The sequence below is a fragment of the Dunckerocampus dactyliophorus genome, chromosome 4, assembly GCF_027744805.1.
Source record: "Dunckerocampus dactyliophorus isolate RoL2022-P2 chromosome 4, RoL_Ddac_1.1, whole genome shotgun sequence".
NCBI lineage: Eukaryota > Metazoa > Chordata > Actinopteri > Syngnathiformes > Syngnathidae > Dunckerocampus > Dunckerocampus dactyliophorus.
This window is the reverse complement of record NC_072822.1, coordinates 36,238,112-36,362,769: the sequence shown is the minus strand read 5'-3', so window position 1 is coordinate 36,362,769 and position 124,658 is coordinate 36,238,112. Positions and strand designations below refer to the sequence as shown.

The 124,658-nt window shown below is 44.4% G+C and overlaps 8 protein-coding genes and 1 long non-coding RNA gene across 30 annotated transcripts in view; 8 read left to right on the top strand and 1 right to left on the bottom strand.

Moving 5' to 3' along the window:
• Nucleotides 1-20,005: 20,005 nt before the first annotated feature.
• On the top strand, nucleotides 20,006-28,103 carry LOC129179557 (zinc finger protein OZF-like). Its single transcript, XM_054772943.1, has 2 exons — nucleotides 20,006-20,263; nucleotides 26,516-28,103. The coding sequence occupies exons 1-2, from the start codon at nucleotides 20,086-20,088 to the stop codon at nucleotides 27,988-27,990; spliced, it is 1,653 nt and encodes a 550-aa protein (XP_054628918.1). The 5' UTR covers nucleotides 20,006-20,085; the 3' UTR covers nucleotides 27,991-28,103.
• Nucleotides 28,104-30,089: 1,986 nt separating this feature from the next.
• Nucleotides 30,090-32,594, bottom strand: LOC129179569 (uncharacterized). Of its 5 annotated transcripts, none has more exons than XR_008570006.1 (4): nucleotides 32,539-32,594; nucleotides 31,689-32,102; nucleotides 30,418-30,517; nucleotides 30,090-30,316 (listed from the first exon to the last, which is right to left on the bottom strand). It is a non-coding gene; the product is annotated as an uncharacterized LOC129179569 (long non-coding RNA). The 5 variants fall into 5 exon arrangements; XR_008570004.1 differs by having other exon boundaries at nucleotides 31,689-32,123; nucleotides 32,539-32,561; XR_008570005.1 differs by lacking the exon at nucleotides 32,539-32,594 and adding an exon at nucleotides 31,318-31,531 and having other exon boundaries at nucleotides 31,689-32,532.
• Nucleotides 32,595-41,213: 8,619 nt separating this feature from the next.
• LOC129179566 (zinc finger protein 25-like) lies at nucleotides 41,214-45,738 on the top strand. Its single transcript, XM_054772964.1, has 2 exons — nucleotides 41,214-41,465; nucleotides 42,279-45,738. Exons 1-2 carry the CDS (start codon nucleotides 41,288-41,290, stop codon nucleotides 43,235-43,237), a joined length of 1,137 nt encoding a protein of 378 aa, XP_054628939.1. The 5' UTR covers nucleotides 41,214-41,287; the 3' UTR covers nucleotides 43,238-45,738.
• Nucleotides 45,739-45,925: 187 nt separating this feature from the next.
• Nucleotides 45,926-50,646, top strand: LOC129179562 (zinc finger protein OZF-like). 2 transcript variants are annotated; one of them, XM_054772957.1, is made up of 3 exons: nucleotides 45,929-46,427; nucleotides 48,266-48,727; nucleotides 50,173-50,646. In XM_054772957.1, exons 1-3 carry the CDS (start codon nucleotides 46,244-46,246, stop codon nucleotides 50,220-50,222), a joined length of 696 nt encoding a protein of 231 aa, XP_054628932.1. In that variant the 5' UTR covers nucleotides 45,929-46,243; the 3' UTR covers nucleotides 50,223-50,646. The 2 variants fall into 2 exon arrangements, with proteins under 2 accessions (XP_054628931.1, XP_054628932.1); XM_054772956.1 differs by having other exon boundaries at nucleotides 45,926-46,427; nucleotides 48,266-50,646.
• Nucleotides 50,647-52,124: 1,478 nt separating this feature from the next.
• On the top strand, nucleotides 52,125-57,660 carry LOC129179556 (gastrula zinc finger protein XlCGF57.1-like). Of its 3 annotated transcripts, none has more exons than XR_008569991.1 (2): nucleotides 52,125-52,396; nucleotides 54,135-54,265. XR_008569991.1 is itself a non-coding variant. In XM_054772941.1 (2 exons), the coding sequence occupies exons 1-2, from the start codon at nucleotides 52,203-52,205 to the stop codon at nucleotides 55,619-55,621; spliced, it is 1,656 nt and encodes a 551-aa protein (XP_054628916.1). In that variant the 5' UTR covers nucleotides 52,125-52,202; the 3' UTR covers nucleotides 55,622-57,660. The 3 variants fall into 3 exon arrangements, 2 of the variants coding, with proteins under 2 accessions (XP_054628916.1, XP_054628917.1); XM_054772941.1 differs by having other exon boundaries at nucleotides 52,125-52,371; nucleotides 54,135-57,660; XM_054772942.1 differs by lacking the exon at nucleotides 52,125-52,396 and adding an exon at nucleotides 52,506-52,645 and having other exon boundaries at nucleotides 54,135-57,660.
• Nucleotides 57,661-57,792: 132 nt separating this feature from the next.
• LOC129179560 (gastrula zinc finger protein XlCGF57.1-like) lies at nucleotides 57,793-74,396 on the top strand. Of its 3 annotated transcripts, none has more exons than XR_008569998.1 (4): nucleotides 57,793-58,040; nucleotides 58,920-60,655; nucleotides 61,113-61,177; nucleotides 73,959-74,396. XR_008569998.1 is itself a non-coding variant. In XM_054772955.1 (2 exons), exons 1-2 carry the CDS (start codon nucleotides 57,806-57,808, stop codon nucleotides 60,104-60,106), a joined length of 1,422 nt encoding a protein of 473 aa, XP_054628930.1. In that variant the 5' UTR covers nucleotides 57,793-57,805; the 3' UTR covers nucleotides 60,107-61,076. The 3 variants fall into 3 exon arrangements, 1 of the variants encoding a protein (XP_054628930.1); XR_008569997.1 differs by lacking the exon at nucleotides 73,959-74,396 and adding an exon at nucleotides 67,607-67,871; XM_054772955.1 differs by lacking the exons at nucleotides 61,113-61,177; nucleotides 73,959-74,396 and having other exon boundaries at nucleotides 58,920-61,076.
• LOC129179567 (gastrula zinc finger protein XlCGF8.2DB-like) lies at nucleotides 69,255-72,418 on the top strand. The gene is made up of 2 exons (XM_054772965.1): nucleotides 69,255-69,499; nucleotides 70,602-72,418. The coding sequence occupies exons 1-2, from the start codon at nucleotides 69,322-69,324 to the stop codon at nucleotides 71,507-71,509; spliced, it is 1,086 nt and encodes a 361-aa protein (XP_054628940.1). The 5' UTR covers nucleotides 69,255-69,321; the 3' UTR covers nucleotides 71,510-72,418.
• A 2,203-nt stretch (nucleotides 74,397-76,599) lies between the features above and the next one.
• On the top strand, nucleotides 76,600-110,466 carry LOC129179559 (zinc finger protein 135-like). 13 transcript variants are annotated; one of them, XM_054772947.1, is made up of 8 exons: nucleotides 79,894-84,482; nucleotides 84,649-84,761; nucleotides 85,282-85,472; nucleotides 97,792-98,118; nucleotides 100,481-100,562; nucleotides 100,770-100,870; nucleotides 100,942-101,004; nucleotides 107,155-110,466. In XM_054772947.1, exons 1-8 carry the CDS (start codon nucleotides 84,441-84,443, stop codon nucleotides 107,286-107,288), a joined length of 1,053 nt encoding a protein of 350 aa, XP_054628922.1. In that variant the 5' UTR covers nucleotides 79,894-84,440; the 3' UTR covers nucleotides 107,289-110,466. The 13 variants fall into 13 exon arrangements, 8 of the variants coding, with proteins under 8 accessions (XP_054628922.1, XP_054628929.1, XP_054628924.1 ...); XM_054772954.1 differs by having other exon boundaries at nucleotides 100,770-100,874; nucleotides 107,155-107,273; XM_054772949.1 differs by lacking the exon at nucleotides 107,155-110,466 and adding an exon at nucleotides 103,526-105,547.
• An 11,948-nt stretch (nucleotides 110,467-122,414) lies between these two features.
• Nucleotides 122,415-124,658, top strand: part of LOC129179900 (C-type lectin domain family 2 member D-like) — a 7,136-nt gene continuing 4,892 nt past the window's right edge. Inside the window, exon 1 of the mRNA XM_054773729.1 lies at nucleotides 122,415-122,551. Coding sequence (XP_054629704.1) covers nucleotides 122,415-122,551 — 137 coding nt within the window. The remainder of the gene's footprint in view (nucleotides 122,552-124,658) is intronic.

Here is a 124,658-nt window from a genome sequence, read left to right as displayed (position 1 = left end):
ATCGATAAAAATATTAGCTGGAAACTAACTGTCAAAATGTGATTGATGACGTGTATATATCCGGTGATGTCATTTTGGGGGGGCATGGTGAGGAGGTGGGGGGAAAAGGAAGGGGTGTGACTTTATTTACTTTAGAATGTGTGTCCGTGGTGAGGGGTGTGGAAATGTGTGAGATGTCTTATATAACGAGGAGTGTCTGAGTTAGACTATGAGTGACTGCTGGAAAATGGCAGTGTTCAGGAAAAAGAGTCTGCATCTTGACGGGGGTCGTCTGGTGGTTAGTGAGTTTAGAGGCATGGGAGTAGTTCCCTTTGTGGATCTATACAGTTATGAATATATGGAACCAGAGGTTACGCAGCTGAGAATCTATTCGACTGAATTTGAAAAACTGAAGAGCTCCATTCAAGATTTATCAATTACATGCAGCATGTGCACGACCAAGGGGAAGTAGGAGTTACGAGAATGCTGCCAAGTGTAGCGGTGAGAATGGATTTGCTACTGCGTGAAGGGGAGGGATCCTTTTTCGTCGATTGTTCGAGATCACACATCAGGCTGCTGGTGAGATATGGCTCCTCTGTTGCTAATCGTGTCAGACCAAGGACTGTGATGGAGAAAGAGGGGGATTTCCCTATTCACTTTGCGTTCAAGGTGGAAGACTTCCCAAAGCTGGGTGATCTCTTGAAAGAAATTAGTTTGTTTTTCACTCAAGATAGTGTGAAGCGGAGGCATGACCTGCTGGAGAAGAGGTTAACCACTCGAGCTGAAGGCACTGTTGGAAAACAGAGGATGACTAGTTCTAAGAGGCGGATAAATCTGAACCCCGTTTTTGACAGAGAACTGGAGGCTGATGGATTGGCCGGAAGAGGGTCTGTTTGTGAATTAGAGACTGATTCTGCGTGATTCGATCACGCATGCACCCCTCCACCTTCTACCACCTTCAGACCCCGCCTACCAGACCCCGCTTCTCAGACCCCGCCTCTCAGACCCCGCCTACCAGACCCCGCCTCTCAGACCCCGCCTACCAGGCCCCTCCTACCAGATCCCGCCTCCCAGCCCCGCCTTTCAGACCTCTCCTACCAGATCTATCCTACCAGACCCCGCCTACCAGACCCGCCTCCCACTCCTTTTAAAATATAAATACAGAAGAAGTGTGAATAGAGAAAGTACTTTACTTCATCGTGGCTGATTTTTCCTCAGACAACGCTTTGACCTCTCTTGCTGGAAACAACGTCAGCAGCAGCAGCAGCTATGAAATTCAGGATGAAGAGCTTCTCGACTGGCTGTCAAACATTTCTCAGACATCTTCAGGACACGCTGAGATGTATAAGCCACTTTTCCACGGCTATCAGGAGGATGATTCGACCCTTCTTCGGGGCTGTGAAGCGCAAGACTACCAGACCGGTCCCTACGCCTGCACAGTGAAGGTGGACATTGCTCTCACCCCCGGTCGGATCAGTGGAGGATCCATTGCCACCCCCGGCTCTCCACACATGCTGACTGAACAAGGGACAGCAGAAGGCTCATCGATGCATACAGTCGGTTGTTTTTCCCAATCTCTCGACAATGGACAGAGCCATGGCGAGCTACCATGCGGACTTCCATCCTACTGCCCATACTGGGGGGATTATGACAGCGGCGGAGAGCCAACGCCTGCCCCAGTCTTCACCATAGGAACACACAACGCGCTCCTGACGCCTCCAGACTCACCCACACCTCAGTCTCCGATAGCGGTGAGTGGGGGATTTCTAGACACTGTAAAGGCCTGTGTGGCTAGCGCAGTACAAGTGGTGGTGCAGAAGCAGATAAAAAAAGACTGTTATGGCTGTGAAGTTGATCACCCTTCTCAACGTCAACATCCCTGTCTCTACCCTCCAGAACCTGGATATTTCAACGCTAACTTTAAACAGTTAACAGAGAATCTGTTGACATGGGAATTTCTTCCAGCTCTCAAGTATACACTGGAATTACTTGGGTTAGACATACTGGATGCTAGAGTGGAAGGAGCAGCGGAGGCTTTTCTTTACGATCTGAAGCCTGAAGAAAACATTTTGGAGAAAGGTGGAGAGATCAGGCGCACCTACATAGAAGGCGACAGCGATAGGGAAGATCTGCTGGAGCGTTTCCTCGGTTTTTGGAATCCTTAATTCATCAAAATGAGAAATTATTATTTTAAACCACCCCCTAAACCAGTTGACAGTTTTCTTTTAAAACATGCAATTGCTAATCGGATCAATGATGTATCGATATATCTGGCAACCGGGGATGTCAATACAGAAGACTTGGAGCGTTTTGAAAGAGTGATGGCCATTGTAAGGGATAAGGGTCCTTTAGACCACTGGCAGAATCTGGTGTATCTTGGGTCAAACAGCGGTGGTTTTGAAGAAACATTACGGGGCATTATCTGGGATATTTCTATGTATACTCTCAACTCTAGTCTTATGCATGTCTTGTATACCTATGTAGTCCATATAGCGGTGTGTAAACTGAAGAATGGAGATAAAGTTGATGTTGATCACTTACTAAATGTATTACATGCTTCAATTTTTGAAAAAAAAAGATTTTTTGTTTTTTGTTGTTTTAATATAAAACATGTACTGTAATCACAAAACACGTATTGTAATCACTAACTGTGTAATCACTAATCATGTGTGATCATCAATAAAGTCGAAGTCAAAACATTGTCATATGATCTTTTCTGTTCACTAGAAGACATGGCTTCAAAGAGGACAGAACGCATGCTGAAGAGTATATACAGTATTATGACCTGGAAAGAGCTGGATCTTATGGTGGGGTTGAAAGACTTCAAAAGGCTGTAGAAGAGCAGACGGGAAAAAAAATTAGTGGGGATGAAGTGCAAGACTGGTTGTCAGCTCAGGATGCATATACCGTACACAAAACGGCACGAAAAACATGCTAGAAATCGTGTTTTTGTTCCTCGCCCTTTGTATCAATTTCAAGCCGATCTTTGTGATATGAGTGCTCTGTCTAAAGACAATGATCGGTTTAAATTCCTGCTTACAGTAATAAACGTATTTTAGAGAAGAAAGCTTATGCACGAGCATTGAAAAACAAGACAGCCTTTGAAGTTGCAAAGGCTTTTGCTTCAATTTTAGACAAGAGTGGTATTCCGGTTAAAATTCAAACAGATTCAGGGAAAGAATTTTTTAATCGAGTCTTTGAAAAACTAATGAAGAAGTACAACATTCAACACTTTGCAACAGGAAGTGAACTGAAAGCATCAGTGGTGGAAAGATTTAATCGTACGTTGAAGGGAAAAATGTGGCGCAACTTCACCGCAAAAAACACTCGTAGGTATATACATAATTCAGGACGTAATTCAGGATTTACTCAATAGCTATAACAACAGTCATCATAGCGCTATAAAAATTAAACCTGCTGAGGTAACCCCTAGCAAGACCTCGCAAGTGTTTGAAAATGTATATGGGACACTATCTCTGACCGCTAAGCCTCCGGTATTTAAATTCAAAGAAGGAGACATTGTACGGATTTCAAAATACCGTGGGGTATTTGATCAAATGTATGAACAGTCATTCACCGATGAATATTTTGTAGTGAACGAACGTATCCCCAGAGTCCCTCCTGTTTATAAATTAAGGGATATAAGAGGTGAAATTCTGAATGGAACATTCTATGAACCCGAACTGCAGAAAGTGATAATTGGCTCTGACACTCTTTTCCGCGTAGAAGAAATTTTAGACCGGAAAATTAAAAATGGTCAGAAGATGGTTTTAGTCCGCTGGCAGGGATGGCCTCGTCAGTTTGACTCTTGGCTGCCTGCTAAAGAGGTTGTTGAGCTCAAGAAGAAGAGAAACAAGAAAGACGAGGAAACAGCATAATGGCAGGGCGAGACTCTTTCTACGTGACACTACCGTCGAATGCCTGTTATGACATTGTGGCTTATTTCCTTTCCCTTGTTCATTTTTCTGCTTTTGTGTCATCACACAGACCCAGGTGATCTCTAGTTGGCTACAGAGCTACGGAACAGGCACAGCTGTGCCTCATTGTCACTCCTTTTTAGCTCACCTGTGGCGACTGGATGGCACTCGGTGATTCCTTGTGGCAGAACCTCCAAGCCAAGATCTGTGCTGCTGCCGTCGGTCATCCAGTCCTGCCTGGTTTTTCCCCACAGCTTTGTAGCTCCGCCTGACCAGCTTTGGTATTCCTTTCAGTTGCATATTTTTCCATTTTTCCGCGATGCCCTTTTCTTTCCATGGCATCGTAGTTTTTTGTTTCTGTACTGTTATGCAGTAGTATTAAAAAGACAATTTCATTCACAACTGGTGTACGCCTCTGCATACTGGGATCCAGACAAGTGTCAGACAAATCATCACAGTTCCCCTTCTAAGATTTGTTAAAAAAGAAGGATCTTACGGTGATCTGGTCACTTTCTCCTACAACCGCTTAGACTACGTTCCTGTCAATAAACAGCGCATACAGGATATCCAGATTGAATTAAAAACTGATTTAAATACCCCGATTCAGTTCACATACGGGAAGACGATCTGCAAACTGCACTTTAGACCAAAATCAAAGATCTTGATCTGAATTGAATAGAATAACGCAGAATGAACTCGCAAAGATTTGTGGATTATTATGTGAATCAGGCAGGAGGTGGATCACTCAACGGATTCGTTGGTGCGCCGGTTCTTTACGGCAGGGGATTTGGTTCCATGCTGAGTAGGGCGTTCTGATTTGTTTTGCCCCTTCTTAAACGTGGAGCTAATATTTCCAAGCCGCATTTGAAATCTGCTGTGAGAGGAATAGCATCTGATGTTGTTGGAGCTGTAACCAGTTATATCGCCAATTATGCACGTGACGAAGGATCGTGACTACTATGGATAGCATGTGGAAGAGAAAAAAGAGCTCTAGCAGCGTTATCACGTGGTATACCTAAAAAGAAACGTAGAACCTCATCGAAAAGACACCGGAAAGTTAAAAGTCAGCAGGGTAGAGGGGATATATTTTAACCACGTCTCTCACACATCACCTCTCGTCTGAGTGCACTAAATCAGAGCTCGACCTATTTGCCCCTCCGATGACACAGCTGTCTATAGATCAGACCAATTATGTAGAGATCCATTCTTTGAACTCTATTGCTGATCAAGAAGTGTTGGATTTCCTGATACCTGGAAGCGGGAGTTTCTATCTAGATCTAAACTCAACACTACGCTATTTACGCCTCAAGATTACAAATGCCGATTGGACTAATTTGAAATCTGCTGTGAGAGGAATAGCATCTGATGTTGTTGGAGCTGTAACCAGTTATATCGCCAATCATGCACGTGACGAAACTCAGGAAGGATCGGGACTACTATGGATAGCATGTGGAAGAGGAAAAAGAGCTCTAGCAGCGTTATCACGTGGTATACCTAAAAAGAAACGTAGAACCTCATCGAAAAGACACCGGAAAGTTAAAAGTCAGCAGGGTAGAGGGGATATATTTTAACCATGTCTCTCACACATCACCTCTCATCTGAGTGCACTAAATCAGAGCTCGACCTCTTTGCCCCTCCGATGACACAGCTGTCTATAGATCAGACCAATTATGTAGAGATCCATTCTTTGAACTCTATTGCTGATCAAGAAGTGTTGGATTTCCTGATACCTGGAAGCGGGAGTTCCTATCTAGATCTAAACTCAACACTACGCTATTTACGCCTCAAGATTACAAATGCCGATTGGACTAATCTCGGAAACGCTGATAGCTGTGGAATAATACAGTACCCTCTAAATACTATATTTTCACAGAGATGTCAGCCTGAACGATGTTCTCATTAGCTCTTCGTCAGCAACACGTCCTTACAGATCTATTATTGAAACCCTCCTCAACTTTTCACGACAGACATTGGAGAGTCAGTTTTCAGCAGGTCTGTGGTACAAAGATGTTGGCGATGATTTAGATTCAATTGACGCGGCACCCGGTGCCCCCAACAAGGTCTTGTCAAGCGTACAAGCTTCGCTCGTGGTTCACGACCATTCGAGTTAATTGGTCCCCTGCACAGTGACATTTTTTTTTCCGAAAGACTCTTGCTAAACAATGTGGATGTGCGATTGAAACTTGTAAAGGCTAAAAGTGCTTTTACATTGATGTCCGCTGCAGCTGACGAGTTCAATTTAAACACTCTGAGTGCTAGCATTTTTGTAAAAAAAGGTGCAAGTCTCGCCGGATGTCATGCTAGGACATTCAGCCGCTTTAATGAAATCCAACGCAATTTACCCAGTCAGTCGTGTTGTCGTTAAAATTTTAGCATTCCAGCACAGTCACGTGTATGTTCACAGGACAACTTGTATCCGAGTAGACTTCCAAAATATATAGTCATCGGAATTGTCGACCACAGGGCATTTGTCGGAGCAAGGGATCTGAACCCATTTAAGTTCCAACATGCAAATCTTGAATACCTCTCTCTCTGTGTAAATTTACATTTTATCCCGGAGAAACCTTACCAGCCCAACTTTAATACACATCAGAGTGTTCGTGAATTTTACAATCTTTTTCTGGGAACAAACAGACATATGAGAGACGCTCCACTCTGCATTGATCGTGAAAACTTTGAAAACGGTTACTCATTGTTTCTGTTCAATCTGTCAAGAGACGATGAAATGGACGCTGAAGCGCTCTCTCCTGCGCTACATGGAACATGCCATTTGGATTTAAGATTCAGAGTTACCGAGAACTATGACGGTGATTGTGTACGCCTGTTATGACAGTGTCATAGAAATAAACTCGAAGCGTCAGGTTCTGATCGACTACTAAAACTGGAGAAATGAACAATCATCAAATAGATTCTATCATGAGACTGATCTTGGGTGACTCGTTTGGAGGGGTTTGGCCTAGTGATTTACTCCCAACTAAGATTGATAAACGACCGTGCTATGTTGTCGTTAACACTCATGACCAAACCCGTGAGGGTGAACACTGGGTGGGGATGATTATTGAAGCTGAACAAGACAAATCATCCTTCTTCGACAGCTATGGCCACGAACCGGATTTTATATTCTATCCTGAAAGCTTTATAACTTTCCTCAAGAGAAATTCTCATGAAATACGCGACAACAAACTCCAAGTATAAGATGACAACTATTCAACTTGTGGCCAACTTGTGGTAATTTAAAAAAGAATGATGCTCTTGTCACCAAGTTTGTCAAGAAAAATGTTAAATGTATTTCACATGTGAAGGCCGCTAAAACCTGTAATCAGAAAGCATGCTCTTTAAAACTATTTAATGAGTGTTATATCTGTTCTGAATAAATGCTCTAACTCCAATGTATCATTTTCAATAAATCTTTATTGGTAAAAAAGTATACAGTCTTCATGAATTCATTTGTACCGAGTGAAATTTAGCCAGTTGGAGGGGATTGGTGTAGACAACTGCCATTCAGACGCTGTAGGTGTATACATTTGATTAACGAGATTCGGGCTGTCATAATCTGTGTCTCACAATGATGTCGCCCCTGATTTTTACCCCCCACGTTTTCTCTTACTCCGTCGTATCTGAGGATGGGGTTCACTCGTGGTTTTGGAGGGTTTTGGAGGTCTTCAACCTTAAGATAGCCATCCGCATCTTCAGTTGCTTTCTCTGTGGATGTAGTTGGTAGTTTCAAAATATTTCACGACTCCGACTCTCCTCCTTTCTGAGTAAGGCCAGATATTTTTCAAGTAGATCGTTATAATGTAGTGACTTGGTGTATGCGGGTCCGGGTTGTTTTAACAAACGTTCCATTTTTTCTTCCAAAACATGCTGAGCTTTATCGCTGACGTTTTCTGCAGATGTCTTCTTCTGTGTTACAGTCTCTAGTTGATGGGGGGAAATCATGTACATTTTACTAAATGACGCCATGATGACAGTCTGTGTCTATCTCCCACCAGTAAACAGACTGGTTAGGAGTGGGAATGCGGCTCCTAATAACGCCCCAAGGAAACCACCAGACTGTGTCAACACCTTACGCTTATGTTGTATGCCAGTTTTATGTTTAGCAAAAAGTTTTATGATTTTTTTCCGCTTTTTTAACCTACTGTACTGGTTTGAGAATAGTGGGATGTTCCCCTTCAAAACATTCAGTGCGATCTCACAGAGTGCCAGGATGAGATTTTCCGATGCATGGCTTAGAAGACTCCGTCTCTCTTTTGGTTTTAGAGTGAGCAGGGCTTTTAAAATGAGAAGGTTTCTTTTAATCCGTTTTGACATGTTTTAAATCACTTTTTATACTGATAGACTACGGACCACTCATCTGGAAGTATGCCGCTTCTCAGTCGGAAATCTTCTGGACAGTCGGGTCTCAAGTCTACGATTAAATATGAGTAGGGGTCTTTAGTCGCGTCATTAAAACTCTGAAGAAAATATGCTCTTCATCCGGGGAACATTTGCTGAGCCAGAATTCTAATCTGCAGTTTATCACGAGGGGATTTGAAAAGGACCATATAATTACTGTTGAAACTAATAGTTCTTCTATGTTTTCCTTGACGAAACAAGTTTTGAACTAGAAATATTACAGGTAATTTTTGATGATGTCTATACATTGTAAATGCCTTCATTAATTCATCATGATTGGCCCCAACATCCATGCAATCATCAACAACTAAAAGACTGTGCTGATTTGATGGAAAAATATTTTCATTCGTCAAAGAGTCAGGGATTCCTTCAATAAATTAAATCTTCACATCTCTAGCCAATTCATCATACATGGTCTGGTAGGATGAATAGCTCCAGATGATTTGATCAGGAACTCTAGATAAAGTATCCTTCATATTTGGAGTACATGTTTTACAAAGAATGATTTACCACTACCACTTACCCCAACAAGAAGTGCGGTGAATGGAAGTTAGAAGCGAGGATCAAAATACACTTCTTCCATGTTACGCATCTGATGTTTCTGTAAACTGACCAGCTAAATAACCGAGACCACTGATTTTATTCACAGACATGAAAGATGACAAACAAAAGAAGAAGGGTTTATTGATATAGGATATGTACATATATGGTTTATTATAGATTACATCTTGAATAAAAATACAGAATACATCTTCAAGAAAAAACACAGAATACATGAAGAAATAAAATACAGAATACATGATGAAATAAAATACAAAACAATAATATACAGTCAAACATGTCTTAGCGGCCACCTTTATAGAACAGCCACCTGCCTATAGCGGCCACTGAAAAATCCCCCGCAGCAAATTTACATGTTATAGACCCTGTGTATAGCAGTCACCTGTCTAATGCGGCCAGCGGCCACCCATTTTGTCTCCCTTGGTCAATATCTGACTGCATATAGCGGCCAAATTACCGACTCAAGTAGAAGCTTCTTGCACGAAAAAGTTTCATTTTTCAATAAATGAAGCCGTCGTGTGTAGACTTTAATTACTGAGTCCTAGCTCAGTCACAATCATTCACAAGATCCACACAAACTGTCAGTTGTTCCACAGAAAACTTTACATCCACGCCAACATAAACACACTTCCCAACTCTCTCCAAACTCACAGCTAGCACTGAGCCTAGCTCTCCTGCTCGGGACGCCCACCGTCACTTCCCGTCACTTCCTGATGAACCAAAGCTGTAATGACACTCTGCCGTATAAAAAGTAAAATATTAAAAACAAGCGTAAGACATTACTAGCACAGCTTTGTTCTGTGGGTCGTGGATATATTCTATCAGTTATTATTAAGCCTCTAGCTTCCTTTTAGTAAGTAAAAACCTTGGCTATGATTGCACTACATTGTCATGTAGACCTACAAAGTACACTTGGAAGAACAAGAGGTGAATAAATGTATTGCAACTGATGTGAAACTGATGAGGGGTAGGATTAAATAAGCTTTGCTTCTTCCTACTCCTTTTTGGACATGCAAAATTGTGAATTGTACTATGTGATGTGCTACTGTTTGACTCATGCATGTTCAGGATTAAAACCATGAACCATGATAATAACAAGCCTAGTAGTGCTGTACAACTTTTATTCGCAGTCCGCAGTGCCCTCTACTGGTCAACATTATTATTATTATTATTTTCCCTTTTTTTTTCCTCTACTGGTCAACATTCAAACTGGACGCCAACCTGTCTATAGAGGCCACCTGTCTATAGCGGCCACTTTTGCAGACTCCCTCTAGTGGCCGCTATGGACAAGTTTGACTGTAATCCCAGTGGAAGGCCAATAGACAATAACAGGTAGGTATAAACACATGTACTGTATACATGTACTTTTAATTCACATTGTCAAGTTACGTGAAAGTAGTAGCTTTGTTTTTTTCCATTATGGCGCTAAGTCCATCTGAACAATCAGAGCGCAGAGTGTCACGGCCGCTGACTGGTTTTGACCAGTTAGTGTGGCGTGGTCAACGACGTGTGTTACCCACAATGCATAGCAGTGTTTTCACTTTCTGTTTGTCAGCAATGGCATGAATACTTCAGACAGTAGCAATTTAATTTTTTTGATTCAGCGCTTTTTGTTTGTTTCAGATCAATGGACATCTTTGTGGTCAACCCTCTGACTGTGTGGCAGGTGACAGACTTAAAGATTTAAAAGGTAAGAAATAGATTTTTTCCCCACATCCATAGCTGTGTCCTTTTTGGATTATTGCACTACCAATTTAACGTGATCTGTTTCGTATTTATTTGTTCCTATTCTATTTTGTTATTCTTCTTATCTCCTATTTTGCCTTTTGTTTTATTTCTAAGTGGTTAAGTTTATTATGACATTTTTGCAGACCTGCGGAAAATGTGGATTTCTCTTAGAGATGAAGAAAGTGTCTATTAATATATCTTCCTTGTAATTAACCATCCATTTTTGTTGTCTGTTGGTGTGTACACAGTGTCTTTGTGTCTATTTTTGTCTTTCAGAGGAGGGGATTGAGTTTTTTTTCTTTAGATGAGGTGCCCACCATCCACTTGGTCCCAAGAGCAGGTAATTGAAATATTTGGGGTGTCATGATTCTCAAACCAATTCAGTTTGATTTTTTAAAGGGATAGTTCGTATTTTTTAGCATGAAGTTGCTTGCATGACACATCCCCATCAGCAGTGTAGTGCAGCAACCATGACTTACCCCCCACTTGGTTCCGTAAGCACAATTTTGTTCTGTTTTCTGGGATGAGGAAAGTAGTTCTGGTTAGTTGCTGGGACCACTTAAGTAGAGGGTTTGGCTTCTCAAAACAATATGTGTTCAAAAGAGTACTTCAACGTCACTTAGTTAACTGTAGTCAGCCGGGGGTTATTGTGGGAAAGGGGTAGTGGTTCTTTAAGAGTTGGGACACCATGGAAAGATTCCGGTCAGAGAATCATTTAATCATCTTTATTATAGAGGTGGATGTGCTTGTTAGAAATGTGTGTTAGTCCATTGAAATTGGGTTTGTCCAAAAGGAGTGGATTTGTCCAAGTAGCTGTGTGTCCAAAGGCTTGTATGTGTGTGTCCAAAGGCTTGTATGTGTGTGGTCTAAACAATAGGAACACATGAAATTACAACAATGCCAAATAAAGCAGCCAAATAGCACTCACATGACACAAATAAAGGCATGCACAGTACACATATCAAGTCATGCTAAGAGATGATGACGAACATGCTAGTCGGTGAGCCAGCTAGCAAACAACAAACAAGCACATGGCTCAGAAGTGTACCCCAATCACACCACATCCAACAAACTAGCTTTCATTTTAGCTTCCTACACAGCGTCAATCATGCAACAACAAACACTCCTAATGCAGAAAGAATCATCAAACTCACCTTGTTGAGTCATACAACGCACACCAAGGATGGACACTTCATACCCCACATGGGAAGCAAGCTCATACTAGCAAACTGCTACCAGTGCTCAGCTAGTTCCTTTTGTAAGAAGGTTGCATTCAAGTGCATCACGTACCTTCCAGGAACAAGTTGCTGCTGCGTTCATAGACACTTGGACATCACAGAAAAGGCTACAAATGTTCTACTTATAACAGACATCAAAGTTACAGAAACAGACTTTCAGACACAGCCGCCCCCAACTGTCCATAAGGTAGTTGAAAGCAGTGAGAAAGTCTATGTGCTGGTGTCGTCATCAGCCGTTTCTTCAAGAGGCGGGAGCAGAATGAGGCGAGCCACTGGACGACAATAGGTGCGATTTCCCACTTGAACACTGGCCGTGCGGATGCGTCCATCAGCTACGGGATGGGTTTGAATAATCCTTCCCACAGGCCACGATCATCGGGGGAGTTGAGGATCCATTATCAGGACGACTTGACCAACCAAGAGTGTCTTGCCCTTGTTCCTCCACTTGCTACGCTCCTGCAGCCCTGGCAGGTAATGCCGGATGAAAGATGACCAAAAGCGATCTGCAAGGGTTTGGCTGTGCCTCCAGCGTCTTCTTCCTAAATCACTCGGGTCATAGATGGCTTGAGGTAGAGATTAATCGTGACGACCCATGAGGAGGAGGTTAGGCGTGACTGGGTCTGGATCTGAGGCGTCTGAAGACAGGTAACCTAGGGGTTTAGCATTCATTATGCCTTCAACCTCCACCAGCATCGTCAATAGGACGGGTTCAGGAACGGTCTGGTCTTTTAGAACGACTCTGAGGGCCGTTTTAATGGATTTCACTTCCCTCTCCCATGTGCCCCCAAAGTGCGGCGCGCTTAGAGGATTGAATCGAAATGAAATCTGGTGCGCCGCTAGTTGCTCTCTCAAGTGAGTTGTCATTGAAGCGAATGCTTCACGTAATTCACGTTCCCCTCCAACAAAGTTAGTCCCATTGTCCATGAGAAGTTCAAAGGGTTTGCCTCGTCGCGAAATGAATCTTCGTAGGGACAGCAGAAAGGCGTCTGTATCAAGGCTCTCCAGTAATTCCAAGTGCACTGAACGAGTTGTCATACATTTGTAGATAATTCCCCATCTTTTCTCCCTGCGGCGCCCAATTTTCACTTGGAAGGGGCCAAAGCAATCAACGCCGGTTGAATAGAAAGGTGGTTTGTGTATTCGTAGTCGGGCAGGTGGGTAATCAGCCATCTTGGGAAAGTCAGGTTTGCCTTTCCATCGTCGGCACTCCAGACATGTATTCTGATGCTTCCGCACTGCCTCTCTGCCTCGTATAATCCAAAATCTGCGCCTGATTTCAGCGAGAACTCTTTCCGGCCCAGGGTGTAGCAATGTTTCATCAGTCTCCTTAATTACAAGCTTTGTCACATGATGCTTTGGGTCCAAGATGATAGGGTGAATCGTATCCAGATCTATGCCTTCTGCATGTCGCAACCTTCCGCAAACTCTGAGCAGCCCTGTGATTTCTTCATATTCTGGCGAAAGTGATGCAAGGTGGCTATTTGAGGGCAGAGAATGTCCGGCTCTTAGAGCTCTTAACTCCTCAGGAAAACACTCTTCTTGGACTCGTTGCAGCATAAGCTTCTCCGCCTGCAGGAAGTCAACAGCTGAATGTGAGGATGTAATACTGGCGTCAGCCGCCCCGTGAAGGGAGCTAACTGTCTCCTGAAGAAGCTGCTTCCAAGTGGAGCACTTCCTGGGGTCAGGAAGCTGCATGAGTGAAGTAGTGGAAACGGTTCCAACAAAGGCAGATTTCCTCAGCTCTGTGGCATCTGGTTCCAGTTCCAATGAAGGTATAGTTGGCCACTCTGTCTCGGGCAGGCAAAGAAAATGTGGGCCTTTGTTCCAGCGATGTCCTTGGATTATCTCTTGCAGGGTGAGTCCCCGTGTGATATCGTCTGCTGGATTGTTCAAAGAATCGACACAGCGCCACTGAGCAGGGTCTGTCAAGTTCTGGATTTCTGTGATGCGGGTCCCCACAAACACTTTAAAACGGCAGGATTCTGATTTAATCCAGTGTAGCACGGTCGTGGAGTCTGACCAGAGTGTGATGTGCTCGGGAGGTATATCAAGCTCAATCCCAATCAATTTGGCAAGCTGTGCACCTGTAAGTGCGGCGCTGAGTTCAAGGCGCGGAATAGATAGCTGCTTTCGGGGTGCCACCCGGGATCTGGCAAACACAAAGGACACATGGAGGTGCTGATTGTCATCTACCGTCTGCATGTACACTACTGACCCATAGGCACGCTCTGAGGCATCGCAGAAGATGTGAATGTGTCTGGTTGAAGTGGCAGTGTCAGCGGTAGAGTCTGCATAGGAACGTGACAATTTAATGTGTTGTAGAGCAGGAATCTCCTCTACCCAGCTCCGCCATTTGTCAAGTAGTTCCACTGACTGGATCTGGTCATCCCAGCCAATGTTGGCCTTCCACATGTCTTGGATAAGCACCTTACATCTAGTGGTAAATGGCAGGATGAATCCTAAGGGATCGTAGAGCTTGGCCAGAACACTGTAGACATTTCGGAGGGTGGCAACTGAAGAGGGAGTAGCATAATGCTTGAAACTGAGTGTATCATTCAAGCAATCCCAGCATAACCCAAGAGTGGGTTCGTTGATGTTATCGCTGGCTTGGGTTAACTACAGCTCACTACTAGCTGACTGTGCTTCAGCAGGGAGGTGAGCAACAACTTCTGGCAGATTACTTGCCCACTGCCGGATATCAAAGCCTCCCTTGCTCAAAAGTGCACGCAGGTTATCTATCAAAGTCTTGGCATCTTCAGCCTTCTCCAGACTATGGAGGCAATTGTCCACATAGAACGAGTGCTCAATCACTTGCATGAGCAGGGAGTCTGGTGGCTCATGCTCCCTGACATGCTGCTGTAGGGCGTACACTGCACAACAGGGGCTGCAGGTTGTACCAAAGGGTAAGACTTGCCACTCAAAGATCTGTGGACTAGAGGTCGTCTCCATGCTCCGCCACAGAAATCGAAGGAGTGGTTTGTCACGGGGCAGTAAGCGAATTTGGTGGAACATCGCCTTTATATCTCCGCTTATGGCTATAGCATGGCGTCTGAACCGCAGCAGGACCCCAATCATGGTAGGGCCCAACGTTGGTCCAGGCAGGAGTTGATCATTCAGAGACTGGCCATTGTAAGTGAAAGAACAGTTGAAGACTACTCTGTCCTTTCCATTGTGGTGCACCATGTGATGAGGTACATACCATGACTCAGTGATCTTTGCTGCATCCTCGGGCGAAATCTCTTCAACATATCCTGTTTGTAGAAGCTTGTTCATTTCTTTGCAGTAAGAAGCTGCACGCTGAGGGTCTTTGGCCAACCTGCATTCAATGCTGCGTAAATTTGGCATTACAGCATCTGGAGGTGCATATAGCATAGTGGCTGGTTGGCGACGTAGCAGAGGAGTAGCATAGCGCCGGATTCCGTCGACAGACACATGTTCAGAGTCCATCTGTAAAAGGGTGAGCGCATGTTGGTCTTGCTTGGAACGAGATGCAGTCTTCTCACTGATATATGGGAGAGTATCAATCTGCCAAAGACGTTCCACATTCTTGAGAAGTTCAGTATATGGGGATTCAGTGGCAATGTGTAGACAGGAAGGCTGATGGGAAGAGACTGGCATCACAGAAGGGCCTTGTAGGGACCAGCCGAGTCTTGTACAGATGGCTATGGGACCACCAGATGGGCCTGCTCGTACTGGTTGTGTCGGAACAAGGAGCTGCGGCATATCAGATCCGATGAGGAGTAACGGTTGGGCTCGGTGGATCCGTGGCAACGGAAGTCCCTTCAGGTGCTCATAGCGGTTTTGGAGTGCAACTACTGGGTATGTGTGTTCGGATAAGCTCAGGCTTTCAGCTGTGAAGGCGTTTCCAATCCAGTACTTCTTGCTTGGCTTGGAAAGGGGGGAAACGTGAAGGCCGACTGAAAACCCAGGGAGCTCCTTCACCTCTTGCTGAACAGTTCTCAAGTGAAGCATTTCAGGGTGCTTCATAAGTTGTAGCTGCTCTACTGCTTGCGGAAGGATAATCGTTCTCTCAGAGCCGTCATCAAGCACTGCAAATGTCTCTAAGGCACGGGTCTCTATGATGTAAAAGCACTCTTACAACCTTTAACAGGACTTTTTGGGGGCTTCGAGGCTGCTCAATGTAGACTGTGGGATTCTGGTTGCTCACCATTAGAATCTGCTGAGATAATTCTTTGATCGGGTCATGCAGAACAGTGAGGTGAGTCTCTTTGCACATTTTGCAAGGCCGTTTAAGCGTACAGGCTGTCGCTTTGTGGCCGCGACCGCATTTCCAACATCTGTCGCCTTCTTGGATCCACTTCTTCATCTCACCGGTAGTCAACTTCTTAAAGTCCACACAGGAGTTGAGATAATGCTCTCTATTATTGCAGAATGGACAATAAGGGCTGGCTTTGAAAGCTGGTGGCTTTGGCTGAGTGGTGACCTGGCTTTTTGCTGTCTCCCCTGAGCAAAGGAGAACTGACGCTGTCTTCTCTTTGGGCCGTAATTCCCGTTTAGCAGGAGTAGACCAGGAGTTGTAGAGTTGAGTAGCTCTAAAGTCCGCAGCATACCAACTAGGGACTGAACTGAGAGGGCAAAGGTGTCGAACGCTTCTGCATCACCCGCTTTGATGGTTGATGAGTTCAGGATTGCACCCAATTCACTTTGCACCAGTTGCCTAGGTTGGCCATATTTATCTTGCAGAGCCCCTAGTGCCGCTGTGTAAGGTCTGATGTCATACATGTATGACTTAGCTAACTGTAGAGCGCTAGGGAGTTTGAGCTGACTTAGCAGAACTTGATATTTATACTGCTCGCTGAGGTGAGGGTGACTATTCAACAAGTTGTCCAAGGCCATTTTAAGGAGAGCGAATTCACTTTCGCGACCAGTTTCGAACAGTGGAAGTACTGGTTTGGGGATGCCAAAGGATGAAGCAATCAGTGTCCCTATGCCAGGGTAGGACAAGGATGGCACTTGAGTTGCAGCTGGTAAAAGGGGGTGACCGTACTGCACAGTTGAAGGTGGTGGAGCAGCTCTAACCGATGGTTGTGGCATAGTGCTTCTTGAGCCTATAACTGAGACTCCTGTATGCTGGGACGGGAAGCTAGTTGTGGCAGCAATGGCCATAGTCTGTGGCACTGTAGCTGCATAGGTGGTTGTCGAAGCTTGATTAAATGGGACTGGTGCATACTGACTGGCAGAGGAGACCATTACAGGTGGGGGTGCAGACACAGGAGCTGCAGTGGATGCCAGTGTAATAGGAGCACTAGTCTGGACACTCGCGACAGGATTGGTAATTGTTACCAATGTCTGTGTCATAGGAGCGACAACAGGAGGTTGCACTTGAACTGGGAGTGGATGCTGGTGCAGTGCTGGATGCTGGATGAGGATGGATGGTTGAAGAGGGGGCCCTTGAGTAGCTGTCGATGAGAGTGGTGGCGTGTTGAAAGTGGGCCGAGATGACAATGTTGACCTTACATCATCCTCAGATTCTGACAGGAAGGACTTAACAAGCTTGGCAATGTGCACTTCTCGTTCCAATTTCTTTAGGCGTTTGCGCCGTCCCATCTCCCTCACCATACTCTCTTTGGCTAGGTGAGCTTCCTCTTGTAGCCTCTGTCCTTCTCTAGATTGTGCATCCAATTTTTCAGCCTCCATATCCCCTTTCCTTTCCTCCTCTATTTCCTGCTGCAGGTCAGCAAGCTCCAAACCCTTTATTTGCTCCTCCAACGCAGCTACATGAACATCGGGTATCTCTTGAAGCAATTGGCGCCCATGTGAAAGTCGAGAGGACCGACGTGAAGAAGCAGATGACCGGTAACTCGACGCACTCCTCGCTCTGGTTGGCCTTGGTTCACCGTATTGTCCTACAGGAAGTGAGGAGGCTTGGGCGCCAGGCAGCTGAGAGGGAAGGAGAGTGACGTCATATTGAGCAAAATGCTGTAGAAGACGACGATCTCTCTTGGGTCTGACACAGGGCTGCTGTGAATCAACATGTGATGACTCCATGGTGTTCAATAGTGGGACTCTATCCGGCTCGGAGGACCATTGTGGGAAAGGGGTAGTGGTTCTTTAAGAGTTGGGACACCATGGAAAGATTCCGGTCAGAGAATCATTTAATCATCTTTATTATAGAGGTGGATGTGCTTGTTAGAAATGTGTGTTAGTCCATTGAAATTGGGTTTGTCCAAAAGGAGTGGATTTGTCCAAGTAGCTGTGTGTCCAAAGGCTTGTATGTGTGTGTCCAAAGGCTTGTATGTGTGTGTCCAAAGGCTTGTATGTGTGTGTCCAAAGGCTTGTATGTGTGTGTCCAAAGGCTTGTATGTGTGTGGTCTAAACAATAGGAACACATGAAATTACAACAATGCCAAATAAAGCAGCCAAATAGCACTCACATGACACAAATAAAGGCATGCACAGTACACATATCAAGTCATGCTAAGAGATGATGACGAACATGCTAGTCGGTGAGCCAGCTAGCAAACAACAAACAAGCACATGGCTCAGAAGTGTACCCCAATCACACCACAGCCAACAAACTAGCTTTCATTTTAGCTTCCTACACAGCGTCAATCATGCAACAACAAACACTCCTAATGCAGAAAGAATCATCAAACTCACCTTGTTGAGTCATACAACGCACACCAAGGATGGACACTTCATACCCCACATGGGAAGCAAGCTCATACTAGCAAACTGCTACCAGTGCTCAGCTAGATCCTTTTGTAAGAAGGTTGCATTCAAGTGCATCACGTACCTTCCAGGAACAAGTTGCTGCTGCGTTCATGGACACTTGGACATCACAGAAAAAGCTACAAATGTTCTACTTATAACAGACATCAAAGTTACACAAACAGACTTTCAGACAGTTATAAATTAGGCTCCCATCTGTTTTTGCTCGATTTCCAATGGTGATCTCTTATTTCTGGCAAATCCTCAGCATATTTTGATTTCTTGGTAGGAAATATGCTATACCCCCAGGCTGGGATCACCGGTCAACCACTGGATTTCTGGAGGGAGGGTGACGGAGCCTCAGGAAGAGGCTGTGGTCAGTCAGCAAGTAACAGAGTAAGGTACCTAGGTTACAAAGTAACAAACATAAAAATGATTTGATGAAGCAAAACATCCATATTTTATTGAGTGACAGCATTCTTTCTTTCATTTTTTTTTAACAGAATTTTAACATATCAGACGAACATGCGTTACAGGTGAAAGACTGGGTGAAAAACAGTCTACACAAATCATTGGAGAGTTCCCTAATGATCAGAGGCATGCTAAGTTTAGGATCAACTTACATGGATGCATTGTTTATGTCTTATTAGTGTGCCACATTGAATTAGTTTTAAAATGTTTTTTCCATTTTATAGATGACAGGGTTCACTGGGGAGCAGTCAGGGATGCGCTTTTACAAATCTACGTATAGAGCACTAATGAGAGCCAATATCGATTATGGTTCTATCCTGTTTGATTGTTCCTTGAAAAATTGAACATAATGCAGTTTAGAGCGTTAGGACCCTCTTTAGGAGCGATGATTCAAGGGGAGGAAAGTCAAAATACAGCACCTACCACAATACAGAACTGTTGGCAATATGGAAAAGGACCAGTAAAGGGTTGTGGATGGAAACTCAAGACTCATAAAATGGATAGCATTCAACTTAGTCCAGCCAACGTGCTAACCACTAGACCATGGTGCAGCCTGTGACATTGGTTATATGGTGGCAAATATCTAAACAACAAGTATTTTTACAATATTTCTATTTTTACAGATGGGTCTAAACACCCGAGTTATGGACAAGTAGGTTCTTCATTCCTGATTTCAGTAAAGGAATCTCAAAGAGACTATCGGACAGTCTTTCTGTATTCACTGCTGAAATTATGGCATTTATTGGAAGGCTTCAGTGGGTAGAGGCAATACGCCTTAGAGAGGCTGAGATGAAAGGTGAGGATTGTGGAAGCAGGTAGGGAATGGAGTTTAGGAGCTGTTTCAGGATGGGGAGAGAATCAGAAGCCGGTATGGGGGGGGCTTTATTTTCTTTTTTTACTCAAATCTGGTTTAATTTGTAGACTGCAACAAAGCAAAGCAAAGAGGCATTATATGACATAACACAGTAGGTGGCGACATACACCTCTAAGATAAGTCCGCCAATAAACGAAGAAGAATTAGAAGAAGACGTAGAAGAAGACGAAGAACAACAACAAAGTGTCAGGACGGGCGTGAGACAAAGGGGCGAAGGCGACGACGTATAATCGAGTTAAAATCATTGAAAATGTTGAAAGAGTTGGTGAAGGAGCGACTTATGTCGGCGGCTGATGAAATATTGGCGCTGTTTGAAAGAACGATCGCGTCGTACGAGGAGGAACTTTCTCGAACGAGAGAGGAGAATGAGCGACTTCGACAAAAACTGGAAGCTGTTAACAAGACTCAAATTGAGCTCCACAATGAAGGTATTTTCTCTGTCCCTCTCTTTTTTTTTTAGCTATAATTTACTTGTAAGCGCTCTGTATGGGTGAACATGTATCTCATCGTGACGTAAACTGAAATGGACGGAGACGGTGCCATGTTGGTTTAGCAACCAACCAATAGGAAAACGACTGTCAGGTCATGTGATGGGACGGCGTCTTTGCGTTGTCAAGTGTATTACACATAATGCCCATCTTGTAATCAATTTCATCACGTTTATAATTACATTGCATTTATATCTTATGAGCCTTCGTGTGAAATATGTAAACCAGGGATGTCCAGAGTGCGGCCCGGGGGCCATTTGTGGACCACGGCTCTGTTTTGGAACATTGTAGAAACCCATCCAGCCGCTTATCCTCATGAGGATCACAGAGGTATGCTGGAGCCTATCCCAGCTGACTTTTGGCGAGAGGCGGGGTACACCCTGGACTGGTTGCCAGCCAATGGCAGGGCACATATAGACAAACAACCATGCACACTCACATTCTTACCTATGGACAATTTAGAGTCGCCAATTAACCTAACATGCATGTTCTTGGGATGTGGGAGGAAACCGGAGTACCCGGAGAAAACCACTCACGCATGGGGAGAACATGCAAACTCCACATTGCAGGGATTCGAACCAAGGTCTTCCCCATCTCCTGACTGTGTGGCCAACATGCTAACCACTGTTCCCTCCGGTGGACACAGGCTGTCATTGCAACTGAATGAATAGGCTGTCAACAGTGCATGGTGGCCAGCCAGCTTCCCATCAAAGCAAAGAAATGTATGATGGGAAGCAGTTAAGATAGTTTATTATTATACACTTGTATTGGTCAGACTAAGAGTGATTCAGAAGACCCTGATGAATAAACACACAAGGAGAGACCGCATCTCGCCCGGACGTGGGATACCGGGGCCTCACCCTGGAGCCAGGCCTGGGGGAGGGGCTCGCAGGCGAGCGCCTGGTGGTCGGGCTCTCACCCGTGGGGGGCCCGGCCAGGCTCAGCCCGAACAAGCCACACGGGATCTCCTCCCCGTAGACCCACCACCTGCGGGGGCAAGCATAAGGGTCCGGTGCATTGCGCTTTGGGCGGCGGTCGAGGGCGGGCGCCTAGGCGACCTGGTCTTCGGCGGTCAAATCTGGTTCTTGGGACATGGAATGTTACTTCCCTGGCGGGAAAGGAGCCCGAACTTGTGGGAGAGGTTGAGACATTGAGACTAGATATAGTCGGACTCACCTCTATCCACAGTTTGGGTTCTGGATCCAAACTCCTCGAGAGGGGCTGGACCTTGTTCTACTCTGGACTTGCTGCAGGGCAGAGGCGGCGAGCTGGTGTGGGCTTATTAATAGCCCCCCGGCTAGGTGCCTCTGTGTTGGAGTCATCCCCGGTGAACGAGAGGGTCATTTCCCTACGCCTCCGGGTTGGGGAAAGGGTCCTGACTGTCATTTGTGCGTACGCGCCAAACGGCAGTTCAGAGTACCCAGCCTTCCTGGAGTCCATTAGAGGGGTGCTGGAGAGCACCCCAACTGGTTGAGCTGTCAACTGATCACCACCTGGTGATGAGTTGACGAGCGGGGGAGGATGCCGGATAGACCCGGGAGACCCAAACGTGTAGTGAGGGTGTGCTGGGAACGTTTGGCAGAGTCACCTGTCCGTCGAGTCTTCAGCTCTCACCTCCGGCAGAGCTTCGCCTGCATCCCGGGGGAGGACGAGGATATTGAGTCCAAATGGGCTCTATTCCGTGCCTCCATTGCTGAGGCAGCCGATCGGAGCTGCGGCCGCAAGGTGGTCGGTGCCAGTCGTGGCGGCAAGCCTCGAACACGATGGTGTACACCAGAGGTCAGGGCAGCAGTCAAGCTGAAGGAGTCCTATCGAGCTTGTGGGACTCCTGAAGCAGCTGACAGGGACCGGCAGGCCAAGCGGCACGCGGCTTCGGCGGTGGTCGAGGCAAAAACCTCGCAAAAAGCGGAGGAAAATGGAATGCAATGGAACTTGCATTGGTACTTGTCTTGTATATTTCTTACCCTTTTGAGTGTCAAGTTGCTGTGTGACGAGTTTAGCTTTTTCTTTATTGACACAGTGAGTCAGACTGTTATGTGAGTAATGACCTCCTGTGATTCCCGATGAGTTGACAAGCTTGTCATGAGTTCCCTTGCAGATCATGATTGGCTTTTGCCAAAGAAAGAGCTACACCTTCCTCAATGATTCGCAAGTGGCACTGTATTTAAAGGATTAGTAGTCGTTCTGAAGTATATGATGTCATGAAATTAGCCACACTGCTGTATGTCCATTCATACAATGTGTTACTTAACATTGTTTTCCTTTTGAAAAAAAACCCTCATTTCCAAGGTGTGGCGGCTTCTATTCTACTGTGGCGCTGTGCCACGATCCAAGATTCAAGATTCAAGAGTTTTATTGTCATATGCATAGTAAAACAGGCAGTTATACTATGCAATGAAATTCTTATTCTGTTCATTCTCCCAAGAAATGAAAGAAAACACAAGAAAAAGAATAAGAACATAAGAAACATAAATACCAATAAATTAAGCAACAACAACAGAAGAGACATTAATACAGATAAATAATACAAATAAATGAATAAATAAATAAGTAAATAAATAAAAGTGCTATGAGTGTGTGCGTGTGTTGCGTGTGGCGTGTGTGAGTGCTTCATTGAGAAGCCTGATGGCCTGTGGGTAAAAGTTGTTCGCCAGTCTTGTGGTCCTGGACTTCAAACTCCTGTAGCGTCTGCCTGACGGTAGGAGTGTGAATAATGAGTGTTGTGGATGTGTGCTGTCCTTGATGAGGTTGTGTGTTCTTTGTAGGACTCTAGTTTTATAAATGTCTTGCAGTGAGGGGAGGGCTGCCCCAACAATGTTCTGTGAGGTCTTGATCACCCGCTGGAGTGCCTTCCTATCACGTGTTGTACAGTTACCGTACCAAACAGTGATGGAGGCGGTAAGGACACTTTCCATAGTGCATCTGTAGAAGCAACTCAGGATTGTGGTGGACATGCCAAATTTCCTCAGTCTTCTCAGGAAGTACAGTCTCCTTTGGGACTTCTTCATAATTTGTTGGGTGTTGTGAGACCAGGTGAGGTCCTCGCTGATGTGTGTGCCAAGGAACTTGAAGGTTTTCACCCTCTCCACCTCAGTCTCATCAATAAACAGGGGTCTATGCGGCTCCTTTTCCCTTGTTCTTGGGTCGATGATCATCTCTTTAGTCTTATCTGTATTGAGAAGGAGTTTGTTATCACGACACCAAGCTATGAGGTCCGCCACCTCTCTTCTGTATGATGTTTCAACACCACCAGTGATCAGGCCGATGACTGTAGTGTCATCCGCAAATTTCATGATGCTGGTGTTGTTGTGGGAGGCCACGCAATCGTAGGTGAAGAGCGTGTAGAGGAGCGGACTCAGCACACACCCCTGTGGGGTCCCAGTGCTCACAATTCTTGAGCTGGATGTGCGATTGTGGACTCTGACTGACTGGGGACTGCCTGTTAGAAAGTTAAACACCCAGTTACAGAGGGAGGGTGACAGGCCAAGGCCAAGTGTGAGGATATTTGTGAGTTTGTGGGGGCTGACTGTATTAAAAGCAGAGCTATAGTCTATAAATAGCATTCTGACATATGTGTCCTGGCCCTGTAGGTGAGAAAGGGCTGTGTGGATGGCAGTGTTGACTGCATCATCCGTGGACCGGTTCTGGCGATATGCAAACTGTAGAGGGTCAACAGTGGCCGGGATGCTCTTTTTGATGTGGATCATGACTATTCTTTCAAAGCACTTCATAACAATAGGAGTGAGTGCTATAGGGCGATAGTCATTCAAGCAGGTCATGTTGCTCTTCTTGGGTGCGGGCACTATGGTGGTGGACTTAAAGCAGGTCGGTACAGATGCTTGTGCAAGCGACAGGTTAAATATGTCAGCAAGCACATCAGCTAGCTCTGATGAGCAAACCCGGAGTGCACGTCCTGAGATGTTGTCTGGGCCTGCTGCTTTTTGTGGGTTTGTTTTGTTCAGAACCCTGCGCACATCAGCTGATGTCACCATGAGAGGTGAGTCCTGTGTGCTCCCCAAGTCCAGCCACCCTCTCTGCTCATCAGGAGTTTGGGTGTCAAAGCGGGCATAGAACTCGTTCAGCTCGTCTGGAAGTGTGGTTTGGCTGGACGTGGCTACGCTACTCCGCTGTCGATAGTCTGTGATGTGCTGGAGCCCCGCCCACATGCGCCGAGGGTCTGAGGTGGAATAGTAGCCCTCCAGCTTCTGTCTGTACTGTCTTTTGGCCTCTCGTATGGACCTCCTCAGGTCATATCTGGCCTTTTTGTAGTCCTCAGCGGTGCCCGTGACAAATGCAGTCGAATGAGCACGTAGCTTAGCCCTTACATCACAGTTCATCCACTGTTTTTGGTTAGGGTATTTTCTGTAATACTTGGTGGTGGTAACAGTCTCTATGCATGTGCTAATGTAGCCAGTAACAGCAGAAGCATATTCATCCAAATCAACAGTACAATCTTCCCTCCCCGCTGCAGTTTTAAACACATCCCAGTTTGTGCAGCCAAAGCAGTCCTGAAGTACTTGATCAGTTTCTTCATTCCACACTTTAACTGCTGTACTTACAGGGGGAGCTTGTTTAAGAAGTTGTCTGTATGTTGATAAAGGAATATAGAGATGTGGTCGGCCTTTCCAAAGTGGGGTCTTGGAACAGCCTTCAAAGCACCTTTCATGTTGCAGTAGACTTGGTCCAGGATGTTATTTTCCCTTGTGGGAAAGCTCACATGCTGGTAATATTTGGGGAGGACAGTCCTGAGGTTACAGTGGTTGAAATCGCCAGATATGATGAATACAGCGTCTGGGTGTTTGGTCTCGTGTTTATCAATGATGTCATGCAGGAGGCCTAGTGCGTTAGCGGTGTTAGCTCGTGGTGGGATGTAAACAGCAGTTAAATACACAGCGCTAAACTCACGAGGCAAATAAAAAGGTCTGCATTTCACCATCAGCAGCTCAATGTCCTGCGAGCAGTGCTTTTCCATCGTCTGTACGTCTGTGCACCACCGTTTGTTTACGTAAACACAGACGCCGCCACCTCTGTGTTTACCAGACACAAAAGTCCGATCTCCCCGGTAAGCAGCAAATGATTCCAACTGGATCGCCGAGTCCGGTATATCCTCCGTCAGCCAGGTTTCTGTGAAGGTGAGCACACAGCATTCCCTGATCTCACGATGAGCTGTAATCCTTGCTCCTAGTTCGTCCATCTTGTTTTCGAGGGAGCCGATGTTGGCTAGCAGCAGGCTTGGTAGCGGTGGCCTAGTCGCTCTAGATTTTAGCCTAGCATGCAGGCCGGCCGGCTTGCCTTGTTTATGCCTCGGATGCTTTGCTCGCCGGAGCTCACCAGGCCCGCAGGCTGCTGTGTTCTCCCGGCGAAGAGGAAAGGCAAAGTCTGAGAGGCTAAATGAAAGTTCATGGTAAACCCTGCCGATGTTCAAAAGTGTCTCTCTGTTGTAATGTACTGCGTGAGTGTGTTGAATGTCCAAAAACAACAAAAAAAATAGCAAAAAATAGAAAAAAAACAGGAGAGTGTCACAGAGACGTCTGCCACGGAGGGCGCCATCTTTGATCTTTGATCCAGTACATGTAGCGGAAACCCTGCAGCCTGCAGCGATCCCTGTGTGCAGTGTAGTGTCTTGGGTAGCGTCCTTCTCTGACTTTCCTTCACACTGCAGGGGTAGGAAGTTAAAAAGATTTCGTTGAATATGACATTTGAAGAACAAACACGTGATAGAATATGGTGAGCTTTGGAGGCTCACAGTGTGATCATCAATCAAACGGCAGTTAACGCAGCCAAAACACTGGACAACACTCACCTGTATGTGCGTGACAGTCAGAAAGCAAAGCTAATAACCCGAAAAATAATTGAATTCATCGGAATAGATGATGATTTCACTTATGGATGATCGGTATCGGAATCAGCAGCATAAAACCCTGATGGAAGAATCCCTACTTTTCAATATTTTTCAGCAAATCAAATCACATTTAATAGAATTGTGATTAATTGATTTAGAAGCTGATGAATCAAAATGGAATTGATTTAGGAGATGAGCTATGATCCCCTGCCCGAGTCATCACAGAAGTTTCCCATCCTTGGACGATGTAATACTTGACATGTCTGAGTGACTGAGTACACGTGAAAAGTGCAGACGTCCTGGAGAAACATCACAAGTTAAAGTGTGTTTGTGTTGTTTGTGTCCTGCAGACATAAAGCAGCTGATCGGTCTTCAAGAAGAACGTACCCCTCAGCCGCAGGGGTGGATCTCCACATTGAAGCAGGAGGATCCCCAGCCCCCCCACATTAAAGAGGAAGAGGAGGAGCCACAGCCCCTCCACGTTAAAGAGGAAGAGGAGGAACTGTGGACCACTGAGAAGGGAGAGTGTCTTCTAGGGCCGGACGAGGCTGATTTCACCACGTTGCCACTGACTGGTGTCTCTGTGAAGACTGAAGACCATGAAGACAAACCACCTGAGTCCTCACAGCTTCATCGCAGTCGGAGTGAGGAGAACAAAGGGGCGGAGCCTCCAAGCAGCAGCAGCAGCAGCTCATCACAGCACATGACAACAGAAGCTGAAGGAGACCACTGTGGAGGATCACAAGCAGACAGTCTCTTAGCTCCATCAGATAGTGACCACACAACGTCACACTCTCCTGAGGATGAAGACAGCGACCACACCCAAGAATCTCTGAGCAGCGGTACAGACTGTGAAGGTGATATGAGGACTCACACTGACAACAAACACTCTGAATGCTCTAAAAAGAAGACTGGTAAAAAACGTTTCACCTGCTCAATTTGTGCTAAATCGTTTTCTTTTAAGTGCCTTTTGACTCGACACATGAGAACCCACACTGGAGAAAAACCCTTCAGTTGCACAATTTGTGCCCGACGATTCTCTCGAAGGTCACATATGGCAGGACACATGAGAACCCACACTGGAGAAAACCCTTTTAGATGCTCAGTTTGTAGTCAAGGATTCTCCTATAAGTCAAATATGGCAAAACACATGAGAACTCACACTGGAGAAAAACCCTTCAGTTGCGCAATTTGTGAAGAAAGATTCTCTCTCAAGTCAACTATGGCAGCACACATGAGAACCCACACTGGAGAAAAACCTTTTATTTGTTCGGTTTGTGACAGTAAATTTGCTCAGAGGTGCACTTTAAAGCAGCACATGAGAACGCACACTGCAGAAAAACCTTTTAGTTGCTCAGTTTGTAGTCAAGGATTCTCCCATAAGTCAAGTATGACAGCACACCTGAGAACACACACTGGAGAAAAACCTTTTAGATGCTCAGTTTGTAGTCAAGGATTCTCCTATAAGTCAAATATGGCAACACACATGAGAACTCACACTGGAGAAAAACCCTTCAGTTGCGCAATTTGTGAAGAAAGATTCTCTCTCAAGTCAACTATGGCAGCACACATGAGAACCCACACTGGAGAAAAACCTTTTATTTGTCTGGTTTGTGACAGTAGATTTGCTCAGAGGTGCACATTAAACCATCACATGAGAACTCACAATGGAGAAAAACCCTTTAGCTGTTCAGTTTGTGGTAAAAGATTTAGTAGAAAGTCAAACTTGGTAAATCACATGAGAATGCACAGTGGAGGAAAAGCATGTCAAGAAGGGTTGGAGTCAACCTCAGATATGATTAAGATGGATGACTCCTCATTATAGAATTAGGATTATAATAATTCATTATCTATTGTGTATAAAGAGACTTTATGTACACACTGTATTTTAAAAACTAAATAAGTGATGTACCACCTGAAGAGTTTTTTTCTCAGCAATAAAAGCTTTTGGATTTTTCTGACCTGCTGACCTTATTGGATTTTTTTTGTCTCATGTGTGTGGTGGTCGGGAGTGGGCACCGGGGGACCTGCAGCAACATATTACAGGCCAATTGCCTTAACTTCTCATCTGGGGAAAATTATGGAAAGAATGATTCCACACGTCCAAAACGGAGTCGTTAGAAGCAAAGCTTATCTAGTCCTACCCCCCATCCTTTTAACATCAATTGCCATACATTTGTTCACTTCCTGTATTTCAAATGTACTCTTTGTGTGAATGTGGTTTGACTCTAAACTCACATGGCAAATACATATTGGATAAAGAGTAAGTGTAAAAAGTTATGAATATAATGAGATGTTTGAGCAGCAAGAAATGGTGTCTATGAAAAGACTATTTTTTGAGTTGATGACTTTTTGACTTTATTCCTAAAATCGCTGATTATTTTCTTTTCCTATGTGGCCCTAATACTCTGTCGTAGGTAGAAGTGTGCAGGAAAACGTAGAGAAATGTGGTATTGCAAACCTTGCATGTAGTCCTCATGTGGTCTATCCACCACACCCGCCATGGTTGCTAGCGTACCCGGAGACAGATGGTACCTGAATGAGAAGGTTAAGAAGCACAAAGGAGATAGTGGTGTATGTGCATGTGTGTAATTCACATGATGTGCTCCAAAGACACCCACCTCTCACGTGGTTTGTGTCATTTCATCAAAAAATGTCCCAAACAAGAAATAGGGGGTGCATACATTTCTCGGCAGGTCCAAAATCCGCCTTGCCGAAAATTGCATGCACCCCTAATTCCTCACTGGGACATTTTAGATGAAATGATGCAGTCCACGTGGGAGGTGGGTGTCTTTGAAGGACATCATGTGTATTACACACGTGTAGGAGCCATCTTTGACCATGGAGGGGTGCATGCAATTTTCGGCAGGTCCAAAATCCGCCCTGCCGAGATTCGCATGCACCCCTATTTCTTGTTTGGGACATTTTGAGGTGAAATGATGCCAACCACGTGAGAGGTGGGTGTCTTTGAAGCACATCGTGTGAATTACATACATGTAGAGTCATCTTTGAGCAAGGAGGGGTGCATGCCAATCTCGGCAGGTCCAAAATTCTCCCTACCGAATATTGCATGCCCCTCTTTTCTATAAATGAATGAGCTTGGTACATATCTGGGCTGCACGGTCGTCTCGTGGTTAGCATGTTGGCCAACACAGTCTGTAACAAAGTGCCACAGCTCCATTGTGAATGTCTACCTTGCTCCTCTCACCGCGTTTCTGGCTATGCTTGAATCAAATGCTTCGACATATCGAACATATAACTATATGACATAAAGCCAAGAAATTCAAGCTTTCATATGCCGTGTGCTTTGGGTGCTGTATAGTTACCCATAAAGCTGACAAAATACCATCGCCTCGTTATCATGAAGTACTGTGCCGTAAGAATAGCACGGCGTCACATGGTTTAGTTTTCAGCTGAGCGTGCGCGCTCCCGCGACCTGCATGCAGCTCTCGGCGAGCATACAAAACTCCGCGCTGTAAACCCGGATTAGTTAGCAGTAATTAAACATTTTTATGTAAACGGCTGCCCAATTTTTTCAAGTTTAACATCTTAATTTTTTTTATTTCTGTAGATACTAAAAATATTAAGTAGTACATTGTTTTTTTTATTTACTTCGGTGTGAATTAACTGAAAAATATAGTTTCAGAAAGATAAAAAAAAATTGTCCAAATTAAATTTATTATTTTGTTATTAAAGATTTCATGTACGATTGGCATACTTTTCACATTTAACAGTAATAAAAAAAATTAAAGAATATAAACTTAAAAGGTTAGGCAACCGTTAACATAAAAATGTTAATGAATGATATATTTATTCTTCAAATGTTTTCCTAAGCACTTTAAGTGCATCCCACCAGAAGATTGTAATGTACCCTTGAGTGGAAAAGACTAAACTTCAGTTTTATTTCAATAAAGTTTGCAACAATTTACTTTTTTTTTTTTTTTTTAAACAGTTCTTTTTCCACAAACAGTTCTTTTTTGCAAACAGTTTTTTCTTTGTCCAAACATGACCAGGAAGGCTTCTCCAAAGTTTCCCAATGTTACGATCTCTTGACCCTCCAAGACCACGTAGACCTTGTTTCCGTAGTTCACTGGACGACCTTCTCCGCAACTCACAGGCGTAGTAAACACATCAGGCCCCTTCGCATCCTCCTGTGACAATCAACATGGATATTTTAAGAAACTCAGACTGAAAACTGCAGTAGCCTTTTTCAGTTTCAGCTTTAAGTGCATTGTGTGCTGTGCAGACTTACATGGCAGCTGATGAAAAACCCTGATGTTTGTTCACGCAGGTTAGCGGTTAGCGGGTAGGGTATAGAACACAGTTGTGTGTCGGGTGTAGACATGTTGGATCTGGGTAAAAAAAAAAAAAAAAGACAAAAGTGAGAAACAGCGAAAGGGGAAAAAGAAGAGCGCAAGAGATGAGCGAACAAAATGAGAAAAGAGCAGCAAAACTAAACATTTACAGGCACACAAAACATTTTACAAACACACAAAACAAAATTAAAAAATACAAAAAATATGGATACAAATCTAGTTGCTGTTTGAAAAGGTCGGTCCCGTTTAGCAGTACAATTTGTAAGATTAGGCAAGGATTACTTTCATGTGTAAATATTAGTTATTGTGAAATTAAATTCTGTTTGAAGTTGATTTCAGACAACAACTTTATCACTCTAATGTAACATATCTATTTCATGAGAAAGGGCCTGCTTGAAAATGTTATTCCCAACATTGTTTCTAAGCAGCTCCTCCAAGGCTTGTGGGACTCGGTGCTAACAGACCTCGATAAGAGCAGCTGCACTGGTCTGCCGTTTGGCATCTTCGGCTGGAGAACTGAGCTTTAATCTTAGGATTCAGCTGAGGATGAACGGCAGGGCTCAGATGCACAAGGACAGTGCAGGTTAGCAGAGCTACGGACTAGACGCTGCAGAGCTGTGATCCGTAGCCGTCCTTAGTGCAGCTCAGGCCACGCGCAGTACCACCTGAAGACGGGCCACACCCTCGCAGAGCCGCTACACTTTTACACGTATTAACCCAGACTTGGCAAGTTAGCGTCTGGGGCTAATTTCAGTAAACCTGCAATATCCCCGTGCATCTGTTCACCCTTGGCTGAATCCTGCGGAGCCCCCCGAAGCTCTAGAAAACAACTGTACCTTTGTGGGGGCGTAGCAGCCCTGGGCTGTGCTGACGGTAGCCGTGGATCACAGCTCAGCAGCCTCTTGGCCAAAAGCACGACTAACCCGCACCATCCTTATGCATCTGAGCCCTGCAGTTGAACCTCTGCTGAATCCTGAGATCAAAGCTGAATCTTCCAGCCGAAGCTTCTAAACGGCAGGCCAGGCAGGGTGCAGCTGCTCTAGACAGGGTCTGTTAGCATCGAGTCCCACCGAGGCAAACAAACATGAAACATGTCAAGGTCAAGTACAACATGTCTAATCATATTGTCTGTTGACAATATGAAGCCTTCACATATGAAGTTAGAAGACATACTGTGGCCAACATCACTGAGCTTAGTAGTACACACCTGTTCATCAGGAACTTTGAAAACGGCAGCCAAGACACCAGCTGTCTTGCTGGTTTGGGAGGACTTTTGTCTGAACGGCGTCATCATACGGGGGGTGTGCATGTTGAGCTCAGCATAGAAGGAATTTGGCAGATGTTTATTGGTTACCTGCTGAAGTTCAGCATATACCTGCAATAAAAACATGTTTGTCATAATTCCAGTACTAACAAAATAAAATGTTCCCACCTGGATGACCTCAGATGGCAACTGAAGTGCAGACCAAAGCTCCAGCGAGTTCTTCACAGGTGCTTCAGAACCACAATGTTTTGTCTTTGAAGGGCAAAAGTCCTTTGCATTAATTTTAGAGCCAATTTTAGATATGTATTTATACTTACATTTACCCAAAAGTCTTAAGTCTGGTTTGCCCACAAACACCTGCACAGACAGAAATACAACCTGCGCAATTATGTGAAAGGTTGTGAGAATGTGACCCTCTTAATGCTGTTGTGCTGCTCTGAGGGCTGTGGAGTAGCATGTGTGCCATCTTGCTAGCATATTAGCATGTCCGCGATGGTCCGAACGCACTAACTTTAGCGTGGTCGGGGACATGCACTGTGGACTTACTTAAATGTCCTCTAAATGTGTTATATTGTTGCAAAATATAAATACGACAACATAACATTTGCAACGGCGGTAAGAAGAAAAGTTAGCTAGCATGAGGACTGAGCTAATCAAAGCAGGTAGTAAATCAAACTCTGCTTTTGAAATATCAATGAGAGAAAAGCGACGTGCTTCTAATAAAGACTTGCTTCTAACACTCATAGCGAAACTTGAAACTGCTCGGAAAGTGTGTGCATTTTGAAGATGTTACCTGATTCAATCTTTGGATGCCGGTTCGCCTCGGCCGCGCCGATGGTGAAGCCGAGGAAGTGCAAGAGCACACAATGCGCATGCGTGGAGATTTGAAACCAGACAGGTGGAGGGCGAGATGTCCGGAACAGACTGAGTAGCGAGGACAAGGGGGTGACCTAGAATCTTTCCATCCAACTGGTTCACAAAAAGGTTCATTTCTCGAGGCTTCATGCGCACCGTATGATGTCATCTTTGGGCATATTACAGGGAGAACAGGCAGGGGCACAAAAAAAACAAACAAAAAAAAACAAACAGGCAGGGGCACGGGATTATCCTGGTACATTCAGAGAAAAAACTTACATACCTTCCTTTGCACTTGTAAAATGAATTCATGAAAAGGAATCATATTACGTTTTAAGACATTACTTTTAAAGTGCATAAATATGTACAGATCATTATAATAATAACCCCCCATCTTTAAAGTGTACTGATATTGCAAATTAATCATGTAGTCTTAATAAAATAGTGGAAAAATTGTTGTATGCAATTGTTAATTCTGATTGTTGTCCAGATGGATTGTTGAAAATATTAAGTAATTGTAAATGAAAAATAATACTAAAGAAAAGTATAAACTATAAGTTCTGCTTCATTAAAATTGTATGTAATTAATAATTAAAATGAATAATTTAAAGTAAAAAAACATTGGACATATGCATTAAAAAATCTAAAAATGTAATTAAGTAGCATTATACACCAATCATTTTTTAATTAAGTTGAGCATTCGGGTTTACAGTGCGTACAAGCCACGTTTCCTCTCCTATTGGGGTGTGTGAGCGTGCTATCGTGCATTGTGCTGAATGTGCCTTATTCCTGTACAGGCCTGTTGTTATTGAGGAGCTCACGCGCATGTCCACGTCATATATTCCACCACACTGCAGGTATATTGTTTGACTTTGAATGATTTATTTCTTTTATTCCATTTCTTGTGCTTCAGTTATGTGCATTTAAGTTAATGGAATTACATTATTATTATGTATTGTATTCATTTCATGACCTCTGTTATTTACTTTACTTTCTTTACATTTTGAGTCCATTTTTGTGCTGGCTGACAGGCCTGTTGTTCCAAAGCCATCTCTGTGTCCCTCCATCGTGCACCAGAACACAACGCAGTGTAGTCGGGACATGCGGATCCACTGGCAGCCCGGCTACAATAAGACCACATGTGTCAAACTCGTGCCCTGGAGGGCCGAGACGCTGCAGGTTTTCTCTCCAACCAGTTTCTGCAGCAGGTGATTGAATTGATGAGCTCCTTTCCTCAAACTGAAGGTGTTGATTAGTGATGGGTCCAGCGACACAGATGCGCCGATGCGTGCGCGGAGCTCCCAGGGCAAACCCCGTGTCGGTGCGCGTACCGCTTTAAGATAGTCACGTGACCAATGCCGAAACTGTGTCGACCCGGCAGTCGAGCGCCAAACTGTGTTTATAAGGAAGCGCATCTGTCAATAGGATGGAAGAGCAAAACGAGCATCGAGTTATTGACGCGTTCATTGCTTGGCGAATATTGCGGTCAAAGATGGAGGACCTCCATGGAAAACGTACATTTTCTGCCGCGTGGGATCATTTGACCTTCTGCCGGAAAATAAGGTATTTATATCGATCTCCTCATTTTACCCACTTCTTGTCATATTTTCCAAATATTCTGTTCTAGTGAAATTCTTTTCAAAATAACTCTTAGTTTATTATTCATATTATTTTTTTGCAGGTGAAATGTCGTATTTGTGCACACCAGCATCTTCTGTGCCTTGCGAACGCATATTCTCCAAAGCAGGAGAAACTGCGTCAAAGAAACTAAATAGACTGAATTACAAAACACTGGAGAAACTCATGTTTTAATAAAAATCTTTCAACAATGAGTCCATTGTCATCGTCATTCACAGCACCTTCACTGAGGCGTTGACATTATGACAGATGTTCACTTAATTGATCAACTGTGTCTCAAATATCAAAGAGGATTTTTAATTAAATAACATATAGTATGGAACAAGAACATGTGAATGCAAATACGTAAATGACGGTATGGGATGCAATACGTCATCATATCAGTGTCAGTTGAGTCTGTCAACTATGTTTCCTGCAGAGATTTTTAAAGTCCACCAGGTGTCAGTATTCAGCAACACAGTGTCAATACGGTGTCAATACAGTGTGTCACTGCGCCGAAACGATACGTGATGCCTCATCTACCTCATCTACCCATCACTAGTGTTGATCATTAAAATCACCTGCTTTAGTGACTGGCTAGAAAGAAAACCTGCAGTGTCTCGGCCCTCCATGGCACGAGTTTGACACCCCTGAATAAGACGATACAAACATCCGCATGCTAACGAAGTCTTTCAATACGAGTCACTAATATAATAACCCCCCAACATATTACATATATTAAGTATGGTTATTGGCCATTTATGTTCATACATTTAAAAAAATATATAACTACCACTGCACATGACGTCGCAGAAGTGCTGTAGTAAAAATGTGCTAAAGGCGGAAGTGACGTATTATAATACAACGAAAAGTAATAGCTTTGGGTGGGTAATTAAAGATAAAATAGATAAATATAACATAAAAAATATACATATTAATAATTATACACCCATAAGCAATATTCCTATCTGGCTATTTCCTAAACCTGAAGTAGATATACATATAACAGAGTTAAAAAATAAATGGAAAGATAATGAAAAAGGACATAAGGCAAGTCAATATATTAAAAAGAAATATTATGGTTACTAAGATATGTATACAGATGGATGAAAAAGTGAAGAAGGGAAGGTGGGGATTGGAATCTATGTACCAACAATGAATTATAGCATCATTAAAAGATTACCTGACCAGCTCTCGGTTTATACAGCAGAAATGATGGCAATTATTATAGGCTTGCAATGGATAGAGGAAATAAAAGCAGATAGAGTGGTATGTTGTGTGGACTCTCTGGCAGCATTATATAGTATTAAAAATATGGAATCAAGTGGAGAGGATTTATTATTAGAAATACATCAAAACCTATTCCAACTACACATGTTAAAAATAGACATAAGATCCTGCTGGGTACCTGCACATGTAGGGGTGGAGGGGAATGATGTGGCAGATAAAATGGCTAAAATGGGGATTAGAAGGAATGAAATGATAGATATACCTGCTGGTAAAGGCGAAGTAAAGGCAATAATCAAAAACAAATGATGGAGAAATGGCAAAATAGGTGGGATGAGGGTAGTAGCGGGAGAAAGTATTATAAAGTACAAAAATCTATCAGTGCACAAGGGGTGAAGAGAAAAAACAGAAAAGAGGAAGTAGTGTTAACTGGGATGAGGCTCAATCACACCGGGTTAAATGACAAGATGTTTTTGATAGGGAAATGTAAATCAAAAGTATGTATGAAGTGCAAAAGTATAGAGAACGTAGAACACATATTACTACACTGCAAGAGATATAGGGAAGAACGTGTAACGTTAAGGAAAAGAATTAAGAAGATAGGAAGGGAATGGAGCATTGAGGGTATCTTAGGAACAGGTGGGGAGGGGGTAAGAGATATACAGAGGGCAGTGATAGAATATGTGAAGGACACAGGATTATATAATAGAATATAGATAAGTATTAGAATATTTTAGTATAAGTATTATTATTAGGATTATTATTAGTAGTAGTATAAGTAGTCTCCTCACTATCTAAGATAGCAAAAAGTAAGATACTGTATATGGCCCATGTTACATACTCCGGTACAGTAGGTGGCGGTATGCACCTTTTCAAGTCATGGTTGCAACCCGCCATTAAACTAAAAGAAGAAGAAGAAGAGCCGAAGAAAAAAGGCACAAATTGGCCACGAAGGCGAAGGCGTGTAATCGAGTTAAAAACACTGAACATGTTGAAAGAGTCGGTGAAATATTGGCGCTGTTTGAAAGAACGATAGCGTCGCACGAGGAGAAACTTAATCGAACCAGAGAGGAGAACGAGCGACTTCGACAACAACTAGAAGCTGTTAAGAAGACTCCATTTGTGCTCCACATTCAAGGTATTTTTTTCTTTCTTTCTCTTTATTTAGCTGTAATTTACTAGTAAGCGCAATTTTTGGGTGAAAACATAGACATAGATAGACCCCGCATCGAGTGGCTTTGGCCACAGCTGCGATACGTCAACGTCGCCGCCATATTGGATGTGTCAAGGCTGCATTTGACATGAATTCAAGTAAATGTACTTACTTCCATAAAGCGTCTTTCTACAAAGAAATTGAAGTTATTGCCTCACGTTTATACATTCACAAACGCACTAATATACTTGGGAAACAGTTAGGCACCAAATACGATGCATTTAATTATTTGATGGCAACGATAAGAACGCTATTGATCCCACACAGGAGTAATTCACATTGCATCAGCTATAGGGCACAAAGTAGCACCAGCAGTGACAGTCTGAACCTTCGCTGAGTTGTTGACGCTTTTGTTGCACAAACAGCACATACTTTCCCAGTCTGTCTCTTAAACTCTTGCCCTTGTCTGGCTGATTGTACACTATGTGTGAGCACCCAATGTTTCTGTTTAACCTTTGACATACTTAAACAGTTCATCTCCTCCGCTAATTGTTTAATAAAGCATTATTTCTACAAACTACTTGTAATCATTCACTCGGTTAATCATAAAAGTTATATTTATACTGTACTTATATGAAGGCACTCAGTTAATAATTCAATCAAACATCAATGCCAACAGTTATTCTAAAATCTACTTGTGATAAATATTTACTCACTCAGCTAACAAGTTAATAAAACAATATTATCCTTCACTATACTTAAGTATTACAACACCAGTGATGGTGGTAATAGCAGTAGTGAATAGGAAGGAATTAATCAATAAAAATGGATTGAAAACACAAAACAAAATGTGAAAAAAATCTGCAAATTCTGTGGAATTGAGATCAGGCATTTGAAGATGTAGATTTTTGTAGACATTTTTCCTGTTGAAAGTTGATGTGTTAACATTCTTCCAATGTGTTATGGTCAGCTCATTTCTTGTTTTCCAGTTTAAGAGGCCTGTTTTCTTGGCGACAGCTAGGGCTGTAAACGGTGTATTTATAGTGCGATGATGTAATTGTACTGATCAGTGTCCGATCTGTGTTGCATTATTTTTAATGCTTTGAAGAGCTATTTTCATAAACATATTCAATTCTACAAATTCATGTTTGTAACAAAAGCCTATTATTATTAAAACAACAGACAAAAAAATAATCGTTCCGGATTGGATTGGATCAGCAAGACCATCTAAAATAAATCGAATCAGATTGGAAGCCAATAAATGTGGATCGGGACATCCCTACTTGACATGTCTGAGTGACTGAGTACACGTGAAAAGTGTAGACGTCCTGGAGAAACATCACAAGCTAAAGTGTGTTTGTGTTGTTTGTGTCCTGCAGACCTACAGCAGCTGATTGGTTTTCAAGAGGAACATGCCCCTCAGCCGCAGAGATGGATCTCCACATTGAAGCAGGAGGATCCCCAGCCCCTCCACGTTAAAGAGGAAGAGGAGGAACTCTGGACCACTCAGGCGGGAGAGTGTCTTCTTGGGCCGGAGGAGGCTGGTCTCACTACGTTGCCACTGACTGGTGTCTCTGTGAAGACTGAAGACCATGAAGACAAACCACCTGAGTCCTCACAGCTTCATCACAGTCCGAGTGAGGAAAACCGAGGGGCGGAGCCTCCAAGTAGCAGCAGCTCAGCACATGACAACAGAAGCTGAAGGAGACCACCGTGGAGGATCACAAGCAGACAACCTCTTATGTCCATCAGATAGTGACCACACAACGTCACACTCTCCTCTCCAAGAATCTGAGCATTGGTACAGATTGTGAAGGTGATATGAGGACTCACACTGACAACAAACAGTCTGAATGCTCTAAAAAGAAGACTGGTAAAAAAAAAATGTCACCTGCTCAATTTGTACGAAATATTTATCTTGTAAAGGCTATTTGAGTCGACACATGAGAACACACACTGGAGAAAAACCCTTTAGCTGTTCAGTTTGTGGTAAAAGATTTAGTATCAAGGCAAACGTGGCAAATCACATGAGAACCCACACTGGAGAAAAACCTTTTAGATGCTCAGTTTGTAGTACATTAGAGGCCCTAAGATTGTGTAAAACAAATGTACTTCTTTGACACAGTGGTCACCCCTTTCCACTATCGGTTGAATCAATTCCATTAAAATGATCGTTCTTCCCAAATTTTGGTATTTCTTTCAATCCATCCAATCTTCATCCCAAAGTCTCTTTTCGATACTCTAGACTCTTTTATAGCTTCCTATATATGGAAGGATAAACGACCCAAGTCGAATAAAATCCATCTGCAAAAACCTAAACAAGAGGGAGGGATGGCGCTGCCTAATTTTCCGTGTTTTTATTGGGCAGCCAGTATTGGATGGTGTAGGTTCCTAGTTGTGAAGCCTGAGCTTGACGCTCCCAATTCTTCCCTCGTGCTCCTCTGGTTGCATGCAAAAACACTCCAGAATGCTCCTCTTCCTTGGGTTCACTTTACTTTCAAAACAAACAACATTCTTATCATGACAAAAATACAAAACGTGAGTATGTAAAGACGAAAAAAGAGAATGGTAGCGAGAGAGGTAAAAAAACTGTGTGGCTTTGCTCCACTGTTCCTAATGATGCACTTCCAGGTTACATCACCCGATAGATACTTCCGGGTCAAAGCAATTAAAGATGTACATACCTTACATAGGAAAGTCAAAACATTTCTTCAATATTAGAATGCTATATGAAATAGTACACCTTAAACTATCCACACACAAAGTACAATGAATTAACTTTTAACTTACTGTAGATATGAACTATCAACATTACACTTGGAAACAATGTAAGTAGCCAGTTTTTAGCTGAATAAACCTAAATCACCTTTTATCCTGATATCAATCAACTTAGAGTATTTAGGCTCCTACAGATGGGTTACATTTTGAATTTATTATCAGCATCATCCTGACTACCCCACATGGGTGTAGATGGAGTCGGAGACAGCTGAAAACTTCTCGCTTCGTGCAGCAAAACTATACTGTAAGTAGCGGGACTGCATGGCAGTCTGGAAGGCCAACTGCAAGATAGCATAACTGGTGTAGGCAGCACAGAACGAGGCTTGGCGTCTGCAGCACATGGAATAGCCGTTTGTAACAGAAAAGTATAATCTTTTGAAGTCCCATCATTTAGGTATTTCTAGGTTAGACACTTTATCCGTGGTCAGTTACCAAAGGTCCCTGAGACCCCTGATATGAGCATTGTATTGTATTGTATTGTATTGTATGTACATTATTTATCCCACAGCGGGGAAATTGACTTGTTACAGCAGCAAGCAAGACAAGTAAAATAAAGCATCGTGACTACAACATGGTTCAGGTGGTGCAGGTGTTGTAGAGCCTGACAGCGGTCGGTATGAAGGACCTGCGGAACCTCTCCTTCTTACACCGTGGGTGTAACAGTCTGCTGCTGAAGGAGCTGCTAAGGGAACCCACAGTGTCATGTAGCGGGTGAGAGGTGTTGTCCATGATGGATGTCAGCTTAGCCAACATCCTTCTCTCCCCCACTTCCTCCACGGAGTCCAGAGGACCGTCCAGGACAGAGCTCGCTCTCCTGATCAGCCTATTGATCCTGCTCCTGTCCCTGTCCGTGCTGCCCCCTCTCCAGCAGCCCACAGCGTAGAAGATGGCTGAGGCCACCACAGAGTCATAAAAGGATTGTGCATTGTGTATGCACTTCTTGACTTGCAACCATCACGTAGGGGTTGATCTCAACCATTTATAGTAAACTGCTGGGCATGAGACAGACCTGTCTCGGTAACATCAAAATATCACGGGAGCAAGGATTGAATGTACCACTGACGGGGGGACATGTGGCATACAACCTTTACAGTAAAACGATCAACTCAGCCTCTCACACGTCTAAAACCAAACCAGCCCGCATATACCCAGACGTGGAACCCCGCTGTGACAAATGTACGAGGGATGATGCGACACTTATTCACATGTTTTGGTTGTGTCCTCGTTTGGAGAAGTATTGGAGGGATTTCCCTGATTGCCGATCTAGATTTGCAACCCACATTTTAATCTCGCTGTTTGGCACCACAGGCGAAACTGACTTGCGCTTGACCCCCACAAGGCGACGGAGTTTGTCCGTCGCTTCTCTCTGGGCCAGATGGTCAATTCTGTTCAGGTGGAAGGATGCTGTCCCCCACTACCCGCGCTACGGTTCGATCACACTGGGTTAAATAAAACAATGTTTTTGCTAGGTAAATGTAAATGGGAAGTATGTGCGGCGTGTAAAATTATAGAGAATGTGTAACACATATTACATTGCAAGAAATATAGGGAAGAGCATGTAAAGCTAAGGGAAAGGATTGCAAAGATAGGAAAGAAATGGAGCACTGAGGGTATTTTAGGAACAGTTGGACATACACCGAGGCCAGTGATAGAGTATTTGAAGGACACAGAATTATATAATACAATATAGAGTTTTTTTCATTATCTGAATTAATATAAAGTAAGTTACATGGCCCGTGTTGCATACTCCGGTACAGTAGGTGGCGGTATGCACCTTTGAAGACACGGTTACAACCCACCATTCAACCAGAAGAAGAAGATAAGCGAAAGGCGGAAGTTGGCAACGTTTCAAGGCAGGCGCGAGACAAAGGGGCGAAGGCGACGACGTGCCTTCGAGTTAAAAACATTGAAAATGTTGAAAGAGTTGGTGAAGGAGCGACTCATGGCGGCGGCTGATGAAATATTGGCGCTGTTTGAAAGCACGATAGCGTCTTACGAGGAGGAACTTTCTCGAACGAGAGAGGAGAACGAGCGCCATCGACAACAACTGGAAGCTGTGAGCAAGACTCAAACTGTGCTCCACATTGAAGGTATTTTCTCTGTCCTTCTCTTATTTAGCTATAATTTTCTCGTAAGCGGTTTGTATGGGTGAAAATGTCCAAAAATGTCTTTAATCGTGACGTAGGCTCAAGTGGACGGTCGCAATGTTGATTTCACAACCAATAGGAAAGCGAGTAGGTGGTCATGTGATGGGACGTCGTCTGCTTTGTCAAGTCTATTACACATAATGCCCAACCTGTCATTTATTTAATTACTTTTACGATTACATTGTATTTACGTCATACGAGCCTTCACCTTCCGGGTGAAATATGTAAACCAGGGATGTCCCAAATGCGAACCGGGGGCCATTTGTGGACCGCGGGTCATTTTTTATGGGTCAGTGGAACATTGTAGTCTGCAATTTGGAGAAATAAGATATTCCCAAAACAATCAAGCAAAAAGTCACAATGGAACAAGAAAAGTCTGATAATTAATTGAAGAATTACGCAAATATTTGTCTTTTTTTCTCTTTTGATAACAACTACAGGCACATTCGTCATAACCGATTATGAAACTTGAATGCTTTCACATGGAATTCCTCTCCAAATTCAAAATTGCACCTTTGAGACATGAGAGCTTTGTTTGCACTTCAAGTTGCAACTTTCCAGTTTATAAGTTTGCACTTAAAAAATACCCTGGTAAATGAAGGTGATTTTATGCTTCCTTTTTTCATGTCATATAGCCAACAGCAGGGGTGCAGCCAGGAATTCTGAACCCCATGAAAAAAAATTAAATCACGCCTTATTGATTTCTTTTAATTACCTATTTTGACAAGTTAAAGTGTGTTTGTGTTGTTTCTGCAGACGTACAGCAGCTGATTGGTCTTCAAAAAGAACGTGCCCCTCAGCTGCAGGGGTGCATCTCCGCTTTGAAGCAGGAGGACCCCCAGCGCCCCCACGTTAAAAAGGAAGAGGAGGAACTCTGGACCACTCAGGGGGGAAATTGGCTTCTAAGGCCGGACGAGGTTGGTCTCACTATGTTGCCACTGACTGGTGTCTCTGTGAAGACTGAAGACCATGAAGAAAAACCACCTGAGTCCTCACAGCTTCATCACAGTCCAGATGAGGAGAACAAACGGGCGGAGCCTCCAAGCAGCAGCAGCTCACGACATCACTTGACAACAGAAGCTGATGGAGACCACTGTGGTGGATCACAAGCAGACAGCCTCTTAGCTCCGCTATCAGACAGTGATGACGTAATGTCACACTGTCATGAGGATAAAGACAGGGGCCACACCCAAGACGCTTTGAGCAGCGATACAGACTGTGAAGGTGATATGAGGACTCCCACCGACAGCAAACGCTCTGAATGCTCTAAGAAGAAGACTGGTAAAAAACATTTCACCTGCTCGACTTGTGCTAAATCCTTTTCTAGTAAGAGCCTTTTGACTCGACACATGAGAACACACACTGGAGAAAAACCTTTTAGTTGCTCAGTGTGTCGTCAAGGATTTTCCCAGAAGTCACATATGGCAGTACACATGAGAACACACACTGGAAAAAAGCCTTTTAATTGTTCGGTTTGTGAGAGTAAATTTGCACAAAAGTCCACTTTAATGCAACACATGAGAACCCACACTGGAGAAAAACCGTTTAATTGTTCATTTTGTGAGAGTAAATTTGCTCAAAAGTCTACTTTAATGCAACACATGAGAACACACACTGGAGAAAAACCTTTTAGATGCTCAGTTTGCAGTCAAGTGTTCTCCGATAAGTCAAATATGGCAGACCACATGAGAAAACACACTGGAGAGTTGTGGTAAAAGATTTAGTAGAAAGTCAGACGTGGTGAATCACATGAGAATGCACAGAGGAGACACGGCATGTCAAGAAGGGTTGGAGTCAACCTCAGATACGAATAATATGGATGACTTCTCATTATATTATTATGATTATAATAAACGCTGACAATTCCTTTGCTTTTATATATCAAGAGACTTTATGGACACACTACTTTAAAAACTAAACGGTATAAGAAGTGACACCAGGACACCCGAGGCTGCAGGTCGATGGTCGACTTTGTAGTTGTATCATCAGACCTGCGTCCGTATGTTCTGGACAAGCAGGTGAAGAGAGGGGCTGGGCTGACAACTGATCACCGCCTAGTGATGAGTTGGATTAGATGGTGGGGGAGGATGCCAGACAGAGCTGTAGTGAGGGTGTGCTGGGAACGTCTTGCAGAGTCTCTTGTTTGTTGAGTCTTCAACTCTCACCTCTGGCAGAGCTACGCCTGCATTCCCTGGAGAGGACAAGGATATCGAGTCCAAGTGGGCTGTATTCCGCGCCTCCATTGCTGAGGCAACCGAGCCCAGCTGAGGCCGTAAAGTAGTCCGTGCCAATCGTGGCAGCAAGCCCCGAACCCGATGGTGGACACCAGAGGTCAGGGCTGCCATCAAGCTGAAGAAGGAGTCCTATCGAGCATGGATGGCTTGTGGGGCTCCTGAAGCAGCTGATAGGTACTGGCAGGCTAAGCGGCATGCGGCTTCGTCTGTAGTCGAGGTAAAAACTTGGGTGTGAGAGAAGTTTGGTGAGACCATGGAGCATGTCTTTCGGTCGGCCTCAAAGAGTTTCTTGCACACTGTCCAACGCCTCAGAAAGGAGAAGCGGTGCCCGGTACACACTGTTTACAGTGGCGACGGAAGCTTGCTAACCTCAACTGAGGATATAGTCAGATGTTGGAAGGAATAGTTTGAGGCCCTTCTCAGTCCCACTGGCATACTTTCCAGTGAGGAAGCAGAGTCTGAGGACATGAACTCAAGAGTTCCACCACCGTGGCTGAGGTATCTCGGGTTAGTCAAAACACTCCCCAGTCGCAAAGCTCCGGTGGTGGAACACTGGACCAGCTCTACATGTGCTTTGGAAAGGCATTTGACCGTGTACAACTGGAGCAGGAGTCTGGTTCGCATCGCCAGCAGTAAGTCCAGCCTGTTCCTGGTGAACGTTGGGCTCCACCAAGGCTGCCCTTTGTCACCGATTTTGTTTATAATTTTTAAAGACCGAATTTCTAGGCACAACCAAGTCGTCGAGGGAGTCCAGTTTGGCGGCCTCAGGAGCTGGTTGATATGAAAAGATGCCCTGCACGCAAGAGAAAGTGTAACAAATGTCAAAAAACAGGACACTGGGAGTGAGTCTGTCACTCAAAACAAGTGAGAGAGATCACAGAGGTGAAGCAGCCATACTTCCAATGGCGAACTGGCAGGAAGACCAGCTGTCAGGATGACTGGACAGTTAACCTGGAGGTGAGAAACGTCCCAATAAGTTTTAAAATTGATACAGGTGCGGACGCCACAGTCTTCAACTTCAATACATTTCAAAGAATGGAGCCCACAATTAAACTGGATCCGCCTGACACCAGCTTTGTTAGCCCAGGGGGGCACTTCAGCTGCATGGGGCTGTTTCAGGCTACAGCACAGTTAAAGGAGAAGCAGTATTCATTTGAAGTTTACGCCATGAGAGGAAGAATCAGCTGTCTTTTAGGACTTCATAAAGCTGTGAATATGGGCCTTATGAAACGGATAAACAAGGTCAGTGGCATTTTCAGATTATTCATGGAGAAAATGAGGAAATCTATGACCATTGCTTAGCAAAGGCACTGAAGGTCACTGAGGCAGCAGGTGTCAAGCTGAATGAACGCGAGTGCAGATTTCTACAGGACCAGATTCCTTTCCTGGGACATGGCAGGTGTCTGATCTGACCCGGACAAGGTCACGGGGATCATTGGCTCTGGCCACCAGCATTGCAATAGAAAATGGATGGATGGATTAAAACTGTGATTTCGGTCAAGTTTTATTTTAAAATGTCTGAAAAAAATGCTGTTTTATTTTGTATTGACTTTATTCCCACAATATTTTCACTTTATTCTCATGATATTATAACTTTTTCCCTAATGTTCCGAAAATTACAACTTTGTTTTGTTTGTATTGTACTTTATTTATCTCACAGCAGTTTCTCATATTAAAACTTTTTCTTTTTATAAAAAAGTCAACTCTGTACTACAAAAATGACATTATTTTACAAATACCAGTTTATTCTCTGGATATTTTGACTTTCTACTCGTAAAATTACAGCATTTTTTCCATTTCTGCTGTTGTTTTTTTTGTCCTCCAAATATTTCACCTCTCTTGTAATTTTTTTTCTTGTAATTATGACGTTATTCCTGTAATTTTTGGTTTTATTGTGGTAACATTATAACCTTTTTCCACACTTGTCTCCGTCTCAATGTTGTGTCAATGTATTGTCACGGACTTTACATACCCTAAACACGTCATATTCTCTCCACTTATCATCGTCAACGTGTATTCTAAACCTTGTTTATGTGTTTGCTGTTCATATTTGACCTGTTAGCATAGTAAAAAAAAAAAAACAGGTCAGGGAAACTGTTGCGTCACATCTCGTTCCTTCCCTGTTCTGTTCACGACTCTTCTTCGGTGGTTTGGTCACAGTTCCTCTCCCATTTGGAAGGCCGTAACAATGCGCCACCTGCTGACCATAGGCTGAACAGATAATGACTTGCACATACGGTATTATTCCAAATACATTGAGGGACAGCTATTTTACAACGTACCACACACACATTCTTTGCAATAAATACGACTTTGGGGGTAGTCTTGAGCCGTCTTCGACACCGCCGCAAGATGGCGGCGGTATGACGCGATGGACGCTTTAGCTGCCGTAAAGCCGCCATAGATGACGAAAAAGGCGGAAGTCCGCAGAGGACGAAAGTCAAGGCGCCTGGTGGACTGGGTTTAATCTTAATCTTAACCTTAAAAATGCTGTGTACAAAAGACTTTGTAAGGCAGCGACTGATGGTGGCTGCCGATGAAATTTTCGGCCTGTTTGAAAGAACGATGGCGTCCTACAAGGAAGAACTCTCTCGATTAAGAGAGGAGAACGAGCGGCAACGGCAACAACTGGAAGCTCTTAGCAAGAGTCGCAATCTTCTCCTCGTCGAAGGTATGTTTACATGTTTACTAAACATAACATTGATTACAATACACAGTGGTTGAACACGGTCTCCTACATCAAGGGCAGGGACCGTATGGCTGGGGAGCCAGACGTGGCTCTTTTGATGACCGCCTCTGGCTCGCAGCCGTTTCTTAACATGATAACATTTATTTATAATTGAGTTTTTCTTGAAATATATGTAACTTCTTAGCACATCTACATGTATTGCGTTACAACAAGGGTGTTCAAAGTGTGGTCCGGGTACTTTCTGAAAATACAATTTAACAAGAAAACAGCAAAAATGGAAACATCAGCAGAAATCTACAGTCAAAATACAAAGAAAAAAAGTTGTAATCTAACAAAAAAAGATTTACGAGAATAACATTGTAATATTATGAAGAAAATATGTCATTCTAGTACAGGGGTCACCAACGTTTTTTATTGCGAGAGTTACTTTTAGAAAATGAAAATGGCCACGAACTACTCATTTTCGTAGAAATGATTTTCATAGCTTATTTCAACCCAAACAAAGCAAATATGCTTGTTTTACCAAAACATTCACAAAATGCTGGTATCCACTACGCACATTTTATGTTTCAGAATACTTTTCTTTCTACTGTTCTCACATTATTAACTGAAAACCTGAATGAAAAGCAGGCTTGAGGGCACCTCGTGGTTGTGGGGGCTACCCGGTGCCCGCGGGCACCACGTTGGTGACCCCTGTTCTAGTAGCACAAAGAAAGCAGATGTAAAAGTAGTAATATGAGAAACAAAACAATAAAGTAATTTGTGGAAAATGCAGAAACGGTTATAATGTCACGAGGATGTAGTCATAAATACGAGAAGAGAAAAAAAACAAAATAAAGTTGTAATTTTTGGAATATTAGGTTGGGGGAAAAGTTATAATATTATGGGAATAAAATAAAAATATTGTGGGAATAAAGTCATAAAATAACAAAAACAAATAGCATTTTTTTCCGCTGACATTTTAAAGTAAAACATGACAGAAATCAGCGTTAAAAATAAGATTCACACTATAAAACTCTCTTATGCATTTTAACCCATCCAATTCAGAGACGTATTATATTGTAGAATTGTCGGTCTTGCTTTAAAATGCATGAATTTAGTTGTATTCTCTGTTAAAAAATATGATATGGCTCTCACGGAAATACATATTAAAATTTGTGGCATTCATGGCTCTCCTAGCCAAGAAGGTTCCCAGCCCCTGAGCCAAAGATTTACGGCTGATTCTTACCGATACCGAAACGTTCGCTTGTCACACTGCATATCCGGTGGCATGGGTTTATCCTAGTATGTAGTATGCATTACTTCAGTCTTCTTAGTGCTGATTGTGAGGCCGAGGGGAACACTTGTTCATGCTAGCCTGACTTTACGCCTCAGTACAGGCATTCAAAGCACAATCAACTGCAGAGAGGATGTCTCTGAGCACCCTTCCTTTGAATTTTGTGACAGCCTGCAGTCTTCTCGGATGGAAGAGCCCTCCGTTCACTCTGTGTCTTAGGCCCTTACCCCCACGTCAGTGTCCCAAAATGCATTGGTAAGCATGGCAGTGAGCATCATAACACAACTGGATATTTGACCCAAACCAGTGAGTGAGAAGGATCCATGCCACCCTTGTGCAGGTCTATGACCACTGCTGTGTGATGACACTTTATGATGGTCCAATGTCCTAAAACAACACTTAACTCTAACACTGATAATTGTGATAGGATAAAATATTGATATGATTTCAAATTTCCGACTTTGAATGTTGTTTTGGATGGACTACCGTATGCAATATTTAACACGTGAAATTTTGTATGTTTTGTGTTGCTTTTGTCCTGCAGGTGTCCAGCAGCTGATTGGTCTCCGAGAAGAATGTGCCCCTCAGCCGCAGGAGGATCCCCAGCCCCCCCATGTTAAAGAGGAAGAGGAGGAACTCTGGATCACTCAGGAAGGAGAGTGTCTTCTCGGCCCGGACGAGGCTGATCTCACCAAGCTGCCACTGACCGTCGTCTCTGTGAAGACCGAAGACCGTGAAGACAAATCGCCCGAGTCCTCACGGTTTCACCACAGTCCGGGTGAGGAGAACGGAGAGGCGGAGCCTCCAGAAGTCGACAGAGACCGCCGTGGAGGATCACAACTAGACAAGCTCTTAGCTCCGCTATCAGACAGTGACGAGGTTGACGATGAAGACGGGGACGACACCCGCGAATCCGCGAGCAGCGATACAGACTGTGAAGGTGACATGAGGACTAACGCTGGCAACAAACGCCCGGAATGCTCTAAAAAGAAGACAGGAAAGAAAGGTTTGACATGCTCAGTTTGTGATAAAAGCTTTTCTAAAAAGCGCTATCTGACTCGACACATCAGGACACACACAGGAGAAAAAACCTTTGGTTGTTCAGTTTGCGGTCAAAGATTCTCACAACAGACGCACGCGCTGTCACACATGAGAACGCACACTGGAGAAAAACCTTTCAGATGCTCAGTTTGCGGTGACAAATTTGTGCAGAGTTCCACTTTGACCAGACACATGAGAACGCACACGGGAGAAAAACCTTTTAGTTGCTCGGTGTGTGGCGACACGTTTGCTCAGAGGAACAGCTTGAATAGACACATAAGGACGCACACCGGAGAAAAACCCTTCTGTTGCTCATTTTGCGGGAAAAGCTTTTCTTGCAAGAATAACATGAACGTGCATCTCAGAACGCACACGGTGGAAAAACCTTTCAGCTGTTCAGTCTGCGGGGAAAGATTCTCTCAAAAGTCAAACTTGGTGAAACATGTGCGAACGCACACGGGGGAGAAGCCTTTCGGTTGTCCCGTTTGCGCCGAGCGATTCTCTCAAAAGTCAAATATGATGAAACACATGCGAACGCACACGGGAGAAAAACCTTTCAGTTGTTCAGTCTGCGGGGAGAGATTCTCTCAGAAGTCAAACATGGTGAAACACACGAGAACACACGCGGAAGAAAAAACATTTTCCTGTTCTTTTTGTGCCAAAGCGTTCACTCAGCACGACGCTTTGGTGGATCACATGCGTAATCACACAGGATAACCAAACTAGGGCTGTCAACTGATTAAAAAATGTAATCACGATTAATCACATTTTGTCCATAGTTAACTCATAATTAACCACATGTATAAATAGGCTTTTATCTGTGATAAGTAGGGATGTAAATCTCTTTGTGGTAAACGATTCGATACGCAACTCCAACGATATCAATTTTGGGAATAGTAAAAAATACTCTACAGTTAGAAAGCCCACAGTTTTCGCATGTTTAATGCGAGCAGCAAATTGTTCACTATGTTTGACGGTCCTTGAACGCACCTTGAGTGCTCATGTGCATATTTGTGTCATGCTCAAAGTCCAGGCTCATACTGGTCGATGGTGGCTCTGTATTCATTTTGTTCTCTTAATTTGATGTTGTTCCCGTCGTAGTTTTAAGGGTACATCATCAATAAGATCAATTAGATGCTATGATCTAACTCTGTTTTGCTGATGTGTTGAAAATGTTTCCCGGTGAGCAGCTAGCCCGCTGCTAATGCTATCTACACCAATTCTTGTCTAACATCGTGGCCACATCGACACAAGCCCCCAAATAGCTGTCCTCGGCTATGCCTGCCATTAAATAGCAGTAACCCAAATTTTAGCTCTCAGTTCAAAGCAAAAAATCAGCCGAGAGACTTGTATGCCAAGGTACCACTGCATAAATGACAATTTAAGTCACTTTTTGCTTCTCTCTGGCAGGTGATGTGCTCCGGGGCAACTCAAATTGTGGCGACGGTAGATACAACTAACTTTGGTCTTGCTGCGACAGCCATCTGCCAGGGCTTTGAAGCTAAAGTGCCGCTAATAAACAGTGCCGACATACAACTTGTATTTGAGTGTGGTAGAGGTTTTGCTTTTTAAATGTATTTTTGATTAGACACCAAAGAACGCACAGGAGAAAAACCCTTTTGTTGCTCAGTTTACGGCAGACGTGAGTAAGAACGCTTTTGAGAATTATTGTTTTTCTGTCCAGTTTGTGCTAAAAGATTGTTAAATCGCAGTTGTGTCGTGTCACACGTGAGAAGTCACCCAGGAAGTGGTGATCTGCTGTGTGTTTGAAAGTTAGTGTGCCGCTAACAACAGTAGCTATATTACTGTTATTGTTATTATTATTACTCCTAAATATATGTTTATGTTGTGGCATTTTTTTAAATTTTACTCTAATAAACTGAAATTAACCTGAAAACATCAAAGGTTTGTCTTTTTCTGACGTAGGCAACGTTGCATATGATTGGTCTGATTGTTTACGTTCCGTGGCAAAACGTTTCATAATTGTAGAAAGCCAGTTTAATTCCATTTTTAATTTTAAATGGTGCCCCAGTGTCGTTGGGAGGGCAAGGCGAGGGGCGGTGAGTAGCAGAGAGGAGACGTGAAAACGGCAGAGCATGTGAGCGTTGTCGGTCCAGTGAATGGCAAATTTACATTTGAGAAACACCCACGTTGATTAAAGGTGGAGCGATATACCTTCTCCGTAAAAAGGAGCTTGCTTACCTCCGACGCAGCTCAAGTTTAGCCAACCAGCTAACGTTAGCAATTTAGCAAACGATGGCAAAACAATTGTGTTGGTATAAACGGAGCTCACCGGACCTCAGCGGGTTCAGTGTTCAACGCTTGCATTACTGTTTTTTATGTGTTAACTTCAGCACTTTATAAGGGACCTGATGTTTTATTTTTATATTACAGCAGTCGTGACAATAGTGGCATCTAAACCAGACAGTCCTACCCGGAAGTTCTCCTTCACTACAATCCTCCCCCAGTTATCATACTCCAGTTCTCTGTGAATTCATGTTGGTTGTTATTATGCCCGCTTGTGTTGTGTTGAAGGCTTTTGCTCTTGTCAGATGATCAGCAAACTTTGTGGGACAGATGTTTCCATACTGCTCCGCAGATTGAACTAAAAAGTCACAAACCCACAAGACGTTGGACTGTGGAAACGCGTGCCAAGGTGGCAGTAAGTCAGTTCACATTTCTCCTGCTAATAAGCCCCACAGTAGCCAGCCTCGTCCTGGTGGCCGCTAATGCAGTGCTAATACCTAGCTGACGTGCTCGCTAGGAGGCTAATCTGTCGTAACTATCACTGCCATGCAACACCTGGCAAGGTGGCGCTAAGTGTATGCGTATGTTAATACTGGCGGAAAATGCTACTATGTTAAAATAAACATTATTAATGTTAACATTGTTATCACAAGCGAAAAAGGCGAAAGTTCGCTGAGAACCAATATCAGGGGCGCCTCTTAATCTTGCCTATTAACAGTGACGTATACTATTTAAGCGGGACAAACACTAATTTGGGGGTATAGCGCCGTTTCATTCAATGGCCCTGACAGCAATTTTCTTCCTGTTTACATTCTGATGTCCAATAAGAGAAGGGAACGTGCGTCACGTGTGTCGTGTGACGCGTCCGGAGTGGCTCGGATTTTTACCCGCATGAAAAGGGAATCGAACCGAGGGGAAAATGCACCATGTTTACAAACACAGCAACGGATTCGGAACACAGAAGCCTCACTAAACAAACAAATAATTGCAGCTCGTTCCATTCAGCTCGTCTGTCTTCGTCAGCGTTCGCCTTAAGCGGTCTTTCGTACCGCCGCAAGGTGACAGCAGTGTAACGCCATGGATTTTTTCCCCGCCACAAAAAAGCAATCGAAGAAGTAAAGGCGGAAGTTAGCAAGGCGACCCCGAAAAGACAAACCGCTCGGTGGACTGAGTCGCGAAAAACAACATTAAAAATGTTGTTCAACAGAGAGTTTATCAGGGAACGATTGATGCAAGCAGCCGATGACATATTCGGCCTGTTTGAAAGAACGATAATGTCGTACGAGGAGGAGCTTTCTCGAGTAAGAGAGGAGAACCAGCGACAACGACAACAACTGGAAGCTGTGCGCAAGACCGTCGAAGGTGCGCTTTAAACATGCTTTATGCCGTGAGTAATGTCAGAACACCACTTGTTCCTATTTCACAACAAGCAGGCTGCTGAGACTCCTGGAGTTCAGGTGTGTCATGTTGCTAATGCTAATGCTAATGCTCTCTGGAGGTTCCTTTGGAGGCCACCCATTGGCCAACTGATTCAGGCTGCGTTCCAACAGCAGTTTGAGTTGTCCTCGTTGACTTCCCCTGGACTCTTCATATGACGCCATGCGGAGGCCACTTGCAGAGCTGACGGAAAAAGAAAGTAGGAACGGCTTGGTGTTCGGACTCGTCCCAAAATGGACGCTAACTGAATCAATCCCCCTAAGAAATAACATAAATTCATTTAATCCCTTCCAGAAAGACAAAAATGCAAACACAAAACGCGTTTTTATAGTTTAACACTTTTACATGCGGGAAACAATTCCAAATGCACACAAATACATATAAACGATGAATGTGAGGGATAAGCTCGGTAGCCACATGTGGCTCTTATGATGACCGCATCCGGTGTGCGGCTCCCAGACGTTTCTCAGCATGACAGCATTTATTTATTTTCTTTTTTTTCTTGAAATACATATATGTTTATATATATCACTTCTTAGCCTGTGTTTCAAAGGGCGGGAGCCTGCAGCAAGAATGGAAAAATCTAATCATTTTACAAGAATAAAGTCTAAATATTAAATAGTATGAGTAGAAATGTCATTTTAGTCGCATACAGTTGAAAAAAAATGTGTGTGTGTAACCCGCCCTGTTTCGCACTGCCTGCACTGGGGCTCATCCACAGCACCTTCGCAATGGGAGACGAGAGCGCTGACCACACGGCCAAAAAGCCGGGACTGTCGACCGCGTGTTCAGCGCAGCTCTCAAGGTAGAGGGAGTGAGGTTTTACCAACGTACACTTGCGCAGCCTCACAGGCTGGCATCCATTACGTGTGTGTTTTTTAAGTTGTTATATTATGGGAAACAAAACAAAATAAAGTTGTAATTTTTGGAATACCAGGTTGTGGAAAAAGTTATAATGTTATGGGAATCAAGTGAACATATTGTGGAAAATAAATATTCATAATATTTTTGCTGGCGTTTTAAAGTACGACAGACCATTGTATATGTTATATAAACTCCTTTTCACAGCGATATGTTCACTGTGGGGGGCGGCGACTGCGGCAAACATTCATCCTCCACGTGCGGCATCCTTTAAAAGTTGTCTCTGTCATAACGACGTGGTTGCGACGCGTTTCCACGAGAAAAAGTGGAAACAGAATGAATACGTTCCAGGGTCGTAAAACCGTTATTATTCGGGCCTGAGCGTGCTTTACTTGCGATGGCAGCATCATCGACTACATTTGTCCAAGAGCCAGAATGTTTGCTATCACCAGTTAAAATCAATACTGTATCCTATGTAATATATTATTTGATACAATAAATTTGGGGTTCTTTCAGCCTTTGTCAGTGTGAACAGCCTCATATTACCTGTACTGCAATAAGCCACTAAAGTCCAGAGTCTTGCGCGGGTCCAGTTTTGCAGATCCGGGACTGCACCACTCGTCAATACTCAGGGGTTTCGCTTAGAAAGGTTGCGTACGCTTAAAACGGGGCCTAAACCTCGCCTACTTGTGCTCTTGTACAATGAAAGGAACACTGTCTTACACTGTACGCGTGTTAAACAGATCAATCCATCCAACGATCATCAGCAATATTGCTCACTGTTTTTTATTATTTACTTTACAATTCAGTGTGTTTGTGTCCTGCAGACGTCCAGCAGTTGACTGTTTGCCAGGAAGAACGTCCCCCTCAGCTGAAGTGGGGGAGCTCCACTTTAGAGCAGGAGGATCCCCACGTTAAGGAGGAAGAGGATCCCCATCCCGCCCACGTTAAGGAGGAAGAGAATCCCCATCCCTCCCACGTTAAAGAGGAGGAGGAGGGAGAGCGTCTTCTCAGACTGGAGGAAGCCGACCTGACTGTTGTCTCTGTGAAGACTGAAGACGACGAAGCAGACAACCTCTTGGCGCCACTGTCCGATAGCGACGAGACGTCACACTCCCCTGAGGCTGAAGACGGGGACGACGCCCGAGGACATTTGAGCGGCGATACAGACTGTGAAGGTACTCAAAGTGACAATAAACACCCTGCTAAGAAAACGGGTAAAGAACGGTTTACCTGCACCGTGTGCGATAAAAGCTTTTCTTATAATTGTGATTTCAGTCGCCACATGCGGACACACACTGGAGAAAAACCCTTTGTTTGCTCAGTTTGTGGTCATAAATTTGCGGAAAATTACATTTTGACGGAGCACATGAGAACGCACACGGGAGAAAAACCTTTCAGTTGTTCATTTTGTGAGAAAACATTCTCGCAAAAGTCAAATATGGTGTCGCACATAAGAACTCACACAGGAGAAAAGCCTTTCAGTTGCTTGATTTGTGGTAAAATATTTTCTCAGAGGTGCAATTTGAGCTTACACATGAGGACGCACACCAGAGAAAAACCTTTCAATTGCTCAGTTTGCGGTAAAAGCTTCACTCACAAGGTAAACATGCTGTCGCACATGAGGACGCACACGGGGGAAAAACCTTTTAGTTGCTCAGTTTGTGATAAAAGATTCACTCACAAGGTGAACATGCTGTCACACATGGGAACGCACGCATCGGAAAAACCGTTCAGTTGTTCGATTTGTGGTAAAAACTACCTTTACAAGGTAAGTATGGTATCACACATGAGGACACACACAGGAGAAAAACCTTTCAGTTGTTCAATTTGCGGTGAAAGTTTTTCTCACCAGTGGCATTTGACTCGACACACGCAGGGACACACGGGAGAAAAATCCTTCAGTTGCTTGGTCTGTGGCAAAAAATTTGCTCGAAAGGACATCTTGATTAAACACAGAAGAACGCACACGGGCGAAAAACCTTTCAGCTGCTCGGTTTGCTGCGACAGCTTTTCCAATAAGAGCAATTTGAACGTGCACATGCGGACGCACACCAGAGAAAGACCCTACAGTTGCTCGCTCTGCGCAAAAACGTTTAACCAGAAGGCGCACATGCTGTCACACGAGAGGACACACACGGGAGAAAAACCTTTTATGTGCTCGCTTTGTGGGGACAGCTTTTCTTGTAAGAGGAATTTCACTCGACACATGAGGGGACACACGGGCGAAAAACTGAGCTGCTCGGTTTGTGGTAAGACTTATTCTTATGAGAAAAGCTTGGCGGCACACTTGCTGACACACGACAGAGAATAAAGGTTTAATGTCGCACGAGAGAAGCTACTGAGAGCGTGATGATGTGCTGTGTGTAAGATAACGGATCATGGGCACCCCTTACAATTTCCATCATTTCCATGAATAAATCAATGCGTATTTGGATCTATTGTTTCATTTTGATATATCACTTAACGGATGGACACAGTAGTATGCATCTAAACAAAATTAGACAGGTGCAGAAATTTGGCCACCCCTGTCATTGTGTTGATTTGAATACCTCTACCTACCTAGCGCTGGCTAACTGGAACACAAAATGGGTTTTGTGTGCTCACTGAGCCTTGAATTTCATAGACAGATTCATCCGATCATTTAATCAAAGGTATCAAGGTGGTTCGTTGCAAGTTGGTGAAGGCAGGCAACATGTGGTCCTCAAAAACAGTTCAAATGACCTGAAAATGAGGATTGTTCAACATCACGGTGTACGCGAAGGCTATCGCCTATCTGGTTGTTTTTTTTTCCAATATATTCATCAAACAATCAAAAACAATCTTTGTTTTTGGCAGTAAAAGTTAAATCTACATTGAGCCAAAAAGTAAACCTCAATATTGACCCCCATAACTGTATGAAATGGTTAGGTCCTGCATTTAGCACACACACCACTGATGGTGCTATCCGAGTTCGGCAGCCTAAGCGGGGAAGCACAGACTTCCCTCTCCCCGGCTACTTCGTCCAGCTCCTGCCGGCGGATCCCAAGGCGTTCCCAGGCCAGTTGAGAGACATAGTCTCTCCAATGTGTCCCGGGTGTTCCCCGAGGCCTCCTACAGGTCAGACGTGCTCTGGACACGTCCCCAGGGAGGCGTCCGGGAGGCACCCTGACCAGATGACCGAACCACCTCATCTGGCTACGCTCTTCTACTCTGAGATTCTCCCGGATGACAGTGCTTCTCCACATTATCTCTAAGGGAGAGCTCAACCACCCTACGGAGAAAACTCATTTCGGCCGCTTGTACCCGCCATCTTGTCCTTTCTGTCGCTACCCAAAGCTCATGACCACAGGTGAGGGTAGGGACGTAGATCGACCCATAAATTGAGAGCTTTGCCTTCCGGCTCAGCTCCCTCTTCACCACAACGAACCGATGCAGAAGCCGCATCACTGCAGACGTCGCACCGATCCACCTGCTGATCTCGCGTTCCGTGAACAAGACCCCGAGGTACTTAAACTCCTCCACTTGGGGCAGGATCTCATCTCCGGCCCGGAGATGGAGCTTCACCCTTTTCCAAGCGAGAACCATGGACTCGGACTTGAAGGTGCTGATTCTATTTCAGTACAGTCCTAAAATACAATCCGGTCCTCATAAACATGTCCAAGACCACACTTCTTCTGTTTCAAGCATGCGCACCTCCCGGCATGACTGCTCTGTTTGAGGGGTGAAATCTCTCCCGTATGAGGGTGAGACCTCTGAGTCGGGGCAAGGGGAACTCACCCAGGTTTTCGCAAGCTGCCGTGTAGAGACGGCCCTATTACATGCAGATCGAGCACAGTAGCGTAACCTGATTTATATCGTCCCCAACGCTGAGTCCTCCACTTTCAAGATGCTTGCTCTCGACTTTGGTTTGTTGCTCTTGGTAAGGCCCTGGGGTCATTTACTCTTCAGAAGGACCTGTCAGGTTTTTTAATGTAGCCTGAAAGGAAATCTCAATACTGCTAAAATCAATTTTTCAACCTGCCAAGGCAAACAGCCCCCGTTCGATCCCCGACTGTGCCACATTACTTTTTGTTTGTTAGTCTGTTATTTTGCTGTAAAAATAAATTACTCATTAACGTACTGCATCATTCACTCATTCATCACTGCATTACGTTCGGGTCAAGTATCATAAGAATAGCTTTTAAGGGTCAGTCCTGGAGATGTAGCGGCCACAGCTGCCAATTGGGGCCCAATCTGATGGTTTTTCCTTTCGTGGGGCCCAGAATTCCTGTGGTGGTGCAACTGTTCACTGTCAAACATTTATTCCGCTGTTGGTGTATCTAATGTAAATGTGAATCACATTTGGTGTTTGTGCCGCACACATTTTGTGTAATAAAGACAATTTTGCCGCTCACCTCTTGGTTCTTGTCCTCTCATCTTGAGCAGTCGTTCAACACCGCCGCAAGATGGCAGCAACGTGACGTCATTGGTGCCTTCGCTGCAGTAAAGCCTCACGCGAAGAAGGGGGGGGGGGGACATGGAGAAAGGCGGAAGTCAGCAACGAAAGGCAACGCTCGACAAACCCTTGAAAAAGATGTTGAGAAAGTTGGTGAAGGAGCGGCTCATGGCGGCAGCGGATGAAATACTGGCGCTGTTTGAAGGAACGATGGCGTCGTACGAGGAGGAGCTTTGCCGAACGAGAGAAGAGAACGAGCGACACCGACAGCAACTGGAAGCCGCGAGCAAGACTCAAACTGTGCTCCACATTGAAGGTATGTTTACTAACCTTCTACTTAATCATTTACTGCCAATACATTTACGAATAATACTTTGTGTCGCTCATATGCGGAGGCGGGAAGACGCCATGAACGAGTACGGTAAATATAGAATCCAAGATGGCGGCCAAGAACGTACGCTCCTGACGTGTCGAATTGTGTTGCACATATTTGTACGGCTTTGTGTTGGTGGTATCCATTTAACCAAATAACAATGCCAAAGCAAATCAAATGCCACTAATCTTGATGGTCCTACTCAACAATGAAAACGACGCTGAAGTTCGCTTTGGATTCGCCAGCCTCGGATTTAAGTTGGTATTACCGTAATATGCAGTGCCACTGTTGTCCACTGACTGTTTGTCTGTTTGTGACACTTCTCGATGTGAAAACATTTCAGTCAAAACATTGCCTTTGCCTTTGCCTGACGCCCGCTATTGTTTTTGTGAAACCTTTATTCTATTTGTGAAAATGCAATAAATGTACATTTTCTCTGTTTTCAATCTCTAGTCCATAGTAGACCTGGTCCACTTTGAAAACCACACCGCTTAGACTTCTCAAATCTGGACTGCATTAATCTACAGACCCCAAAGGTTCATAAAAACACAGTTTGGGATTTGTGAAACCTTTGTTCTATTTGTGAAAATGCAACAAAGATGCATTTTTCTATGTTTTCAGCCCCTGACCCACATTAGACCTGATACACTTTAAAACCCCCCTAGGCTGAAACAAACGTTTACATTGCTCATCACGTCAGTTCCATCTTAATTTTCCCTTGAGTGCCGAATCGGAAGCTGGTGAATCAGAAGCCAACTTCAGTCCACTGTCCACTGTACTACATCATGTTTAACATGTGTTTGTGTTCTTTGTGTCCTGCAGATGTCCGGCAGCTGATTGGTCGTCAAGAAGAACGCCCCCCTCTGCCGCAGGGCGGGAGCTCCACTGTGAGGCAGCAGGATCCCCGGCCCCCCCACGTTAAAGAGGAAGAGGAGGAACTCTGGATCACTCAGACAGGAAAGTCGGAGGAGGCTGATCTCACCGAGTTGCCACTGACTGTTGTCTCAGTGAAGGCCGAAGACCATGACGAAGACCCACCCGAGTCCTCACAGCTTCATCCTCGCCCAGGTGAGGAGAGCAGAGGGGCGCAGCCTCCGGGCAGCAGCTCCCCACAACACATAATAGAAGCTGATGGGGACCACTGTGGGGGATCACAAGCAGACAAGCTCTTAGCTCCACTGTCAGATAGCGACGACACGACGTCACACTCTGCTGAGGATGAAGACAGGGACCACACCCAAGAACTGCTGAGCAGCGATGCAGACTGTGAAGGCGATACGAGGATTCACGCCGGCAGCAAACACTCTGAACGCTCTAAAAAGAAGACGGGTAAAAAGGCCGTGACCTGCTCAGTTTGTGGGGAAAGTTATGCTTACTACTGTGATTTTATTCGACACATACGGACGCACAAGGGAGAAAAACCTTTCAGTTGCTCAGTTTGTGGCGAAAGATTCTCTCAGCAGTCCGTCCTGGTGTTGCACATGAGGACACACACAGGACAAAAACATTTCAAATGCTCACTTTGTCGTGACAGCTTTTCCAAAAAGAGCAGCTTAAATGTGCACATGCGGTCGCACACGGGAGAAAAACCCTTCACTTGCTCTCTTTGTGCTAAAACATTTAAGCAAAAGGCACATATGGAATCACACCTGAGAACGCACACAGGAGAAAAACCCTTTAGCTGCTCACTTTGCAACGAGAGGTTTACCTGTAAGAGAAATTTTACCCGACACATGAGGACACACACGGGAGAAAAACCCTTTATTTGTTCTGTTTGTTGCAAGAGATTCTCTCAAAAGTCAAACATGGTCTCACACATGAGAACCCACACGGGCGAAAAGCCTTTCAGCTGCTCAGTTTGCGGCGAAAGTTTTAGTCAAAAGGTGTCTCTGATTGCACACGAAACAGCACACACGGGAGAAAAAGCCTTCGATTGCCCGGTTTGTGGTAAAAGTTATTCTTATAAGAAAAGTTTGACAGCACACATGCGGACACACAATGGTGAATAAAGGTTTTCGTGTCAGGTGTATGCTGAAAGATGTCAGATCACACAAGTGTAATGTCATGTGAGAAGTCTACTGTGTGCATGCGATATCAGAAGAGTGTGAACGATGTAAAATGTGACAAATGGTTCCTGTGAAACAACTTATTTGGCTGTATATAATGTAAACGTAAATTACATTTTACTCATGTAATGACAAACTTAATTGTGACGTCTTTGCAGCTTTTCTTTCTTCCTCGGGTCTCATCTTGAGCAGTGGTCAATACCGCCACAAGATGGCAGCAGCGTGACGCTCTCGCTGCCGTAAAACCTCCATCAGAAAACGCAAAAGTCGGAAGTTAGCAACGTCGCTGCAGCGACGACGGTTAATAAAGCGAGGCGGAATCCGGTGAAAGCATTTTTTTAAATAAAATTGAAAGACTTGGTGAAGGAGCGACTAATGGCGGCAGCTGGTGAAATATCGGCGCTGCGATAGCAACGTACAAGGAGGAACTTTCTCGGACAAGACATCGGCAACAACCGGAAGCCGTTGACAAGACTCTATGGCACATTGAAGGTATGTTTACGTATTCACTAAGCTCAGTGGTGTGCAAACAAGGCCTTCTCTGCTAGTCTAAACGCAATCAGAAACACCGGTCTGCATTTACAACATAAATTCGAGTATTTTCTCAATCTATTATCATTTAGCAGCAACGTGAACGTGTCTTTATTTTGTGTCCAATCAGAGTTCAGCGTCCATGTGTTACCATGTAAACGCAATCTGCCTGTTTCTATAACCAATCAGAGTTGAGATGTGCCTCACAGGGCCACCTACTAGCCACACAGTCAAGTCAGCAATCCTATTTCCTTGCACTCAAATCACCAGTGCGCTTGAACGCCTCATCACATGAACCAGCGATATAAATTCTGTTCTGGCACAAAGAAAGGAGACAGACACTGTGTTTTTTGTTGTTGTGTGTGTGCTATATGAACAAATAAGTGAGTTTATGTATTATTTTTTTAATATAAATCAGCCCAGGAAAGCGTTTGTGCGCAACTTCTGCTGGAACTCTTCCAGACCAGCGCTTATGAGTGAGCGGTGAGTGTCATTTTTTTTATGTCATTTTTGATGTTTCTGTCACGTTGTTAGATAAATATTGATGCTGGACTGCTCCAGATGATGTTGCAGTGTGGTGGTTTGTTGTTTAGAGATGACATATTTGATGATAAAGTGTAAACTGGGTTTGTTGCTGTGGCGGTCATGGGATTCACCCCCAATTGTCCTAATTATGACTTTATTCTTGGAACACGTCAACTTTTCCTGCCGCCTAATTTTCCAAAACATACAACTTTATTAATTTTTGTTGAACAAAAAAAAAATTGTAATCGTCTTTTTGCTTTAATATTTAAATTTTATGCTGCTAAAATGACATTTTTTCCCTTTATCATACTGTTACTTTTTCAAGGAAAAAATGCATATCAGATTTGTCATGTAGATGAAAAAAACCTTGTTTTTCTTTTTCTTTCTTAATATTTGGTTTTATTCTTGTGAAATTATTGCTGATTTTTCAATTTTTGCTGTTTCAAATATTTCAACTTTTTTTGTAATTGTTCAAAATGTTCTTTTTGTAATATGACTTTATTCCCAGAATATTTTTACTTCATTCCTATAACATAACCTTTTATGCAACCTAATTTTCCCCAAATTACAACTTTGTATTATTTCATCTTTATAATATTATGACTTTAAAACAACTTTTTTTAAACTATTGAAACTGAAATGTCAATATTTTTCCTCATAATATTACAAGTTTATCCTGATAAAATTACGACATCTTCTCATTATAATACAACTTTTTTTTCATAAAATATTTTGACTATTCTCATAAAATTACAGTTGTTTTTATATGTTGTTGATGGTTTGTATAATGGTGATGTGGTATTATGTGAAGGCTTGGGCCCACCACGGCTTAACCCGAGATGGAAAGGTTACTGAAATATTGTGCACCAGCAAAAATACTTAGATGAATTGTTATTGTGGGAAAGGGTTAGTGGTTCTTTAAGAGTTGGGACACCATGGAAAGATTCCGGTCAGAGAATCATTTAATCATCTTTATTATAGAGGTGGATGTGCTTGTTAGAAATGTGTGTTAGTCCATTGAAATTGGGTTTGTCCAAAAGGAGTGGATTTGTCCAAGTAGCTGTGTGTCCAAAGGCTTGTATGTGTGTGTCCAAAGGCTTGTATGTGTGTGTCCAAAGGCTTGTATGTGTGTGGTCTAAACAATCGGTGAGCCAGCTAGCAAACAACAAACAAGCACATGGCTCAGAAGTGTACCCCAATCACACCACATCCAACAAACTAGCTTTCATTTTAGCTTCCTACACAGCGTCAATCATGCAACAACAAACACTCCTAATGCAGAAAGAATCATCAAACTCACCTTGTTGAGTCATACAACGCACACCAAGGATGGACACTTCATACCCCACATGGGAAGCAAGCTCATACTAGCAAACTGCTACCAGTGCTCAGCTAGTTCCTTTTGTAAGAAGGTTGCATTCAAGTGCATCACGTACCTTCCAGGAACAAGTTGCTGCTGCGTTCATGGACACTTGGACATCACAGAAAAGGCTACAAATGTTCTACTTATAACAGACATCAAAGTTACAGAAACAGACTTTCAGACACAGCCGCCCCCAACTGTCCGTAAGGTAGTTGAAAGCAGTGAGAAAGTCTATGTGCTGGTGTTGTCATCAGCCATTTCTTCAAGAGGCGGGAGCAGAATGAGGCGAGCCACTGGACGACAGTAGGTGCGATTTCCCACTTGAACACTGGCCGTGCGGATGCGTCCATCGGCTCCGGGATGGGTTTGAATAATCCTTCCCACAGGCCACGATCATCGGGGGAGTTGAGGATCCATTATCAGGACGACTTGACCAACCAAGAGTGTCTTGCCCTCGTTCCTCCACTTGCTACGCTCCTGCAGCCCTGGCAGGTAATGCCGGATGAAAGATGACCAAAAGCGATCTGCAAGGGTTTGGCTGTGCCTCCAGCGTCTTCTTCCTAAATCACTCGGGTCATAGATGGCTTGAGGTAGAGATGAATCGTGACGACCCATGAGGAGGAGGTTAGGCGTGACTGGGTCTGGATCTGAGGCGTCTGAAGACAGGTAACCTAGGGGTTTAGCATTCATTATGCCTTCAACCTCCACCAGCATCGTCAATAGGACGGGTTCAGGAACAGTCTGGTCTTTTAGAACGACTCTGAGGGCCGTTTTAATGGATTTCACTTCCCTCTCCCATGTGCCCCCAAAGTGCGGCGCGCTTGGAGGATTGAATCGAAATGAAATCTGGTGCGCCGCTAGTTGCTCTCTCAAGTGAGTTGTCATTGAAGCGAATGCTTCACGTAATTCACGTTCCCCTCCAACAAAGTTAGTCCCATTGTCCATGAGAAGTTCAAAGGGTTTGCCTCGTCGCGAAATGAATCTTCGTAGGGACAGCAGAAAGGCGTCTGTATCAAGGCTCTCCAGTAATTCCAAGTGCACTGAACGAGTTGTCATACATTTGTAGATAATTCCCCATCTTTTCTCCCTGCGGCGCGCAATTTTCACTTGGAAGGGGCCAAAGCAATCAACGCCGGTTGAATAGAAAGGTGGTTTGTGTATTCGTAGTCGGGCAGGTGGGTAATCAGCCATCTTGGGAAAGTCAGGTTTGCCTTTCCATCGTCGGCACTCCAGACATGTATTCTGATGCTTCCGCACTGCCTCTCTGCCTCGTATAATCCAAAATCTGCGCCTGATTTCAGCGAGAACTCTTTCCGGCCCAGGGTGTAGCAATGTTTCATCAGTCTCCTTAATTACAAGCTTTGTCACGTGATGCTTTGGGTCCAAGATGATAGGGTGAATCGTATCCAGATCTATGCCTTCTGCATGTCGCAACCTTCCGCCAACTCTGAGCAGCCCTGTGACTTCTTCATATTCTGGCGAAAGTGATGCAAGGCGGCTATTTGAGGGCAGAGAATGTCCGGCTCTTAGAGCTCTTAACTCCTCAGGAAAACACTCTTCTTGGACTCGTTGCAGCATAAGCTTCTCCGCCTGCAGGAAGTCAACAGCTGAATGTGAGGATGTGATACTGGCGTCAGCCGCCCCGTGAAGGGAGCTCGCTGTCTCCTGAAGAAGCTGCTTCCAAGTGGAGCACTTCCTGGGGTCAGGAAGCTGCATGAGTGAAGTAGTGGAAACGGTTCCAACAAAGGCAGATTTCCTCAGCTCTGTGGCATCTGGTTCCAGTTCCAATGAAGGTATAGTTGGCCACTCTGTCTCGGGCAGGCAAAGAAAATGTGGGCCTTTGTTCCAGCGATGTCCTTGGATTATCTCTTGCAGGGTGAGTCCCCGTGTGATATCGTCTGCTGGATTGTTCAAAGAATCGACATAGCGCCACTGAGCAGGGTCTGTCAAGTTCTGGATTTCTGTGATGCGGGTCCCCACAAACACTTTAAAACGGCAGGATTCTGATTTAATCCAGTGTAGCACAGTCGTGGAGTCTGACCAGAGTGTGATGTGCTCGGGAGGTATATCAAGCTCAATCCCAATCAATTTGGCAAGCTGTGCGCCTGTAAGTGCGGCGCTGAGTTCAAGGCGTGGAATAGATAGCTGCTTTCTGGGTGCCACCCGGGATCTGGCAAACACAAAGGACACATGGAGGTGCTGATTGTCATCTACCGTCTGCATGTACACTACTGACCCATAGGCACGCTCTGAGGCATCGCAGAAGATGTGAATGTGTCTGGTTGAAGTGGCAGTGTCAGTGGTAGAGTCTGCATAGGAACGTGGCAATTTAATGTGTTGTAGAGCAGGAATCTCCTCTACCCAGCTCCGCCATTTGTCAAGTATTTCCACGGACTGGATCTGATCATCCCAGCCAATGTTGGCCTTCCACATGTCTTGGATAAGCACCTTACATCTAGTGGTAAATGGCAGGATGAATCCTAAGGGATCGTAGAGCTTGGCCAGAACACTGTAGACATTTCGGAGGGTGGCAACTGAAGAGGGAGTAGCATAATGCTTGAAACTGAGTGTATCATTCAAGCAATCCCAGCATAACCCAAGAGTGGGTTCGTTGATGTTATCGCTGGCTTGGGTTAACCACAGCTCACTACTAGCTGACTGTGCTTCAGCAGGGAGGTGAGCAACAACTTCTGGCAGATTACTTGCCCACTGCCGGATATCAAAGCCTCCCTTGCTCAAAAGTGCACGCAGGTTATCTATCAAAGTCTTGGCATCTTCAGCCTTCTCCAGACTATGGAGGCAATTGTCCACATAGAACGAGTGCTCAATCACTTGCATGAGCAGAGAGTCTGGTGGCTCATGCTCCCTGACATGCTGCTGTAGGGCGTACACTGCACAACAGGGGCTGCAGGTTGTACCAAAGGGTAAGACTTGCCACTCAAAGATCTGTGGACTAGAGGTCGTCTCCATGCTCCGCCACAGAAATCGAAGGAGTGGTTTGTCACGGGGCAGTAAGCGAATTTGGTGGAACATCGCCTTTATATCTCCGCTTATGGCTATAGCATGGCGTCTGAACCGCAGCAGGACCCCAATCATGGTAGGGCCCAACGTTGGTCCAGGCAGGAGTTGATCATTCAGAGACTGGCCATTGTAAGTGAAAGAACAGTTGAAGACTACTCTGTCCTTTCCATTGTGGTGCACCATGTGATGAGGTACATACCATGACTCAGTGGTCTTTGCTGCATCCTCGGGCGAAATCTCTTCAACATATCCTGTTTGTAGAAGCTTGTTCATTTCTTTGCAGTAAGAATCTGCACGCTGAGGGTCTTTGGCCAACCTGCGTTCAATGCTGCGTAAATTTGGCATTACAGCATCTAGAGGTGCATATAGCATAGTGGCTGGTTGGCGACGTAGCAGAGGAGTAGCATAGCGCCGGATTCCGTCAACAGACACATGTTCAGAGTCCATCTGTAAAAGGGTGAGCGCATGTTGGTCTTGCTTGGAACGAGATGCAGTCTTCTCACTGATATATGGGAGAGTATCAATCTGCCAAAGACGTTCCACATTCTTGAGAAGTTCAGTATATGGGGATTCAGTGGCAATGTGTAGACAGGAAGGCTGATGGGAAGAGACAGGCATCACAGAAGGGCCTTGTAGGAAAGTCGAGAGGACCGACGTGAAGAAGCAGATGACCGGTAACTCGATGCACTCCTCGCTCTGGTTGGCCTTGGTTCACCGTATTGTCCTACAGGAAGTGAGGAGGCTTGGGCGCCAGGCAGCTGAGAGGGAAGGAGAGTGACGTCATATTGAGCCAAATGCTGTGGAAGACGACGATCTCTCTTGGGTCTGACAGAGGGCTGCTGTGAATCAACATGTGATGACTCCATGGTGTTCAATAGTGGGACTCTGTCCGGCTCGAAGGACCAATGTGGGAAAGGGTTAGTGGTTCTTTAAGAGTTGGGACACCATGGAAAGATTCCGGTCAGAGAATCATTTAATCATCTTTATTAAAGAGGTGGATGTGCTTGTTAGAAATGTGTGTTAGTCCACTGAAATTGGGTTTGTCCAAAAGGAGTGGATTTGTCCAAGTAGCTGTGTGTCCAAAGGCTTGTATGTGTGTGTCCAAAGGCTTGTATGTGTGTGGTCTAAACAATAGGAACACATGAAATTACAACAATGCCAAATAAAGCAGCCAAATAGCACTCACATGACACAAATAAAGGCATGCACAGTACACATATCAAGTCATGCTAAGAGATGATGACGAACATGCTAGTCGGTGAGCCAGCTAGCAAACAACAAACAAGCACATGGCTCAGAAGTGTACCCCAATCACACCACATCCAACAAACTAGCTTTCATTTTAGCTTCCTACACAGCGTCAATCATGCAACAACAAACACTCCTAATGCAGAAAGAATCATCAAACTCACCTTGTTGAGTCATACAACGCACACCAAGGATGGACACTTCATACCCCACATGGGAAGCAAGCTCATACTAGCAAACTGCTACCAGTGCTCAGCTAGTTCCTTTTGTAAGAAGGTTGCATTCAAGTGCATCACGTACCTTCCAGGAACAAGTTGCTGCTGCGTTCATGGACGCTTGGACATCACAGAAAGGGCTACAAATGTTCTACTTATAACAGACATCAAAGTTACACAAACAGACTTTCAGACAGTTATGTAAATACAAGTAAGATGACTGGTCTAAAAAGACACTCAAATAAAGTAAAAACTAGCTCATTTGTAATTTACCCAAAGTAAAAATTACTTTTTTAACAGCAGGACGTGAGTCTCGCAGGCCGTTGTGCAACAAACATGACCACACATCCCTTTTCCCTTTTCTGTGCGTTCTGAAGAGAAAAGCGTAAAGAGACACACCTATTTCGACAAAAAAAAAAACCCTCCAAAAAACACCAACAATCTTCTATGAACATAACTTGACCTGTACAGTATATAAGCCGAGCTCCAGCGACACTGTTGTTGTAGCAGCTAACACAAAGTACTATTTTTCTGGCATAGTGACACAGCGCCTCACGCCACTACGGAGAGGTACCGGGTTCACTCCGAATCAACGCAATAGGACACCAATCTGTACTGACTGGGAAAGGAGAACAAGTGTATGACCAACGAGGAATAGACAACCAAATGATGTGTAAAGTATTAGCCCACATTCCACGTTTTGTTTGTACACAGCTCGTGTTGTGATATCATGTGCTATGCGCTCCATGTATCAATCAATATCATGGTGACTTACTCCATGGATGGTTGTCCGTCTGGTCCAGCTGTCTTTTCCAGTCGGCTTTGGGTAGGCGGAAAAAAGTTTCTATCACAGCATGGTTTGTTAGCGCTTCGTTCGTTGTGATGCAGTCTCTTGGAGCAGTGTCCTCCTCGCCATATACACAAAGCCTTTCCATTCATGGTAAGACTGGATGCCTCTCAGTGCGGTACAAACACTCCATATCTGTCGACATTTACACCGCCAAGTCATGCCTTGGTGGTCCTGACTCTCTCGCCTGGTGTCTCTGTGAAGACAAACCACAAGCAGACAACCTCTTAACTCCAGATAGTGACAACGCATCACACGACACCCAAGGACCTTTGAGCAGCGATACAAACTGTGAAGGTGATATGAGGCCTCACACTGACAACAAACAATCTTGATGCTCTGAAAAGGAAACGGATACAAAATGGTTGACCTGCTCCGTTTGCGCTAAAAGCTTTTCTCTTAAGAGTAATCTGAACGCGCAAGTCGGTCACACGATGGGAAACCCTTTGGCCGCTCAATTTGCGATAAAAGATTCACTCAAAAGGTAAAGATGCTGTCACACATGAGGACGCACATGGGAGAGAAACCTTTTATTTGTTCTGCGTGTGGCGAAAGCTTTTTTTCTAAGAGCAATATGAGTCGACTCGTGCAGACGCACACTGGAGAAAAATCCTTTCGGTGTCCAGTTTGCGACATTAGAGTGTCTCGGAAAACGAATATGGTGTTGCACATGAGAATGCACGCGGGAGGGTGGAAAAACCGTTTAGTTGTTCAGTTTGCGGCGAACGCTTTTCTACCATGGGCAATTTGAATAAACACATACGGACTCACACTGGAGCAAAAAAAACCTTCTGTTGTCCGATTTGCGGTAAGCGATTCTCTCAAAAGGTAAATATGGAGATGCACGTAAGAACACGCACAGGAAAAAAACCTTTCACTTGCTCAATTTGTGGTTAAGTTATTCTAAAAGTTATTCTTATAAGCGTAGTTTGCACGCATACATGCGGGGGACACACTTGAGAAAAGACAGATATTTAATGATTTTAAGATGTTTAAAGACAGATTTTTTTATTTGTTATTAGTATCAACATTTCATCTTCTTCTGTAAAGAATGATTTTCCAGCATCATTTTCTCTCTCTTTCTTTGGACATACTTTCTTGACTGATAGTGTTTATACAGATATAGATATGTGTTTACTTCATTCTCTGTTTTCCACACGTGCTCCATTACGTCACTTTTATCTGCTGTCAACTTTGTAATAAAGACCATTTTGATTGGGACGTCTTTGCTTTTCGTTCATCGCGAGCAGTGTTCAATATCGCCGCAAGATGGCAGCAGTGTGACGTCGCGGGCGCTCTCGCTGCCGTAAAACCTCCCATGGAAGACGCAAAAGGCGGAAGTTACCAACGCTGCAGCGGCGACGGCTAATCCGGCGAGGCGGAATCGGGTGAAAACGATTTTTTAAAAATGTTGAAAGAGTTGGTGAAGGAGCGACTAATGGCGGCGGCCGATGAAATATTTGAGCTGTTTGAAAGAACGGTAGCGTCGTACGAGGAGGAACTTTCTCGAACAAGAGAGGAGAGAGAGCGACTACGACAACAACTGGAAGCTGTTGGCCGGACTCAAACGGTGCTACACATTGAAGGTATGTTTACATGTTCGCTAACCAGCTACGTAACCACTAAAAATACGTTCGACCTGGAATGTACGTTTGTATTGTAAGTTTTAATTATGAAATCACAGCAGCGTAAATGTATAATCCAAGATGGCGGCCAGTTTACATGCAGTATTTGCACTAGATTGGGTTCAACATACATTGTACTACTTTGAGGAAGCAGTACCTTGTAGGATACAGACTGTACCAGTAGGATACAGTCCCTTGTAAAACAACCCCCCGGATGTTTCAGCATTTTATTCCATTTATAAATGATATCATGGTCAATGTAATTTGGCTTTTTTAACAAAAATTTGGAAAAATTAAACCGCTTTCATGTCAAAGTGAATACAGAGTTTTACAAATCGGTGTCAAATAATTAGAAATATATATCCTTAAATAACTATGTGCATAAATATTAGCCCCGTTAAATCACTGACTAAATTCAAAGCAATAAAAGGCTGAAACATTCACGTGGGGGTGAATACTTTTGCAAGGTAGTGCATGATACTATTCTTAACAGGCAGGGGTGGACTTACCATGAGGCAAACACAGGAAATTGCCATTTCGGGGCCCCCAAACATCTCATAAAAACAGATTATTGAGGATTTTTCTTTGAATTAATGTACATATTACTGTTATATAATCAATTCACATACTTTTACACCACATACAATTACACCAAAATGCATAACCAATCATGTTACTGCGCATGCTACCTCTGATGGCGACACGGATGACGAAGTAGCTAGCAGCTCATTCTCATTTCCGGAAGTGGCGTCATCTGGGTGACACCTCTCAGCTAAGGCAGAGCAAACAAACGCCTCTCGAGGTAGATGCTCGACTTGGTTCAGTATATTTTTCATCAAAATAGTAGTCATGCCAAAATATTGTGTTGCTGCTGGATGTTCTTAGTATCCCAGTAAGTTTTTCTTTTCCAAAAGAGGAAGTTTTAAGACCGAACAATGTAGAACATAATTACAAACAATATATAACATATTTAAGCAAGGTTGATGAATCATGTCAATCTGTTTGACGAAGTACCTAATATTTGCCAGAGCTAAAGTGTGTTTGGGTTGCTTTGATCTGGCAGACGTCCAGCAGCCCCCCCACGTTAAAGAGGAAGAGGAGGAACTCAGGACCACTCAGGAGGGAGAGCGTCTCCTCGGGTCGCAGGAGGCGGATCTCATCAAGTTGCCACTGACTGTCGTGTCTGTGAAGACTGAAGACGACGAAGACCAACCGCCCGCAGTCAACCTCTTAGCGCCGCTGTCAGATAGCGGCGACACAGCATCACACTCTCCCGAGGATGAAGACACCCGAGAAGCTTTGAACAGCGATACAGACTGTGAAAGCGACATGAGGACTCACACTGACCTGGAACACTCTGAATGCTCTAAACATGAGACGGGCAAGGAACGCTTTACCTGCTCAGTTTGCGCTAAAAGTTTTTCTTATAAGAGCGCTTTGACACGTCACACGCAGACACACACGGGGGACAAACCTTTCAGATGCTCAGTTTGCGATAAACGATTCTCTCGAAAGCAACACATGGTGCGACACATGAGAACACACACAGGGGAAAAACCTTTTAGCTGTTCCACATGTGGTAAAAAATTTTGTCGAAAGTCTATTATAATAACGCACCTCAAAACTCACTTGGCCGAAAAACCTTTTAGCTGCTCACTTTGTGGCAAAACGTTTACCCAAAAGGCGCACATGGTATCGCACAAAAGAACGCACACAGGAGAAAAACCCTTTAGGTGCTCAGTGTGCGACAAAAGCTTCTCGCTTAAGAGCCATTTGAACGAACACATGCTGACTCACACGGGAGAGAAACCTTTTAGCTGTTCAGTCTGCGGCAAAAGTTTCTGTCAAAAGGTCAACATGCTATCACACATGAGAACCCACACGGGGGAAAAACCTTTCGTTTGCTCAATTTGTGGCGAAAGTTATTCTTACAGGCGCGCTTTGAATACTCACATGCAGACACACACGTGAGAACACATGTTGTGAGACTTCAGCGCAGCGAAAATGTAAAAGTTTAAATCCACTTTTCTTTGATTGCACTGAGTAGGGTTGGGCATCGAGGGGATTAACATTCCCATTCTCCTGGGATTGTTCAAATGTTTTTATTTCTATTCCTAGTTTCGATGCTCACTTCGCCCACCGGAAGAAATAGCCGACTGACTTCCTCCAAGCGGTCAGAATCGGAGAAGTCCAACAATAAACGACGTCGGTCTCATGCCATTGTGAGCCAGGGTTTCAGGATGCCCGCTGGTGGCTTGGAAGTTTGGTGTAAATAAAGGACGGGAGCTACGGCTAGGCAAGTTTTATTTGTTGCCACAGTATCTCTGTTAGCAACAGTCAAGGAAACTTCTCAACACACATAACACCACTTCCCGGCCTTCAAAATAAGAGTGCTTTGCGCTATATCCTGTTTAATTGTGTTATTAAAAAAATGTACACCAACATTGAGGCAGCAAACAAAATACTACTTTGATATTTATACACTGGTTGAAAATACCCCTGTAAGAAAGTCATAGCAAAGTAGATCAAAAAAAAGTTTAGATCATTGGATAATTAATTGAAAAGTTGAGATATCTCATCCAAAAAGAATTCTGGTCAGCACCCTCATTTGAACTATGCAGACTTTTACGACCCTGCCTCTTAAAAGCATCGGAATCGAGAATCCTTAGGAACCGGAATCGTTCACATTCAAACTATGCCCAACCCGAGGAATGAGACAGGACACACGCTTTTTTTTATCCCAAGTTAATGAGGATGAAGGACTATGAAGGCAAACCTCTGAAAACAAACACTACTGGACATAACCATATGCTCTAAAAATGTAAAAGTCATATGTAAAGGTTGGAAACTGCATTAAAAAAAGACATGTTTTGCCTGTTATCTTTATTTCACATTTAAATGTTGGCATTTTTATTCTATTATTCTCTGATCTTCGCTGTCTTTTTATTAGATATTATTCCGACATTGTGTTTTACTCCTTGTAACCCCACACGTGCTGTCATTTTGGCTCTAAAGATAATTGTGATTGTGGTCCGTTTGCAGCAAGTCGTCAATGCCGCCACGGGGTGGCAGCAGGGTGACGTCACTGACGCTTTGGCGGCCGCAGTACTACCACGGAAGTAGAAGAATGCGGAAGTTGGTATCGCTGGCGCAAACAACGACGAGGTGGAACAGAGTTTAAAAGAAAACAGACGTTGAAAATGTTGAAGGAGTTGGTGAAGGAGCGACTCATGGCGGCGGCTGATGAAATATTTGGGCTGTTTGAAAGAACGATCGCGTCGTACGAGGAGGAACTTTGTCGAACGAAAGAGGAGAACGAGCGACATCGACAACAAAAACACGTTGAAGGTGTGTTTTACGTGTTAATCCATTTTTAAACGTTTGCTTTTAAAAATACAGGAGAACATCAAAAAGGGAACGTACAGTACAGGCGCACCATCCACCAGTAGGAGCCTGGAGTTTTTTTGTTTTTTTTTTTTGCTGTTTTGTAACGGACTAGTGCGCTAGCATGAATTAACTAGAGGTCGTGAGCAGAACAAATATGCACATTAGCACACAATAAGGTCATCAAATCTTTCTTTTGTGCATTCCCACATAGTATCAGCGCTTGGGAGCAAATATGATGTGGAAGAAAAACGGGAAAATGCAGTATCATACGAGAGAACGTTAACGCACGTGTGATGGTACTTTGAAGGACAACAAATATACTGTATATATTAACTATATATTTTTTAAATGAACTAATGGCCAATATTTCCAAAATTGATATTCATTCACATCAAATCCCATGTAGTTATCTACAAATACATTTTTTAAGTGTGTGTGTGTTTTTTTTTACATTGCGCCTGAACCACAGACTGGTACTGGGGGCCCCTGGGTTGAAGGGTACATGGGCACGTTTTTCTTGAGTTCCTACTGGTCATTTAGGTTGCAGACCCAAACCACGTTAAATGTATTATATGAGTCAATGTTAATAAATTGAATATTTTTGTAGTTAGAAAACCTGTTTATGACTTCCTAAATACCTGTTTTAACATTATTAGAGCCCTCTAGACATGAAATAACACCCCTATAGTCCCATTTACACTCCTACTTTTCTTTGTTTACATCACATTTCTCAGGCTACAGGATCACTGCAGAGAAATGTCTGACTATTCATGCTAAAATGACAACATACGCAAAGGGGGGAGGTCTCATCCCCCTCCTGTGAGGGACAGAGACTGTGAAGGACAGACTCACATGCCTTGACACACTTTAACAGGTGCATTCTAGGCTAATCGTAGCTCGTTGCCATGGAAACGCCATTGGAGAAACTTGTTTTGGAGTCAAGAGGCCTCTAGCCTTGAGCAGATAATCATAGAAATTAATTGTGACATCAATGTGTATCTTAAAGTGTGTTTGTGTTGCTTGCGTCCTGCAGACGACCAGCTGATTAGTCATCAACCAGAACACCCCCCTCAGCTGCAGGTGGTGGGCTCCACTTTGAAGCAGGAGGATCCCCAGGCCCCGTACGTTAAAGACGAAGATGAGGAACTCTGGGCCACTCAGGAGAGAGAGTGTCTTCTCGGGCCACTGACTGGTGTGTCTGTGAAGACGGAAGACCGTGAAGACAAACCACAAGCAGACAACCTCGTAGCTCCGCTATCAGATAATGACGACACAACCTCACACTCTCCTGAGGATGAAGACAGGGTTGACACCCAAGAGACCCAAGAACGGCGACAGACTGTGAAGGCGACGACAGAAAATGGAAAAAGACGACTGCTCAGAGCAACAAAGAGCATTTGCAAACCTGCAAAAGACCTTATACTTGCTCAGTTTGTGCTAAAAGTTTTTCTTGTAAGCTCAATATTGAAGTACACTTGCGGATGCACAGTGCTGAAAAACCATTTCGATGTTCAGTTTGTGGGAAAAGATTCTCTCAAAAGATAAATTTGGTATCACACGTGGCAACACATACAGGGGAGAAACCATTTGGCTGTACAGATTGTGGCAAAGGGTTTACTCCAAAAATACACTTGGTATCACACATGAGAACGCACACTGGGGATAAACCGTTTAGTTGCTCGTACTGTGGGAAAGGATTTACTCAAACGACACACATGAAATTACACGTGAGAACGCACACAGGAGAAAAACCCTTCAGCTGCTCGGCCTGTGGCGATACCTTTTCCCAGATGGGCAATTTAAATAGACACATGAGAAGCACACAAGAGAAAAACGTTTCACTTGCTCAATTTGTGGCGAAAGGTACGCTTACAAGACAAGTTTGACGTCACACATGCGGACACACAATGGAGAAAAACACTTGGATTGCTCAGTGTGTGCGAAGGGATTCTCTCAAAACTCAACAACGGTGTCACACATGACAATGCATACCGAAGGAAAACAATTTAGCAGTTCAGTTTGTGGCAAACGTTATACCGTAAAGGCATCTTTGACTGTACACCAAAGAACACACTCTGCGGGGAAAAAGGACTAGTTGTTCTGTACACATGGTAGAAGAGTCTCCCAAAAGTCAAATGTGTTGGCCGCAGTCTTTGCAATAAAGACGATTTTGATTGTGACATCTTTGCAGCGCTTCTTTCTACCAACAGTGAGGGACAGGAAATGTACAAGTATGCACTATGACCTTTTTCACGTCCAAACACTCATCCTATGAGTTTAATACCAGTGCTAAGCAAAATGATGGAATGAATAGAACTCATCAGTTTGTCAGTCACACTTCCTACTGAATTTGATGATACAAAAAATGAACTCAGAGTACAGGCATGTGTTTTGGAGTCACTTCCTGTCGTCACAAGGAGGCGCTGTTACTAAATGAGAAAGCGACATAAGGGTCTGTTGAGGGTGTCATCTACGTCATACACGCCAATTATTGTAGAAGTCTGACCCTTGGGAGTTTCGTGCTGCTTGGCGAGTCTCCAAGGCTCCGCCCACATTCTGTGGCGTTGGTTAAATTGTTTTGCAATTGGCCTCATTTGCTCAAATTCCCTTGGGAGGAGTTCGTCAAAGTAGGACCCCTGGTTTTCAAACAAAATGGCTGCTTCAAAGCAAAAAGGCCGACTTCCTGTTTGTTTCCGAACATGGGTTCTGGAGGCTTTTTTGTGTGTAATTTCATGAGTGACATCTCCACCAAATTTCATGAAGATCTATCAAACGGGTGGCAGGGGATCATTTTCAACCCCATGTGACCATTGGCAGTCAAATGATGACACTTTGATGGTCATTGGCGAAGGCACAACCCTGATCTGACCTTGCGGAGCCGAGTTATGAACGTTTACACTTTGAAGTTCAAAGCGACGTAAGAATCAAAACATCAAAATTTGCCGCCATGCCCCGCCCACATCTTATGGACCAGCTTGAAATGCTTCGCTGTTTAACATCGCCCATCTGCCTAGTGTCCGTCGATTTTCAGTTGGGCTCATTTGGTCCAAGTCCCCAGGAGGAGTTCGTCAAAATACAACCCCTGATTTTCGCCCCAGAATTGCCACCGCAGACCAAAATGGCCGACCTCATGTTTGTTTGGGAATATGGGGTCTTGAGACTTTTTTGTCCGACCTGTCATGATTGACGTCTCCACCAAATTTCGTGACGATCCATAAAACTGGTGGCGGGGGGCAAATTTTTTAAAAATTGAAAGTGGGCACTACTTTGGGAGTTTGCGTTCAAGACCCCTGAAGTATCAAATTTCTCGCCGGACTGGACGTGCTTGCAAATTTTGCTGACTTTTCATGCACGTTAAGGCACTCAAAAATGGGAGGGAAAAAAATAAACAGCAGTTTCACGCCGGCTGCTCGGAGCATGTGCCCGAATACAGCGCACCTTGTTAGGCCCTTTATACGCCGCTTCTCGGCACACTCAAAATATCCAGTTCATGTTCATTTATTGTGTGATTAATTCATTGAGTGATTATTGTCCCAAGCCTAGCACCCACGAGACATTTTTTTCTGAACGAGAGGTCTTGTAACACCCCTAATTTGTGTATGTCTTGTTTATGCTTACATTTAGGGAGTAAATTATATCACTGCACTAAATTGACGTTGTCACAGACTGCAGGAAGAACGTCTCGGGCCCTGCTGAAGGTAATGGGAGCTCTTCGATATCGCCGCAAGATGGCAGCAGTGTGACGTCGCGAATGCTGTAGCTGCCATAAAGCCTCCATCGAAGAAAAAAGGCGGAAGTTGGCAAAGCGTTGAAAGGGTACAGTTTTCCCCCCTAATACAATCATCCAAAAAAAGCTGAAAACCCATTAAACGAACGAGAAGTATAGTCGAGCGAGGACAAAAAAAACATCCAGAATGTTGAGAGAGTTGATAACGGAGCGACTAATGGCGGCAGCTGATGAAATATTCGCGCTGTTTGAAAGAACAATCGCGCCTTACAAGGAGGAACTTTATCGGACAAGAGAGGAGAACGAGCGACTACGACAACAACTGGAAGCTGTGTACAAGGCTCAAAATGTGTTAGCCGGTGAGGGTATGTTCACGAGCCTTTTTTTTCAACCATTTCCAATCTTTTTACGCTGTCAAATCACAGTACAAATGTAGAACCTAAAATGGCGGCCAAGTTGCACTGTTGACGTGTATCAGATTGCGTTACACGTACATTGTACTACTTTGTGTTTATGAGCAGTACAATTCTAGCATACCTACGTTACAGTGCACAACATCAATTTAAATTACAATTAAGTTAAATTTCAAAGTAGACAGATGCTAAAAATAGAATACGCTTCCCACCGCCTACTTCCAGAAGGATGCATTTGGTCCAAATCATAAAATAATACATTTTGTCCAATTGATAAGCAGAGGCCAGAAAACATCAACTAGCATTTCACATTCAGTTTCAAAATTTAAATAAAAATTGTACTTATCATTCTGTAATTCTCAATTTAATACTCGCAATGAAGGCAATTCCACATAATTCACCAACAATTTTGTTCAGAATCTCAATAGCATTTGTCAAAATAGCTACATAATATACACAGTTCATGCACAACATCCGGTTAGCATTTACTGTCAAACATTACAAATACGCAAAAAATGGAAACCATTATTCAAAATAATCAAAAGCAATCAAAGCAATAAAAGGGTTTTTGTAAAGGGCACATTTTTTTAACAAGCCAAACTGTAGAAAAACAGCTTGCTATAATGGAGTTCCAGATGCACAACGGCGTCATCAAACAATTGATTTTTTTGCACTGAAATAGCCTAACTATACTGTATGTACAGTTGTCCCTCGCCACTTCACGGGTTGAACATTGTGCCCTCACTCTATTGTGGTGAAATAAAAAAAAAAATACATTTTTTGGTTGACTACGGGTTATTGTTAGTCAAAAATATAAATGTTTAGCTATATTTTCAAGCATAAAAATGACGAAACAAATTAAAGTTTCAAGCGTCCTTGACATATTTGATAAACTTTGCTTAAATATGTTATATAAGTTTGTTGTTTGTAATTATGTTCTACATTGTTCCATTTTTGAAAGCGAATGGTAAATTGGCAAAAATTGCATTCATAGTTTAAACTAGCTTGCAGTTCAGGCTCATTTCCGGAAGTGACGTCATCGCCGTGACACCTCTCAGCTAAAGCAGAGTAAACAAACGAAGATGAAGATGCTCCACTTGGTTCAGTATATTTTTCATCAAAATAGTAGTCATGCCAAAATGTTGTGTTGCTGCTGGATGTATCCGACGGATACTGTAAGTTTGTTTTCTTTTCCAAAAGAGGAAGGTTTAAGAAAAAAATGGACGAAGCAAGTGCAGAGAACATCCATCTCGAGTTTTGTCCTCCGCGGTGATCATTTCACTGATCACTTATCCGAAGGAACGCCTCAAAGGAGTAATACGTGCAAACTGAGTTAATGAAGTCACAGCAGAATGTTTCCTATACGTTGTAAAAAGGTGGTCTGTGCTGCCACCGCTCACGCTATAGCAGCAGTTCCTGTAATTGTAGAAAAGTAGATCAACTATATCTATCCACTTGTAAAATATTCATAGCTGATGAACGATGATATATTTGACAAGTCTAAGCTAAAGTGTGTTTGTGCTGCTGGTGTCCTGCAGGCGTCCAGCCGCCCCCCCACGTTAAAGAGGAAGAGGAGGAACTCTGGATCACTCAGGAGGAAGGAGAGTGTCTTCTCGGGCCGAAAGAGGTTGATCTCACCAAGTTGCCACTGACTGTCGTGTCTGTGAAGAGTGAAGACGATGAAGACCAACCACAAGCAGACAACCTTTTCGCTCCGCTATCAGATAACGACGACACGTCACACTCTCCTGAGGCTGAAGACGGGGACGACACTCGAGAACCTTTGAGCAGCTGTACAAACTGTGAAGGTGACATGAGGACTCACCCTGGCAACAAAAACACTGAACGCTCTGAAAGGGAAACAGGTAAAGAAGGTTTGAACTGCTCAGTTTGCGCTAAAGGCTTTTCCAAAAAGAGCGATTTCACTCGACACATGCGGACGCACACCGGAGAAAAACCCTTCACATGCTCAGTTTGTGGTAAGAAATTCTGTCAGAAAGAAACAATGGAATCACACATGAGAACGCACACGGGAGAGAAACCCTTTAGGTGCTTAGTTTGCGATAAAAGATTCTCCCACAATGCTTCTGTGGTATCGCACATGAGAACACACACAGGAGAGAAACCCTTTAGATGTTCAGTTTGTGATAAACGCTTCTCTCACAATGCCACCTTGGTATCGCACATGAGAACGCACACAGGCGAAAAACCCTTCAGTTGCTCAGTTTGTGGCGAATGCTTTTCTTACAGATACAGCTTGACTCAACATATGAGAACACACACGGGAGAAAAACCCTTTAGTTGTTCAGTTTGTGGTAAAATGTTCTCTCAAAAGGTAAATATGGAATCGCATATGACAACACACACCGGTGAAAAGCCCTTTAGATGTTCAGTTTGTGACAAAAGGTTCTCTCAAAAAGAAACTATGCTATCACACATGAGAACACACACAGGAGAAAAACCCTTTAGATGCTCAATTTGCGATAAAAGATTCGCTCACAATGCAACCATGGTGTCCCACATGAGGACGCACACGGGAGAAAGACCTTTTAGCTGCTCAGTTTGCGGCGAAAGCTTTTGTTACCGATACAGTTTGACTCAGCACATGCGGAAACACACGGGAGAAAAACCCTTCGGCTGTTCGGTTTGCGCTAAAAGATTCTCTCAGAAGGTAAATATGGAATCGCATATGAGAACACACGCTGGAGAAAGGTCCTTGAGTTGTTCTGTTTGTGGTAAAAACTATTCTTACGAGAAAAGCCTGACAACACACATGCTGACACACAAAGGAGAATAAATGTTTTTATGTCCAGTTTGTGCCGCCAAAAGATTGTCAAATCATAGACGTGTCATGCGACACGTCTGAAGTCACCTACCGAGTGATGAGCTGCTGTCTGTCTGCACGATTCTGGGAAAAATAAGATCAAGATCATGATTCTCTTTTCTCCACAAATACATATACATTAGAAAAACATTTTTTGCACTGTGTATAAAAATGTTAAGTCAGGCTGTGCGGGATGTTTAAATATGTTGCACGTTTCTCTTTCTGTGCGTATGCAGTATCTCGTAGGGAAGACAAGTACAGTATTTGATCAGATGTTGAAGTTGGGCCCTTACAAAGTTTGAGCAGTCCAGAATTTTTATAGCTGGTTTGTTGTAACCGAGAGAGACAAAATGTAAAAAAACAACAACCCAAAGACATTAATTTGCAGCATTCTGGCCCCCACAGACCGGTTATGTGACCATGAAGACTAGTTCTGTCCCTTCTTCGTATGAGGTACTCTGACATGACTGATCAACTTTGCTTAAATATGTTCTGTATTGTTCGTAGTTATGTTCTACATGCTTACATTTTTTATAGTTCATGGGGCCAGCCATGATGAGCTAGCTCTCGCTGTTCAGACTCATTTCTGGAAGTGATGCCATCGGGGTACGATCACTCGGGTAAGCAAACGTGGCGCTGTACGAGACAGGGGATGTTTACAGTGATTACAGCAAAGATTAGAGTGATGTTTCAATAGTTTTCGAGGAGGATGAAACATTTCGAGATGAAATGGAGAACCTGCAGAACATGGACTTAAGTCTTAAGACATGGAGATGAAGATTGGTCGCCTTCAAAGCACAGAATGGTAAGTGTAAATTACTCTGGAGTTGCTTATCCTTCAATTATTGTTTTAAATTGACTTATTAATGGGTGTAAAGAGGTCTTTATAGCCTGATTTATTCATATTTCACCGCCCACAGTAAACATACACATCGCTGTGAAAAGATGTTTATATATGTAACATGTGTAATGCTTTACAGTCTTGTCGCTATCATGGAATAGTGATTAGAAGGCATTATATAAAGAAGACATGACTTACAGTATCTGTTCGGTGGCAACTTTGGCATCACTCTTCTTGTCTTTTTTTTTCCTGTGGACCAGCGGAATAGCATCCTTTTTCATATTGCGTTTATACCATACTCTCAAGCCAAATGCTTCTTGTAAAGGTGTTCCTTCATAGCAGTCATCAGTTAAATGATCACTGCAAAGATCAGAACTCGAGGTGGCCGTCCATCTGTCTCTCGTTCTCTGCAGTTGCTTCATCCATTGTTGCCTTAAACCTTCCTCTTTTGGAAAAGAAAACAAACTTACAGTATCACTCGAAACTGTGAACATCCAGCAGCAACACTACATTTTGGCATGACTACTATTTGGATGAAAACTAAACTTAACCGAGTTCACCGTCTACCTCGAGAAGCATTTGTTTACTCTGCTTTAGCTGAGAGGTGTCTGCCCGATTTATGTCACTTCTGGAAACGAGGCTGGACAGCGAGGGTTAGCTCGTCATGGGTGGCGTCTTCAACTATAAATGTCATTTTTGTGAATTTACCGTTGACGTTCAAAAATGGAACAATGTAGAACATAATTACGAAAATAATTAAGTGAAATAATTAAGTGAAGAATCAGTTCAGGGACCCGTTAAACTCAACTCAACTGGATAAAACACTACCGTGGGCAAGACCAAAGAGCTGCCAAAGACCTGGGGGACAAGATCGTAGACCTGTACAAGACTGGAATGGACTACAAGACCATCTACAAGAAGCTTGTGAGAGAAGGGACCACTACTGGCGCAATAAATGGGTATGGAAGAAATCCCTCAGTTTGGAGAGCCATGCAAGAGATTTCCTCCTGGGGTAAGGATGATTGTAAGAAAACTGAGGGACCAGACCAGAATTACAATGGGAGGAGCTGGTTAATGATGTCAAGGGAGTTGGCAGCACAGTCATTAAGGAAAGCATTAGTAACACTTTATTGTAAAACCAGCAGAGCATCGAATACTTATTTTTACCCACATATACATACGTGTATATATATTGATATACAAATTGTATATGTATGTATCTGACGCTGCATGTTCAGGGCCATATGGTTACATTTGAAAGAAATCACACTGTTTTATTAAGCCTGGGGTCAGACTTGTCATTGCCTTCTGCTGCTTTAAAAAAACTTCTATTGCTCTTTTGGCCTTTTTTCCTGGACAGGGGTCTCAGAATAACAGTTAACACAGTTTATAGCCGCCACCGGCGAGGTTCGCTAGTGAAGTCCTTCACCAGAATGTCAGCGCTTGTTTTTAAAATCGAAAGAATCTGGTTCACAATCGACTCAGCTGATTTGCTGACAAAACTCCTCCACGACACAGGGGTGTATTTTGTCATTTGGGGGCTCAAGGCAAACACACTCATTGGTGCCCTCCACATTCTTGCACTGCACTGATGCCAGCTGTGTTGAAGAGTCTTCAATACCGCCCCAAGATGGCAGCAGTGTTGACGCGTATTTAATTACCGCCCCAAGATGGCAGCGGCATTGAGGCGTTTTCCATACCGCCTCAAGATGGCAGCAGTATGGCGTCCGGACGCTTTAGTAGCCTTAAACCTCAATCGAATAAAAAAAAGCGGACGTTAGTGACGCGTTAGAAGGAGACATTTTCCCCCAGACAAGTTACCCACTCCAAAATAGCTTAAAAACATTCAAAGGGGACGAGAGGTGTACGCGAGTGAAAATACCACATCCAAAATGTTGAAAGAGTTGATAAGGGGGCGACTGATTGCTGCAGCTGATGAAATATTTGGCCTGTTTCAAATGACCGTAACGTCGTACGAGGAAGAGCTTTCTCGAACAAGAGAGGAGAACGAGCGACAAAGACGACAACTTGAAGCTTTTCACAAGCCGCAGGTCAGGCTACAGGTGGATGGTATGTATGCATGTTCACTAACCCTCCACGTAATAATTTAAACGACTTTGCATTGCTAACGCACGGAGCCAGACCACGTGAACACCGAGTTACGGGTTTTGTATTTTAAAACACCCGTCAGCATTTGAGGAAAAAAAGTGGAGTTTTCCGGAAAATATCGCCCCCTTCACCCGAAGTGCGCCAACATTGTCCTCGCAGATTGCCGCTTCTGGAGCGTGGTTACCGTCACCAACGCCAGGAATTCTGGGCCACATGGGGGAAAAAATGACGTTGCAGCCACCCCACTATTGAAATATTTAATAAATTGACATCTGCATATACTGTACGTATGCCTGTTCCTTTTCCTTTTCTCGCTGTACCACACAGGTGGGATAACAAGAGGCTCTGCGTGTGTCGGTGCGCATCGGTTGTATAGTGTTATGAACGGAGAGAGTGAATCCTCCTGTCAGCCATTATTAGTGAGTGGATACATAGACAGAGTGCTAGCACTTAGCAATATTGCATCTGTAAGCCTTTCGGCAGTCATTCCAGCCATGGAGGCAATACACACTCAGTCCCAAACATTCCTTTAACTGAGGAATAGTATCAAAACATTTGTCCTCCAAGTGTGCCGAGCACAATACCGACCAATCTGACAGTGCCCATTTTGCTTGCGTTCGTTGCACTTACCACCTATCGCGGAGAATTGGGTCTTTTGGAGAGGTGAACACTCCTTACTCCTTCTGATCGAGTGCCACACAATGCTCAGGCATAGTGTCAAAGAGTACATATGGACGGGGTCTCCCGGGTGTGACGTCACTTCCACGTTCTGCTGGAGACAGCGGAAAGAGACAAAAGTCCAGATTCAGTCACACATCTGACATAGGAAATGCGCCTTTCCACGTAATTTTTCACAAAATAATATTAACATGTATTTTGGTGTCACAAGCACTTTAAAGGGGCCCTGACTTGACATGTAATTAGGTTCTACATTCTTAGATTTTTGAAAGAGAACGGTAAATTCGCAAAAATGACATCTATAGTTGAAATATTTTTCGATACACACCTGATCAAAATCTTAAGACCAGTTGAAAAATTGCTAGAATTTTCATTTTGCACATTTGGATCTTTATGAGATTTTAAGTAGAGCTACAATATGCAAAAACAAGAAGGGGGAGTGAGACAAAAAGCACTTTGAAAAAGTCATTTATTGAAAACAACAATTCAACTGAAATAGGCTGTTTATCAGCTGATCAAAAGTTTGAGACTATTGCTCAAAAAATAACAAAAAACTCTCCAAACCAGAACAAAAAATGTTGTCAGTAGGACTCAGTGATGAGTAGCTCCACCGTTCTTGTTCATCACTTCAAAAATTGCGTTGGGCATGCTTGATGCCAGTGTTTCCAGGAGGCTAGTGGGAACATTGCTCCAAGTGGTGAAGTTGGCTTCACCAAGGGCATCAACTGTCTGGAACTGATGGCCATTTTTGTAAACTTCCCTTGCCATCCATCCCCAAATGTTCTCTATGGGATTTAAATGAGGGGGACATGCAGGATGGTCCAAAAGAGTGATGTTATTCTCCCTGAAGAAGTCCTTGGTCAAGCGAGCATTGTGAACTGCAGCGTTGTCTGTTGAAGAACCCAGCTGTTACCACACAGACGATGGCCCTCAGTCATGAGGGATGCCCGCTGCAACATCTGCACGTAAGCGGCCGCCATTTGACGACTCCGCACCACCTAAAACATTTTTCCACCTTTCAATGTCCCATGTTTGATGCTCCCTGGCAAAGCCTAAACGGGCACTTTTGTGGTGTTGAAGGAGATGAGGTCTTTGAATTTGTTTTTTGTTTATTAAACCCTTTTCCCGCAGATGCCGTCTGATGGTTATTGCGCTGCAGTCGGCACCAGTAAGGGCCTTAATTTGGGTCGAAGACCGCCTTGTGTGTTAATGGACAGCCAATCGGATTCTCCGGCTCAGCGCAGGTGTGTTTTTTGCGGGGGGGGGGGGGGGGGGGGGTCTACCACTTGCCTTTTTTGTTCCATAATGCTCAGGAGCTTTAAAAAAAATGTAGAATGACTGGCTTACTGCTCCCAACCTCAGCAGCAATGACACGCCTTGCTTATGCAGCTCAGCAATCCGACCACGTTCAAAAAGAGAAAGCTTCTTAGCTGTAGCCGTCAGGAGGGCATGACAGTGGGAATGCCTGACAGAAAATGAACATTTTGGCTTTTATAGCCTGTGGTCTTAAACTTTTGATCAGCTGATAAACAACCTGTTTTTTGTGTGTTTTTTTTAATTTAAATTACAAGTTCCAAGTGTTTTTTGTTTCACTCCCCCTTCTTGTTTTTACATATTGTAGCGCTATGTAAAGCCTCGTTAAGATCCAAATGTGCAAAATGCAAATTCTAGCAATTTTTCAACCGGTCTTAAGATTTTGATCAGGAGTATTAAAAAAGTAAAAAAAAAACTCTTTCCTCACCCACCCCCCATCTCCCCTGGTAGGGTGGGTGGCTGTTCATCTCGAGCTCAGGTCCTCTACCAAAGGCCTGGGAGTTGGAGGGTCCTGCGCAGCATCTTAGCTGTTCCTAGGACTGCGCTCTTCTGGACGGAGATGTCTGATGTTTCTCCAGGTATCTGCTGGAGCCACTTCTCCAGTGTGGGGGACACGGTCCCCATTGCTCCTATGACCACGGGTACCACTGTTGCGTTCACCTTCCAGGCTCTCTCCAGCTCTTCCTTGAGCCCTTGGTATTTCTCTAGTTTCTCATGTTCCTTTTTCCTGATATTGCCATCACTGGGGATGGCTACATCCATCACAATGGCTGCCTTCTCCTCTGCTGCTGATCCATGATCATCATGTCCAGTTGGCTGGTTACAACCATCTTATCGATCTGTATTGGGAAGTCCAACAGGATCTTAGTCCTCTCATTTTCCACCACCTTGGGAGGTGTTTCCCATTGAGATCTAGGGGTGTCCAGTCCATATTCTGCACAGATGTTTCAAGATTCAAGATTCAAGAGTTTTGTCATATGCATAGTAAAACAGCAGTTATACTATGCAATGAAATTCTTATTCTGTTCATTCTCCCAAGAAAAGAAAGAAAACACAAGAAAAAGAATAAGAACATAAGAAACATAAATACCAATAAATTAAGCAACAACAACAGAAGAGACATTAATACAAATAAATAATACAAATAAATAAATAACGTGCTATGAGTTTGTGTTGTGTGCGGCATGTGTGAGTGCTTCGTTGAGAAGCCTGATGGCCTGTGGGTAAAAGCTGTTTGCCAGCCTTGTGGTCCTGGACTTCAAAGTCCTGTAGCGTCTGCCTGACGGTAGGAGTGTGAATAATGAGTGTTGTGGATGTGTGCTGTCCTTGATGAGGTTGTGTGTTCTTCGTAGGACTCTAGTTTTATAAATGTCTTGCAGTGAGGGGAGGGCTGCCCCAACAATGTTCTGTGAGGTCTTGATCACCCGCTGGAGTGCCTTCCTATCACATGTTGTACAGTTACCGTACCAAACAGTGATGGAGGCGGTAAGGACACTTTCCATAGTGCATCTGTAGAAGCAACTCAGGATTGTGGTGGACATGCCAAATTTCCTCAGTCTTCTCAGGAAGTACAGTCTCCTTTGGGACTTCTTCATAATTTGTTGGGTGTTGTGAGACCAGGTGAGGTCCTCGCTGATGTGTGTGCCAAGGAACTTGAAGGTTTTCACCCTCTCCACCTCCGTCTCATCAATAAACAGGGGTCTATGCGGCTCCTTTTCCCTTGTTCTTGGGTCGATGATCATCTCTTTAGTCTTATCTGTATTGAGAAGGAGATTGTTATCACGACACCAAGCTATGAGGTCCACCACCTCTCTTCTGTATGATGTTTCAACACCACCAGTGATCAGTCCGATGACTGTAGTGTCATCCGCAAATTTCATGATGCTGGTGTTGTTCTGGGAGGCCACGCAATCGTAGGTGAAGAGCGTGTAGAGGAGCGGACTCAGCACACACCCCTGTGGGGTCCCAGTGCTCACAATTCTTGAGCTGGATGTGCGATTGTGGACTCTGACTGACTGGGGCCTGCCTGTTAGAAAGTCAAACACCCAGTTACAGAGGGAGGGTGACAGGCCAAGTGTGAGGAGCTTATTTGTGAGTTTGTGGGGGCTGACTGTATTAAAAGCAGAGCTATAGTCTATAAATAGCATTCTGACATATGTGTCCTGGCCCTGTAGGTGAGAAAGGGCTGTGTGGATGGCAGTGTTGACTGCATCATCCGTGGACCGGTTCTGGCGATATGCAAACTGTAGAGGGTACACAGTGGCCGGGATGCTCTTTTTGATGTGGGTCATGACTATTCTTTCAAAGCACTTCATAACAGTGGAGGGGAGTTATAGTCATTCAAGCTGGTCACGTTGCTCTTCTTGTGTACGGGCACTATGGTGGTGGACTTAAAGCAGGTCGGTACAGATGCTTGTGCAAGCGACAGGTTAAATATGTCAGCAAGCACATCAGCTAGCTCTGATGAGCAAACCCGAAGTGCACGTCCTGAGATGTTGTCTGGGCCTGCTGCTTTTCGTGGGTTTGTTTTGTTCAGAACCCTGCGCACATCAGCTGATGTCACCATGAGAGGTGAGTCCTGTGTGCTCCCCAAGTCCAGCCACCCTCTCTGCTCATCAGGAGTTTGGGTGTCAAAGCGGGCATAGAACTCGTTCAGCTCATCTGGAAGTGTGGTATGGCTGGACGTGGCTACGCTACTCCGCTGTCGATAGTCTGTGATGTGCTGGAGCCCCGCCCACATGCGCCGAGGGTCTGAGGTGGAATAGTAGCCCTCCAGCTTCTGTCTGTACTGTCTTTTGGCCTCTCGTATGGACCTCCTCAGGTCATATCTGGCCTTTTTGTAGTCCTCAGCAGTGCCCATGACAAATGCAGTGGAACGAGCACGTAGCTTAGCCCTTACATCACAGTTCATCCACTGTTTTTGGTTAGGGTATTTTCTGTAATACTTGGTGGTGGTAACAGTCTCTATGCATGTGCTAATGTAGCCAGTAACAGCAGAAGCATATTCATCCAAATCAACAGTACAATCTTCCCTCCCCGCTGCAGTTTTAAACACATCCCAGTTTGTGCAGCCAAAGCAGTCCTGAAGTACTTGATCAGTTTCTTCATTCCACACTTTAACTGCTGTACTTACAGGGGGAGCTTGTTTAAGAAGTTGTCTGTATGTTGGATAAAGGAATATAGAGATGTGGTCGGCCTTTCCAAAGTGGGGTCTTGGAACAGCCTTCAAAGCACCTTTCATGTTGCTGTAGACTTGGTCCAGGATGTTATTTTCCCTTGTGGGAAAGCTCACATGCTGGTAATATTTGGGGAGGACAGTCCTGAGGTTACAGTGGTTGAAATCGCCAGATATAATGAATACAGCGTCTGGGTGTTTGGTCTCGTGTTTATCAATGATGTCATGCAGGAGGCCTAGTGCATTAGCAGTGTTAGCTCGTGGTGGGATGTAAACAGCAGTTAAATACACAGCGCTAAACTCACGAGGCAAATAAAAAGGTCTGCATTTCACCATCAGCAGCTCAATGTCCTGCGAGCAGTGCTTTTCCATCGTCTGTACGTCTGTGCACCACCGTTTGTTTACGTAAACACAGACGCCGCCACCTCTGTGTTTACCAGACGCTAAAGTCCAATCTCCCCGGTAAGCAGCAAATGTTTCCAACTGGATTGCCGAGTCCGGTATGTCCTCCGTCAGCCAGGTTTCTGTGAAGGTGAGCACACAGCATTCCCTGATCTCACGATGAGCTGTAATCCTTGCTCGTAGTTCGTCCATCTTGTTTTCAAGAGAGCGGACGTTGGCTAGCAGCAGGCTTGGTAGCAGTGGCCTAGTCGCTCTAGCTTTTAGCCTAGCATGGAGGCCGGCCCGCTTGCCTCGTTTACGCCTCGGATGCTTTGCTCGCCGGGTATTGAGCTCACCAGGCCCGCAGGCTGCTGCGTTCTCCCGGTGCAGAAGAAAGGCAAAGTCTGAGAGGCTAAATGAAAGTTCATGGTGAACCCTGCCGATGTTCAAAAGTGTCTCTCTGTTGTAATGTACTGCGTGAGTGTGTTGAATGTCTAAAATGAACAATAAAATAGCAAAAAATAGAAAAAAACGGAGAGTGTCACAGAGACGTCTGCCACGGAGGGCGCCATCTTGCATTAAGATTCTGTACACTATACTGGCTACTTGGTTATGGCGTTCCATGTATTCTTTTCCTGCCAGTATCTTACACCCTGCTATTAGGTGCTGGACTGTTTCAGGGGCCTCTTTCCACAGCCTGCACCTGGGATTCTGCCTGGTGTGGTAGATCTGTGTATATATGTATAGTATATGTATGTGTATATACTGTATATATGTGTGTGTGTATATATATTTATGTTTATATACGTGTGTGTGTGTGTTTATATGTCAACAAGATGGAGCCCTCCGTGGCAGACATCTCTGTTTCACTCTCCCATTTTTTTTCTATTTTTTTGCCATTTTGTTGTTCATCGAGGAAAAGGCTTCTTGAGACGTCATCTGTACTTCTGTGAAGAAGGTGTCGGACGTTTCGCTCCTCATCCGAAGAGCTTCGTCAGCGAACTAATAAGTGCTGGTAGCCTAGGCCTTAAATACAGTAAGAGTGGGCGGAATTGGTGTGCCAACACCCTCCTCCTTGTTCATGTTTGACATTCAACGTGCTGCGTTGCATTGCGGCATAGAGACAACTTTTGAACATCGGCGGGGTTCACCATGAGCTTTCGTTCAGCCTCTCGGACTGGCTTTCTTCTACATCGGGAGGACGCAGCAGCCTGCGGGCCTGGTGAGCTAAATGCCCAGGAGCGTCCGGGGCGGAGGCGAGGCAGGAGGGGCGGCCTGCGTGCTAGGCTAAAGGCTGTAGCGACTGGGCCACCACTACCGAGCCTGCTGCTAGCCAGCGTCCGCTCTCTCGAAGACAGGATGGACGAGCTGAGAGCAAGGATTGCAGCTACGTGAGATCGGAGAGTGCTGTGTGTTTGCGGAGGCCTGGCTGGATGGACATTTGCTGCTTGCCGGGTCTTGTGGACACAGAGCCTTGGGACTGTTCTCCCCGAATGTTACCAGCATGTAGGCTTTCCCACGAGGGCAAATAGCATCCTGTACCAAGTCTACAGCAACATGAAAGGTGCTTTGAAGGCTCTTCCAAGTGCCCATTTTGGAAAAGCTAATGTCTCTTCTGTTGTTGTTGCCTAATTTATTGTTATTAATGTTTTTCTTTATTTCTTTCTGCTGATAGAATGAACAGAACAAGAATTTCATTGCATAGCAGAACTACCTGTTTTACTGTGCATATGACAATAAAACTCTTGAATCCTGAATATGTGTATATATTTCTATATGTGTGTGTATATACATATATGTGTATATATATATATGTGTGTGTGTGTGTGTGTGTGTGTGTGTGTATATATATATATATATATATATATATACAGTCAAACCTGTCTTAGCGGCCACCTTTATAGAACGGCCACCTGCCTATAGCGGCCACTGACAATTTCTTCTCCCCCCCCCATCAAAGTTACATGTTATAGACCCTGTGTATAGCAGTCACCTGTCCAACGCGGCCAGCGGCCACCCATTTTGTTTCCCTTGGTCAATATCTGACCGCATATAGCGGCCAAATTACCAACTCAAGTAGAATCATGCACGAAAAAGTTTGGTTTTTCAATCAATGAAGGCGTCGTGTGTAGACTTTAATTACTGAGTCCTAGCTCAGTCACAATCATTCACAAGATCCACACAAACTGTCAGTTGTTCCACATTAAAAAAAGTCTTCTTTTGAGCTTGCTATTTCCTGGTCAAACATGTAACTTTAAGAGCATTTGCACCAAAACATTACCGCAAAGTAGGCTGGGAACAGGACGTGCTCCCAGCGACGCTACAATAAAAAAAAACATATGCTAGCATGCATGCGGCAGCGGGAGCAAAACTGAGTTGGGTTGTACTTAATTGAAGTATTTTAGAATGTACTCACGTTATTTTTCATCAATCCTCATCCACAAATCCATCAAAGTCCTCATCTTCTGTATTCGACACAAACAAAGCCGTCTTCTTTTCTGTTCGCTACTAGTCTGTTAACTTGTCAGTGTTATTCAGCTCCGAAGCAAAGAAGGAAACTTCTCCTGTTGCTTCTGCCAACTTTATTTATTGAACGCGGCCACCAGACAGCAGCTCAGAGCACACACACATCTCTCAGCATCGTCTCTCCTTCCTGCTTGCCCACAAGGCAAAGGTTAAACAAGCCCCACTACATAGCTGTCCTGGCAATGCCTGTAAGAAATGACACCGTTTATTTCCTGGTGTGCACTTGTCAATACTGTAATGCTGCTTGTTGTGGGGAAGGAGAGACTCACGTCGCCGATGCACTTTAATGGCTTTATTAACAGCGGAGAACACTGCAGGACTTTACATCCACGCCAACATAAACACACTTCCCAACTCTCTCCAAACTCACAGCTAGCACTGAGCCTAGCTCTCCTGCTCGGGATGCCCACCGTCACTTCCCGTCACTTCCTGATGAACTAAAGCTGTAATGACACTCTGCTGTATAAAAAGTAAAATATTAAAAACAAGCGTAAGACATTACTAGCACAGCTTTGTTCTGTGGGTGGTGGATATATTCTATCAGTTATTATTAAGCCTCTAGCTTCCTTTTAGTAAGTAAAAACCTTGGCTATGATTGCACTACATTGTCATGTAGACCTACAAAGTACACTTGGAAGAACAAGAGGTGAATAAATGTATTGCAACTGATGTGAAACTGATGAGGGGTAGGATTAAATAAGCTTTGCTTATTCCTACTCCTTTTTGGACATGCAAAATTGTGAATTGTACTATGTGATGTGCTACTGTTTGACTCATGCATGTTCAGGATTAAAACCATGAACCATGATAATAACAAGCCTAGTAGTGCTGTACAACTTTTATCCGCAGTCCGCAGTGCCATCTACTGGTCAACATTATTATTATTATTATTTTCCCTTTTTTTTCTTTTTTTTCCTCTACTGGTCAACATTCAAACTGGACGCCAACCTGTCTATAGAGGCCACCTGTCTATAGCGGCCACTTTTACAGACTCCCTCTAGTGGCTGCTATAGACAAGTTTGACTGTATATATATATATACAGTATACACACACACACACATATATATATCTTCTTCTTCTTCTCCTTTGGCCTTTTCCCTTCAGGGGTCGCCACAGTGAATCAATTGCCTCCATCTAACCCTGTCTTCTGCATCCTCTTCTCTCACACCAACTACCTTCATGTCCTCTTTCACTACATCCATAAACCTCCTCTTTGGTCTTCCTGGAGGCCTCCTGCCTGGCAGTTCCAAACTCAGCATCCTTCTACCTATATATTCCCTATCTCTCCTCTGGACATGTCCAAACCATCTCAGTCTGGCCTCTCTGACTTCATCTCCAAAACCTCTAACATGTGCTGTCCCTCTGATGTACTCATTCCTGATCCTATCCTTCCTGGTCACTCCCAGAGAGAACCTCAGCATCTTCATCTCTGCTACCTCCAGCTCTGTCTCCTGTCTTTTCCTCATGGACACTGTCTCTAGACCAAACACCACCACAGTTGTGTCCACCTTTCCTTTCATTTGAGCTGAAACTCTTCTATCACACATCACACCTGACACTTTTCTCCACCCGTACCATCCTGCCGGTACACGCTTCTTCACCTCTTTTCCACACTCTCCATTGCTCTGGACTGTTGACCCTAAGTAGTTCAAATCCTCCACCTTCTTGATCTCTTCTCCCTGTAAGCTCACTCTTCCACTTGGGTCCCTCTCATTCACACACATGTACTCTGTCTTACTGCGCTAACCTTCATTCCTCTCCTTTCCAGGGCAAACCTCCACCTCTCTAGCTTCTCCTCCACCTGTTCCCTGCTCTCACTGCAGATCACAATGTCATCTGCAAACATCATAGTCCATGGAGATTCCTGTCCAACCTCGTCTGTCAGTCTGTCCATCACCATAGCGAACAAGAAGGGGCTCAGAGCTGATCCCTGATGCAGTCCCACCTCCACCTTGAACTCCTGTCACACCTACAGCACACCTCACTACTGTCTTCCAGTCCTCATACATGTCCTGCACCGCTCTAACATACTTCTCTGCCACTCCAGACTTCCTCATACAATAGCACATTTCCTCTCTGGGCACCCTGTCATAAGCTTTCTCCACATCTACAAAAACACAATGCAGCTCCGTCTGGCCTTCTCTGTACTTCTCTATCAACATCCTCAAAGCAAATACTGCCTCTGTAGTACTCTTTTTTTGGCATGAAACCATACTGCTGCTCACAAATGCTCACTTGTGCCCTTAGTCTAGCTTCAACTACTCTTTCCCATAACTTCATTGTATGGCTCATCAGCTTTATTCCTCTGTAGTTGCCACAGCTCTGCACATCTCCCTTGTTCTTCAAAATGGGCACCAGCACACTTCTCCTCCATTCCTCAGGCATCTTTTCATGATCTAAGATCCTGTTGAACAACCACAACAACCCAGTCAGGAACTCTACTGCCACCTCTTCTAGACACTTCCAAACCTCTACAGGTATATCATCAGGACCGACGGCCTTTCCACTCTTCATCCTCTTCAATGTCCTCCTCACTTCATCCTGACTAATCTTTGCTGCTTCCTGGTCCACAAAAGTCACCTCTTCTAGTCTTTGTTCTCTCTCATTTTCCACGTTCATCAGCTCTTCAAAGTACTCTTTCCATCTTCCCATCACACTACTGGCACTTGTCAATATACTTCCATCCTATCCTTAATCACCCTAACCTGCTGCACGTCTTTCCCATCTCTGTCTCTCTGTCTTGCCAACCTGTATAGATCAGTCTCTCCCTCCTTACTATCCAACCTAGCATACAAGTCATCATAAGCGCCTTGTTTGGCCTTTGCTACCTCTACTTTCACCTTACGCTGCATCTCCCTGTACTCCTGTCTACTCCTCAGTCCTCTCAGTGTCCCACTTCTTCTTAGCTAACCTCTTTCTCTGTATACACTCCTGTACCTCCTCATTCCACCACCAAGTCTCCTTGTCTACTTTCCTTCCAGATGCCACACCAAGTACTCTCCTGCCTGTCTCCCTGATCACATTAGCTGTAGTTGTCCAGTCATCTGGAAGCACCTCCTGACCACTCAGAGCCCGTCTTAACTCCTTCCTAAAAGTCATGCAACACTCTTCCTTTTTCAGCTGCCACCATTTGGTCCTCTGCTCTGTCTTTGTCCTCTTCATCTTCCTCCCCACCAGAGTCATCCTCCACACCATCACCCTATGTTGTTTGGCTACACTATGGCCTACCACTACTTTACAGTCACTGATCTCCTTCAGATGACAGCGTCTACACAAGATGTAGTCTAGCTGTGTGCTCCTACCTCCACTGTTATAGGTCACCCTATGTTCCTGCCTCTTCTGGAAGAAAGTATTCACTATAGCCATTTCCATCCTTTTTGAAAAGTCAACCACCATCTGTCCTTCTGCATTCCTCTCCTGGATACCAAACCTGCTCATGGCCTCCTTATCCCCTCTGTTTCCTGCACCAACATGTCCATTGAAGTCTGCACCAATGACAACTCTCTCTCTTCTAGGTATGCTCTGCATCACTTCATCCAAGTCCAACCAGCATTTCTCCTTCTCCTCCAGCTCACATCCTACCTGTGGAGCATACCCACTAACAGCATTGAACATCACACCTTCCATTTCTAGCTTCAGACTCACCACTCTATCTGACACTCTTTTTACCTCCAAGACATTCCTAACAAACTCCTCCTTCAAGATAACTCCTACTCTGTTTCTCTTCCTATCTACACCATGATAGAACAACTTGAACCCTGCTCCTAAACCTCTAGCCTTGCTACCTTTCCACCTGGTCTCCTGGACACACAGTATGTCTACCTTCCTTCTCTGCATCATGTCAACCTACTCTCTACCTTTTCCTGTCATAGTTCCAACATTCAACGTCCCTACTCTCAGTCCTATACTCTTGGCGTTCCTCTTCTCTCTCTTCCTACGGACACACTTTCCTCCTCTCCTTCTTCGATGTGTGTGTGTGTGTGTGTGTGTGTGTGTGTGTGTGTGTGTATGTTGAAGCTACTGTATGTATATACATACATATATATATATGTATATACTGTATACTGCTCAAAAAAATTAAAGGAACACTTCGAAAACACATCAGATCTAAACTGGGGGAAAAATGATGTTGAATATGTTTCCTGATAATAAGTGGGTGATGTATTAGTAACAAAATGATGCCACATCATTTGATAGAAATGAAAGTGATCACCCTATAGAGGGGGGAAATCAAAGACACCCCAAAAATGAAAGTGAAAAAATGATGCAGCAGACTGGTCCATTTAGCTAAAATGTCATTGTAGCAACTCAAAATGATTCTCAGTAGTTTGTGTGGCCCCCACGTGCTTGTACGCATGCCTGACAACGTGGGGGCATGCTCCTAATGAGACTACGGATGGTGTCCTCCCAGATCTGGACCAGGGCATCACTGAGCTCCTGGACAGTCTGAGGAGCAACCTGGCGGCGCCGGATGGACCTAAACATAATGTCCCAGAGGTGTTCTATTGGGTTTAGGTCAGGTGAACGTAGGGGCCAGTCAATGATATCAATTCCTTCATCCTCCAGGAACTACCTGCATACACTAGCCACATGAGGTCGGGCATTGTCATGGACCAGGAGGAACCCAGGTCCCACTGCACCAGCGTAGGTTCTGACAATGGGTCCAAGGATTTCATCCCGATACCTAATATCAGTCAGGGTGCCGTTATCTAACCTGTAGAGTTCTGTGCGTCCTTCCAGGGATATGCCTCCCCAGACCATCACTGACCCACCACCAAACCGGTCATGCTGAATGATGTTGCAGGCAGCATAACGTTCTCCACGGCATCTCCAGACCCTTTCACGTCTGACGCATGTGCTCAGGTTGAACTTGCTCTCATCAGGGAAGAGCACAGGGCACCAGTGGTGTAGTTGCCAATTCTGGTGGTCTATGGCAAATGCCAATGGAGCTCTACGGTGCTGGGCAGTGAGCACAGGGCCCACTACAGGACGTCGGGCCCTCAGGCCACCCTCATGGAGCCTGTTTCTGATTGTTTGGTCAGAAACATTCACACCAGTGGCCTGCTGGAGGTCATTTTGTAGGGCTCTGGCAGTGCTCATCCTGTTCCTCCTTGCACAAAGGAGCAGATACCGATCCTGCTGAGGGTTGAAGGACCTTCTACGGCCCTGTCCAGCTCTCCTGGAGTAACTACCTGTCTCCTGGAATCTCCTCCATGCGTCCAGGTACCGCAGTGATTCCCTGGTCCAGATCTGGGAGGAGATCCCCCAGGACATCATCCGTAGTCTCATTAGGAGCATGCCCCGACGTTGTCAGGTATGCGTACAAGCACGTGGGGGCCACACAAACTACTGAGAATCATTTTGAGTTGCTACAATGACATTTTAGCTAAATGGACCAGTGTGCTGCATCATTTTTTCACTTTCATTTTTGGGGTGTCTTTGATTTCCCCCCTCTATAGGGTGATCATTTTCATTTCTATCAAATGATGTGGCATCATTTTGTTACTAATACATCACCCACTTATTATCAGGAAACATATTCAACATCATTTTTCCCCCAGTTTAGATCTGATGTGTTTTCCAAGTGTTCCTTCAATTTTTTTAGCAGTATATTATATATACAGTATGTGTGTGTGTGTGTGTGTATATATGTGTGTGTGTGTGTGTGTATATATATATATGTGTGTGTGTATATATATATATATATATATGTGTGTGTGTGTGTATATATATATATATATGTGTGTGTGTGTGTATATATATATATGTATGTGTATATATATATACATACATGTATGTATATATATATATATATATATATATATGTATATATGTGTGTGTGTGTGTATTTATGTATGTATATGTATATATGTACATGTATATGTGCATATGTATATATATATATATATATGTGTGTGTGTGTGTGTATATATATACACACACATATTATTAATGATGAACATGTGGTATGAAAGTGTTTGGTTTTTTTTTCCATTTTTGTCACACTTAAATGTTTCAGATCATCAAACAAATTTCAATATTAGTCAATGACAACACAACTGAACACAAAATGCAGTTTTTAAATGAAACCTTTCATTATTAAGGGTGAAAAAATGCAGACCTAAACTTTATAAATGGTTGGGCCCCCCTTAGTAGCAACAACTGCAATCAACTTGCAATGAGTCTCTTCCAGCGCTGGGGAGGAATTTAGCAGAATTGTTGTCATTCAGCCACATTGGAGGCTTTTCCAGCCTGAAGCGCCTTTTTAAGGTCATGCCACAGCATCTCAATAGGATTCAGGTCAGGACTTGGACTAGACCACTCCAAAGTCTTCATCCATTCAGAGGTGGACTTGCTGGTGTGTTTTGGATCATTGTCCTGCTGCAGAACCCAAGTTGCTTTCAGCTTGAGGTCACACACATTCTCCTTCAGCACAATTCATGCTTCCATTCATCACAGCAAGTCTTCCAGGTCCTGAAGCAGCAAGACAGCCCCAGACCATCACACTACCACCAAGGACGTTATTCACATGGGGCACTAAAGTGTAGTGTTCTGTTGTTTTAGAAGGTCACGGCTTACCACGGTATCAAAAAAATGCACTTTCCTTCACCATTTCTATCGTCGGATTCTCTGCTGCACCCAAGTGAGTGAGACAGGAAAAGCTGCCCCTCACTGGTCTGTGTGTTTGTGTGGGGAAGGGGCCAGGCACTGAGTGACTGAATCTCTGCACAGCAAAAAAAAAAAAAAAGACGTGAATTTATCGGTTACATAATCGCTGATGTTGATTAATTGGCGATACGTCATCATCTTTGAGCTCTATGAATAATATTTGACGTGTCTGAGCTAAAGTGCGTTTGTGTTGTTCAACATCTCGCAGATGTCCAGCAGCCCCCCCACATAAAAGAGGAAACGGAGGAACTCTGGATCGCTCAGAAGGGAGAGTGTCCTTTCGGGCCAGAGGAGGCCGATCTCACCAAGTCACCGCCGGCCGCTGCCTGTGTAAAGACCGAAGACCCTGAAGATGTACCACAAGCGGACCACCTCTTAGCGCCGCTGTCAGATAGCGACGACACGGCGTTGCGCTCTCCTGAGGCTGAAGACTGGGGCAAGACCCAAGAACTTTTGAGCAGCGACACAGACTGTGAAGGTGGTACGAGGACTCGCACTGACAACAAAAGCTCTGAATGCGCTGAAAGGGAGACAGGTAAAGAACGTTTTGCCTGTCCGGTTTGTGCTAAAAGCTTCTATAAAAAGAGCGCTTTCACTCGACACATGAGAACCCACACAGGCGAAAAACCCTTTAGATGCTCAGTCTGTGACAAAAGATTCTCCCAAAAGGTAAATATGGATGCACACATGAGGATGCACACAGGGGAAAAACCCTTTCGGTGCTCAGTTTGTGATAAAAGATTCTGTCACAACAAAAGCATGGTATCACACATGAGGACGCACACAGGAGAAAAACCTTTTAATTGCTCATTTTGCGGGAAAAGCTTTTCTTACCGATACAGTTTAACCCAGCACATGCGGAAACACACGGGAGAAAAACCCTACACATGCTCAGTTTGTGGGAAAAGCTATTTCCAAAAGAAAAGTTTGACAACACACTTGCTGACACACGACGGAGAATGAAAGTTTTCTTGGGGATCTAATACTTACTTCCCTACTTCGAATACATATTCATTTATAACCTTTTATTTCATGTTGGTTTTTTTTTATTCTGTCTCTGTTACAATAAATCTAACCAAACAATTCTGGACTGTTTATATCTTTGTAAGTGGATAAAGACGCAAAATGAACAGGGCATCTAATACTGAGCTGTCAAACGTGTGTGTGCCACACGGGTGGGAATCAGGCGGCGGAACGTAAAGGATGTGGCAGCACTCGACACGTGTTCCCTTGGACCCTCGCCTGCAACCTTTTTGTCACCTACCGACAATCGCCCACGGTGATTGTGAAGACTCAAAGAGATCAAACCGTAGGCAAAGTTGAGTTAAACGACTCGAGCACAGAACGGATGGCGGACAAGACTGTAAGTAGAGCCACCACATGAGTGAAACAAACTAGCTAACAATTCCATTTGTGTTTTATGTGATTTTTCTTTGACCTGTGAGTGGATGTGATACAGATTAGTTTGACGTGATGCGTCGTTACTGTGATCACTGCTCCTGCAAATGCGAGTTATCGGCAACGTTCAGTAGGAGCGTCACGAGACGAGATGATACACGAGATTGGTTCTACGAGACAAGGCCTGATTTTACCGCTACTTTACAGAAAAGTACAATGAAAAAATATATATGACAATATATTGGAAGCTACAAATATAATCTCTACTACGTTACACTCATCTGCTTCCACCCACCGAGACAAAGACTGTATGACTGACAAAAGGGCTCACTCCGTTCATGCCGTTGTTCTGTGGAATAGTCGCGCCAAGGTGCTGAAACCAATGCACAGAAGAGGCTGCTTTTTCACTGCAGGAACTAAGAACTTTACCCTAGAACCAGGAACTTGACCATGGATTAGAAACTTCAGTCTGGAACCAGGAGCTATACCCTGGATCTCAGAACTTTACCCAGGAACTAGGAACTTTACCCTGGAACCAGAAAGTTGACCCTGGATCAGGAACTTTAACCTGGAACCAGGAACTTTGGCCTGTAACTAAGAACGTTACTCTGGATCAGGAACTTTGCACTGGAACCAGGAGCTTTACCCAAGAACGAGGAACTTTACTATGCAACCACAAAATTGACCCTGGAACCAGGAACTAAGAACTTTGCCCGGGAACAAGGAACTTAACTCCGAAACCAGGAACTTTACCCTGGATCTGGAACTTTTACTCTGGATCAGGAACTTTATCCTGGAACCACGAGCTATACCCTGGAATTAAGAAGTTTCCCTGAGAACTAGGAACTTTATTCTGGAAGCAGAAAGTTGACCCTGGATCAGGAACTTTATCCTGGAACCAGGAACTTTGGCCTGGAAGTAAGAACTTTACCCGGGAACATGGTACTTTATTCAGAGACCAGGAGCTTTACCCTGGATCACAAACTTTACTCTGGATCAGGAACTTTATCCTGCAACCAGCAGCTTTACCCTGGAACTAAGGACTTTCCCCGAGAACAAGGAACTGTACTCTGGACCCAGAAGGTAGACCCCGGATCAGGAACTTTATCCTGGAACCAGCAACCTCTCCCTGAAAGTAAGAAATTTACCCGGAAACAAGGAACTTTACTCTGAAACCAATGCACAGACTCTCTTCCTGCCTGTTTGGAAGCGGGAGACGAGGAATGTATTGAGGCTAGCGAAGTTACAGAGTTCATTTTCAGTTATTGTGTGATGAATTAATTACACAAGTTACACAAGTTGGCCGATCATGTGACTGTTTGGTGTCGATTGGCGGTGGGAAGGCCGGCTCTTTGGAGTCGGCTGCCTTCAAATGGGCGGTTCTTACGGCTTTCCCAAATGGCATTTCGTTCAGTAGCACTCCCGAGTCCTCGATATTTGACCAGAATGTCGACGTATCAACAATTTTCCTTACACCTGTCTGTAATTCTGCATTGTAGACGCGTACGAGGAAGCAGCGAGGTCCACGGACAGGTACCTGATGGAGACTGATGCAGAGCCCCCAAACAAAAGACTGAAAAGGTTTCATATTGCTTTTATGTTCTGTCCATAGAAGCTTATCCATTTGTTGATAGTTCCGCATTTAGCCTACGCTTTTATTCAAAGGGACTTATATTTCTCACTTGTTAATGGCGTCAGCTGGGAATCAAACCCGCAATTTCTGTACCACAGTCATGCTCGCAAGGTTTTTTTTAAACTGCTGTTGCATTTGTTGTTTTTTGTTTTTAGAGCAAATCCAATTTATGCTGAAGACGAATTTGACCAGGACAATGTCCCATGCCAGCCCCCATACAAACATCCACCTCCACCCAGAGTTTTATTACGTGTGTGTAAGTAAGTATCTGCATAAAGTAGTCCAATTCAGCACAATGGCTTGTAATCACTCTGTAATCTCCAATAGCACCTTTAAGAGAGGATCTCACGGAGATGCCTGCTCCCCCCTTCCAGGGGTTATCACATGAAGGTATGTTTTGAAAGCAGACATTTCATGTACGGTAACATTCAATTCCTACATCATTTTTGTCCTCCTTTTATGGTTATCATGGATGCACAAGACACTGCCAGGCGGGCTCTTAAAGGCAAGTGTAATGGTTGCACTTTGAGATTATCATCTGTGAAAGCCTTCCACCAAAGGAGTGCAGTGCAGTGACTGATTTGAATCAGTGGCCGCACCATATTCTAAAAATATAATTAAAAAAGAAAATACAAGCACCACAGGTGAACCCGACTTGCATTTGACCCCCACACGACAACGAAGTTTGTCCTTTGCCTCCCTCTTGGCCAGACAGGCAATTCTGTTAAGGTGGAAGGATGCTGCTCCGCCCACCCACGCTCAGTGGCTGAGAGATGTCATGTCCTGTCTAAATTTGGAGAAAATTCATTACTCAGTTTGTAATGCCAAAGAAAAATTCCAAAATGTCTGGGGACCTTTCTTAGTATATTTCCACAACTTTAAATTTACCTGAGCTCCCCAATAGCTTTCCCTCTCTGGCCTATTTGCTGTCATCTGTTGTTTAACTCACTTGTGCATTTGCTTTGGTTGTTTTGCATTTGGTTGTCCAACCAAACTCGGACTTCTGTCTCTTGGACTTCTGTGTGTGGCTTACTTTGTGGATGTTTTTTGTGTTGGGGTTTTTTGTTTGTTATTTTGCTGTTTTTGTTTTTGTTTTCTCACTCTCTCGTTCTCTGCCTAAACTACCAGAAAACATTGTGTGTATTTGTTTTTTTACTTTGTCAAAATTTAATCAAAATATTTCTGATTAAAAAAAAAAAGAAAATACAATACAAAACAAAACACAACAACAACAGAAATGGAAAATTCAGCAGTGGTTTTACTAGAATCAAGTCAGAGTTTTTAACTTTTTTTTTTAATTTTGCCCATTATCCACATATTTCTTTCCCTTCTCTGTGCGTTCTAAAAAGAGAAAACGAGTTAGCACGAGCCAGCGATGTGGTCCTGATGGCCTCATCGGGCTGTGACCTGCAGCGTTTACTGGGACGGTTTGCATCTGAGTGTGAAGCTTCTGGGATGAGGCTCGGCACCTCCAAATCTCAGGCCATGGTTCTCAGTCGGAAAAGGTGGGATTGCTTCTTACGGGTTGGGAATGAGGTCCTGCCCCAGGTGGGGGAGTTTAAGTATCTCGGGGTCTTGTTCATGAGTGAGGGAAGGTTGGAGCGTGAGGTCGATAGGCGGATCGGCACAGCGTCTGCAGTAATGCGGTCGCTGTACCGGACCGTCGTGGTGAAGAGAGAGCTGAGCCGGAAGGCAAAACTCTCAATTTACCGTTCGATCTATGTTCCCACCCTCACCTATGGTCACGAGCTTTGGGTCGTGACCGAAAGAATGAGATCGCGGATACAAGCGGCTGAAATGAGTTTCCTCCGTAGGGTGGCTGGACTCACCCTAAGAGACAGGGTGAGGAGCTCAGTCATCCGGGAGGAGCTCAAAGTAGAGCTCACATCGTGTCACATCGAGAGGAGCCAGTTGAGGTGGCTCGGGAACCTAGTCCGGATGCCTCCCGGACGCCTCCCTGGTGAGGTGTTCTGGGCATGCCCAGCCGGGAGAATACTTAGGACACGCTGGAGGGATTATGTCTCCCAGCTGGCCTGGGAACACCTTGGTGTCCTCCTGGTGGAGCTGGAGGAGGTGGCCGGGAACCAGGAAGTCTGGGCTTCCCTACTGAGATAGCTGCTCCCGCGACCCGGACCCGGATAAGCGTAGGAAAATGGAATGGAATGGAACACACAACAGAGCACCGAGAGATCTCTCTAATACACCACAAGGACGCAGAACACAATGCGTGTTCATCCGCTGCAAATCTTTTTTTAAAAACATGCAAAATTGCACTTAAAAAAAACTTGCGAGTCGGTGAAGGGGGGGGAACAACAGAGAAGAAAGTGAATGTATGAAGAGAAAAATGTTGTCATCGAATGAGGGTAAAAAAAAGTTGAAGTTTTGTTAAGAAATTTGAAATATTTGGAACATTTTACGAGGACAAATAAAGTCATTTTAGTAGCACAGAGTTGAAATATTAAAATAAAAAAAATGTAAAGAAGAAATGTCAAACACACGAAACAAAAGAAAAAAACTGGTAATTTCTGGAACATACTTATTTATAGAAATATTATGCAAATAAAGTCATAATTACCAGAAAGAAAAGAACGTAAAGTTGAAATTGTTGGAAAATGGGGGGAAATAAACAGCAAAAAAGGAACAAAAACAGCTGGAATTTTTTTGAGAATAAAGTCTTCATCGAATGAGGGAAAAAAAGTTGCAATTCATATCAGAATAAACTCAACATGATGAGGAAAAAGGACGTAATTTTAGTATCATTTCACTTTCATCACAAGGCTGAGATGCCGCTCTTTCTTGAAATAACGTCTTAGCAGATGGCACAAAATATCCAAGTGGCAAAGTCCTTTCATTTTGCACTATGTGGCCCTCGCTGGAGGAAAAGGTACTACTATTATTATTAATATTTCAGCTGTATTAAATGTCCCACCTCATCCCGGTGAACTGATGCCGCTTTCCAGAAGCTACTGACGACGGTCACCCAGCTGACCTCAGAAATCCGGGAACTTCGAAAGGAAGTCGAGCAGATCCGGCAGTCTCGCAGGTGTTGCCAAGCTCTGGGCGGTGTGGGCCACCAGCTGAGCCTGGCTAACCCGGTGGAAATTCCCATCCGAAATATGCAGGATTTGGACCATACGGAGGCAGTCCTCCAGACTTCAGAGGCCTACAAACCAGACTTCAAAATGCGGACTTCAAAATGCACCATGCGAATAACTTGGTTTTGTTGAGTTGAGTTTGTCATCTGAACTGTGCCAGGTGACTCGTCTGACTATTGTTGGCGGGAACAACTTGGATTCAAGGGTCCGGCGGATGATGTCCTTGGTGTTCACTAATGAAATGGCCTCTGGCCTGAACTGGGCAGGAAAGAAACAGAAGGACGAGCAGAAGCAGAAGAGGGCTTTCAAAGGGACACGACTGTGTAAATGCATTTCTGGTATGTCCTTATGCACAGGCTCCAGATAAGTGATTTTCCCTATTTATAAATGGAATATTTTTGCAGTTAGAGCATAGAAAACCTGTTCACCACCTCCTAAATATGGTTTCAACATCATTCTAGCACTCTGGACATGAAATAACACCCATATAATCACATTTGCATGCAATACAGTAGGTATAATCTGAGAAAATAAGCATTTAGGACAGAAATAAAACTCGTGCTCGTGTGTTGCAATAAAATGTATTCACGACGTGTTCGCTCGTTCACTTCCTGCGGACAGATAGTGAGACCGGGGATTCAGAGTTGAGTTTTAGCTTGATTATGGCCGCAACAGTAGCCCGTGTTGTTATTGTTGTTATTAATTATTTTTTATTATTATTATCGTGATTATCATCATATTTTTTGTTAATATTATTAGGGATGTCCGATATTGGCTTTTTTGCCGGGATTCTCCAACTCTCAATTTCCGATACCGATATACACTCCTGCTCAAAATCTTCAGACCAGTTGAAAAATTGCTAGAATTTGCATTTTGCACATTTGGATCTTTATGAGGTTTTAAGTAGAGCTACAATATGCAAAAACAAGAAGGGGAGTGAGACAAAAAGCATTTTGAAAAAGTAATTTATTGAAAACAACAATGAAATAGGCTGTTTATCAGCTGATCAAAAGTTTAAGACCATCGCTCAAAAAATAACAAAAAACTCTCCAAACTAGAACCAAAAATGTTGTCAGTAGGACTCAGTAATGAGGAGCTCCACCGTTCTTGTTCATCACTTCCAAAATGGCTTTGGGCATGCTTGATGCCAGTGTTTCCAGGAGGCTAGTGGGAACATTGCTCCAAGTGGTGAAGATGGCTTCATCAAGGGCATCAACTGTCTGGAACTGATGGCCATTTTTATAAACTTCCCTTGCCATCCATCCCCAAATGTTCTCTATGGGATTTAAATGAGGGGAACATGCAGGATGGTCCAAAAGAGTGATGTTATTCTCCCTGAAGAAGTCCTTGGTCAAGCCAGCATTGTGACCTGCAGCGTTGTCCTGTTGAAGAACGCAGCTGGTACCACACAGACGTGGGCCCTCAGTCATGAGGGATGCCCGCTGCAACATCTGCACGTAAGCGGCCGCCATTTGACGACTCTGCACCACCTAAAACATTTTTCCACCTTTCAGTGTCCCATGTTTGATGCTCCCTGGCAAAGCCTAGACGGGGACTTTTGTGGTGTTGAAGGAGACGAGGTCTTTTCATTCGTTTTTTTGTTTTTTAAACCCTTTTCCTGCAGATGCCGTCTGATGGTTATTGCGCTGCAGACGGCACCAGTAAGGGCTTTAATTTGGGTCGAAGACCGCCTTGTGTCTTAATGGACAGCCAATCGGATCCTCTGGCTCAGCGCAGGTGTTTTTTTTTGTTTTTGGTTTTTTTTTTGGTCTACCAGTTGACTTTTTTGTTCCATAATTTTCAGGATCTTTCAAAAAATTTAGAATGACTGGCTTAATGTGCCCAACCTCAGCAGCCATGGCATGCTGCGAAGAGGCCTTGCTTATGCAGCTTGACAATCCAACCATGTTCAAAAAGAGAAAGCTTCTTAGCTTTAGCCATCAGGAGGGCATGACAGTGGGGATGCCTGACAGAAAATGAAAATTTGAAAAATGAAAAAAGTCTTAAACTTTTGATCAGCTGATAAACAGCCCCTTCTTGTTTTTGCATATTGTAGCTCTGCTTAAAACCTCATGTGCAAAAAAAAGATCCAAATGTGCAAAATGCAAATTCTATCAATTTTTCAACTGGTCTTTAGATTTTGATCAGGGGTGTATACATACCATCACGTGGTGGAATGAACACATATCTTTTGTGAAGCGAATGGATAGAGCATCAAAAATTAGCTTGTCAACGTAGCTGTAAACAACATCGTACAACATCTGAGAAATACCTGCCATTAGGCTTAGGCTGTGACATGTGTTTTAAAAGTCAACAGATTAGCCATTTACATTTTTGTGATCATCAAAAAGTCCACGGATGAAAATCAAGTGTCGTAATTTTCATTGTCGGCCTAGCTGAGCCAGAAATGTTTCATTGGGGTGGCCAAGGTGAGACCATTACTCACGTAGGGGTGGCAATAAGTTGATATCCGAAATGTCTAGATGGCCCGTGGGGCGGCCAGAGAGTGGCCACTGTGCAGCAGCACGCTGCATTGGGTTCCACGCTACGTTATTTCCGGCCCAAAATGTACATATTTCGCACCATCAGATTTGAGTAAATTTCATCTGCAGATGAAATTTATACCCCACGTACCTTTTATCTTGTCCTGAAGCTCCGATCCATGAGTTTGAAAGGGTCAAAGTTGGACTTAACTTTGAAAGCAGTCGTTTGAGTCGTGGTGGTCCAACACTCAGCATAAATCCAATACAAATTGAAGAAGGAATCTACCTAACAAACATGTACACCAATGAAAATACTCAATATTATATGAAAAAGCAGCTTTTTCAGAGACTTCCCCTTGGACTCCTAATCCTGCGCGCGCACACTGCGTCAGATTTTACCGTCGTTTACTTCCGGGAATTGTTATATTCCTACTAGTGAGGATAGGCAACATAGAACATGGATGGATGGAAGGAGCGAGCTAGCTAGCTTGGTACTTACTAGCCACCCACGTTTGTTCACACGCTTGAGGGGCGGTTTGATGAGGTCAAACCGAGGTTCTGTTTAGGCAAAAGAAAAACGTAAAATTGACTTAAATATGAATACTTTTTTCTGTTCATGGTCTGTATTTAACCACAAACATTAACATCTTTTTGAAAAACCTTGACAGTGAGGCTGCAGAAGATTCAGTTGATGTTTATAAATTGATTGAAGAGCCAAGAGTAATGAACTATTTGCAGAAGCCTTAAACCAAAGTCCCAAGGGAGAAAGCACACCACAAAATTTAGTGGGACTCGCACTGCATTGGGTTCCTGCCATTATTTGGCTTTGAAGTGCATCATCAGCGTTCCGTTCCAAAACGACGCGCAGGGACGGATGCGGGGTCGAGTTGGGTTCTTGGAAGTTGTGTGGCGTCATTGTGTCACCAGTAAGCAAAAGTGTGTGCTTTGTGCTTCTGTTTCAGATGCCCTCACCCAGCAGCTTGGCACTGACATGAACGATTACGCCTTTGCACAAGCAGTGCAGAAGTGGCTTCGTTACGCGCCACACCGGGCTGGAGGGGTCAGGTTAGGCGCAGCCATGAATGAAATGAAATAAAACCTGTTGAATTTCTGTTCCAGAAGTGTGTGTCTGCTGTTATACTCGATAAAGCCACAGCTTTTAAGCCCATGACATCCTGGCTATAGATAGAGCAGGCTTTTAATGAAATGCTGGTGTTAAAGTAGCCCTATTTCTTTTGGTATTATCATTGAAATATTGAAACCACATTGATTTTTGCTGTGTTGAGGTTTCAACCTGGTTTCAGTATTCTCAGCCATTTGAAATTCTCTTGGTCTGTGGTTACGGAATCAATGTTTCGGTATCGGTGGTGGGTGCAAACCGATGAAGAATCAACACTGATCCCACGCTGACAATTCAATGCTGATTTGACATCATTTCAGTGTTAATTTGCTATCTGGGATTTTAGCAATTATCATTGGAACACCACCAGCTAGCATATGTTACCAAAAGTGGTTTGAAAGAACACACAGAAAGGAGAAATGACTCGATTTTTTCGCTGATATTCACTAAATAAATTGCTGATCGGCCCGAATGGGATCACTGGCCTTCATGGCTGTCGTCACTCACGGCTGTCTCGTAAGCGGCCTCAAAGAAACGACCAGCAATTTGCAGTCATGCTTCTGTTATGATACATATACATACCGCATAGACATTCATTGGTAGGTCCTGTTAGTGGCCAAATCCCCAACATTAGCTAAGTTAGTGCCTGCTACGCAATCGGTACGGTGGCTGAGTCATGAAATGTCATACTTCATGGTAGTGTGGCCGAGCGGTCAAAGGTGCTCGATTAAGGCTCCAGTCTCTCTGGGGGTGTGGGTTTGAATCCCACTGCTGCCAGTCTTTTCCTGAATCCCCCCAAGGGGGTTATTAAAGCGTCTATCAATTTGACCTTGTGCTCAACGCCTGTAAACAGGACTGGAGAAGTTGATGGATCATGCAGGCATCATGGACAGTCACACCGCCTTTCCACAACGTTGGAAACAGATCATCTGAAATAAGAGGTAGCCCATCAAATCCAATCCTATTGGTGATTAAACAGGTCAATTCAATGGAATAACCTGAACAATGACTGAAAGCCGCCAAAATGAGTTTTCTTCGTAGGGTGGCTGGGCTCACCTCTATAAGGTGAGAAGCACTGTCATCCGGGAGAAACTCGGCGTAGAAGCGCTGCTCTTCCGCATTGAGAGGAGCCAGATGAGGTGGCTTGGGCATCTACTCAGGATGTCGCCCAGACGCCCAGAAGTGTTCAGGGCATGTCCGGCCAGTAGGAGGCCTCGGGGAAAACCCAGGACACGTTGGAGAGATTATGTCTCGGCCTTAATATCATCAGTGCGGCTGTGGAGTCTCGCGTCGCATCTGCGCATGTAAACACTGATTATGAGGTCTGATTTATTTTTTTCTAAGAGGCATTTTTGTGATGCGCATGTATTACTCTTTTGAACGCACATTGTTTTGAGAAGCCAAACTCTTAAAGGGGACCTATTATACTCATTTTCAGGTTATGAGTTGTTGACTCCAAAAGAGCAAGCTACACACGATAACCTGCACAGAAAGATTTCTAGATCTTCCAGACTCTGCACCTCTCCCTGCAGTGTTTCCTTGGGTTTCCTGCTTTCTGCCCAAACGGGTGGTGTAATTTTCTCCACCCCTGGCCCCTTTCCAGGCACACCTTCCGCCGAGCCCACTCCGCTGTGATTGGTCACACTCTCAAGAGTTCCCGAGGACTTCTGGACAGCTGTCGAATCCCTTATGTCCGATTACTTGCACAAAATAAACACAGTTAGGACACGGATAAATTCTTACTTACAGCTTGCTCTTCTGACTCTTCAACACAACCAAGTAATGTCGGAAAAGCGTTGGACTTCAGCAACAGTTTGGCAGATAGTCCGGCTTTGTATTGGCCCATGTTCACAAAACAGTCCCGTGTGAAGTGTCGTTGACAGATGACCATATTTTTCCCTTGCTGTCCAGGAATCACCAACTCCAACCACTTCTGCCTGATGCTTGCCTCTTTAGATTCAAGATTCGAGAGTTTTATTGTCATATGCACAGTAAGACAGGTAGTTCTGCTATGCAATTCAATTCTTATTCTGTTCATTCTCCCAAAAAAAGAAAGAAACAAGAACAGAAGAGACATGAATACCAATAAATAAATAAAGTGCTATGAGTGTGTGCGTGTGTCACGTGCGGCGTGTGTGAGTGCTTCGTTGAGAAGCCTGATGGCCTGTGGGTAAAAGCTGTTTGCCAGGACTTTAGTTTTATAAATGTCTTGCAGTGAGGGGAGGGCTGCCCCAACAATGTTCTGTGAGGTCTTGATCACCCGCTGGAGTGCCTTCCTATCACGTGTTGTACAGTTACCGTACCAAACAGTGATGGAGGCGGTAAGGACACTTTCCATAGTGCATCTGTAGAAGCAACTCAGGATTGTGGTGGACATGCCAAATTTCCTCAGTCTTCTCAGGAAGTACAGTCTCCTTTGGGACTTCTTCAGAATTTGTTGGGTGTTGTGAGACCAGGTGAGGTCCTCGCTGATGTGTGTGCCAAGGAACTTGAAGGTTTTCACCCTCTCCACCTCAGTCTCATCAATAAACAGGGGTCTATGCGGCTCCTTTTCCCTTGTTCTTGGGTCGATGATCATCTCTTTAGTCTTATCTGTATTGAGAAGGAGATTGTTATCATGACACCAAGCTATGTAGTTGGGCTGGATGTGTTTGTCTGCAATGTTTTTACTGCAGTAGGAGCTGAAGAGGCCAGCTTTCCTTGTAATCCGCTTGATGTTGCTACGCCACGGTAGCCCTTGTCCGGATGGATAGATGGCACCATTTCATAAAATATAGTTATATAACTACTGGGGCGTGTCTTTAGCGTCCTCAGTCACAGCCACCTTTCCGCTATACAAGTAGAAGCAGCGTGTCCGCAGGAGACGCTCCCAGTCAGTGGAGCGGAGCGCTCATAAAAGTCACACAGCAATACTTAGATTTTGGAACCCGGTACACACACAAGGGACGCTGCATTATAAGGCGCCCCGCCCATTTTGGACAGAATTTAAGACTTTTAAGTGTGCCTTATGGTCATAAAAATACGGTAAGTACTTATGTAAAAGGTCTAAGCTCAAAATGAGCTCCTAGCTGAAGTATGGCTAGTAAAGCGTTAAAAAGCTCATCAGTGTTATTGAAATTGAACAGTTATTGAAATTCACTCATCTTCTGCATTTTCCAGCAGCTAATTTTATTGGAATAAAGTCAAATAATCATCAATTATATCAAGAGGAAAAAAAGTACTGCGTTATAACAAGAAAAAAGTTGAAAATTTGACAATTTTAATGTTTTTGTGTATACGTTTCACATCTAACCCGGAAAGGGACTGTTTGGAACCCTTGGACGGCGAGCTAGAGGTCGCTAACTTTGGAAGGTGCTGCATGCATTACACCCTGAGCACGTAAGCCCCGCCCCACATAACACAAATTAAATAAATGGCTAGGTTTAGCTACAAACATTAGCTATCATTGAATGTATAGCCTATCACAACCACTCAATGACTCCAAATAAACGTTTTTTTTTGTTGTCTTTGAAACCACTGTGCTAACATGCTAGCGTTGCACACGTTATTCCAATATGTGCTACTGGGTGTTGGAATTTACTTTGGAATCAATAAAATATGGTTTAAGTTGTTTAGAATACTTTTTTCCTGCTTTTCAAGTCTGTCATCCGCCAGCTTAAGTTGCTAGTTATGTAGCCATGTTTAAATACCCCCCAATGTTATGAGAAAGTTCTATTTCCTGAGTTAAAGTCATTAAAATCCTCCTGGGTACTGGAATTAAGCAACATTTAATATAGTTTACCGCTTTTAAGATCACATCTTTGTAATGAAGGGCATCACTCAGCTTCATCTCTAGAACTATACAATATGCCCTGGGCAGACTTGGCGCTGGTGGAAGAGCCAAGATTTCACCTGGAGGGGTAAGGATGATGGTGAGAAGATGAGCAAGCAGCCAACAATGCCAAGGCAGGAGCTGGTTCATGATGTCAAGGGAGTTGGGAGCACAGTCAGCATGAAAAGCATTCGATACTTTGCTGTAACGGCGTTCCCCAATGTCCTCCTGCTCAAGAAGACATGTACAGACCTGTCTGAATGTTTAACATGAAAACACCTGAATGACTCGGACAAGGCCTGGGAAAATGTGATGTGCTCACATGACACCAAAACTGAGCTCTTTGGCATCAACACGACGTGGCGCATGTAGCGTTGTGCCCGTGGAATTGCTGAATATGATCTCAAGAACAGTATCCCTCCTCAAACATGGAGGGAGAAGCGTGCTTTGGGGATGTTTGAGCATGTTTGAGATGTGTGCAACCCTGGTGACCAGTGAAGGGTTTTATATCTCATTTGTGTTCTTATTATATGCATATTAATCTGCTAAGCCGCTCACATCCATTTTATACGGGTAGTCACACAAAACACATAGTGTTCTCATGGCCTGCGCTCATTATCTCATCCACACATACCTCACAACTGATAAGCAGCTCAAGGAGCGAGTACTCAAACCACAGCAACATCCTGCTTACAGCAGCTGGTTGACCTTCACAACGAACAAAGGCCCACTTCTCACATCGGCGGGTGCCACCCCACTTTGCTGATTGGTCCTCAGGGACTACAACACCACACCTCCAGAGACATCTAATTGGTCCTCGGGGACTACAACACCACACCTTCAGCGGCATCTGATTGGCTCTCCAACATCTGCAGTGACGGGCGCTGTCTTCTCCCATTGGCTGAGGATCAACATCCATTTGCATCTACAAATGTATAAAGGCCGGGCAGGGATAGTTAGCTGTGCTCTTCCTGTCTGACCCTGTATTAAGACCAACCTCTGTGTAGGCCTATAGGGAAAGACGCTAGGCCCGGAGCTCCGCTGTATTAGGTTTGTTTGTCAGGAATAAATATATCTATGGCTTGCTCAGAAAGTCTCATGTAGTATTTCTCCTCCGACTTCGACACCCACAAGGATCAGGGAATCCTTCAACTTGGCGCCCAACGTGGTTGGAGGGGGATAGTGGTGTCTTAGTGATCGAATTCTCACTTCGGTGATCGAATTCTCACTCGACCTGTGACGACAATACTTCGATCTTCCACTTGGCCGGCCATCTAAAAGGTAACGCAGGAAACCTGTTACATACGAATTTCTGCTATTGATGATATCAAATTGAAAGTGGAAGTAAGAATATTGTGGTATATTCACAGGTTTCGTTAATATCAATTATATTTGTTTTAATTGTAGTTCTAATCAGTGTCGCTTGTTGCTTATTTTACCTATTTCTTTCCTATTTTATATTACTTACATTGTATTGAAGATAGTGACGTCACGTGGTCTGGGACCACAGTGGTCAGGGACCACAGTAGTCTGGGACTACTAAACCGGAACGCGTAAGTGGTCGGGGACCACCGTAGTCGGGGACTACGAGTAGTAAAAGGGCAGAACGTCTACCGGGACAGTAACGCTTTTACTACAGGGGCCGGGGTTGGGGTCGCTCCCCAATCATCGCTCCAAATAAGGACGGGGTCCTACTGATTATATCAGGGCAGGTATTGGATATCGCTGAATAATCGGGTTCGGTAAATTCTACACCAAATAGCGGTGATAAATAGAATTTGCATGAATGCTTGGTAGTCCACTAACGGGCAGTGGATGAACACTTCTTAGCGTTTAACTTTTTGGACCTTCTCGAAATTACATAGTGGGTGGGTGACCAGACCTTAAGTCTAATAACCGTCGTGAATAAAGTTGTGTCTGACAGAATATTGGCAACTGTGGTTCGGGAGACGTCGTTCTCCACTGTCAGACACCTAAAAGCAGTGTTTTTTTTATCTTGGCCTTGCTTATTTGTGCTTTGTCTTGAATATTGGTGTTCGTATTTGTCTATTTGTATTGTTGTTTGGGTGAAGTTGTAAGAATGGATGGTGAGTTTGACAGGGAGTGTGAGGAATGGGAGTTGTGTGGGGGCGCCCCGAGTATGGTTGGTGGTGAGTTGTTTTATATGGTGGAAAGACAAGTGTCGAGTGGTTGTGATGAAAAGGATAAAGACAAGGACAAGAAAGTTATGTAGAAAATTTGGACAGAATGTGGCGGTGAGCATTGTAGAAATATAGTGGAAGTGCAGGGAAAGATAAGGAAAAGGGAAGTTGACATAGTGAAAGAAATGTTGAGATTAGAAGTAGATATTGAACAGGCGAGTGTTCTGAAGAGAGGCAAGCTGAAACAGGAATTAAAAGAGTTGGATGAACTACGGTGAATGATATATTTAATGGGGATGGCCAGATTGGCTTTGGCCGCCCCCTACGTATATGGCTAAAGTTACATCAGGCAAAAAGAAGTCGGCGCCTCCGACCGCGCCGCCGCCGTATGTTCATACACAGAGGGGTATTTATCCCACTCTCTATTTCAAGGCGAATTGGACTTGAACGGAGATGACGTAGTCACTCCGATCCCCACATTGCAACAAGCTAGACAACGTCACCCCGCGGAAACCGCGCCACCGGTTGGTGACCATTCCACTGTACCTCGCACAGAGGCTGAATGGAACATATCACAAGTCAGACTAGCACAGGCGGATGCGGGGGACTCGCCTAAAAACTACCATGCCATTACGTGTTGATAGTGGCGGCAACCATACCGAATATACACCTTTTTCCATCACAGACATAGACGGTCTCAGTAAAAAAAAACTACCACCCATAAGTGGCGGTGCAGACGCGTGGATTGATGCTGTGTTACAGGCAACTGCAGGTCTCAGTTTGGCTTGGGGGGACATTCGCTGTTTGTTGTCTACTGCCATGATACCCTCACAATTTAGCACTTTGCTACAACGAGCTGGAATGTTAAATACTTCAGTACATGAGCCGTTTGGGCCATTTGCTCGTCCTCTATTTGCTGCCTTGAGGGAGGAGTTTCCACATGAACAGCGGACTTTCCCCACTGTCTTTGCATGGAGTGGCGAGGTAGATCCAACCACATATTATACTAACTGTATGCGTGACTGGACCACTGCCACTGGGTGTAATCATTTGAACAGTGCTCCCATAACAGCGTTGTTTAGAACTGCTATTCGTTCTGGCATGCCTACACCTGTGTCGGACAAGCTCAATGATGTCCCAAATTTGCTGTCCTCACCTGAGGCGGACTTTAAGTCCACATTATTCCATCACATGCGCAGACACCGGGAGGACGAAAGTGCAAAGACCAAAACAAATACTGAATTGGCTGTACAGTTACTGAAATTACAGTTGGCTGAAGCACGTGCAAAAAGCACTGTACAAAAGAAGGAAGCAAAACCTGCTAGTGTGATGTGGCAGGGGCGGGGTGGTACAGCTGGTAGGGGAAGAGGAAGAGGTAACATGTCGCAGGGCTTCAGTGGCTGTTTCGTGTGCGGCGCCATGGATCACTGGGCTCGCAGCTGCCCACAACGCCGCTACATGCAAGGTCCACAGCAGCAGCAAGTGTGGGGCCCGCACCACAACAGGGCCCACCCCAACAACAGGCGATGGCACCCGCCAGAGGGCGTGGCCATCCATTTGCTCAACGCCCGCCCATGCAGCAGACCCTACCTGCTGGTCAATACTATGTCGACCAGGGTGATGACCTCAACTACCATCAGGCCTAGGGAGGCCCGGGAGGCCCCAAGAGCAGGGAAACAGCAGACCCCATGCTCTTGTTCACAGTGGACAATAAGGCAATCAAAGGACTTGTAGATACGGGGGCGACACATTCTGTCATCAATGTTCCACGGTCACCACACCAGATTACGTCATGCTGCGTACCTCTGGTTGGCTTCTCGGGGAAACGACGTCTGCTGCCATTCACTGTTGACCTACCAACTGATTTTGCTGGGACACGTTTTACACACGCTTACATCCATGCCACGGATGCACCTGTGTGTTTGATCGGAAGAGACATTCTCAGTGCTGCAAACGCCACCATCATGTGTACTGACAAGGGACTCACACCAACGTTACCAAATGGTGTAACGTTGGACTGCAACGGCAGCCCTCGAGGTGGCTAATATCTGCCAGCCGACATCCGCTCTGGACAGTGTGCTGACAGCTTATGAGATGTGGAAGCCTTGGATCCTTTCCCGGGCTGTCTACCTGCCTACTGTAACATCACCACATTGCACATTGTTAAATCGAAAACACTGTTTGGGTGCTAAACTCTTCTTGTATCTTTGCAGGACCTGAGGGGGTGGCGTCTTCCGTCTACTTTGTAGAAGTGTTGGAACAGGCTTGGTTCCATGGAGGTCCAGCGTCAGTACCTCACATCCCTTTGGCTGTGGCACCTGGTCACGAACAGAGGGCCTTAGGTCCCATGGTCAAACGGTTGTTAGCCGCAACTGACTTGACGCCGTCCCCTGATCTCCCACAAGTGCACTTTTCTCCGTCTGAGTCAGCGTATCGCATATTTGGCCAGTTCAAAGACCCCTCGTTGGTCCAACATCAGCTGATTGACCGACACATGCGCAAAGAGCTCACTGATCATGATTTGTCGGCACCCATACTTGACAGCATCCCTGAGGGGGTGTGGTCAACGGGTCCCTTTGACGTGGGCTTCTGTTCATCTGTCACTTCTATTACACTTGAAGTGCAAGAGAATCCCATTGTGTTCCGACCTCAATATAGGTGGCCTCCTGAGGCAGACGAGGGAATGGCACAGGCCTTGGCGGGTCTGTGGGACGCAGGGGTGTTGGAACACTTGGACTCGGAGTGGCCCACACCCCTCCGCCCTGTTTTGAAAGCCGACGGCGAAAGCTACCGTATGGCGCACGACTTACGTGCTGTTAACGATGTCACTCTGACGCCGGTGCTTCCGGTACCTGACCCTCACAGGATCCTGTCCTCCCTGTCTCCCTCATTCCAGTGGTTCTCGGTGATTTACCTGGCAAATGCATTTTTCTGTCTCCCGCTCCATCCAGATTCACGAAAGTATTTTGCTTTTACATATCATGGCCAGCGTTATCAGTACACGCGCATGCCACAGGGCTTTAAAACAGCCCCGGTTTGTTCAACCACCACCTGTGTCAGGCCTTGTCCGGCCTACAGCTCCCGGAGGGGTGCCTGTTGGTCCAGTACGTGGATGACGTTCTACTTGCCTGTGATTCAGCTGATGTCTACCTATTGGCTACTCAAACCCTGTTGACGGAGTTGCATAAACTCGGGTTCAAGGTGTCACGCAAGAAACTGCAGTGTTGTTGTCGTATTGTCACTTTCTTGGGCCGCGTTCTCTCCGCGTCCGGTTATGCCATGTCTATAGCCCATAGGACGGCTGCTGTCGCCCTCTGGTGACCTCCATGCAGCTTCCGCAGTTGTCCAGTTTGACCCTGTGGCTAACACCTTCCACACTGTGTATACTGATACTGTGTTTTCTACTCCTTCTGCTCAGGCTGCTGACCTGGCTGCTAAAACCGCGGCGGGTTATAACACTTCTTCCGCCGCTTCTATGTGTGTTGTGCAGACGCCTCCTGTCCATTTGACGGGCTGCTTCCGGCGCAGCCCGTGAGGGGGGGGTAGTGGCAATGTCGGTGCTGGCCCAAGTTCTGGGAGCGCCGCCCCCGCCTCCTCCAACTGAAGCCGATAAACATCTGGTTGATGACAACACACACACCTATACTGATACTGATGACCATATACAAGATAAATACAAACGTGCTCGCTTACTTAGACAATATACATATAACCGCGTGCTTTGCTTCGCTCAGATTGTAATGTGTATTTTGGTTCCCTTGCTGATTGTTTTGTTCCTCACAGCTTACCACTTGACCCCTAGTGGGGATAACCCATTGGATGTATCCTTTGTGCTGTCCGCAGGAATATCGGGACAGTTCAACAACTGGCTGCTGTTGGCCGAGTAGGCGGGAGGAACCAAGGCCGGAGATTGTTTGGCATGCATGGGTGCCAGACCATTGTTGCGTGTTGTCCCCACTGCGATCACTGAGCAGTGTGTCATCCAGTTGATGAACACTTCCACCGCCTACTCGACCAGCACCAGTTCGGCAGGTTCCCCAAAGTGTACCCAATTTGACCTCGTTCATCCAGTCATCTCTGAAATGTGCGGCAGGCCTATTTTCAATAGCTTGGTGGCATCCAATAATTTTACTTGCTTTAATGTCTCCACAGGAAACCTGTTTGTGCAGCCTGGCGTCAATGCATCTTGGTGTCTAAATACCACTCAGGTGGACGGCTACTTTAAGCCGGTTGTTCGTGCGGATGTCTGGTGGTGGTGTGGTGGGTCCGGTGTCATAGATAGGTTGCCCACTAACAACATGACTGGCCTTTGTGCCCTGGTTTCATTTATACTGCTTATGGCTATTTTGCCTTTGGACATTAATCATTTGATTCATAGTGCAACCTCTGTGGGATCGCACCTCATGACCACCTCGTCCCACCGTTCCAAACGTGATACATCTTCTCCTTGGTTGGAGGCTCCTAATCCGACATACATTGACGCCATTGGAGTGCCTCGTGGTGTTCCTGACGAATAGAAATTGACTAATCAAGTCACTGCTGGATTCGAATCTATCTTGCCGTGGGTTACAGTTAATAAAAATGTTGATCGCATTAATTACATTCATTACAACTTGCAGCGTTTATACAATCAGACCAAGGAAGCCTTCAGAGCGGTGAGCGACCAATTACGAGCCACATCTCTCATGGCCTTCCAGAATCATATTGCCCTAGACATGTTATTGGCTGAAAAACATGGAGTTTGTGCAATGATTGGCACTGAATGTTGTGCACTTATTCCTAATAATACTGCACCCGGTGGCCGACTGACCCATGCCATCAATGGTCTCAAAGCACTTAACGTGCGAATGAAATCGCATGTGGGAGTGGACACCAGCCCTTGGGACCGGTTGACGAGCTTCTTTGGTAAATGGCAAAAATTGGCTTCTGGAATTATTATTGCGGTTATGGTTTTCTTCATTTTCTTTGCCTTGTTTGTGGGTTGTTGTATACCTTGTTTTAAGTGCCTTTTCCAGCGTTCCACAATAGGTCTTTTTGGTGATGGTTGAGGTCAGTACCAACTGATCCGGCTTCCACCACTTCCTGAGGGGGAGACGCGAGCCGTGCTTCCTGATCCTGACAAATAAAGTACTATCTCCTACTGTGTGTTTCTTTGGCCTCTTTCGAGGCCATGAGGGGGAATGAAGGGTTTTATATCTCATTTGTGTTCTTATTATATGCATATTAATCTGCTAAGCCACTCACATCCATTTTATACAGGTAGTCACACAAAACACATAGTGTTCTCATGGCCTGCGCTCATTACCTCATCTACACATACCTCACAACTGATAAGCAGCTCAAGGAGGGAGTACTCAAACCACAGCAACATCCTGCTTACAGCAGCTGGTTGACCTTCACAACGAACAAAGGCCCACTTCTCACATCGGCGGGTGCCACCCCACTTTGCTGATTGGTCCTCAGGAACTACAACACCACACCTCCAGAGACATCTGATTGGCTCTCCAACATCTGCAGTGACGGGCGCTGTCTTCTCCCATTGGCTGAGGATCAACATCCATTTGCATCTACAAATGTATAAAGGCCGGGCAGGGATAGTTAGCTGTGCTCTTCCTGTCTGACCCTGTATTAAGACCAACCTCTGTGTAGGCCTATAGGGAAAGACGCTAGGCCCGGAGCTCCGCTGTATTAGGTTTGTTTGTCAGGAATAAATATATCTATGGCTTGCTCAGAAAGTCTCATGTAGTATTTCTCCTCCGACTTCGACACCCACAAGGATCAGGGAATCCTTCACCAGCTAGCAGAAACACCTGACATCTGTGCTTGCCAACAAGGCTTCCTCCACCAAGTACTAAGCCACGGTTTTCTTGGGGATCGATATTGTGACATTTTCAAGAAACACTTTGTCCCCACAAGTCATATCTTCAGGAACACAGGCCAGGATGTACCAACCAACAGTTCTATATTTACATCAACAAACACGGAATACCTTTAGGAGTCCCTTTATTACAGCCAAGGTGTTCAATGCCTTGCATAGTTTTGATCCGATAATCGGCGCTGATCATTTGAACTGCCACACCTGTTCCTGCTGATGTCCTGCATATTTATCATCTGACTCTTTTAAGCAGGTGCATTCCTAAACTGTGGAAAACAGCTTATGTAACTCCTCTTCATAGAAGTGGCTCCCTCTAAAGAACTAAACATCTGTCGGCAAATTTCAAAATGACCCTGCTTGGCAAAAATATTAGAACGTCTCACAAGTGGTCAGATATGTTCCTACCTCCCACAATATATATATATATATATATATATATATATATATATATATATATAGTCCCAAGAGCAGAGGCGAGATCGTAAAGTGCCCAAGCTGGACCCCCTCGACTCCTTGGCTGCACCGAGAAATTGTGTCCTCGGTGGAGACCAACCTTCACCTGGAAACAGGCTGGACTTACTGATGGCAATGCCAACCAGGCTCCTGCTCTGGTCATACAAGGACCAAATGGCCGATAGCAGCGTGCCACCCATCCCGTACGCCCGGAGCACCCCCCACAGGACAATGTGAGGGACACGGTCGAATGCCTTTTCCAAGTCCACAAAGCACGTCTAGACCGGTTGGGCAAACTCCCATGTACCGTCCAGTAACCTTGCAAGGGTGTAGAGCTGGTCCAGCATTCCGCGACCAGGACGAAAACCACATTGCACCTCCTTGTAGCTAAAGTTTGACTAACGGCCGTCCCCTTTTCTCCAGCACCCTGGAATAGACTTTCCCATGGAGGCTGAGGAGTGTGATCCCCCTATAGTTGGAACACACCCTCTGGTCACCCTTCTTGAAAAGGGGGACCACCACCACCACATCCTTTCATTTGTCAGTGTGTGGCCTTTGGCGGTGAAAGTTTGGACACTCCTGATGCTGAGAAGGACCGCACTAGAATTTAACTTTCAAATATAATCCTCCCCATGGACACTTGGACTTATTGTATGCTGTCATGTGTTTGACGAGCTTGAATAAAACCTGTCTGGCCTTCATCTGTGAGAAATGACATGACCTCTTCCACTGTCCAAGCCAGGATTGATGCACAAAGCTTATCAACAGAATTCTCAACACTAATGGGTGGATGTCATTTGCAATCTCATTTGTTCTCCAAACTCCAAAACACATCAAAGCCTTGTTTGTCCTGTTGAATGAAGGCAGGCAGACCATTCCAAGACACTTTTACTCTTCTACAAAGTAAACAAGTTGACGAGTTGATACATCTACAGCTGTTCTTGGTCATATGTAACACACCTGTGTTAATATCACCATAATGCAATATTGATTTATTCATTCATACATGGCAGCTCATTCACAGTACAAGTTCAGGGGAAGCTTTTACAGTTTTTTAAAATCTCCTTTTATTTGTACTATTTGTCTTGATTGTGTTACTTTGTACTGAAGAGGTTTTGCACATAGTGTCATTGACAATAAAGTTTGTGTACCAGGTTTACTTTGGTTATTGTGGTTCCACTTGTTCTAACAGTGGTTGGAGTAATGGCTCAATAGCGCCCTCTCTCACTCGTGGGCTATATATACAGTATATAGGGCAGAGTGTAATTGCAGCTTTAGTTCATCAGCCCCGTGACCCGAGGTGAGTAGAGGAGCGCTCCTCTACAAAATGCCATTGTATGGTTAGCTGTGATGCTAATGTAACTCATTATCATTGTAGTCTGTAACAAGCCTCACAGTAGTGATCAGTGCACATTGTCTCACACCAGGTACGTGTTTATTATTGTTTATGTAATCCATATTATACATTGTTCATGTTTGTTTTAGTTCATCAGCCCTGTGACCCGAGTCTGTAACAAGCCTCACGGTAGTGATCAGTGCACATTGTCTCACACCAGGAATAAACGGTGTCCATGTCTGCAAGAAGCTCCAAGTCTCCTGTTCATTACCACCATTAAACACAACGCAGAGCTCAGGAGACCTGCACCACCCAGAGCTACAGTGCATTCAGCGGGGGTTACATTTGTGACTGTGACAAGTTTAGTTTCATTTCAAATGATAGTTATCAGGCCCGTAACCAGAGGGGGTTCGGGGGGTTTGAACGAACCCCCCCGCGGGCGACCAAAGGTTCGCTTGGTTAAAAAAAAAGAAAAAAAAGCTGCTATCAAGGTGTGCAGTTGTAACGGAGTGTAGATGTGCTGTGATAAATGAAGTGTTGCAACAGCGCCTGTTGCTGGTGAATAGTGGCATGTGCACATTGCTGCAGGAAGTTGTTAACTGTTAGAATGAGAGATGCTGAGTGACGTTTTTGTACTGTCGGGGATATTTGGTGATGTAATGTTTACTGTGTGTTTATATTTTGTCATGTGCATTTGATAGTGTTCACTCATTGGAAAGAGCCAGTCTGCACTTTTGAGTGAAGTTTTATAGACTTTAATGCAGTTTCTTTGTTGAACTAACTTGGAATCATTTATGTGCCATGTAGATGATCACCTGTCATTCCTCTGTAAAACTGTTGTTACAGGTAATATTCTATGTCATTGTGACGATGTTGTTTTCAGTATGGTGTTTCTACTTGTTGCTACTTTGCTAATGCTAATTGCTGGGCCTCATTTAGTATAGCACGCTGTGCAGCAGCCATGTTGGCCACGTGAGATGTGTTCAGGGACATCATGCAAAAGAAGTTTGAATGTGTTATCTTTGTCCTGTATTGTAAATTGGATTACAAAATATTTCATTGTATGAATATCAGCGCACCTGTGAGACAAATGATAAAATGTGAAGATAATAATGTGAAGGGGAATTAGAAAGGGTTAGCCAACCAATATACTATACCATCACAACCAATTGGAACACTTTTTGTTTTGTAAAATGGAATCCCAATTGCTGTAGAAAGTGCTGAGAACTGTTAGGAATGAGACATGATTATCCCGTGACCAAAGTGGACGCTCACCTGTCCTTCCTCTGTAAAAGTGTTGTTACAGGACACACTGCCGTTAAAAGAAGTCCATAATCCACCTGACTGGATGTGATGCATTCAAGCCACAGCACATCAAGTTGTGGACCGTCACTTCCCCAACATCAGGGTCCTCCTTCAGTTGGCCTGTACCAATCCCAGTAACATGGTGTGAATGTGAGCCAAGTGCCAGTACCTTGAAGCGTACATGAGGGCCGGTATGATGCAACAGCGGCTGACCTCGCTGGCACTCCACATTCACTACAAAAAGGTCATCAACCTGGAGGAAGTGGTGGACATATTTTCCACGACACATCCAAGAAAGATGATGCTGAATGAGCATAGGTAAGGCTGAAACACATTGTAGTGATTCATATTGTGGAAATAGCATCCACCACTGAAGCCATGGCATGCTCAGTCGCCCAGTCAACTGATGAACTTATCTAAATAGGGCAAGCTGGATGTTGGCATTTTGCCCTTAAGCTTGTCATTTGGAGGAAATAACATTGTTGTTATGTCTGTCCAAAATATGCATCACAAAACTGTTTTTTCGGGCTCCAAATGCAAAATTTTCCCTGCTCTGGGAGGGGGGACACCGCCCTCCTACACCCTCGCAAAAGGTCCGTTCACTAAGATTTTTGCACCCCCCGATACTGCTGTTTTATTAGTGTGACGCTGCTTATGCTTCACCTCTGTCAGACAGCAGTCAAGCAATAATCCAAATAAATGTGTGTACTGCGCACATTAACTTTTATCAAATTTGCACAATCATTTATTATGTTTCATAATATATTTAATAATTGCCTATCATATTTTATTCGATGTATTTATTACAATTTATCATTAATGTTAATAGTGATCATTTTATGAATAACATACGTGATGCCTGCGCACACGCTTGTATTAAAGCGTGTGACAAAACAGTATCTTTAATCTCTCCATGACTCGTGGCAATGAATATGCGACTGAAACGTGTCTTTCATGCCTTGAAATGACTTTGACGCCACGTTTCTGAATATGACATGTTTGCCAATAAGCCGTGCTTGGTGGCTCCATTCCTAGTGCTGCTCATTCGCTCAGACTGGACTGTGGTCACAAGTGGTAAATCCTAAAATCTCTTATTAACATATACTGTACTGTCGGATGGAAATGGTCCCATGACAAATAAGCGCATTGTTCAAATGGATGTAATTCATGTTTAGTCATGAAGCTGCTCGTCCATGTCTTGTGTCATAGATGGTATTGTTCGACAGAAGGCCACTTTTTAATTGGCTGTTGCTTCGTCTTTTTTGTGTGTGTGTGCGCGCGCGCGCCTGTGGACGTTGGGCTTCATGCTGTCACATGCTAAAATGTCTGAGTCGCAACTTTGATGTGTGATGAAGATTCATCGTCCGCTTGTCAGTTTGCTGCTGGTCTTATCCCAATATTCGCCGCGCTTATTAGATTTTTTTAACTCGCTTTGTTGGGTTGCTGCGTGTCACTTCACGATCCCTACCGGAAACACGATGGGTTCTCTGCCTGTGGCTCATCTGTGCATTCTGGCAAAGTTTGTTTTTAAATAACAACTGTTTACTTCCTGAACCATAAAGAGTGGACGGTTAGAGCAGTACACTTGCTCACTTGAACTTTATTCCAAACTTAACAGCAGTCACCATGCGCACATGTACATAGCCCGACTGACTCCCTGTACCGTGTTCCTCACACCAAACATGGTGATGTTACGCTCGAAGCAGACGCTCGAGACAAGTGTCGAGCGCTCGCGGCAGAAGTATCACAATCAGTTGTCCCGATGTCTCGCTGGATCCGGTGGAACAGCTCGTGACGTCACGCTCGAAGCAGACGCCCGACAAGTGTCGAGCGCTCGCGGCAACAAGTATCCCGATACGTTGTACCGATGTCTCGCTTCATTCAGTGGAAAATCACCTGGCCGCGGAAGCGAAGCTTTGTGACGTCACACGCGTGTCGGCCTTCTCTGTAGGTTCTAGTGTGTCAGGATTCAGCAGTTGTATCGGCATAACATTGCAGGTGGCTCCACAGTCAGTTTGGAAGTTGATCAGCTTACTGTTCAGCAACATGCCTGCAAAATGTTGTTGGCTTTGCCTTTTGTTTTCCTGCAGCTTATTCACTACTTCCTGCTTCTTGCTCGACTCTGTTACTGTGGCAATGTCATCACATAATTCCACATCCTCTGTGACAGCATGCACGGCTCTCTGACTTCTGTGTTGCTGTGCCTGTGATCTGCATTTAGCAGCAAAATGATTTTCTTTGCCACACTTCTTACAAGTCTTTCCAAAAGCTGGACACAGTTTTTTCATTTCTTGCATGTGTTCTACCACAGAAGTTGCAACTGATCTCTTCTGTCTTGTGTTGTCGTTTTCTGCACTGCATGTATTTCTTCGCAGTTCTGGCCTTGCAACATTCTGCTGTCTTCTTTTGACAGCTCTGTGGCCCT

Coding starts and splice junctions, on each gene's coding strand:
- LOC129179557 (XM_054772943.1), top strand. CDS start 20,086: ATGTTGAAAGAGTTGGTGAAGGAGCGACTTATGTCGGCGGCTGATGAA. Junction 20,264..26,515: donor AATTGAGCTCCACAATGAAG/GTATTTTCTCTG, acceptor TGTGTCCTGCAG/ACATAAAGCAGCTGATCGGT.
- LOC129179566 (XM_054772964.1), top strand. CDS start 41,288: ATGTTGAAAGAGTTGGTGAAGGAGCGACTCATGGCGGCGGCTGATGAA. Junction 41,466..42,278: donor AACTGTGCTCCACATTGAAG/GTATTTTCTCTG, acceptor TTGTTTCTGCAG/ACGTACAGCAGCTGATTGGT.
- LOC129179567 (XM_054772965.1), top strand. CDS start 69,322: ATGTTGAAAGAGTTGGTGAAGGAGCGACTAATGGCGGCGGCCGATGAA. Junction 69,500..70,601: donor AACGGTGCTACACATTGAAG/GTATGTTTACAT, acceptor TTGATCTGGCAG/ACGTCCAGCAGCCCCCCCAC.
- LOC129179560 (XM_054772955.1), top strand. CDS start 57,806: ATGGAGAAAGGCGGAAGTCAGCAACGAAAGGCAACGCTCGACAAACCC. Junction 58,041..58,919: donor AACTGTGCTCCACATTGAAG/GTATGTTTACTA, acceptor TGTGTCCTGCAG/ATGTCCGGCAGCTGATTGGT.
- LOC129179556 (XM_054772941.1), top strand. CDS start 52,203: ATGTTGTTCAACAGAGAGTTTATCAGGGAACGATTGATGCAAGCAGCC. Junction 52,372..54,134: donor TGTGCGCAAGACCGTCGAAG/GTGCGCTTTAAA, acceptor TGTGTCCTGCAG/ACGTCCAGCAGTTGACTGTT.
- LOC129179559 (XM_054772946.1), top strand. CDS start 84,441: ATGGCCCTCAGTCATGAGGGATGCCCGCTGCAACATCTGCAC. Junction 84,483..84,648: donor GCCCGCTGCAACATCTGCAC/GTAAGCGGCCGC, acceptor CTTTTCCCGCAG/ATGCCGTCTGATGGTTATTG. Junction 84,762..85,281: donor GATTCTCCGGCTCAGCGCAG/GTGTGTTTTTTG, acceptor CTCCCCTGGTAG/GGTGGGTGGCTGTTCATCTC.
- LOC129179562 (XM_054772956.1), top strand. CDS start 46,244: ATGCTGTGTACAAAAGACTTTGTAAGGCAGCGACTGATGGTGGCTGCC. Junction 46,428..48,265: donor CAATCTTCTCCTCGTCGAAG/GTATGTTTACAT, acceptor TTTGTCCTGCAG/GTGTCCAGCAGCTGATTGGT.